This window comes from Daphnia pulicaria, chromosome 6, assembly GCF_021234035.1.
Source record: "Daphnia pulicaria isolate SC F1-1A chromosome 6, SC_F0-13Bv2, whole genome shotgun sequence".
NCBI classification, from domain to species: domain Eukaryota; kingdom Metazoa; phylum Arthropoda; class Branchiopoda; order Diplostraca; family Daphniidae; genus Daphnia; species Daphnia pulicaria.
The window spans coordinates 13,100,822-13,222,717 of record NC_060918.1 but is presented as its reverse complement, the minus strand read 5'-3'; the positions used below and the strand labels follow the sequence as shown (position 1 = coordinate 13,222,717).

Genomic DNA, 121,896 nt, shown 5'->3' with positions numbered 1-121,896 from the left:
CCGGTCGAGGGTGTTTCATCGGTCAAGGTCGGACGCAGTTATTGTGTGACGTGACTGTTCCGCCAGAGATCGCGGTACGGTCCGTTTACAAGCGAATCGCAGAAACAAAGCACTGCAGGCTGACAAAGCTTAAGAATGGGAAAATTGGGCTGTCGAGTTACACGATGGCCGGCACGTTTCTCAACGTACGGTGTGAAAATTAAATGGCTATACACGGTATATGTTGAAGCTGGCGATGTGGTCTCGTTAGTCTCTGTCGAGGATGGGCCTTCGTTCACCTTTCACACTGACGTCTCCACCATTTCTTCAAACAATTTTTCGGCAAACATTCACTATTACGGGTACATATATATATTAATGTGTGTTTGTTTGTGTTTTTTTTTTGCTAGTTTGGGCGATGGAGATGGTGGTTTGCAGTTGGACATTGTTGGCGAGCCACCAAATGATGTTTAAGTTGAGCAATGCTGATCATTGCTGGTTGTGATTGGCTGTTAGTGGTTAGTTTTTCATCTCCAAAATCTTTCGTTTATGTTAAATTCATGTTGGTTGTATTGGCAGGCACCATCACCATATACTAACCGTTGCTGTCGACTGCCATTACGACCAAGAACACGAGGCAACCTAGGAAAAGTCCGAGGGCGGCGATATACCGTTTATTCGAAAATGTTCATTTTTTTTGTTCTTTTTTGGTTCTTTCTTATTAAAATTCTAATTGTTGCTTATTATAAGCTGTTATGTACTCTTTGGAAAGGTTACCATACTTTTCTATTTGTTGTGTTGTCACTCGATTCCCTTGTTTAGTTTTTTAAAGAAAAGTTCGCATTCTTTCTATAATTCGACGTTTGGGCCAAAGGTTCCTGTCACTGTCATTTCAACAATACATGTTTTTTGCAAATCATTCATCAATTAGTATAGAAACGTTCTGATTCGAAAAAAAAATTGTTGCAATCTTTTATTTCTCCTTGATTCTTACAACCACTGAGCTAAGCAATCACTATAAAAAATCCATTAATTTTTAATGGAATAACATCAAGTGTACTTTCATTTAAATAGCTTTATTTTCATTATAGCGATTATCAGTAGTGATTGCTTAGCCTGTACATTTCGATGAACTACACCACATGTGGATACACATATCACAATGGGATATGTATATGTTTGGGTAACATGAAAAAAACCTGTGCATTGCATTGCCACTTCCGTCAGCGAAAACAATTACGGATCAAAAATAAAGGAGGTTATCCTAATAAATTGCCGCTGCCTACACTTTGCCGGCAGTCTTCCGTTACTTTGCGCCTTATGCCCCCCCCCCCCCGGAAAAAAGAATAATTTTGCACCATGTTCGTCCAGTTTAAAAGTCTGTTTATTGTGATATTCATTTCATTTTGAGTCATGAGCATTGCTATACCGAATTAACAAATTTTGAGAATCCTTAATTTGCCCGGCAGTTAATAACTTGAATTTCTTTACACACAACCTTTGGCGACGGCACCGATGCCACCCACTTAGCCCGATCCCTAATAGTTTATATTCTGATGCTGAAATCAGTAATTGCAACACTCTTCGAATCATCTGATAATCTGTCCAACTCACCCCTCGAAGTAAGAAACAAGAACGCTTAGAATTTTACAATTCCAATGATCTGCAATCACAGTCAATCAGTCCTTTGATCAGATATCAGTTTTCGAAAATTAATTTTATCGAAAATCAAAATGGGTATTAATATCAGTGCACAGCAGAAAGTGGGCTGACGATGTACTCTAATTAATACCTCATCCCATCTACCTATCTAGCACTTCCACTGCCGAATTTCGACACTAACCGCTAGAATTACTTTTATGTCGTCTATTTCATTTAAAAAAAAACGAAAAGTTGTCGGCAGTTACCGAGAAGCCAAGCCTACGTGCTGGTCTGTGATTGTTCTCCCACCAAACTTTACTCCGCCTTGTTTGGCAGTTCCAATTGCAATTGGATCATTTTCAAATTTTCCAGACAAGGCGCGAGTAAAGTTGATGGTCACGGTCATATTGGAATTGGACAAATGTATAATGCTGCAAAGGGATCCATTCTGGCTACCGAAGACACAATGTTCCACCAACCGTTCTTGCGATGGAGAAAAAGATCTACATTTGCCGCTGGGATACGCTGCCTCAGTTCTCCAGTTTCACTATGCCGCAAATTGGAAGGTGGGGTATATGATGAACTACTATCAGTTGTTCGCCAATATTGGCGATTCTTATAACGAATCGCAAAAATTTTTTGGTAAACCGGGCCTACCGGCCTACCTATTTTGTTATTATTAAATGGGTAGCAAATTGGGGGTAGCCAGTGTCGGGTAGCCAGTGTCGGCCGTATGGGAAGCCAGTGTGGGGTAGCCAGTGTCGACCTTTCAATGCTGCGTTTAGGTGGTCATTACCACTCCAATCAATAGGAGATTGCTTTTTCTTCATTTTTCCTCTAGCTTCTAATTGCTTTTTGGTAACGAAACTAATTGTTTGATTTCGAATTGAATGATGAGTAGCACGAGTAGTAGCACGAGACGTAGTAGCACGAAACGCCGTTTAACCGTTGACAAGACCGTGGGATCACTGTGATCTTCACAGTGATCCACGGCTATCATCCGGTTAAGAAGCAGCATGGTGTGCTCCGTGGTATTGGTTAATTTGTGCAGCAGCGACGACGGTGACGATACCGTTTTACCAACGATTAGTTATGAAGAATATTTGAGTTCCAAAAAAGTTAATCCCTTGGTGCTTGAAGAGGTAAAATTTTAGTTTATTGCCAGACCTTGCCTTGTTTCACGATGAGGCACCATTGGAGACATTATTGCGAAACCCGTTTGTTCTGGAAGGAGATGTGCCTCAGATCCGACGATAAGTCAGAGTTCTTTAGGCTGTCTTTGATCGGTGATTAGTTATATTTATGAATTAAGATGCTTACTTCAAACACAGTTTTTTCAGATATACCAGAAAACTCCGGTTTGTTGTTGACGCCAACTCAAGATGAGTTTGATTAATTTTGTAAGACTCATTTTGCAAACATATGCTGATAATTGGGAGGAACACGGCGGTTATATTGTAAGGCAACCGCCAAGTTTGAAACCCGATTACCAACTAATGGTAGATCTCAAAAAAACAAAAAGTGACTCCCTTGCAGCAAGTCTACACACCGCCACCCAGCACGCAAGATGGGGTTTTCCTCCTGACCGACTTGAAGGGATAACATCACATATCAGGAACCCCCTGTGACAGTTTTTGCTGTTGCTAAACTGGTGGTGATCAACGATTTGTGGGAGATAGATGAAGTTGATCCGCGCCTCTTAGAAACCTGTCAGCGCTCAAAAGGTCCCAAAAAAATCGTTCCTTCTATGGGTTACAATGTCAAATGTCCCCCAAGAACTGGACATAATTTTTACTGTTAGTAAAGTATCCTCACTTTAAACGGTAGTTAAACAATCAATTCATTCTCAACGCCGAGCTAGCGCTTTCCCCTATGTGCGAAGCAATTCTTCGTCCGAGTGATAACTTGGATGCATTCAAAATGGACGCAGGAAATCTTCCAAAAAAAACACAGCTTTGAATCCTTGCCAATATACGGCTGTCCAGTCTATTTCAAGGAAAATGGTTGGCGCATCGGCTGAGGAACCAACAATTGATCTATTACATGGACCCCAGGTTAGATATCATGTCCCCACTTAATTTTTGTTTCACCTTAAATTCATGCATTATTTACTCATTTAGGTACTTGAAAATCCCATATCATCGTGGAATTAATTTTACGCATGATGGCTTTGCATAAACAAAACCCGCCGTTATCCACGCATACTAGTCTGTGCACCATCAAACCATGCTATCCACCTTGTACAGTACCCTACAAAAAAATCCAAACAGCGTTTTTTTTTGTTTTAAGCCACCTATCCATATATCGGGAAACTGTGTTTGGTTTTTTACTTAAATTTAGGGGGCTAGGATCAAAGCGAAAGGTGGGAAGAAAGTAATGACTGGAATAGCCTTAGGCTCGTTGTCTATTTTTGGACAAGTGACGAGAAAACCTAAAAGCTGCTGAAATCTTGCATATAGACTAAATACATATAGAAACTAATAAATATAGATAACTAATAACATATAGGAAAATATATGCATAGACCTTATTAAGATCCAAAGGTATGGGTCAAGCCGACCCCTTAGCGGCGCGTTGCGGTGTGAAGGGGTGCCGTGAACAGGAGATTTTATTTTGGCTCGCCCCATGTGGCATGGTAATAGTCTCTCCGGGTAAATCGTGCCCGATGGAAGAAAAGGGAGGAAAGGAAAGAATGAAAAAAAGAGGGGACCAGACTTTCCTTTTCAGGAAAAGGAACTGCGGAGTTTATAAACTCCGCAGTTCCTTTAATAATCGATCGAGATGTTGATCGATAATTCTATCAATCGATTATTAAAAGCACAACTAAAACTGACTCAACAGCTATTCGTCTGCATTGTTTAGGGCCCTAATTAGGCTTCTCCTACCAAAGATGGCTGAACAGCCAAATTTGAGAAGGAGGAGCCAAATACAACTTTAAACTTAACTCGCGAAATGAATTTTTTCGAGGTAACAAACCTCTCGAAAAAATTATCCCCGTGAAAAATTACTCTAGACCAGATAAAAACAAAAAAATTGTATTTTACGTGCGTGGACCCTATTTGTATTTCAATTCTACAGGACGTGTTGGGTCAATTTATGTTGGTTCGTTTACCCGATCCTGTGACACTTGGTCGTGACCCCGACAGTGAAACCGGTTTAGGTGGAATGCAAACGCAAATGCAAATCCCTGGGGATCTCTAGATAGTTATTGACTTATTAATTTAATATTGATCTCGTATTCCCTCTCAGAAAAATCCTTCGCCTTTAATCACTACTCAGCTTCCTTCGTATTTTTAAAATAAAAATGAAAAAAATCTAGAGAATTTTTAGTATTATTTGAATAAAAAAATCTCGCGTTTGTCTGTTAATTTTTTAAAAATATTTTTCTGAATCAATGATAAAACTTATATTGCTAAGATAAAGAGGAAGAAAAACATTGCAAGAATAAAGAGGGAACGCCATAACTTGTTTATTACAGCCAGGGAGATTGCAGCTTTGAAAACTTCAATAATTGAATCAATAAACGACAAGCTCGACTAAATACGATCAACATAGTGTTGTCACGTTACCTGACTAGTAGATCATTGGCAGCAGCTAGGAACAAGAAAACAGACAAATATCTTCTTAACATTCTTAATCATCGAACACCGATCAGACCCAGTTGAAAGCGCACTTCTTTATAAGGCGGTTAAAATGCAGCGATAGGGAACAGCACAAAAGCAAAGAAGCTTTGAAAATAAAAACATGTTTTAAAGATGAAATCAAGTTACGTGCGCATAATTTTTGAAAACATATCGATCGTAATTACTCCTTTGTCGAGCATGTTTTATCAGCTTTTCATAGTTCAGTCGCAGTTACATTGAGCGAAAAAGAAGCAGATGTTTCACACTTCTTTCCAACGACAGTTACTCCGTACTGGCCAACATCAGCTGTGGTTACATTTGACACTTCTAATTTGAAACGTTTCTTTCCATCGACACTCTGAGCATTCTTGGTCGACGCCTCGAGAGGTTGACCATCTTTAATCCACGTTACTAAACATGAAAAAAAATTATTTTAAATTTCAGTTTTAATGAATTTAAATGTCTATTAAGATAGAGAAAAATAACCTTTGGTAGGCGCCTTGTCCGTTTCGCACGTGAATGTGGCTGCTTGACCTTGCGCAATGGTGATTGATTGCGGGAAAATTTTAAAGGTGGGGCTTTTGACTTCTTCAGTCGGAACTGTAAAGACAGAGAACAAATCAGAAGGTGGGTTCCAATTTAATAGCTAACACAATAGAGAAACATACCAACGACCAACAGTGTGCAGGAACTGAATGCTTCACCAACATCATTGAAAACTTCGCATGTGTAGGTTCCAGCATCTTCGGGAAATATTTCAGCGATCTTTAATTTGCACACATCACCAAGACGATCGTATTCAAAATCTTTGCTTGGTTTGATTTCCTTTTCATTATGCAACCAAATCACGTCGAATTTGGTGGCTGCTGTAACCCGACATTGAAGAGTAACAGACTCTCCGTCGTTCACTGTTTTCGAGGAGACGTGTTCAATAATTCGCGGAGCTCTTTCTTTACCTGTTGTCCTGTGACAAGCTTTTTCAGACGCTGACAGAAAACAAAATAAACATAATTTTAATAAGAGTTCGTAGAATATTGTTTATGGCAAGTGTGATAAGATTTACTTTGCACAGTCAAGCGACAAGTAGTTTCTGTCTCTCCGAGTGTGTTTTTGGCTTTGCAGGTATACAAGCCTTCGTCTTCCGGATAAACTTCATTGATGGAAAGAGTAGCCGTTCCATTTCGGTACTTAAGGTCCAAAATGTCCGAGGAGCTTAGTAACTGTGATAAGAGCATTATGTTTTTAACATAAAAATGCATCAAAAGGATATTTTAGTGGACAAAATAATTTCAATTACGTCGCCGTTTTTCAACCAGGTAACATTAGGATCAGGATCGCCTTTGACTATGCATGCTAGTTTTAGCGCTTCTCCATCCTTAATTGTCATTTCACTCAACGGCTTCACGAACTTTGGTTGGCACATCAGTGCATCCGAAGGTGGTACTATTATTAACAAGAGAGAAGTTATGATGAGAACGTCACAGAATAGTAAACATCAAGATTCTCACATTCTAAATCTTTTGTTGCTGTGCGAGAACGAGAAGTTGCGCTCCCTCCGTAAACTTTCTGCTGCCGTTTAGAGCTGGTTGTATCCACAGAGGTTGACTGAAGTATTTTAGAAAACATTATTACATAATTTTATTAACCCATTATTTCACTCGATTTCACTTAAGTATTAATGAATGATTTCAGGCATCGTATGGAATTTGTAAGATTAAAAAATGGGATGAATGTCTCACGCGCTTACCTGGCTGCTGTAAGTTTCACGGGATGATGATACGTGGGTGCTGGAGCTCAACTGATTAGACGTACTGGATGACTGATATTGAGAACTTGACACATGATTCGTAGTTGACGAGTGGCTTTGCGAACTTGAGAGAAAGTGAAGAAACATAGATAAGATTAACACATTTATTCCAAAAATTTCGACCTTACCTATAAGACTCTTGAGTGCGGGTGGTAGATTTATTTTCAACGTATCGCCGATCTAGAATAACACATTTATTATTTTCAGGAAGCGCTTCAACATAAATCAGCTGTACAAACGAAAACCGGGCAAATGCTGTACACAAAAGTGGTCATGCATCCACTAAGCACATTTTTCTTTTGACATGCTTTCGCGTTTTGGCGTTTTGTAACGACAATGCTGAGCCAGGAATGTAAATTCATTCTGGTTTTTCGCACGAAAGAGCAAAATTGCTTTAGCCTTCAAGTTTTCCAATTACCTCCAGAGCGGAGCAAGTTGTTGACCAAGTCGGCTTGATCTGTTGACACGTGTACACCTTTATTGGGTTGACAGCAATTATTACCAAGTGAGAGGGCAAGTTTTAGATAAGTTAAAAATTTAAGAAATTTAGATTAGTGGAAGATTTGAATAGTTATTTTTTGTATATTTGTTTTTGTTTAATTTTTTTGTTACATGTTACTATATATGCTCGTCAGGCATCGATTATTTGTAACTGAAAATTTAAATCAGAGATGTTTTTGATCGTACAATTTGATTTAATATTTTGTAATTATTTTTTAAGCTTTATCATTTCATTTAAAATTTCAAATCTACAGTATGATGTGTGAAATATTTAAAATAGTTTCAACGCAATGTACTAGAATGCATGAATGCATGCGTAATTTCATCGACAATTCGTAGTGAGGTAAAAAAAGAAATATAAAGAGCGAGATGAACTAGCATAGAAAGACTTAAATTAGTGGCTTGCCTTCGACGATGACCACACAGGAAGTTTCGTCCTGACCCATGGCGTTGGTGGCGACGCATCGATAGTTACCAGAATCTTCAACTTTGCAGTTTGCAATTTCCATCGTCACAACACCATCAGAGTGCGTCATGGTATAATCGTACTTCGATAGCTCTCGTTTGTCTTTAAACCACTTGACCTAATAACGATTATAGGAAAGGTAAATAAAAACAAAACGACAGTTTAGGTTTAATCTGTTGACTAGTGGTGAATAGATTTATGGGTAAATCAAATTGGTTATTACCGTAGGTGTAGGTCGGCCGCTGAGGCAGCACAAAAGTTTGCACGTTTGATGCAACTGAATGACACGAGGTCGTAGCAGAAAAGTGAAAGTTGGTACGGAATCGCGCTCGTCCTGCCACAATTGGTACTCGAGTGGCTTTCGTCGTCGAAGCGGGGTAATATCCGGTTTGTACTGCGGCGTTTCTTTTGGCAGCGCTAGAGAGTCAAAACGGATTTGATTGCATTAAATTAATATGCCCGGCTGAGTATTGAAATGTACAAATGGCAACACAGAATGATGCAATTAAATAGATTAAAGGATATAAGAGAAATCAAATGAAACTCACGTTGTACGTTGAGGAAGATGGGCTCCTCCCTGACACCGTAGTGATTGACAGCTCGGATAATGTATTCGCCACGATCTTCCAACTTGACTCGATTAATGACGAATGTGAAGTCATCTCCTGCGTATCGCTTCATGAACTTGACGCTCTGCTTAAGCTCGCTGTTGTTGTGCGTCCAACTAACGGTCGGTGGCGCCACGGCGATGATGCGACAGTAGAATTTGGCGCTCTGTCCCTCATAGGCGAAAGCGGACTTTGGCCGGATGACGAAGCGAGGAGCTGCCTCGCGTCGGTCAAAGGCATACTCGTGGATGCGATATCGCTCAATCAGCAATTTGCGGAGGCAGCTGTACTCGGAGAATCGTCCGATGGGCACCAAGTAGTCTTCCCAGCCAGGATATTTGGCGCGAAGCCTGTCGCGCATGGCAAAGTAGCGGGACGAAGAGATGGTGACGGACAACTCGCTGTGATCACCCAGGAGCCATGGGTGAAGTAGACATTCGTGAGCCGTCATGCGCTTCTCTTTGTTCTTGGTAAGGAGATGGCGGATGAAATCCTTGCCTTCTTCAGAGACGGTGGCGAAGGCTTCCCCATCAAAGTCCCAGTCGCAGGCCTTGACGTTCTTGAGCGTTTCAATGTCGTTCTCGCCGGCAAAAGGTGAGAGACCACTTAGAAGAACGTAGGCAAGAACACCGACGGCCCACATGTCTGTGTAGAAACCAACAGGTTCCCGTTCGACGATCTCTGGAGCGGCGAATTCTGCCGTTCCAGTGGAAATCTTAACCAGTTGGTTGGGGTCAAGCTTTGTGGCCAATCCGAAATCGATCAACTTGACGATGGTACTGTTCTTGGTCACACACATGATGTTTTCCGGCTTGACGTCCAAGTGGATAATGTTCTTCTCGTGCATGTGTTTGACTGCCTCGCAAATTTGTCGCATGTAGTTGATGACCTCAGCCTCGGACATGGTGTAGCCTTCGGCAGTGATTCGCTCGAACAGCTCACCTCCCGACAAGAACTCGTAAATGAGAACCATTTCATCGTCGTCCTCGAAGGCGTCGTGCAAATTGATGAGTTTGGGGTGGTGTAACTGGTTCATGATGTCGATCTCCTTTCGAATAAGTTCCTTTTCGACGGCTTGTGACACGGGAATAAATTTGGCTGCGAAGATCTGGCCCGACTTGCGCTCGCGACAACGATGCACAACACCGAAAGCGCCCGTTCCAATTTCTTCCAGGATATCGTACAAGTCGTATACACTTGTCGTCTTGATGTCGACCGGCTGGGGCACGTACTTGGAGTAGATGTCGACAACATACTGGTCGTAGTCGTTGACCTTTCCTTCGGCGGTGCCACGAATGCGTTTGCCCGTCTCGTCCACTTGATATTGGCGACGCTTGTGTTCCTTCTTGTCGCCACCTTTTGTTTGGACGAGTGGAGTCACGTCACTGGCGTCACTCCTTCCATACACGTTCTCGGCGTAGATACGGAACTCGTAGCTGTGACCGGGGCTCAGCGCCGTCGCGTTGATGGCGCAGAAGCGGGTAGGCCCGACGCGGATCCAGCTGCTCATCGGGTGTTCACGCTTCTCGACGATATAGTTCGTGATGGCACTGCCACCGTCCCACGTCGGCGGCTTCCAAGTTAGGCTCAGCGAATCGGCACCGACATTTTCGACGGTCGGGAAACGAGGGGGTTCCGGACGATCGCTAATCTGCAATTTAATGATGACGGAATCCATGCCCAGTTCGTTCTCGGCCACCAAACGATACGGGCCACTGTCGAGCTGGGTGACGTCACGGACGGTGAGAATGGCGTGTCTTTCTTTGACTTCGACGTGATAATGGGCCCCGCTTTCGATGGTTTCTCCCTCACGCGACCAAACGACTTTCGGGCGGGGGTTGCCGGTGAACGGGATTTTGACAACCACGTTCTCGCCCTTGTCAAAGAAGGCCGTGTCTCGGAATCGTGGTGGCACATTGATCTTCGGTACAGTTTTGATGATCAATTCGGCGCGAGTGGACTTGGCTCCTGCCTTGTTTACAGCTCGGCAGACGTACTCGTCGGCGTCTTCACCTGGAAGATTCGCCCAATAGAAAAAATTAGAAAATGAGAATGAAATCGTTCAAACCGTATGAAGAACTTACCGAAAACATCGTTGACCACCAAAAAGTAGGTGTCGCCTTCTTTTCGGGTGCTGTATTTCGAACTGTGGCTAATCTCGCGCATGCCCTTGAACCAGGTGATGCTGGGCAATGGATTTCCAAGGATGGTACACTGAAATTGGACGTTGCGGTTCTCCAGGCCAAGGACGTTTCTCAGCGGTGTCAAAATCTCTGGCGGGCTGGCGGCATTTGGATCCTTGATGCGCACTGACGTCGAGGCCATCGACGGTGGCGAAAGGCCGGCTTCGTTTTGTGCCAAGACGCGGAATTCGTACTGTCGGTCCTCGACGAGGTTGCTAACGTTGATTTGCGCCGTCAAACACAAAGTGAGGTTGATTCGTTGCCATGTGGAACTTCCAGCCTCACGCTTGTCTATCCAGTAACCCTGTATCCTGGCTCCGCCGTCCGACTCGGGTTTGTCCCACGAAAGGTGGGCAAAGTCCTTGCCAACTTCCGTGACGTTAGGTGTACCAGGTGCAGTTGGTGGATCGTATGGAGCTTTGGCTTTAATAGGATTGACGCCTTCCAACGCAGGTCCCATGCCGTTCTCGTTGGCAGCCATGACTCGGAACAGGTATTCTTGTCCCTCAGTCAAACCCTGGACGGTGAAGGTTGTGTCCTTGCACTGGGATGAGACACAGATCCAGTGAGTGTGACTTGTATCGTGACGTTCGACGACATAGTGCGTAATTTTCTTGCCACCATCGTAAGTTGGTGACTTCCAGTTGAGAGTGCACTTGTGCTGGGTGATATCAGAGACCTCGAGTGGGCCAATTGGTGCCCCGGGCACACCGGTAATATAAACAGTGAAAGAAGCTGATACGTCGCCGCTATCGTTCTTGACTCGCAACGTGTACTGGCCGGCATCGCTTTTCGTCGTCTCCTTGATGAAGATGATGAGGTACTCATCGAAGACGGTGTACTTGATGCGCACCGTTTCAACAATTTCGTGTCCATCCTTGGTCAGTGATACGTCCATCGGTTGATCTCCGGAGAAGTAAATCTTGATTTTGGTGTTGTCTCCTTCGGGTAGGTAGAGGTCTCCGGGCAATCGATCGATGCGCGGTGGATTGCCAATTTTCAGCCGGGCTGAGCAGCTAACCGAGCCACCCATGTTGCTGGCCTCGCAACTGTATTCTCCCTCATCGACCTCCCACAATTCGGAAATGATGAGACGGAAGAGACCGTCACGTTCTTCGGTGTGGATGCGACCTCCTACGACAACTTCGCGACCATTTTTCATCCAGCGGCTGCGCGGGCATGGGATGCCAGTTGCTTCGCACTCGAAAACAACTTTGCGTCCCATCGGCACACCTTTACTGACTAGCGGACGAATGAATTGAGGTTTCTCGCCACCGGTCAATTCGCGGACTTTGATGGCCGAAGCGCAAGTGCTCGGCTCGCTCTTTCCAGCGGCGTTGATGGCAGAAACGCGGAACTCGTAGTCCTGTCCCTCGGTCAAATTATTGACGGTGAATTCGCAGGAGATGACGTTGTAGTCGTTGCAACGAACCCAGAAAGCACCACCGACCTCACGTTTTTCGATGAGGTAACCTGTTTTAATCAAATAATAATAAAAGAATTAACAATGGAATTTTAGAAAATAAAAATCGGTTAACGAATGATTTACCTGTGATTCGGCTACCACCATCCGATACTGGTGGTTCCCATTTAAGGTCGACGTAGGTGCGTCCCACTTTGATAACCTGTGGTATACCTGGTGGAGCCGGCACGGTAAATTTGCCTTTGGTCTTGAACCGGGAAGAGGCCGGCGAGGGTTTGCTCATGCCTGCGGCATTCTTGGCACGAACGCGGAACTCGTACTCGTGACTAACCAGAAGGTTGTGCACCACGTAAGTGGCGTCCTTGACGAGGTAGTCGTTGACGATAAGCCAATCACGATCTTCTTGTAGATCACGGCGTTCAATTTGGTAGCCTTGGATCTTGGATCCTCCGTCGTAGCGTGGTCGTTCCCAGGTCAACGTGGCGCTATCCGAGCCGCTGTCGGAGACGCGCGGTTGTCCCGGTGGCTCGGGAATTGTGAACGGGAATTTGGCCGTGATGGGTTCGTCGCTCTCCAGCGGATCGCTGACTCCGTATTGGTTTTCAGCGCGGACGCGGAACAGGTACCTGCGGTTGGTTTCCAGGCTGAAGACGTTGTACGAACAACCACGGACGAACGAGCTGATCTTCATCCAGACACCGACCGAGACGTCCATACGTTCGACGATGTAATTGGAGATGGGCGAGCCGCCGTCGTCGGACGGTGGGCGCCACGTCAGAGTGCAGGTTTCAGGGGTGACATCGGAAACGTCCAGCGGAGCCAACGGAGCGCCAGGTTTACCAACGACCAGTACGCGGCATGAGGCCGAATCGCTACCTTCAGTGTTGGTCAAGCGGATCGTGTACTTTCCAGTATCGCTACGCTTGGCACAACGGTTGAGATAGATGGTGGCCGTGGCAGAAGTCTCGAATCGGATTCGATCATCTTGGATAACTTCTTCGTTGTTGATGTTCCACGACGGTTTCGGCGTCGGGCTGCCGTTGAACGGTACGGTAATGGTGAACTCCTCTCCGGCAATGACCGTCATATCGCGGATGCTCAAATCGCTGGTGATCTTTGGAGCGCAGAGAGCCGGCTGGCAGCAAATGGGGTCCGAGTTGTCACTCCACGGTCCTTGGCCGGCTGCATTGAGTGCGGCCACTCGGAACTCGTATTCGTGATTTTCCGTCAAGTTGATGACGCGCAGGGTGAGCTCAGTAACCACCGCATGCGAAGCTTTCGTCCATTTGTCTTCGCGGCAAGAACGACGCTCGACGACGTATCCGGTGACGCTGGATCCGCCGTCGTATCGTGGCCTCGTCCAGACAATAGTGATGGAATCTGCAGTGGTTTCCAAGGAGCGGGGCATGCCAGGAGCTCCGGGAACATTGAAAGAGTGCTTGGCCTTGATGGGTTCTTCGGTGGTCGTCGGCTCCGACGTTCCGTACTGGTTCTCAGCCATGACGCGGAATTCGTAGTCACGGCCGACTACTAGTCCACGCACCTTAGAAGAGGTGGCGACCACGTAGCCGCTGACTCGAGACCACGTCGGTGAACGCGGCTCCTTCTTCTCTACAACGTAGTTGGTCACCTCGGCGCCGCCGTTATCTTTCGGCGGTTGCCAGACGAGCGTGAGGCTGTCACCGGCAAAGTCCTCGGCGTGCAAGTTGAGCGGAGGAGAAGGACGATCCAAAACGCGGACGTAGACGGTGACCGAGTCGAAACCGGCGTTGTTGCGCAGTTGCAATTTGTACGGCCCCGTGTCTTTGCGCTGCGAATTTTTCACCACAATTGTGGCGTATTCGTCCATCACTTGACTGTGGACTCGGACGTCTGTTTCGTCGAGTACGACATCGTTGGCGAACCAAGACGCCGTCGGTTTGGGGAAAGCGCGGTAAGGCACCATGATGGAGAAATCTTCGCCGGCTCGTACGGTGATGTCGCGCATTGAGCCGAGGTCGATGTGGGGCCGGTCGGCCTGCTCTTCCACCTTGACAGTGGGTGACGCACGACTGGGTGGTGATGGACCAACTTCGTTGAAAGCGATGATACGGAAATGGTACTCTTCGCCCTCAACCAAGCCGGAAACCTTCATCAACAACCAAAAAATGATACGCAATTAGTAATCGATAATAAAGTGAAAATGTCCAGTCGACCAAACTTACCGTGTAATTCGTTTCAGTAACCAAAAGGGAATTGGCTTCTTCCCATTCGGTGGCGCTCTTGAGTTTCTTTTCGACGTTGTATCCTTTAATGCGCATGCCGCCGTCGTTGAGAGGCGGGCGCCACGAGAGTGCGACACTGTTTCTGAAAACGCGGTCCAGTTTTGGCGCGTCAGGAGCGTCTGGTGCGAATTTCTGGATTCGAGCCACCAAAGGTTCGGTTGAGCGACTGGGTTTGCCCGGTCCGGCGTCGTTGACCGCAACAATGCGGAATTCATAACGGTTGCCTTCAGTCAAGTTAGTCACCATGTGAGTCGTGTTGGGCGTCGGGTATTGGTTTACACGCAACCACTCGCCACCACGATCACGTTTCTCAATGTAATAGCCGGTGACGGGACGGCCGCCAGTGAAAGCGGGTGGATCCCACAGCAACGTGCAGCTGTTGGGCGTGTACGACACGATCTTCGGCTGGTCGGGTGCATCGGGCGGGTCGAACGGACTCTTAGCGGCCACAGGCTTGCCGGTCAACGGTTCCGAAAGACCGTAAGCATTCTCGGCACGCACGCGGAAGACGTAACGCTTGCCGTCTTCCAATCCGGTCTTGACAGTGAAGCTGACACTTGGGCAGTAGCCCGGAAGTGGTCGCCAGTTCTCCGACAAGGCGTCGGTTTTCTCAATGATGTAACCAGTGATCTCCGAGCCTCCGTCGTCCAGAGGTGCTTTCCAGTTGAGCGTGATTCCTTCAGCCGACACGTTGGTGTAAGTGAGCGGGCCGTTGGGCGGTCCCGGCTTGTCAACGACCAAGACTTCCAACTCGGCGCTATCCTTGCCGTGGGCGTTGTGTGCAGATACTTGGTACTTTCCGGCGTCGGTGCGTTTCGACGACGAGACGTACAACTTGGTGCGGTCGTTTTGGGTGTCGGTGACTATGCGGTTGTCCGAGATGGCCTTGTTCTGTTTGGTCCATTCGACGGTAGGTGTGGGAGCGCCCGACAGCGGAATTTCGACGTTGATGGGCTCGCCAGCCTTCACCTTGATTCGGCGACTGTTCAATTTGTCCAGGTGTAAACGCGGTTTCTCGCGCATGGGTTTGGCAGTGAATGGATGAGACGCTTCGCTGCTCTTGCCAGGACCGGCGGCGTTGATGGCGATGACGCGGTACTCGTATTGGTGACCATCCTGGACTTTGTCGTCATTGAACTCGTTCAGCCGAACAGGATCGCGGTTGACTTTAATCCAGCGGCCACCGCGAAGATCGCGGCGCTCGACGTCGTAGCCGACGATAGGCGAGCCGCCGTTGCTGTGTGGTGGGGACCAACGGATTTTGATGTGATCCTTGTCAGTGTCGAGGGCATCAGGGCGACCTGGACGGCCCGGCACGTCGTATTGGTTTTTGGCCACGATGGGCTTGTCGGTGTCGAGTGGATCTGAACGTCCTTGGACATTCTCGGCCATGACACGGAATTCGTATTTGGTTCCCTCCATCAGACGGGGCACAGTGGCGTGTGTATAGCGCGGGTCGACATAGTTAACGGCCGGTACCCAACCGCCACCGTGAGTCAGATCGCGCTTCTCGATGACGTAAGCGGTGATGTCGCTACCACCCTGGTCTTTCGGTGGTTTCCACGACAGCGTGACGCTCGAACTGGTGATCTCTTCGTACTCGAGTGGTCCAGTCGGTGGTCCTGGTCGGTCCATGACGACCAAGAGGAAGGATCCTTCATCGGTGCCCGATTCGTTGCTCAGACGCAAATGCAATTCACCCGAATCACTGCGCTTCGTATTGACAATGTGCACAATCGTGTGGTAGCCGATGGCCGTAATTGTGGCACGCTCGTCCGTCTTCAATTGGCGGCCATCACACGTCCATTCAACGTCCGGAGAAGGTTCGCCCACGTAGTTGATGTCGACGTGGAAGATGGTGCCGGCCTTGATGCGGATTTCGCGAAGCGGAGTTTTGATCTTGGGAGCCAAATGGCGTGGACGGGCCATCACCAAATCAGATGGCTCACTCGGTTGGCTGTTGCCGGCCGCATTGATGGCAATGATGCGGAATTCGTACTCGGTGCCTTCGACAAGCTCCGGAGCTCGTCCTTTGCATTCCTTTCCATTGACCTGGGCAGCGTTCTGCCAGAATGGCGATCCTTTTTCTTTCTTCTGGATGACATAGCCGATGACTGGTGATCCACCATCGTTCGCCGGCGGCTTCCATTCAAGATCGATATAATTACTGTCCCAGTCAACCACGTTCGGACGGCCGGGAGCGTCGGGTTCGTCGAAAGCATTTTTGGCGATGATGCTGTTGGCGGTGGCCAGCGGATCAGACTCGCCGATGCTGTTGACCGCCTTGACGCGGAAATAATATTCCTTCATGTGAACCAGTTTGGTGACTTCGCAGGTGGTGCTGGATGCAACAGCAGATTCCGCCCACGTTCCACGCGATGTGTCCATTTTCTCGATGATGTAGTGGGTGATTGGCGCACCTCCGTCGTCCAGCGGCAATCTCCACGACAGGACGCAACCATCTTTCTTGACGTTGCTGACCAGGAGTGGTCCCTCAGGAGCGGACGGTCGGTCCAGAACCGTTACATTAGCAGTGGCCGACACGTTGCCCAGGTTATTCTCCAGGGTGACTGTATACTTGCCAGTATCGGAGCGTAACGAGAACGGGATTTCGAACAGGATCTGGCGCTCGTATGTGGCCATGTGAACGCGACTGTCCTCGGGATTGACAGCCTTGCCGTTCACTTGCCAGCGCACCGTCGGTTTCGGTGCCGCCTGGTACGGGAGATTGTAAGCGATGCGTTGGCCAGCACGAACAACCAAATCCTCAAGGAAGGATTTGTCAAGTTGTGGAGCCAAGAATCGAGCACGAGCGATGATGGGTGCCGAAGCGTCACTAGGATCGCCGACGCCGGCCTTGTTAACGGCAGTCACGCGGAACTCGTACTCCTCTCCCTCGGTCAAGTCTGGTACTCGAGCTTTGGTTTGGGAGCCGGCCACTTCGACCGCCTTCTCCCAGATGCCGAATTTTGAGCGTTTCTCGATGATGTAGCCTGTGACGGGCGTGCCGCAATCCTTCTTGGGTGGAGTCCATTGTAAGTCGACGTGGTTCTTGTCCCAGTCGGTGGGTTCCGGTGCTCCGGGCTTATCGGGTCGTTCGTAAGGATCTTTGGCCGTTACCGTGGATGTCGTGTTCAGTGGCAACGACTCGCCTTGACGATTGACAGCGCGGACGCGGAATTTGTAGTCGTGGTTTTCCAGCAAAGGTACGCGCATAGACGTTCCTTTGCAGTCGCCAACTGTAATCCAGCGCATGTTCTCCGCATCCTGTTTCTCAACGATGTAGTGTGTCACGTCAGACCCACCATCATCTTTCGGGGCCCTCCAGTGCAGATTGCAACCTGATTTGGTCATGTCCATAATCGACAGTGGGCCTTCCGGTGCGGATGGGACGTCGAGAATGGTCACCTTGACTGTGGCCGTGTCTTGGCCGTTGATATTGGTGGCTGTCAACGTGTAAACGCCGGTATCGCTTCGTTTGGTGTCCATAACTCTGAGTTTGATGCTGTAGTCTTCGACAGTCAAACGGATTCGTGAATCAGACACAAGAACCTGGTTACGTGCTGTCCATTCCTTTCGTGGGGGCGGTTCGCCGATGACGTTGGCGTCCAGATCAAACGTCTGGCCGGCCCGGATTTTAATGTCGCCCAAAAGAGCTCGGTCAATCTTGGGTGGCAGATTCTTTGGACGGGCAATGTGAGGCAGTGTTGGGTCACTCGGCACTCCGGGTCCGCCTCTATTGACAGCTTTGACTCGGAACTCGTACTGGACTCCTTCAATGAGATCGCCAACGCGGCCGCTGTTAACGTCACCTTCCACTTCGCAGCATGGCTCCCATGCGCCACTGAACTTGTCCTTTTTCTCGATGACGTAGCCAGTGATGGGCGAGCCACCGTCGGTTTCGGGACGTTTCCATGCAAGCTGGACAAAGTCAGAGTCGTAGTCGGTAATTTCTGGCATGCCCGGTTTGCCCGGTTCTTCAAATGGATTCTTAGCTTCGATGGCTTGTGCCGTCGTCAGCGGATCAGATTTTCCTTGTTTGTTCACAGCGCGGACACGGAATTTGTACTTGTGTCCCGGTGTCAGGCCGTCTACATCGAACTTCGTTTTAGGTCCAGTTGTTTGACCGGCCGGCACCCACCGTCCGGTAGCCTCATCCATTTTCTCGACCAAGTAGTGATCGACTGGGATGCCTCCATCGTCAGCTGGTGGATTCCAGTCAAGTGTCAAACCATCGGCGTGGACATTGCTGGCCTTGAGAGGTCCTCCTGGAGTTCCAGGTTTGTCAATGACGATGACATCCACATCGGCAGAATCTTTTCCGTTGACGTTCTCAGCCGAAATGGTGAACACACCGGAATCGGCCCGGGTAGCCATTCGGACTTGCAGTTTAGTATTGTAATCGACTGCGGTAATCTTGATGTGATCAGCCGCTTTGACTTCTTTGCTGCGAAGTGCCCATTTTGTTGTGGGAGCTGGTTCGCCACTTACATTCACGTCGTAACTGAATGATTGGCCGGCCTTGATTTTCACGGGGACTAAAGTTGAGCGGTCGATCTTGGGTGCCAAATTGCGTGGCTTGGCCACGATGGGCAAAGTGGCATCACTTGGCTCACCGGGACCAGCCGCGTTGACGGCCCGAACTCGGAATTCGTAGGCTTGGCCCTCGATGAGTCCAGGAGCGCGAGCATTGGTTTGCGAAGCTGGAACTTCGGCTGCCTTCTCCCAGTCTCCGTACTTGTCCTTCTTCTCGACGATGTAGCTTGTAATAGGTGATCCACCGTCAAACGTCGGAGCTGTCCACTTGAGGTCCACATGATCTTTGTCCCAGTCGGTTGGAACGACATCAGTTGGTTTGCCTGGCTCGTCGAAGGGATTTTTGGCTAAGATAGGCTGCAGGGTTTCAAGTGGCTCGGATTCGCCTTCCGTGTTTACGGCCATGACTCTAAATTTGTACTCCTTGCCTGGAGTCAAGCCATTGACTTCAGCTGCTGTTTCGTTGGCCCGACCGCAAGGCACCCAGATTCCAGTCTGTGGGTCTTGCTTTTCAACCTGATAATAAGAGATGGGCACACCGCCATCGTCCTTGGGTCTCTTCCATTTGAGCTTGCAGCCCTCGTTGTGGATATCGCTGACTTGCAACGGTCCTTCCGGTGCGCTAGGTTTGTCCGTGACGGTCACAGTCACAGTGACACTGTCCCTACCGGAGCTGTTGGTGGCCGTAATGGTGTACTCGCCACTATCACCTCGCTGAACGTTGCGCATAATCAGTTTGCTGTTGTAGTCGACATTGTCGATTTGAACTGATTTAGAAGCCCTGGATGATAATATTGAAAAGTTATTAAATTTGAATAACCTAGTTGGCTAAATTTGACTGCGACTCACTTGATTGGATTACCGCTCACAGTCCATACTGCAGTTGGAGGCGGTTCACCAGAAATGCCAACATCGAATTTGAGCATCGAATTGGCTGTCAGAGTCATGTCTCGCATGTTGCGTCTATCAATCTTTGGCGCCACTAAACATTGAAAAAGAATTCAATTATTACACTTTGTTTTAATTTTTATCTTGGTTGGTTGTATTAAGATTAAAGTAAAAAGGCACTTACGGAAGCGTGCTTTGGTGATGATGGTTTTGGTTGCCTCACTGGGCTCCGAGTTTCCGGCTTTATTAACGGCGATCACACGGAATTGGTACTCCATGTTTTCGATCAAGTTAACAACTTTAGCTTGACAAAGTGGATCTGAGGTTTCCATAGCTTTTTCCCACATGACACTGTTATTAAATAAATAGGTAAGCAAAGATGTGTTAGCTAAAACAAGTGAGTTATTGGCTCCAAGTTAAACTTGCCTGTATTTATCGCGTTTTTCGATGATGTAACCAGTAATAACGGCTCCACCGTCGGAAGTCGGTTCCTTCCACGAAAGTTCCACATAACTTGGGCTCCAGTCAATGGCTTCGGGACTGCGAGGAGCAGTTGGGACAGCTGCAAAAACACGAAAGCAATACACAATTTATTCACGATTCAATCGTATAAAAGATCGTAGTTCATTCGAAAGGAATTTATTACTGAAAGGATCTTTGGCGATGATGGGAGACATTGTTTCCAATGGCTCTGATTCGCCCTCTTTGTTGAAAGCCTTGACGCGGAAATGATATTCGTGGCCGGGTACAAGACCAAGAACGTCCATTTCGGGATCCTTGGTTTTCCCTACCGGCAACCACATGCCACTGTCGGCGTCGAATTTCTCCACGCTGTAGCCTTCAATGGGTTCACCGCCATCGTCTTTGGGTTTCTTCCATTTGAGTTTGCATCCTTCCTTGTGCACATCGCTTACCTCCAATGGTCCTTCCGGTTTGCCCGGTTTTGCTGAAAGAAAAAATTACAACAAAATATTTCATAAATTCTGCCGTCAAATAAGGTGAATGTAATTTTGCGCTTATATTATCGAATAAAGCGGTAGCATAAAAAAGAACTAGACTTACAGACGACAATAACTTCGACCTCTGCTGTATCTTGGCCCCATTTGTTGATAGCCGTGATAACATAGGTGCCAGTATCTTTGCGCTCCGGTTTATCGTTGAAGAACTTGGAGTTGTATGGCACATTTTCGATTCTCCTCGAATGGTTCTGCTGGACTGCTTTAGTTCCTAGGGCCCAAGTGACATCTGGTGCCGGCTCGCCGACGATCTTGACATCGAACATGAAGGATTCGCTCTCGCGAATCGTAATGTTGCGCAAGGTACGGCGGTCAATCTTTGGCGCCACTGTATCAATCAAATGAAATGGAAAATTTATGAATTTTACTAATTTATGGCAAACTATTATTAGATTAATTGGTACTTACGTTTTCTGGGTTTGGTGACGACTGCCTTGCTGGCGTCACTGGGTTCTCCTGGTCCAGCCTCGTTCACAGCACGAACGCGGAATTCATAAGTGAGACCTTCGTCGAGGTTGTCAACTTTTCCCTTGCACTCTGGTGAGCGCAATTCGGTGGCTTTGGTCCATCTTGTGTTACCCTTTTCACGTTTTTCAATGATGTAGCCTGTGACAGGAGATCCACCATCGGTGGTTGGTGGGGTCCACTTGAGCTCCACAAAGTGTCGATCCCAGTCGGTGGCTTCAGGAGTGCCGGGCGCTCCTGGCTCGTCGAAAGGATTTTTAGCAATAATCGACTCCAGTGCTTCCAACGGTTCGGAATCTCCTTCCGAGTTGACAGCCGAAACACGGAATTTATATTCCTGTCCTGGTGTCAGATTGGCAACTTCCATTTTAGGATCTTTGCTTCGTCCCACCGGGACCCAGCGGCCGTTCTCCGTGTCCATTTTCTCAACAACGTAGTACTCGATGGGCGAGCCTCCGTCGTCAAGTGGTGGATTCCATTTCAAGCTGCATCCTTCTTTGTGGATATCGTTAATCTTGAGCGGGCCTTCCGGCGTGGCTGGTTTGTCGAGAACAGTAACTTCGACCGAGGCTTCGTCTTTGCCGGAACTGTTTTCGGCTTTGATGACGTAAGTTCCCGTATTCCTGCGGTAAGCCATCAGGACGGAGAGTTTTGTACGGTGCGAGTCGACGTCAACTGTCATGTTGTCTTTTGTTTCGAGATGGGCTTTGTTTTGGAACCACGTGATGGTAGGCGCCGGTTCACCAATGACGTTGACGTCAAATTTGAACGGCTGACCTGCTTTGATTGCCACGTTCTTCAAATTGGTGCGGTCGATCTTTGGCGCCAAGAAGCGTGGTTTAGCAGTGACCTGATCACTGGCTTCGCTGGGCTTACTCGGTCCAGCTTTGTTGACGGCACGGATTCGGAACTGATAAGTGTGATTCTCCGTCAGTCCGGTGACACGGGCTTCGCATTTGTTACCAGTCACTTCCATAGCCTTTGACCATTTAGTGGCGTTGTTGTCCTTCTTCTCCACAATGTAGGACGTGATGGGCGAACCGCCATCCGACTTGGGGGGCGTCCACTTCAAATCAACTTGATGACGATCCCAATCCTTGATCTGTGGCTTAGCGGGAGCATCAGGAACTTGGTACGGGTTTTTGGCCAGCGTTGGGACGTCGGTTTCTAGTGGATCCGATTCTCCCTCGGCATTGACAGCACGAACGCGGAATTGGTATTCCTTGCCCTCGGTCAATCCACCAACATCGGCTTCAGGGGTCTTTGTAGTGCAGACAGGAACCCAGCGACCGGTGTCGGTGTCCATTCGTTCGACAACGTAGTTCTCGAGAGGTACACCTCCGTCATCTTCTGGTGGTTCCCATTTCAACTTGCAGCCTTCAGCCGTGACTTCGCTAACTGCGAGAGGACCTTTGGGTTTGCCTGGCTTGCTGAGCACGTTGATTTCAATCTCGACTTGGTCGGTGCCGGAATCGTTTTTGGCGAAAACACGGTAAACACCCGTGTCAGATCGTGTAGCTTTGGTAATGATAAAGCTCGTTCGGTAAGGCTCATTGGTGATGGTGAGTCGTTCATAGCTGACGAGCTGTTCTTCCTGGCGGAACCACGTGACTTGCGGGGCCGGTTCGCCCTGCACATCGGCTTCCATGCGCAGAAGCTGTCCTGTGTGGATGATTTGTTTGACGAGTGTTTTACGATCGATATGAGGAGCTAAGAATCGCGGCTTGGTCACCACGGACTGGGAGACATCGCTCGGCTCACTTTCTCCGGCTTTGTTCAGTGCAACAATACGGAATTCGTATTCATGCCCTGGCTCCACATCCGTTACTTTGACGCTGTTCTTGTCGCCGTTGACACGGGCACACTCAGACCAACCTCTTGCGTCTTTGTCACGCTTCTGGACAATATATTTCTCAATAGGCATGCCACCGTCAGATTTGGGTGGATTCCATTTCAAGTCGACATAATCCTTGTCCCAGTCGGTCAATTCCGGTCGTCCAGGCTTGCTTGGTGGGTCAAATGGATTTTTGGCCACAATAGTCTGATCCGTTTCCAGCTCTTCCGATTCACCTTCCTTGTTGACAGCTTTGACACGGAATTTGTATTTTTTGCCTTCTTGAAGTCCAGTAATTTCGGCTTCAGGCTCATTAGATTGTCCGGCTGGCATCCACTGGCCCGTCAACGGATCTAACTTTTCGATCTCATAGTACTCGATAGGTGATCCACCGTCGTCTTCCGGTTTCTTCCACTTCAGTTTGCATCCATTTTTATGGACATTCAAAACCTCCAGCGGGCCTTTAGGTTTGCTTGGTTTACCTTTGGTTGAGAATAGCACAAAATAATTGTTTTTATTATTGATGAAATATTAAAAACTTTGAACGGACGAAAGTCTTACCAAGAATAAGAATTTCCACTTCTGCTTTGTCTTCGCCTTGAGAATTGGTCGCGGTAATGGTGTAGACACCGCTAAGAGCCCTTGTAGCTCGGAAAATCAAGAACTTGGTATTGTAGTCGGAATTGTCAACGCGAACTTGCTCGTTCGATTGAACTTCCTGTAAAATTATTAAATGTGTCATTTCAGCAACTCATCATTAAAGGAAGCACCACTGAGGACTTACATTGTCTTTCAAAGTCCAAGTAATGACTGGTGGAGGTTCTCCGGCTACATTAACATCAAGGTTGACTTGCAGACCGACTTTAATCGTCACTTTTGTCAAATTGGTGCGATCAATTCGTGGTTTGACTGTGAATGTTTGAAAATGAAATAATTATAAAGATGGCTGAATCAGAGAGGAGCAAATTTTTCAAAATAGACTTACGGAAACGGGCTTTTGCCACGTGTGGTTTGGTAGAATCGCTAGGTTCACTTTGTCCGGCTTTGTTAACAGCACGAACACGGAACTCATAACGATTACCTTCTTCCAAGTGATTGACAACGCCTTGACAGACATTGTCTTTGATTTCGGCCGCTTTAGTGAAAATGCCTCCATACTTGTCCATCATTTCAATGATGTAACCCGTGATGGGTGAGCCGTTATCACGAAGGGGTGGGTCCCACTTCAACTTCACCATATTTTCGTTCCAATCGATGATTTCTGGAAGACCCGGTGGGGCAGGTGGATCGAAAGCATTCTTTGCCAAGATGGCAGTGTCGGTTTCAAGAGGTTCTCCTTCACCTTCTTCGTTGACTGCCTTTACACGGAAATGGTATTTCTTTCCTTGTTCCAAACCGGTTACATCGAGCTCATTCTTCTCGGAGTCACATTTGCCCGCTGGAACCCATTTTCCAGTGCCGGCTTCCATCTTCTCCAAAATGTAACCTGTAATTGGTAAACCACCGTCGTCCTTTGGTTTGTCCCATTTGACTTTGCATCCTTCTTTGTGGACGTTGGTCACTTCCAACGGTCCTTCTGGTTTGCCCGGCTTGGCTAAGATGCTGACTTCGACTGTGGCTTCGTCCCGGCCAACGCTGTTTTCAGCGACCAAAGTGTAGATTCCTGTGTCTTTGCGGATTGAGTCGCCAATTGAAAGCTTCGTGTTGTGTTCTTGGTTATCGATCCTGATTCGGTCTTTGCTCTCAAGTGGTGATCCAGCAAAAATCCATTGCAAAGTTGGAGCAGGTTCACCTTTGACGTCGACGTCGAACTTGACGAACTGGCCACCCCTCACAACAACTTGCTTGAGTTTCTCCCGATTGATGATCGGTTTCACTGTTATAAACGAAAGGGAACACCAAAGTTGACATTAGGTTAAATCTAATGCAAATCTTAATTAAATAAATTTCATACGGAATCGCGCTTTGGCAATATGTGTTCCAGTGGCTTCACTTGGTTCACCCTGGCCCGCTTTGTTGACCGCTCGGACACGGAATTGATACTGCTGTCCTTCTTTCAGTCCTGGTACTCTAGCCTCACAGTCGGGTTTCTGAATACAATATCCGAAATTCAATTATAAAGTCAAGAAATTGGGAACTAAGCACACGCCGTGAAATGAATTGTCAAAATATGTTTAGTCATCAGTGAAAAAACGCACCTCAGTTGTCATCATTTCTTCCCAGTTGCTTCCAAACCGTTCCTTCTTCTCGATGACATAGCCCGTAATAGGAACGCCACCATTGAATTTTGGTGCTGTCCACTTCAGATCAACACGATCGACATCCCAGTCGACAATTTCCGGAGTTCCTGGTTTGCCAGGGGGATCTGCGTAATAGTTTCGAGCAATAGTTAGTTACATATCGGTCTAAGTTTGACATTTTTTCAACAAAACAAAAGTGTCTTCAATCAACTCACCAAATGGATTTTTAGCGATGATTGATTGTTCAGTATCAAGATTTTCAGATTCGCCTTCATCGTTAACGGCTCTTACTCGGAAGCTGTATTCCTTGCCCTCCTGTAGACCACCAACATCCATTTCCGGTTCTTTTGAGCGACCAACTGGAACCCAGCGACCCTTGTCCAATTTCTCAACCACGTAGCCAGTGATGGGTTTACCGCCATCATCCTCGGGTGGTTGCCAGGCTAGCTTACAGCCACTCTTGGTGACGTCATTGACTTTCAATGGTCCCTTAGGTTTGGACGGGGCGGCGAGGACGACCACCTCTACTTCGGCTTCGTCTTTACCGTGTTCATTTACGGCCACAATCTTGTACATGCCCGAGTTCTTTCGTTTAGCGTCAACAACATTAAGTTTAGTGTTGTAATCAATGTTGATAATTTCAACATTTTCTTGTGAAATGACTTCTTTGTCAGCTAGATGCCATGTAACAGTTGGAGGCGGTTCGCCCTTGATATTGACATCAAACTTGAATACTTTTCCAGCTTTCAGCATCATTTGTTTCAAGGTGGTGCGATCGATTTGTGGTTTGACTGAAATATAATGAAAAAACAATTAAACTAAGTCCATTCTGACTATTGATTACGGAATAGCGGAGTAATAATGACGAGTAATATATTAGGTGTCGAATGAAATAGCCGGATAAAATTCTTACGTAGTTTATGTTTGACTAGATGCATCTGGGTAGGTTCTGACGGAGGAGAGAGTCCAGCCTTGTTGACGGCAACAATGCGGAATTGATATTCACCGCGCTCTTTAAGATCAATTACTTTGCCTTCTAACTTGTCGCCAGGAACTTCACCGGCTTTTTCCCAATCGGGTTTAAATCTGAACGTAACCATGAAATTAGTGAAGAGCATGAATGAGGTTTATACAGTTGCATAGTACGAACTTGTCTTTCTTTTCGATTATGTATTTCTCGATGGGAACGCCTCCATCCACCGAAGGTGCAGTCCACTTCAAGTCAACACTACGGTTGTCATAGTCGACAATATCGGGCTTTCCAGGGGCAGACGAATTTTCTAAAGTATTAAGGTTTAAAGTCAGCATATGATTGGACTGATACATAGTCTCTCCAAAACTGTCCAATACTTTACAGTTTTAATTATGTGATAAGATATACTCGTACCGTAAGGATCTTTGGCAACAATTGCATGTGTGGTAGTCAAAGGTTCAGAATCTCCTTCGTCGTTAATGGCTGTAACTCGGAATTGGTAGCTCTTGCCCGGTTCCAGGCCAGTTACGTTATATGTGGGTGGCTGTCGTTCTCCGTTGACCTTACCAACGCGGGTCCATTTGCCAGTATTGGTGTCGAGTTTCTCAATTTCATATTCTTTGATGGGGAGTCCACCATCATCATCCGGCTTAATCCAGCTTAGTTTGCAGCCTTCTTTGTGAACATCTGTTACTTCCAATGGACCCTTTGGTGAGCTTGGTTTACCTAAATTGAAAAAAAAATAAAAATAAACAAAATTAATTCACGGCAAAATTCCACAAAGAAAATAGTAACATTACAAATGAAATTGCACCAAATTATTTTGGAGGAATCCAGCGATTAAAAACTTACCCAGAACGATCAGCTCGACTGATTCAGTATCCTTTCCGGATTTGTTTTCTGCCTGCAAGGTGTAAATACCGGCATCCTTGCGACTGGCCTCGATAATCGAGAAATCAGTGTGGTAATCACGATTTTCAATAGTAATGCGCTCCGTATTTGAGAGTGCGACGCTATCCCGCCAGACCCAACTAATAGTTGGAGGAGGTTCACCAGCTACATCCACGGACCATTTGTGGGCACGGCCTACTTTGATGGTTACTGTCTTCAAAGTAGTGCGGTCAATCCTCGGTTTCACTGCAGAGAAGATTTTTTGGAAATTTAATGAGATTGGCATGACAAAAATAGTATTGAATGGATTAAATAAATTTCGATATTTTTTTTTGCATAATCAATGGCATCACATTATCTGCCAACTTACGGTTTCGGTGTTTCACGACGTGAGTATCGGTGGGTTCTGAAGGTTCTCCGAAGCCAGCCTTGTTTGCTGCACGAACGCGGAACGTGACTACCTGGTTCTCTTTTAGCCCATCAACCGTCGCTTGACATGTGGGGTCGGGTGTCAGCAGAACTTCTTTCCACTCAACGGATAGTTTGTCTTTCATTTCGATGATGTAGTGCGTCAAAGGACGACCACCGTCATTATCTGGCTTGATCCATGTAAGAGTTACGCTGTTAACAGAGTAATCTTCAATAACCGGCTTGCTCGGTTTGCCAGGCTCATCTAAAATTTGGGAAATGATGCATAGGTATTGTTAACAATAAACCTAGAACATGGACAAAACTACGGGAAAGTTGCAATTTGCATTGCATTACCATAAGGATTACGGGCCAAGATGGCCTCGTCTGTCTCTAAAGCTTCTGATTCGCCTTCCTTATTGACGGCTTTGACGCGGAACTTGTACTTCTTCTTCGGTGTCAAACCTGTGGCAGCAAAAGTGTCGTCATTGGGGCCTACCTCGCCTGCAGCAACCCATCGACCACTGTCCATATCCATCTTCTCGATGATGTAGCCAGTAAGTGGTGATCCACCAGTGTCTTCCGGTTTCTTCCATTTGATCTTGATGTGGTCGGCACGGATTTCATCCGCGATAATCGGTCCTGAAGGTCTTGATGGTTTGTCTAAAAAATTACAGAAACGGAAAGAAAAATATATAGTCAAATTTCACATGACACCAAAACAAGTAAATTCTACTCACCAAGGACGACGACATCAGCGACACCCTCGCACGTTCCGGAGCTGTTCTTCAAAACGATTTTGTATATGCCGCTATCAGCGCGGACCGCTTTGCGCACCGTCAAAACGCTATTCCGCTCGTATTTGTCCACCGATACTCTGTCAACCGAATTGCATTAAACAAAAGACAAAAAGACGATTAGAATAAGAATGGGTATTTTTGTTTTCATGTTCACTGCGGCGCAGACAGAACATTTTTATTATTTTTAATCATTTATTTTGTGCTTCTGTGCCGAAGTGCCAGTGTATCGCTGTGATAAATTTTTTTAAGTTAGGAGATGCAGTTTAGGTGATTTTGTGAACCAACCAGTTTGTTTTTAGTTAGAAACCACAGTTGCAAAATGAAATTGTTTGTTTGTCATCGGTTCTTAGTTGAATGAGTCGTGCCGTCATACGATTTGTGTGTGATGTGGTAGGATTTTTAAAAAAATCGGGGGTTTCATATTGGTGCCATGTGTAGCCGAACGATAAGCAAAAACTTATTTTGTTATTTTCGTTTCAAATCAAGATTTCATGGATGACAGTGTCATCAAATCACCTCTGTGTCGTTGTGTTGGGTATCCTGTTCGCCAACGTGAAAGCGTCGTTCCAAATAACAATAAGTCACTTTTAGAATTTTGCAAAAACATATTTTGTTGCTGAACAAGGAAAACATGTTTTATCGCTAAGGTCGGCAACTCCAGTGGAAGTGTAGGGACAAAAATTTGATTTTACATTCCCAATAGGGAATAGCAGTAAAAAAATGTTTGTAGTTGAAATTGATTGTATGTTGAAGTAAGCATGTAACGGTTAGTTGCATACGAATATACGTGTGTACACCTAAAATGTGTTGACTTTGTATGTCTTTGCGCCCCTAGGACGCTCCCATAAGATTGCATTATCCAATTTGGATTAAAAATAAAAATACAATATCTAAGATTATATCTCTTCCCGTCAGTCGAACGACGCCACGTCAGCAGTAGTCCGTCATCATAAACATTAATTTGAAACAGATAATTGAGAACTTCAATTAAAATAAAAACTTGATGCAATAGGCTATATGGAATCATTTACAAATTATTTAAGTAATTTCGATTTCTAACTTTTTACAAAGCTAAACATTAAAGAATACATATATATTTTTTTACCGTTCTCCGTCGATTTTGATTGCTTTTCCTTCGAGTTCCCACGAAGCTTCTGGTTCAGGTTCACCACCATACTTCACATCAAATTTAATGATTTGTCCTTTTTTGATCACCAGCGGTTTCATAGCATCTCCGATGATGTAAGGTTTCACTGTTAACATATTAATTCATTAAATAAATTCCACAAATTTTAAAACAGAGGAATAATATAATAGAAGGGAAAGGAATTCAGAGTAACTTTATTAATAGATGAGAGAATATTCGTACCAAATCTTGACTTGGCTATGATTGGTTTGGTAGCCTCACTTGGTTCTCCTGGTCCCGCTTTGTTAATTGCCTTAATGCGGAACTCGTATTGAGTACCTTCCTTAAGGCCGGTGACTGTTCCGCTAGTAGCATCACCTGGGAATTCATTTGCTGTCACCCAATCGTTTCCGAATTTCTCCTAAAAAATGTTTTATAGGATTTAATACGTGCGTTATAAAACGGAAGCTAACCAGTAGAAATGGACAATAAGGCTCACCTTATATTCAATGACATAGCCAGTGATCGGAGAACCTCCGTCATTTTCAGGCTTAGTCCATGTAATATCTGCGTGATCAGCATCCCAGTCGACGACTTCAGCATTGCCTGGTTTCCCTGGTTCATCTGTTATTTAAAATACCAAATGTGAATAAAGTGAATATTCAAATCCACTCTTAAACCTTACCCCAAGGATCTTTGGCAAGAACAACTTTGGGGAATAGACCGGGCTCCGAATTTCCCATCTTGTTTACAGCCAAAACACGGAATTTGTATTCTTTCTTGTTGATTAATCCTTCACACTTGAAAGATAGAGGCTGATCGGCTGGGGATTCACCAACCGGATTCCATCCACCTGTTGGAAAGAAATGAACAAGTATGACGATTGCAAATAGTCAATTAACGACCACAAAAGTGACACTCACCCTTGACAGACAAGTCCTGGCGCTCGATGATATAATTGACAATGGGCATACCACCGTCATCCTTTGGCTTCTTCCACTTGAGAACGCAGGAATCTTGGAATATATCATGAACTGAAATGTCTTCGGGTGCGCCTGGCACGTCTGTTAAAGAAAAGTAACCAAAATTGTTCATTAGCTATTCACAGACGTCAATAATCAAAGGGGAGAATATTTTAATTTCTGAATTATTTACCTTGAATATTAAAGTTGACATCCTTGTTCGTTTCTCCTTGGGCGTTCGAGAGTTTGATTTGATATAGACCACTTGAAGAACGGACCGTCTTCTTGAGTTTCATAATAACCTTATCCTCTTGAACGATGATTTCCACATCTTTGACGCCAAAGGCTTTGCCATCTTTCAATAGTTTTGCTTCAACAGGAGACTTTCGCATTCCAGGGACTGTAAAGAATACAACAATGGTTATCCATTTAGAATCTTAAATACTGTTGGCGAGATATAATTTCCCGCGAATAGTTAAAATTACCAGTGTATGGGACGTCAACAATCAGCATTTTTCCAGTGGGTCCTTCGACGGGACTTTCAAGGTTGATTTCAGGTTTTCCCTCGCCTTTGTTGACAGTCAACTGACAAGTCGACTTGAGCCGACCGGATTTGCATTTGATTTCTCCTTGATCGGTAAGCTCCAAGCTGCTGAAGATGAGCTGGTGTTTACCGCCACCCAAGTTTTTGATTTCGATGCGATCGGACGCTTTAATTGCTTCGCCATTGAGGAAAAATTCGGTGGAAGCGGTTTGATCGGCAACTTCGACCTCCAGAATTAACTTCTCCCGTTCCGTGCCCACCGTGTCTTTTAATTTCTTGTTAAACTTGTTAACATCTGCATAAAAACGTGTGATTTGAGTCGGTTGTATCGGATGCAAAAATTGAACAAATTAAAAAAAAAGAAACTTACAATCAACGGTAACCTCTGAAGTGGTTTCGTCTGCGTTGGTATGGCAAGTGTAGTGTCCAGCATCGTTCATTTTGATCTCTTTGAAAAATAAGCGACGCTTTTTGCCCTCTACTTGGATCTGAATCCTGTTAAACCACACATGTTAATAGTATCGACCGTTTCGTTGAGAGTTTCTTATTTTAAAACAAACTTTTTATCTGTTGGTTTGAAGACTTCACCGTCCTTCTTCCAGATCACTCCCGCGTCATCCTCGTCAACTTCACATTCTAGCATCACGGCCTCTTTATCAGCAGCTTGAACACTAAGAAGAGTCTTGGTGAACTTGTGCGGGAATTCTGCAATCATAAATAAATCCAAGAAAATGTTGTTAAGTTCACAATGAAAATATAACTACGGGTGATTTTCAAGTGGTTGACGAAACGAATTTCTGATCGTCGCGAAAAATTACCAATAAACTTGAGATGACAAGTAGACTTCAGGTTCTGCCTCTCAATTTTGCAAGAGTATTCGCCATTGTCTTCTTTAATTGGCCCTTTGAAAATGAGTCGGCAGGTTCCTGTTAGGTCTTTGCTGATTTCAAACCTCTGTCCGTCTGATTCAATCTTCTCCTCGCCCTTGTACCAATTGACAGGCGCTTTGTGATGATTGACCTGGCATTCCAGTTCATATTCACGGTTAAGATAAGCTTCAGCTTTCTTTGGTAACTGGCGGACGAACGAATAAACTTGGTCGGCCTCTGAACAGTCAAATGAATATGTAAAAAAAAAAGGAAATTTTAAAAATTGTTAAAATATGAATTGTTCTCTGAAGTAATAATGCAATAATAAAACCATACGTACCCTCTACAGTGAGATAGGCGCTACAAGTGATGCCACCAATGTCGATTGTGTATTTGCCCATGTCGTCAACTTTTGGCTGAGTAATGATCAGTTTGTAAACGTCATTTTCAACCGTCATTTTATGGCGAGAGCCAGAGAATATTTCCTAAAAGATTTTGAATAGAAAATTTTTTTTATTTATGTGACTTCCGCTACCATTAATTACAAAAATAAAAAGATTTTGAACATACATCTTTTTTGAGGTACCACTTGGGCTTGCCATTGGGTTTGGAAAAGATGCATTCGAAAACAACTTTTTTGTCTTTTCCTTCTTTGACGGTCTGGTCAATCAAAGGCTTCATGAAACTTTCTTGTTTCTGGTTGTTGTGCAGCACCACGACGAAATTGAGATGGGATGAAAATTATTCAAAGGAAACAAAAAAATACATTGAAAAACAGTTATGAATGTGTTCGAAAACTAACGAAAGGAAACGAAAAGCTTTCATTCGATGCGTGACAACAGTAACAAATAAATAGATAAAAGTAATCGATTTCAATTAAAGAGGATGAATTTGAAAATGATTTGCAACGGATTTCCTGTCTTTCAAAGGGACTATAATTATAAGCAACATAAAACAAACGAAAAAAAAAGATTGAAACCAAACAGATAAAAGCAGAAATTCCTTAATAAGTAGATTTTTGTAATAAAAAAAAAACATTCCAACTAAAAAGGGGAAAATTATGTAACAGCTCTTCAAACATCATCGTAAAATACGACGATGTGACTCGTAGCAGTTGAAAATATACATAGAAAAATCGATAGGTATTGTACAGTTAAAAATAAATTAAGGAAAAGACAGAGAAAGAAGTAGAACAGTACAACAGAGTATAATAGAGATAGGAAGAAGGAAGTAGTTGTTTGATTTTTCAAAAGAAGTCGTATGTATCTGTAGGAATACACCAGTTAAATTCGATGAACTAGCCTAGTGATTAAAGGTTTGTCACAGAAAATATTGAGCGCATAAAGGGCAGTAGGAACTTAGAGGACAGGAATCCGGTCGCACGATCGACTATCATCAACAATTCTAATATTTCAATTGAACAGAAGGACATAGTGTTTTGAATAAGATAATTACCAAAAAAAAAAAATTCAAGCCAATTCATAAGCATGAACTCACTTACTCATGTTTTTGTGAATTTTGCCACTCTGTTAAACGGAATGCGTGTTAAATGTCAGGTAAGTTGTTCGTATAGTCTGTTAAAACTTTTTCGCAACATCGCCACATGCGATCGCTTCCGAATCCTGACACCAAAAGACTGATAGTTCCGTATTTATCTCCTTACAAATTTGAGCGTCAATCCGAATGAAAAAGTGGCGATATTTGGAAGCTATAGCCATTAATTTGAAGTAGAGCTGAACGCGAAGACGTGGTGACAGTGCTGACACTGCGCATAAACTGTACACTCTCAGAATTTATTTGGAAGAATTGAAAGAATGAAAACGGGAGGGTCGTTACTATTCAAGCGATCATAGAATTGGCTTCACGTTAAGATGTAGTGTTTCATCATTCAGAAAAGAGAATTGTACGCTTATTTAAGTTGGAAGAATGAAGGAAAAATTAAAAATCAAGAAAAAAAAATATTATGCTGGTAATTTTTAACGGCACCTCCTCTCTGTTGAATGGTTGAAGAATCGGCCAGTCGGGAATAATTTCGGCTAGTGATGGTCGCCGTGGAGTTGGGGCTTTCTCCGCACTCTGACATAACAATATGATCGGAATGTGTTATCTATTCGATTGGCTAAGGGCACCTCATTTGGTTGTTTTTCTCTTTTCAAGATTGAAATGGTTAGCGATAAAAATAATTTTGAGAAATCAGCGAAATAGTAAAAAAATTGTGAACAGGGCCTTAATGTGCATCGATTGCATTTAATTAAAAAAAAACGTGGTGTCGTGAAAGAAATAACGCGGTGTCGTGAAAAAAAAACGCAGATTGCTGTTCCAGAGAACAACGTGATGCTTTTAAGTGCAACGCAGCCGCTTCAGTTGAAAATATCCCGTGCCAAGTAAGTTAGTAAAAAAAAATTCGTAAATTATATAAAAACCGAGAAATTAAAGAACGAATTGTCGTTCCAACCGTGACAAAGTGAAAGTGCTCAACCCTCAATGTCATACGTTTCTGTAAAAAAACATTATCAAATCAAAAATAAACCACACGCAACCAAATAGACACACTTCACTCAAGTCGCTCCTCAATAGGAGAAAACCAAAAACAGACACAAACTCTAAATGTGGTAAATTATGCTTGACTTCTGGACTGTGTTCTCGTGTTGAAGTCGAACGTTAGATGAGTAATACGGATTAAAAAGTCGTTACCAAAAGAAATTAGATCAAAATGAAAAATTGAAAAACAAAAAAAATCACTACGGAGACGTGATCTGTCACACCTCTATGAGATCCGGTTTGGCCAGGGTGGGCCAATCGGGTATAGTTTCCGCTAGTGAAATACGCCTTCGTCCAGCACGATCAATGTCCTACAGCACATTGAAGGCATACCATTTTCGTTACGTAAGGAATCTGTTTTTCCACTCTCTGAAAGCAACTTGATGAAAAGGGAGGTTGTTTCGTTATGAAGAAAGGATGACGAAGAGTGGACGAAGAATTAGAGTGGACAAGGAAACAAATCAGTGTTAAGTTAAGCTACTAAATTTGTTTAATTTACAGTGTTCTGACTGTAAGGCTAATTCCCAACAAATTGTTATAAGTCGACTTGAAATACATTTTGAATTGGTTAAAAGTAGTTCTAGACTACTTCTGAAACTACTACTTAAATCTTTCTTCAAAATAAAAATGCCTTTGGCTAAAAATCATCCACCGAATCGCGGAAGAAAGCGGTTGGCAACCCCAGACCAAAGTGTACAAAAAATGCAGGATTTTAATATACGATTTCGGAAGATTCCCCAACTCCCAGCCTTGTGTTAAGTAAATCCCATATTAGTTGTGCTGTATACCCAGCCATTCGAATGGATTTTTGAACCTGGTGTACGAAATTTAAACAGAGTGGCCAACACATCCAGATTCCAGACCAAGAAAAAGAGAGTGAATTAAATTGGGATAGAGATGGGTAGGAAAAAGTGGGTTTTGACAGACACAAAATGCATCAGACCTTCTGTTCATTCCTGCCCACGTGTTTTAAGATGAGGAGATAGTCAGCTAACGAAAGCCGACGTTCCCCGTTCGCTGAGTAATTCGAATAATCGGGCGGAGGCGATGATTCCTTGCTTGGCACGTTCTTCGTTTCCATGATCGTCAAATAGACGACAGTTGATTTTGATGAGGGTGAATGGAAAAGCACAAGACACACATTGATTTTTCGTCCAGCGAAAAATAAATTTAACCAGATGTCATCATGAATAATTCACGATTCTTTTTCGAAGTGTCTACAAGTCACTTCGTCATATTTACGTATGACCTTAATTTTTAAACGCTGGAAAGAGCCATCACATTATTTGTAAAAATGACGGCAACAATAAGACATGTGAAGGAAAAGAAATGAATACAAATAGAGGACAGAAAAGAGAAGAAGTTTGGTGAATATACCAATCTAAATTTAACTTGGGTCTAACTATTTTTTACTAATAAGCATGTTCCCTAGGATGAAATAAAGACAGATCGAAGATGAAATCTTACCTTTTCGACTTTCTTCAGTTGTGGCTTGGGTGGCTCCTCGACTTCTTTGAGGGTGCCCCAGTCGGGATCTTCCTTATCCTTGCCCCATTTGGCGTATTTTCGTTTTTTCAACATTGCGCGGAAGTCCATTCCACTGGAATCTGTGGGGAAAAAAAAATTAATTAATAAAAGTAAAAAATAAAATCTTCAACTCACTACCTTGTGTGAATACATGAAAGATTAGCGATAAATACCTGATACGAAAAGAGTAGTTTCAGCCGTATCTTCTCCGTGTTCGTTGGTCACCACAATTCGGTAATTTCCTTCGTCGTTTGGTTTTGTCTTGCGGATGCAAAGAGTCAGCGTATTCGTTTCGCCGTCGGTGACGTATTTGTAACGACCACCATCCATAATCTCCGTGATACCCTGCAAAATAAAATACCATCAATGACAATGACTTTATGTTTGTCAGGTCAATCTTTAGCAAAGCGATATTTACCTTGTAACACTTGAAGGTTGGAACAGGATTACCCTCCACGCGAACGGTGATGTAGGCAGTGGCATCTGAAATACGTTTTTCAAAATAATCATTATTTCAATCTCCTTTGACACAGACGCAATCTTCATCGTGATGAACCTTCAACCGCCGAATAGTTCTCTTGGATATCAACAATGGATGGTGGGCCAGGAGGACCGACCGGTCTTAGCGGCGTCGATACTTTATCAACGCATTCCCCGGTGTCAGCCGCACTTGGCCGACGGGCGTCGGAGCTGGTTCTTCGTTTCTACGATGATTAAAATGAAGAATATGAATGTAATTGAGATCCTCGTCCTGGAGCTTCTTCATGTGGATTCTATGTTTAGAGCGGGTGAATTGTGAGTCCTCCACACTTTCAGCACATTCACCACAATCGGATGGAAATAGAAGGACGGTAGACGTGTAAAATAATTGAAAAGTGCAAGCAATTCGGAGGATATCACAAAACAGAAGTCATTCACGTGCAGGGTAATTTTTTTTCTGGGAAATAAAGAACAGGTTTGGTATGACATTCAAGATAATTCAATGTGAACATTTCCAACAGATTGTAGGATTAAATCAATGTGATTTTTTTTTGTTGGATTAAAAACATTCAACGAGCAGTAGGATTCAAAATGATTAGTTTTTGGTGAAACACATTGTAACAAGCTGGCTTATTTTTTAAATTACTGTAAATCTACATACGGCTACACATCGTGGGAGGAAAGGGATCAATTGTGCAGAAACGTCTCTGGGAGATAACCTTGGAAACAAATCTACTGTGCAGATATTTCATCCAAAAGAAATATACGAAACAGTCTAACACGCGCAGCGAAATCCTCTACAATTGCACGTTTTTGGGTGGAGGTTACAATCAAAAATATTAAACTAATCAGTGCCTATATTGCGCATACGACAGATGGAGAACCACCAACAGCGCGCATACGGTACGACACAAGAACAACGAACGAGGAAACTAATTTTGTGTTTTTTTTTTCTTATAAGGTCTAACCTGTTTTTCATCCATTTCCCCTGGCCTAACTTTTTTCTGATACACCGGAAGAAGTAGGGGAGGAAAAAAAAAAGAAAAGTCGTTAAAGAAAACGGCATAAAAATGGATGGATAAAATGGTTGCAAACAAAGACAGACATGTTGATCATAAATAATAATTGGCATTGATAAAAATAGATAAAAATATGGAAGCAGAATAGAGACATTTCGATAGGTATGCTCTGCAGCATGCGAAAATGGCCGGAAGTGTACGCTAGGTACACTGAGCCGCGGATCTGCAAAAAAAGCGCATGGAAGCATTAGCAGCATTCATTTTAAATGAACTAATTTAAAATGTATTCAGTTTTTTAATTTGGGAAAATGATACTAATCCCATAATTGCGTTGCTGTATAAGAAATCGACATTTCTTTTGAGAAATGCTTGTTTCTTGACTTAAAAGAAAGCTAAAGGAATCAATTAATTATTATTTTTCCTTCAGATTGCACCCAAATCAGCGCGAAGCAAGCTGCAAGTAGCACTTAAGCAACAATAACTGGTATAATAAAATGAATGGCACAATGGAAAAAGTCGGCCCGAGAATCACGGTTCGTGGATGAACAGATATCTCACCTCGGCAGCCAATTCACCCGGGCGTAATTTGATTGAATGCTGGAGGCAAAGCACCAGACATGGAATTGATTGAAGAAGAGACGAACAAATAAAAGCAAAAAAAAAATAATAATGAATAAAAAAATGAAATAAAAAAAAAATAAAAATAAAAAGTAAAAATAAAAACAATTAAAAAAGAAAAAAAAAAAGAAAGTAACAAGGCAAACAAAAATTAGAGAGATCCGGCTGTATAAGGATGGAGAGAGGATTCACTGAGGAACACACGAAAAAATTGGCATTCAACATTTCAAATGGATCAACAGTTTTCGATTAGATTCCTATTGACAATGAAGTTTTCTTGATACTTAAAATACTCAAAATTAACGATAGACTTCTTCTAAAGTAATATCTTTGGTTTTCCTATGTTCGTTCTTAATTAAGAAACAAAAATGCGCTAATTTTGAAAATGTGAATGATTCAAATCTATTAATTTACATAATTTTTTAACGAGTGTTAACACTCGGGTTGGAATTAAACTAAATTCAAAATTTTATAACACAAGCTATACGTACCACATTTTGTACATAAACGTAAGCTCTTAACGCTCTAAAATAATTTTTTGTTTCCTTTTCTTATTTAATGAACACGAAATTAATGGAGCTATTCGATAGCCAATAAGGGATTCAAAGGTTTCACATATCGAGTCATGCGTACTATATTCAAGCAGGTTTCATTGGTTTCATTAGTGTTATCAAATAAAAAAATAAAAAAATAAATAAATTTTAAAAAAACGCGGCATGCTTCTCAAAATATTATCTTACCCTTCGGTCCTCTAAGAGCTCGCCAGGACGTAGTTTTCTATGTTCCTACCAAACAAACTCCGTTTCACATGTGCAAAAAAGCATTTTTCCCTTCTACTAGACATGGAGGCAATGGCATACTTCATTCCCAAATGACAATTACATGATGAAAAACACTAAATTTGATCTACATAGTTTTTTTTTTACAAATCTAAAAGAATAACCTAGTCCTACTCAACTCAACGCAGCATTAATTAGGCTAAACAGTTTCATTATAAAAGCTATTTGTAGCTACGAGGCAGATCAACTACCGAACATAGCTTTCAGCCACAGTATTAAGCCGACAAACCTTACGCAGACATTAAACGAAATAGTCCCACACGTGCTTGCAATCAAAGACCTGTGCAAGACAAATATAGAATATCTACTGTACGTTCAAGCATGATTATTGCGAATTCGACGGTAGTATTTGATCAATAATTTGGAGCTTACCGCAAGAGTAAAAAAGAACTTCTATCACACATATCTAGAGGTTTGGATGACGGGATTTTAATAATCTACGGATACGTATTATTACTAAAATATGACTCCTGACGAGCTTATTGCAATGACCAGGAATTTTCCTTGTGAGGAATTTAATTTTGATGTGCCCGGCTTCCGCCTAAAAAGGAACTTAACAACTGCGTTTAAACAAACTCTCCCAAGGGTTTAAATACGTCTTATTTACCGTATTTATCAAAATTATTTTAAACCCCAAAAAGGGTTTAAAAATGAACGTCAGGTAATATCGTGAAGAATGATGGAAATGTGCGTCCGATCTGCAAAAGTTCCACTTTACTGGAAAAATGATTAATCACAGGTTCTTAGAGATCTAAAACCCTTAATAACATATTCTCCAGAAGATATCCATACCAAAATTAAGCTAAGACACAGTGAACTAGAAAAAATGTCATAGGCTATATGCATCTAGTTGTTCCTGAAGGTTTGAAACATACCTCATCGGATATCAGTAGACTGGGACGGCGAGGTTGATCCTCTGGTGGAATAAGAGATCCTCGTCTGCTTGGTGGTCCTGATCCAGTTTGAATGGAACCACGGCGACTTCCTCCAGGAGATTCCAGCTCCAAAACCTCGATTTTGGGCGCTTCTTTCTCTCGCAATTTCTTAGCCAAATCTTTCGGTTCCTCTTTTGGTTTCTGTTTTGAATTGCAACACGGTTAACTCAATGTTCTCAAATTTTATTCAATTTCTTTTGCTTTTTTCCCTTTGAAATATTTACAGGCATTATATTTCGGCATGAGAAAGATCAAGTCTTTTTCCCACTGAAATTATAATGCGCCGTATTGATTTCAAATTATTCTCCCGCTTTAAGCAATGAAAAAGGTTCTTTAATTATGTCCAAACCAGAGAAAGCGGCACATGGAGGGAAAGAATTGCATCGCACTAGTTTTTTACGATTTGAAAAATAACGCATTTTGAAGGGGAGAAAAGGCAAACAAGAAATATGAAAGCTAATTATCCCAAGCCAAAATAAAGATAAATAATTGAAAATGTTTTCTTACCTCTTCCTCGGCGGGTTTGGCGGGTTTTGTTTTTTTTTCCTATTAAAAAATGATGTGTAAACGACTGTAGATTTGTAAAATCCGAAAAAATATGACAGTCACCTGTTCTTTTGGTTTTTCCTCCTCTTCTTTCTATGAAGTGAAAAAAAAAAAAAAAAAAAAAAATTAGAACATGTAAAATTATGTAAAATACAGACAGTGAGTGTGTAGGCAAATTCTGGTAATATTGCAAAATCGAATATTTTTTTTCGATTACCACTAGTGCTTGAAAATTAAATACATTAGACATTTCAGACAAACTACTTTCATTCGAAATATTTGATAGTTTGATACAATACATATTTGTGTTTTTTTTTTCATGCAGATTCTTGAAGCAAGGTTAATTCCCATGCAAATAATCTTAAATTCAAGGTTGTTTAAGGGGTTTGAAGGTTAGACAGTGAAGGTCAATAATTTACATTATATGAGACATTTTTTAGCAAAAATTCATCTTGGGTTGAGTTGCAAATAAGATAAATTAATTGATGTAATGATCCTGCGATATAAAGAGATCTAAAAAACATAATTTCTTTATCCTCCTCATTTGGCCCCGAAGTTAAATATTATCGGCGTAAAACTGAAGAAATAAAAACGGCATAGATTATCCACTTCCGCGCTGAGAATCAAGCATATCCGCTGTTAAATCATATTCGATAAAACTGCTCACCAGCCTTGACATGCTTTTTTTAATTCAAAATGTCCGCGCAATTTGGGTTAAAACTGGCGTGTAGTTAGCTCCGAACTTCGATTTTCAATTAACCTACCTTGCCCCTGGTCGGTTTTAATGATCTTTTTGTATCACTTAGAGTTTTGGCCACATCAGGTGATAATTTCGAAATCTGTTTCTCGTGTTTTCCAACTCCTTCACCGGAATGTGATTTTTCCTGACCTTGAGGTTCGGTTATTTTTGGCACCAGGAGTGTTTGCATTGAAGTTGGACCCTCGTTTATCTTGTGTTTGTTTACTCCATTGTCGTTATTTGCTTGAGAATGGGGCAATTCTGTTTTGCTATCCGTTTTCTTAGAATCATCTGCCTTTTTCTGTTCTGATTCTAGGGTACGGCTTGGCGGAACCTGAACTTCCTGCACCGCGGGAGTTTTCTGTCTTTTCGGTTTCAAATTGTCTTTCTGTTCAACGGTGCACTCTTTATCTGGAATTTTGTCTGTTTTGGTATTAGGCGTAACTTCTTGCTGTAAACCATTGGGGAAGGTTGAAACGCCAATTTTGTCGTTCTGACACTCAGATCTTTCACTAGGTTTTTGGTTGTTTACTTTTTGATCAACAGTTTTTGGACTCTGCTGAGATCCTTCTTCACAGATTGGGAGGACCGGAGTTTCTAATACTTTATTGTTTCCTTCTTTTTCTGTTTTGGGTGGCTGCATCTTTTGTTGACTTTCAGATGGATTGATGGTGTTCTCCAAGGAATTTCTCTTACTATGAATAGGTGATTTCTCATTTGCAGCAATTTTCACTGGCTTCACTGATTTTTCAGGTTTCTTGGTAGGTTCAATGACATCCATTTTCTCTTTCCCCATTTCAGCTGCATTTTCCTTAATTTTGGGTTGTTGGGGTTGAATCTTGTCTTGGCTTTCCTCTGGTACTAACTGGTCTTCAGATTTCTAAATCAATGGTTTGGAACAAGCATGAAGGTGACATGCATATCTAATATACCATCTTGGCTTGACAGGCAAGACAACAAAATCTATTTATACTTATCAGGCACTACTTCATAACTTATCATCTTTGTTACACATTTACTATACATTACAAATAGGTTGGTATTGTGCATTTCGCTTACCTTTTCTGTCTTCTTTTTGCCTGGAAAGAAAAACAAACTATTAGTTCCCAGGCATTAATATAATTAATATTAAAGATTATTACTGATAACACTAAGTTTTGCAGAGCTTTCTTCTTTTCCAATTTCATTGATAATTTGGCATTTGTAGGTTCCTGACATCTCTGTACGAACCGACTGAATGTGCAAGCGAGCTACAGTGCCATCAAATGTCATGCGCATTTCACTGCTTTCTCCAATGACTTTTTCGTCCCTTTATTATCAATTAAAAATGATGTTCGTTAATGTTTTGCATTTTAATCTAGAAAATGTGTGGCCATAAGTTACAACCTTGTCCACGTGACTTTTGCTTTTGTATCACTGGTCTTCAATTGGCAGACGAATTCGGTCGATTTACTTTCTTCTACGGACTAATCGTTCGATGCAAATATTTGTTAATAAAATCAAAAATATTTTAAATTGCGTGCGAAAAAATAAAGTTACCATATTTTCAAGAGCCTTTGCAAAAGTCGGTTTCGAGCCTTCAACTTTTTTGGTCTTTGTCTCGGGTTTCGGTTCCTCTTTGGGCTTTTCGGGTGTTTTAACTTTCTCGGGTTTCGGTTCTTCCTTTGGTTTCTCCGGTTTGGGTTCTTCCTTGGGTTTCTCCGGTTTCGGTTCTTCTGCAGGAATATCCTTCACCTCCACCGTTTTCGATACGGCTTCTCCTTTTTCATTTTTCGCCACCAGTTTGTAGATACCTTTGTCACTTTGTTGAGCCTCCGAAATCTCCAGTTGAACAGCAAATTCACCCTACGATTTTCAGATGAAATTTTGTTATTTAATCAACCTATATACTATTGGTATTGCATAATATTTGCGGTAATTACTTCCGAAACTCGGGTAATGTGAACCATGTGCTTGGAACTTTTCTGTACCACACTCTGTTCTTTGTACCAAAGTACATTAGGTTCAGACTGCGCCTTAACGTGGCATTCTACTACAATAGTTCTCTTCTTTTCAATCCTGATGATTTTAGGAACATCGGGAATCACAGGAGCGACTAGTTAGAGATTTAAAAAAAAATTAGATTGGCTGTCATTCAATAATTTTCTCTAATTAAAAATATATTCTTACTTTCAATATTGAGGTTTAAGTTGGCATGGACTTCTCCATGTAAATTCTTGACTGTACATTTGTATAGCCCAGCATCATTCGGAGCAGGATCCTAGAAATAGGAGCGTTGAGATTAAGATTAAGATTAAGATCATTGGCGATAAAAAATGATCAAAGTTACCGTAAGTTCTAATTTGATGCTGTAAGTGTCCTTCTCTTGAACGACTTTCATGGAAATGCGTGACGACTCCTTGATCGTCACTGATTCCCTGGTCCAGGTTACAGTGGGTTTGGGATCGGCTTTTACCTTACAATACATGGTAACTTTCTTGCCATCCGCACTGGATTCCATTCGAGGTTTCTCCACAAAGCTAGGAGGGTAACCTGGTTCTGGTTCTGAGTCAGCTTCAATATTCAAATTGAGCTTGGCATTCGACTCGCCGTGGTCATTCTTGACGTAACACTTGTAAGGTCCACCATCAGCTTTAGAAGGATCCTAAACCGGCCAATTTCTTTAATGAATACATTTCATAGAATTTAGAAAATCAAGCGCTGAATTTCTCACCTTGATTTCAAGAACCAACTCGTACACGTCACTTTCGATAACCGTACACTTCATTTTAAAGCGGGAAGATTCGGTTACTTGGGTTGATTCCTTGAACCAAGTGACGACTGGAGCAGGTTTAGCTCGGCATTTGCACTTCATTGTAATAAGAGTTCCAGACTCGTTGGGAACAATCTTGGGTTTCTCGATGAAAGTCGGAGCAATAGCATCCGAGTTTTCTTCCTCCCCACCTTTAAATGCATAATAAATTAATACAATTAATGTTTCGGACAAAGGCTGGAGAAAGTGGGCAATAAATGAGTGGATTAAAATCTATGAAATACCTTGAAAGTTAAGCGCTATATTTGCGTTACTCTCTCCGTAAGCGTTGCAAGCATTGCAGCGATAGTTTCCTCCATCTTCTTTAGTAGGATTAAGAATTTCAAGCGCCAGCGAAAATGTGTCTTTGCCGAGGGGAGTTCGAGTCATTTTGACTCGCGAGCTGTCGGCAATTACTTTGTTACCCTGGAACCAGGTGACTTCTGGACTTGGGTTGGCTTCCAAAAGACATTCCATGATTAATTTGTCGCCTTCTTGCTTGATGGTGGGCTTCTTGGGAAAGCGCGGGGCTTTGCCCTCGGGGATTCTGAAGAATTAAAGACAGGTAATGAAATGATGAAAAGTTATTTCCAACTTTCAATTGTTCTTTGATTATTACTTGGGCTTGCCGCCGCCTTCAAAGTTCAAATTGATTGTAGCGATTCCTTCTCCGTTTGCGTTTTTGGCCACTGCTTTGTATTCGCCCTCGTCAGTTGAGTCAACGCTAGCGATTTCCAGCGAGACCAAGTAGAACAATTTAGCATCCTGGACAATACTGACTTTGTGTCTACCACCCTCTTTGATTTGCTCTCCTTTGTGAAACCTGCGTAGAAGAATTTCCAATAATGATTTAGTCAACTTTTGTTTGGTCCCGAAGAGTTCATTAACTATTTATGACGTCAGCGAATTCCATTCATCGAGATAGTAAAATGTCAGAAATAATAGTTACCATGTCACTGTTGGCTTGGGCTCACCAACCAGGCGACACTCAAAATACACTTTGGTTCCGTCATCCGACTGGCGAATAACGGGGCGTTCCGTGAAAGTCGGTTTAACATTATCTTGAGTTTTCCCTTCGTTAGATGAGTTCAAATAGGAACCTACGATGAAAGAAATGTACAGATAGAAGAAAAAAAAAGTTTCAGTTAAAAAAAAAGAAAGAAACAAAAAAAAAACAAGTAAAAAAAAACATTACTGTCAAAATTGAGACTGATCGTGGCGTTACTCTCGCCAAGCTCATTTTTAGCTGTAACTTTATATTTTCCACCGTCTTCCACAGCCACACTCGTGATCTCCAAGGTGGAAAAATATGAATTGCCATCTTTTTCGATCGAGATCTGTACAAAACAATTTGTTGTAACTACATAGCATATAACTCGATAAGGTAGATAGTACTTTATTATACACATTTGCCAAGTATCAATTCATTCTGATTTCAAGCGAACCCATGCAATATTTCGTCTATTCAGCATAAAGAACAGTGACGCGAATCGCATTTTTTAAAGAAAACCCAAATTTGGATTACTAATCGTTAACTCCTTTTTGTAATTTGCGTGTTATTTTCGAACAACGGTCAGCTTTCCTGCCTAGACGCTGTCCCCATTGCTCGCTCAGGCGGTATCCATAAATAGCGGGTGACTAATGCTCTGGCATCTGAAGGACTACACCATACATCTACGTTTTCGTACTACATCTCATTCACATGCAGTTATTATCAGTTATTTAAATACATTGCTGTTTGCTGATATCTCTTTGGAAATCCAAAAAATGTTTGACGCTAACGGCTGTCGGTTTAACGATTAGTAAATTTCCGTTTCCAACTCTACGAGGAATATTTAGTACTAAATCAAAAGATATTGGCTAATTTTCTATAGTGTGTACACTTTTTCACAGGGGATGTAAAAGGGGGGAATAAAGACGTAAACTAAATAACTTACTCGGTATCGACCGCCGTTCTTGATCGCGGTGCCGCCGTGAAACCAACTGACTTCAGGGCGAGGATCCGCTAAGATTCGGCACTCGAATCGTAATCGTTTGCCATCTTCTTCTTGCTTGATCGATGGCTTCTGGGCAAAAGTAGGTGCGATTCCATCAATTTGCCTGAAAAACAATTTTAGAATTCAAATGGTTTCTCTTTACGATTGATTGATTACTGTTATCAGTTATGATCTTGATTAGTTAAAAATTGAAACTATGCTACTTAATTCACCATTACCGGATCAAAATTTTCAGAAAGGTAGATAGTAGCTCAAAAACAGTCATACTATTCGACAGAGTTTTTTTCATTCACGCCGTCTTAGAGCACACATTTTCAGAAACGATAAAATAAAACTTAAAATTAATTTGTTAAATCTAAATTAAGTTAAACCTCTTACCGTCAACAGCGTTCTTATTACTATAACTTATTTACATTTTTTATAAATCCACCAATTAATTTTTAACAACATTAATCAGAAGAAATTAAATAAATACTTCATCAATAAAGAAAACATCTTGATTTGCTTTCGGTCAACTCAAATGATTGCGAAAGTAAAAAAAAAAAAAATCAGACGCCAGTCGATATTGTTGTTTGACTTTCCGCTCTAGATGGACGTACCCCATAGGTGGGCACGAACGAACGGCCAAAAAAGGATGTCGAGTTTATTTTCAGTCTCAAGGAAGCAACACTAACATCGGCTAGAGCGGCGAACAGGAATTGTGTCGAACTTATGGCGGATGCGCCTGAAAACAGAACGTGAAAAACCAGCGATGGCTAGTCATTTCGTTCGGTGGAGGGGGGGGGAGCTATGTGAGCCAAATTCAAATTTGGGATCTCAAAGTCGCAGGCTTTTGCGTGTTCCAGCTAAACTGGACATTCTCTCGTCATGTCGGTGTATATACCGGCGTGTATTCGCTCGTCGGATTGTCACACCTTGAAAATTAATAATCACGCAGGATGCCGGCAAGATGTAACTACTAAATGCCGCGCGCGCAAATTAAGTTCTAATTCAAAATTCGGACAAATACCAAATCTTTTCACTTATTAGTCCTGAATTATTATTCAACGTTATAAACTATTGCTGTTTGTTGTTTGATCAACACTATCTAGTCGCAATAGAATCGGGCAAAATCTGAACGTACCTGGGAGCCATGATCTTTCAATCTCACAAGATAATCTCGCAATCGGTTAGAGTAAGCGCAAATCTAACGCTGAGAACTGATCACTTGATGTCGCACTGTGAAGAGTAGTAGACCATCACTGTATTGGGAAATTCATATGACCTCGTCGAAAGATCAAAGTCCAACTGTCCGAGTTACAAGGGAATAAGAAGCTCGAAGGAAACGTTGCACCTTCCAACGTCAACCGACAGAAGCGACTGAGAGTCAAACGAGCAGCTTTATATACGATGAACCTTCTTTATTTCTAGTTCCTGACAGTGTCGGAGTGAGAGCTAATTGAGGGGACAGTCACGTGATTTCATTTCCAGACTCGGCTATAGTCATGAGCCACCTTTCCCCCCACACACAAGTCCGACATTCTCCATACCTCCGTCCGCACGACCCGAGATGAGGCGTTTCTCTTTTTCGACTCAGTCACCATTTCTCTTACATCTTAGCAACTCAAACATTTTTTTTTCTTTTTTTCTTTTTAGAATTATATACAAGTCCTTTTGAAGAGACCTATATAGCTAATAAGTCTTTTAAGAAAATATGCCAACTTTTTACATTCGTCACTATTGCAGGCGATTGCAGGCAATCAATATCGGTTATGGTATCTTCCTGTTATTACTTTTTCCCTACGTATAATGATGTGCAGATGTATTCCTATTTTAAGGCTAATTTCAAATTTGTTTAGAAATCAACAGTCTTAACCAATTACGCGGTTTTAATAATATTCGATAAGGTTTTGAGTTTTTGCCGATATGTAATTTAAGGTCTACAAATAATTGGATTGAAATTTCGAAATTTTGACTCACTTTTCTTTGGGTTCGTCCGTTGCTGTATTCCACCCAAAAGAAAACGAAACAAAAAAATACGAAAATAAAGGTTAAGTGTGCGGAGAGATAAATGATAAAATGGCATTAGAAGAAAATGAAAGATGATCAAGATGATTGAAGAAATTTGAACTCACGGCTGAAATTCAGGTTGATTGAGGCTGCCACTTCGCCTAATTTGTTATGGGCACTAACTTTATACGAGCCGGCATCTGTTTCAATGACATCATCGAGCTCGAGGACGACCAAGTACTTGCTGGGCGTCAGTTCTGTCATTTTCATCGTCGTGCGATCATTTTCGACCAGCTTGGTTTCGCCGCGAAACCAAGTGATGGCCGGCAAAGGATTGGCTACCAATTGACATTCGAATACCAATCGGTTGCCATCGTCCTCTTGGCGAAGTGTCGGTTTCTGAGTGAAACTCGGGGCCAACTCTTCATTCACACCCATGGTGGCTCACTTGCCGCCTGAATAGGCGTGCCACCCTTCCAGTAAGGGAAGGGCGGGAATGGGATTCTCTGTGACTGATGAACGAAACTTCCCAGTGATTAGGACATCTAGAGATTCCGCTCCCGTCTGTACTAAATGTGATCGCCGCCGGATCCTGACAAATAAAACAACAATTTTGGCATAGAAACATTACACGCATTAAATTAGATGAATTTTATACATTCAAATGTTTCATTTATATTCTGCGTATGTATGAATATTAATTAAATAGAACTTAACGGAGCAATAAAAATGTTAAGGTTTAGTTGTTGTTGATTGTTTGTTGAGAGTTTTTTTAAATGGTGACTCAGCATTTATTTATGCTTGCCACTTAATAATCCCAGACGTGATGTTGGTAAATAGTTCAGAAAAAAGGTTTTAATTAACTTTTCTCTGGTTGTTCTTAGTTTTTTCCCAAACACACCAAATCACATTTTGTGATTGGATTTGCCTTTTGATAGCGCATTATCTATATGCCATCAATTGATGTGCGCGAGTACCAATTCCCTTTTACTTCTAAAAAAACAAAAATAAAAAGCGAAAATCGAAGAGAAATCATTTTCGAGCTCAAAAATAATGTGCATAATACACTGTTCATTAACCTTATTTTTACTTGAGGTCATGAAACGAAAGCTAGCTGATGCTGGATCGCTTTGAAAACGAGCCTAGGTAGAGGTACTATATGGGTAACAAGGAACCTAGACGAGCCAGCCAGGATTTCCTGAACAGCGTCCCAAAATTAACCTAGCTTGCTCAACCAAGCTCAAGGTAGTAGCCCCCATACTCTACAACTGACTTTTTCTTTGTAATGCCGGGTGTAGCCAAAAAGAAAGAAGGTCTACATATGCTGCTAGACTCTGCGATGTGGACGACGTCGAAAATAAAAATGTGAAATCGTTGCACTGCGCTGGAATTGATTTCACACATTTTCGGGAGTATATAGACGAGTCTAGCGGCCTATATTATATATGAGCTCGTGAAAACCTCGAAGATGACTGGATTCAGTACGAGATGATCCTTAATTTCTTGTCAACAAACTTGCCCCCCCCCCCTCCTCAACGGATGTTGTTGTTTTCTCGAAAGTTGTTCGCTCTTGTAAAACCCACAGGAAGATAGGATGACGTAGGAGGAGAGTAGAAGATGTGAAAGAAACTTACCGTGTATCTTTACGCTCACTTCAAACTGTTGAGAATGGAAAGCACTGGGCGTGTGACACAAGAAATGACTAGCGATGGATCGAGAGATGATGCCCGTTTATCAAGCGAAAAGTGAATCAAGCGTGATTTCAAAAAATCAAGGCGCTTATGTAACTAGCTCTCTTGGCTGCAACACCTACTAGCCAACTGCAGAGGAGACGACTTACTGTGGAGGAGAGAAATCACTTGGATCCCAGAAGGGCAAGAGCAAGTATTAGCAGCAGCAACCGTCAGCCAGTCTGTCCTGAAAATAGACTGGTCGACGGCGCGACAGTACCGGTTGGACTTGTGAAGAAAAAATCCCCAGCAAGCGGGAGAACTACAGCAACAATCTGCCGAACTGGCTAGAATAAAAAAAAAAAAAAAAAATAAAAAAAAATAAAAATTTCTTGTCTCTCTTCATGTCGTCTCCCTCTCCTAGTTTCGTTTTGTTTTTATTCCGTGTTTTCTCAAGTTTTATACCTTTAACTAGCAAGTTGGATTAAAATAGTTTGGATAAAGTCGAGCTGCTTTTTGCAAAACCCAGTTTCATACAGAAGGAGAAAATAGAATCCATTTTGAGGAGGGAAATAAGCAACTAACATTTTCCTATTTCATTTTTGACACTACCTATTGGACCTTTTTCAGAATGTGTTTTTTTTCCAAGGGATCCTAATGCAATTGGACAAATCAGCTCATTTAAATTTAATTAAAAAAGAAAATTTAAAATTGTATTATTTTTTTTTTCCAAATGAAAATTGAGTCATACATTCCGGTAACTAATAACAGACATGAATGATTCCAAATGTCGTTAAAAGTAATCAAATACGTAATAAAACTGCCAACTTGAGAGTTGAAAAATTCAAATAAAACGAAACCTCAATATTCTACATTCAAATTAACTTTCAATATAAAACAGATGCTGTCTGCGCCATTTCCAAACTGTGTGACATCGAAGACAGAAACGTGAAATTGTTTGCAATATTAATGAAGGCCATAGTAACCCTATGGCGACAAGATTCTAGAATTAATTTTCTGCAAAAAAATACGTGGTCTAAACTGACCGTTGTAAAAAAAAAAAAACGGACATTTCTCATTTGAGGTTATTCCTGTATAATGTATTCGTTGAACCGAAGGCGGGTTTAAAAACACACCCTAAATAGTGGGTAGTCAAAATGTGTGTGGATCGAGGCGAAAAGCTGATGTAGGTTGCTGCTATTGGTTCTGGTATGTTATATGTCGCCGTTTTTAGGAGGCGAAAGGGTGGTAAAGAATATATTTTGCGGTGGATCCTGCAAGGCGCGCCACATAGTTCGAATACTAGCGAGTTTCTTACTAGCGCGCTAGTCTGAAAATAAACCCAAACCAAAAATAGCTCTTTAGGAAACACGCTGGATTTACCTTTTCGTATGTTTTCTATGCACACAACCTCAGAAGGGATGCTTTCACACACGAAAGCAATAAGCGAGAGGGAAGTTTAATTTATTCTCTGGCTTTTGTTATTTCAAGTTTATTTGATGTTTATCTCCGTACCAATTTATTGCGAATGAACAGAAATCCAGTCAGGACCGCAAAAGGACGAATACTACATGTCTTTGATTTAAGAATTACACAGAACTAAATATTTTCTACAGTCGTGTTTAAAAGTGGATTTAGAACAGCTTTATAGTGTACATGGATGATTTTCAGACATTTACTCAGTCAAAGTTATTTTGCTACTGTGCAACCAATGTAAATATAACAGGAAACAGGATGCTCTAGAATATGTTTTTCAATTTTTGTATCCATCCTTCTTATACTAAACACAATTTAAATCACTGTTAACAGCATGATTCATATTAAACAACATTTATGGAATTTTCGTATTTTGATTTTATTTATTTATTTTATCGTCAGAGGTTTTTGGCCACGGGAAGTACCAGGCGTCGCTTCTTCTCCAAGCGGTGAGGTTCTCAAGCTATGAGTTCATCCATCTAAAAGTATCGCAGTTGACTAGCCGAACTTTTCTATCTAGGATTTAAAATATAGCTATACTACATTTCATGAAACGAAAATTAGAAATCAAGTACCGATCATGAAAAAGGGAATTATGCAAACTGATCTCCTGAATACCTAATCTATCTATGTGGCTCATGCATTCACCAGCGTTCGTTTTCACACCTGAACCATCCGCGGGAAAGTTTACTATTACTGGCTAGTAATAAGCCGATTGTCGAATAGTACTTAAGCTTCGTAACGCAAGCCTCTCTTTGTATAAAGGGTTCATTCCTAGGGATGCAATTTCATTCAAACGACACAAACGGTATACAGGCCTACACGGTTTGTCCAAGCGGAAAATCTGTTGTGCAAAGTTCCATAGTGACGAAGGAGAATCTATCGATTTATACTGTAGTAACTGCACATCCAAACTTATAGCCTTTTTCTCTGCAAAATGATTACTACAATCTTGTTTGTACTTTAATTTGCCCATTTGTTTTATGAACATGAATACATAATAACTAATGCACTATTCTAGCGATTAATTATTACTTGGCCTCGTAAAATTAACGAACTGATACAGCTAAATTTCTAGCAAAAGGTTTTTTTGATACAGGTAAATCATGTGTAAAGAATTTCGCAATTATACTAAGCTATCACGTGAAGGATGATGGGCACGAAAATTTATTTAGCAATCATTGTAATTCTTTTTACGATAGTTTTAAAGATGTCTTTGCTAGTTGGGAAGTTCTTATCGGATTTCAATTTGTCTTTTGTATTTCTCGTGAATAAAAAATTGATTCTTGCTGAACTACATTCCAACCTGCTTTTAAAAGTTCAGGTTTCGCTTTTTCTGAAGCAGAAACATAACGGTGAGGTGTCAATCACCAATGGGAAACAGCAATATACAACAAGGAAATTGAGAAAGAAAAAAACACTTAGTAGTGAGGTCCATAAGACCTGGGCTTAACTGATTGATGGTTGGGGAAATTTGAAGAACGGAATATAGGAAAGTTGAGGCAAAAAGCAAAGCAAAGGTTGGTGTTTCAAACAAGCTAATCCATCCAAGATTGTTCCACACAAGCCTTTACTCGTTTTTCGTATTCGCGTCGATTCTCCTTGTATAGCTGTGCTGCCATTGAGTTGGCTGGGCTATTTGGATTGGGATCACTAAGAAGTGACTAAAAAAATTGACAAAGAATTTAATCAATCATCAACTAATACAATAATAAAAAAATAAATACACATGGTATTTAGATGTATGAATCATATTTTACCTGGATAGAGGTGAGAATTGCAGAGACATCATAGGTGGGACTCCATCGATTTTGAAGGATGTCGAGGCAGATTCCTCCATCAGCATAAACATTGGGATGAAACATTTTTGACACAAATCTCACTGTAGGGGGCTTATTAGGGTATTCTTCAGTGAACTCAATAGTCAACTTAAACGTTCCATCTTCAAATGGAGTGTCATGGGGGCTGAAAATATGAAAAAAAAAATTATATTCAATGTGCAAAAAAAACAAGAGTAAATAAAACACACCATTATTTGTTAATAATCAAGTAAAGAAATTCCTTTAGCATTCAACATACCCAAATATAACAGCATTCCATATCATAATATTGTTGTCCGTTGGAGCTCCACTTACCCCAGCAGGTGGATCTTCTTGCAATCTAGAGGATGTACATGAGATAAAAACAAAATAAGCGTAAAGAATACACTTCTTTTTTTAACGGAGCTTAGTTTAAAATAAGTATAGTAACCTCTTGAAGTCCCTCATTAATCGTCTTCTGGCTGGTGTAGACATTAATTGTTGATTAACCCTATTCGACCGAAATAAACGCAGTTAACCTGATATAATAAGTTATCTGAGCACTTTATTGAAACTGTTGCGTTAAGAATTTATCCTTCAAAGAGAAATTCAATCGACTATCGATCAACCTAAACCATAAAATCTGTTACGAAGTGAGCTGAGAACAGAAGAAATCCTTAACTGGGGCAGCCATACAGCTAGTACTAGAAATCGGCAGCGCCCTAGTGGAATATTTAAGAACTTGTTAGTGGTAACCGTCCATATACAATTTTTCAATCACTTTCATCAATATGAACCAATGAAAAGAATGAACGTAGGTACAGAAAAAAACCGAGTAAAAAAATATTTTCTTTTGTTTAGAAAATAACATAAAAAATAGAATCAAATTTAGAATATTTCGTCATTGCGCAACAGCTTTATTAAAAGAAAAAAAAAAAAAAACAGAAAAGAAACAACTTTTTACAGAATTTCCAAACCAGCCATAGTTGTGCATAACGCCCAAAACCGGTGATGTCAATACAGGTAACAAATAATACCTTGAAGTCGCCGGGAAAACATGTTCTCATTAACTTAATGCAAGCTTTTTTCTTTTCGGGGGGTGGGTGGTGGGGGGGTTTGTAGCAGTTGGAAAAGACGAAAAAGTAGTGCTGAAGTTAAAATAGAATTTTGAAACACAATTTAATCAAAAATTCTTCGGTGTAGTTACATCCAGTGAAAACGTTTATTATTGTGGGTATTACAACTATTACTTTGGGGTTTTACAGACGATCAACTTCTCATTACTACTGTGACAGGTGACACCATCGAAACGTGTTTGTACCAATCCCTTGTTCCAGTTAAGTCGCCGTTATTAAGAAATTCTATTTAGGTTTGCATTGAAAAAATTCCAGGAGATATGGTGTCGCGCACTCAGGAATAATCTAACACGGATTCGACTTACAGCCAACACGAAAACAAAGTAAAAGTTTGATTCTTTAACATGTAGTAAGGTTGTATATTACTATCAGTTCGTCAAAATTATTACGCTCCTTTAGCCGCATTGGCTTGGGATTGGAGGGATTTAACTAATTTCATAAGTCCATCAGTTGACATGGATTTGGGTCGCTCGAGTGGGAGACCCAACGCACGATCCCAAACCAAAGATGCCAGCACACCAAGTGCTCGAGATACACCGAATAGTACGGTGTAATAGCTCATTTCAGACATGCCGTAATGTTGCAGCAAAACACCAGAATGGGCGTCAACATTTGGCCAAGGATTCTTGACCTTTCCTGTTTGCAGAAGGATATCTGGGACAATTTCGTATAGCTGGGCAACAAGCTTGAACATCTTGTCGTCGGGCAAATGCTTGAGAGCAAATTCACGCTGACAAGTGTAACGCGGGTCAGTTTTGCGCAACACAGCATGGCCATACCCAGGTACTACTTGTCCAGAAGCAAGCTGCTGTTTAATGAGCTGGACCAAACCCTCTTTAGTCCACCCATCTCCCAAAGCAGCTGTAATTTTGTTTAAGAACACCAAAACTTCTTGATTGGCCAGTCCGTGAAGAGGTCCTGGTAAACAAGAACAACATTTTAATTTGGACCTCAATACATATAAACCGTGCTAAATTAGAATACCTGCTAATCCATTCATACCGCCAGCAAATGACAAGTATGGATCTGATAGAGCAGATCCTATCAGATGAACTGTATGTGCCGAAACGTTTCCTCCTTCGTGATCACTACAAAAACATTTAAAAAATAGTAACGCCAATGAAACTTGACTTAATTATAATGCCAAGACGGCATTACCTGTGAATAGTTAGATAAAGTCGCAACAGTTCAGTAAACTGAGGGTCGGTGTATCCTAACATGGATGCGAAATTAGCTGACCAATCTTTTTTGGTATCGATCGCTCCAATTGAAGATCCATCGCGATATAAATTACGATAGATTGTGGCAGCGACAGTAGGAAGTTTGGCAATCAAATCCATAGAATCTTCGTAGACGTACTATAACGGTCACATCAATCGATTTTTATCGTGTGTTTAAAAACATATAATATTAATAGTCACCTACCTCCCAATATTTGGATTTGTGAAGTCCCTCAGAGTAAGCTTTGGCATATTTGGATTCACTGTTCAGGGCAGTGATTGCTGCACTGAACTGTGACATTGGATGAAGGTTGGCTGGGAAATTATTGAGCATGGTCACAACATGAGATGGAAGATCAGCACGGCTTGCCCATTCTTTAGACAAGCTTTTCACCTAAGAAAAATAGTTAAGCAAAACATACAAGTGATATATCCATCAGATATTACTTGGGCTTCATTTGGAACATCTCCAGTAATCAAAAGCCAGAATAAACCTTCAGGTAGAGGTTCTTCCCCGCCTTTAGCTTTAGGTAGCATACGTTGGCATTCTGGAATAGATAATCCCCTGAAGCGGATTCCCTCTTCAGGATCTAGGACAGATGTTTCTGTGACCAAACCTTTCATGCTGCGCATACCTCCATATGCCTAATTTTTTTGTGGGTTATTTATGATTCATCATGTGATTTGTTCATATGTGTAACCCACCATATCCACTGTAATTTCACCAATTTTTACATTGCCATGTTCTTTACGGAACTTCTTGACACGTTCCTGTTCATAAGGGATTTTATTGTTAAGAACATCCTTCAGATCAGTATGATCAGAGAATGCTCTTACAATGGTAGAAATAGAGCCCTGCAGGAAAATTATAAAATGTGTTACATAATGAGAATACCAATATTTATACAACTATATATATTAGAGTTTAGAGGCACCATTTGAAACAAAAGTGCTAATTAAAAAAAGACATGGAAAGAATTTTTGCAATATTTAAAGAAATGGATCCTTATAAAGGCGGAAATTCTGTTTCGAACAGAAGTAAGACGTCGAGGATTTTTTATACCAATTATATTTTACCTGAGGAGGGGAGCTTAACCGCAAAGATAATGTGCGAAACAAAGCCATGTCAACAAGAGATGCAGTTTAACTAGCAATGACGAAAGTTAATAAAGCTGGTAAAGTGACCGAAACCGTGATCCGCAAATATGGAGCTTTTACGAGGTCACCAGATCTTCGTGAATCGTGTGTCTGTAACTTAGATAATCTAGTGTAAATGCCTCCAGTTGCTTTTAAATGCTCTGAGGTTTATAGAGCGCCATCTCTTGTACATTGTAAATATTTGGCAAAATTCGGCTACCGTTTTGTTGCTTACTCCTTTTTATAGATATTTTCTATTTCTCTTGAATGTGTAAGGTTTATGGAATCAAAACTTATTATATTCTCCTGATTTATATTTCGGAAGGTTTTATTGTTTAACTTGAGCACAGTAGAGGCGCTAACAGATCCCTAGAAATGAAAGTAAAGATCGCCATCGGGCCTTTGAAGTAGAATCAGACGATGTTCTTTCTCGATTCTTCTCTCTTCGAAAAATCCTCTTAACAAGGTTTTAAATTTGTGATCCAGAGATAAAAAAAGTGGTAAGCCAGAAAAAATCCTTCTATGATATTTTTTATTGCGATTTTTTCCACCTTTCTTTGAAGTTCTCATTCATTTATATTTCACAAGTAATATGATCTAAATTAACCGTCTGACAACGTAGTGTTCGTTGTAATTTTTCATGGAACAGTTTTAAATATCTGCAGAGCAGTTATATAGTTATGAAACTCTGCTAGTGGCATCGGATTTTTATTTTGAAAACTACGTATTCATCTATAAGATCAGATCACTATTGTGAGATGGAGCGGTCTCGTCCATCAAAGGATTCTTCTCAACAGCTAAGAAACTCTGGGACCGTAAAAGTGTTGAAAAAAGGTGCAAACGGAACAGTTCCACTCGACAAAGTCGGTAAAAACAAATTATTTTCATCTGACACCAAAAAAAAGTTCTCGTCTGTCAAGAAACGTTCTCACGTTGAAATTCTCAACACTTCAAACGCCAAAAGTAAAATAAATTCTCCTATTGTGGTAATTGAAAATGAAACATCTCATGTGGACATACTTCAAAGAATCCAAGCTGTTGGGATACCTAAAACATACAATTCAACATTATGCAGCTATTCAACCACTGCAACATACCAGCAGAAATTAAACCAACCGATATTTCAAAGTTCTGTTGTCCTTATGAAAAACCTTGAAACACTGAAGAATTTGGAGATTGAAACTCGGAATTTACTCAGCCACAAAGTTGAAAAGGATAAAAAAATGCAGAAATTATTAAACTCAAAGGTATTCTTTTTTTATGATTTATTTTCTAAAGAAAACCTTTAATCTTTGAATATTGTATAGGTTTCAACAGTTTTGAATCCATCCAGGCAAATTTTTTCTCGCCTTCAGCCTATTTCATTTAATGTGGAACAGCTTGTGGATCAAGATGAAACAAGGCTTCACAATCTAGCAGAAAAGAATGCTCCACAAATGCGATATAGGGATCCTGAAATTACTTTGAAAGATTTTATTGATTGTATGGTTATTTCTAAAACTCCTATTCTTCCTGAATCTTCCTTTCATGATCAGTGTTGTCAGTTTCAAATCAATCCATTTATCCAACATCAGATTCCAGGCAATAATAATTTGATTCCATATTCATTTTGGTTTCTGTAAGAGTTGTATTAATTGTTTCTCCTATAAACTTTGTATCTTAAGAAGTTACACAAATTTTCTTTGTTTCTTTCTAATTCTAATAAAATTAATCCAATTCTATTCATACGTATCGAATATGAACAAAAAACGTTGCTTTGTATTTTCAATTTAAATGATGGAGGGGAAGGGGTTACATTTGAACAGCTACATTAAACATCCGGTTGGGATAAGGACTTCGAAAAAAATGCGAAACAAGTATGTCGCTGAAGGTGAGTAGCGAGTGTGTGTCTGTCCTAATCGATATCCCATGAAACGAAGGGTTCAGTGATAAAGTCAATGATGATAGTGGTACTACATAAAGAATAGGGACTTGCCAATAGTAGAAATTCGGGGGATGAAATAGAAGTATTAAGAGAGGAGAAATTAGAGGGACAGCAGGTCACATCTATAGATCTTCACCGATGGATGTTTTGTTGATTTTCAGCCGGAGAGAACTAAAGACAGAAAAATAATTGTTTTTACTATTCACTGATGCAACAAACTATAAACGAATTTTACCTGCAAGAGCTTCGGATGCAAAATATTTCACATCGACATCGGTATCTGTGATTAATTTATCGAGCACGGGTTTAATAGCACTATGGGTTGCCTGTGCTTCCATTCGAGGTGTTAATTTCTGCAATGACTTTGCGACGTTAAAACGAACATTCGCTACGTTATCATTCGCCATAGAAATAACCGTTGGAAGCAGTACTTTGCCAGTCACATCTGGTCCACATGCTTCCGACAAAACCTAGAAAAAGAATACGTTAATATATAATAATAAAATTGAAGGTTATTTCTTTTTCTCACGTTGATGCAAAATAAACACGTCATACGATGAAGATAATTCTGATCTCGTGCCATTGCCAATACTTTCGGAATTACGGTACTCTGGGCCCATTCAACACCAAACTTCTCTACTAGTTTCTTCAAGTTGTTCGTGGCAGCTTCACGGATAGCATAAACATGATCAACTAACCAAGCCATACAAAGCGTGTTCAATTTCTCGTCGAAGAATTCTACTCCCAGTTGACCGGCCAACAAAGGCATATACTCGATGATGGCCAAACGTACTCTCCACTGTTTCGGATGAATAAAAAATAAAATAAAATAATTAGATCTAAGATGAACAAGTTAGACGAGCACGTACTTTGGAATCTTCAGCTAATTCAACGATCGCCGGAAGAAGCGACTGCGATAACTGCTGAATCCCAATAACACTATTAACGCAATCCAGATTCGAGATAATATTTAATCGAACTTCAGGACATTCATCTGAAAATTTAAACAAAACCAAAGATGAATTTGATTATCTTCACGTAAATCGAATTGAAAGAGTACCTTTTAGTTGGGTCAAGAACAACGGTAAAAGATGCTCAACAGTGTTGTCTTTGCCTAAAATAGGACTAAGACCCATAATAACAGCAGCCAGGGCCGATTTGACATGTTGATTAGCATCTGAGACTAACTCTTTGACACACGGCAAAATCTGGTTCATGATAAGATTTTCTCGGAAAGCGGGATCTAGGGCTTGGCAGAAATCCCGCACCTTATGAGCAGCTGCGGCTCTTACCTCGGCTTCGGGATCTTTCAGCAGCGCCTTTAGAATAATCAACTTTAATATTTCCGAATATGTTTTTTAAAGACTACAATCACCCTACTTGGAATGCGGACACCAAATCTTGTTTGGAAATTTCCGGGCCAACAGCTTTTTGTAATTCGGTGAACTTATCAGCCACCATATAACGTACACGCCATGATTTGTCTTCGGCACACTGTCTAAGAGTTGGCATCACAAGCTGTTCGACATCCTCTTGCTGAAGGAGCTCGGCCATAGACACGCAAGCTTCAACTGCCAAAAGTCTCACGGAATCCTACAAAAAAATCATTTATTAAGAAAATATGAAAAGGAATCAAAATTTAACAGATAGAAATATAGAGGGAAAAACGTGTTAAAAACCTGCTCATCTTGCGCCAAGAGGACGAACATGGGAATCAAATCGGCCTTTAACCATTCGACTTCTACAACGCGAGCAAACTCTCCAAGTTTAGACGCTGCAGCACGACGCACCATAGGAGTATCGTCTTGACAAAGCATACGAAACGTTGCCCTTAGTTCTCCTTTTACATTATGCGACACTTTGGAATACGCAACGCTGAAAAGTCCGCATGCCGATGTCCGTGACGTGAACCAATCCCCAGATGCAAGTCTTCTCAATAATGGAACAAAGTATGTTTCCAGGTCTGAAGGACTATGCTGTTCTGATATAAGACGAAGGGACTCAACAGCTTTATCGCGAACAACTGTTTCTTCAACAGTGGCCAAAGATTCCAATGGAGGCTGAAATACAATTTGTAGTAAATTAGGTCTTCTAATATTTCAGGAAGTAAAATATTTGTAAGATGGAAAAGAAAGCTCAAGTATGTATGAATTTTCAATATGTAAAAAAAAAATAGTTTGACAAATATTACTTACAAGAAGACAATGAACAAACTCTGGACCGCCAACTAATGGAGTAAGAGCTCCCAGTTGTTCCGCTAATGCCAATAGCACTTCATCTTCATCATAGATTGTATCTGTGAGGAAAGGTATCAACTCGCTGCGAGTTCTTTCAATGCCCAATGCCAAAGCTATAGTTGATAACTTCTTGATGGAGTTGAGTCGAAGCTAGAAGTAAAGAAACATCATTACCAGAAAATTACATAACAAACATATTAAGTAAGTGTCAACAATAATATGAAATTAATATTATTTCATTATCCTCAGAAGCATTGAATCAAATGTAGATCAGAAGAAAGTTTTTAATTTTAAACAAAAATACATTTGACACAACACTGCTATGACGGTTGCAATAGGCTGTCTGATGGTTTACAATTTACATGAATACCCCTATTGTAGTAGGGTACTGCAGCAGTGTACATATATCGCCAATGAAACTCGAAACGACATTTATGAAAGTCTTTCCATTAGAATCACATTATATTAACGAGAACATTAAAATATTACCTGGACATCTTCATTCCGTAACTCATCAATCAAAACAGCTATAGGATACAACGAATCATCGGTTGTTGCATCGGCGGCCGCCATCGTGTAAAAGTCCAAAAAAACCTAACTGGACCAATGTCGTCCTAACTCCTACACTTACTGATTTACCCAGCCCTTCTTCCCCAATGCTACGTTGCCAGATCGAAGAGAAAGGTGAATTTTTTCAGACTCGCACTCGCTTGCTTTTCAATTTTCAAATAGGCCTACGTTTAACGTTTTACATTTTTGTCATTTTGCATCAATTGCATCTATTTTCTCTTTGAAAAATTAAGCATAATTCTACGTGTTTCGACGTCAGAACCCTTCTGTGGAACTTCAAAAGTGTTGTGTATTGTGTTTTTCCCTCTTTTCCCGGCGAACCGAACATACTTAACAAGAAAAATATATATGCCATAGGCTCACGATGAGTTGGCCATTGTCAAATACTACAGTCCAGTCCATATCGGCGTATCTTATGCACTCTTTGACCGCTTTGGAAACGACTTCGGTGGTGCTAAAATGGGTATATTTATTTAGTAATCAAAATTTAAAAAATACGGGATAATATAGAATGTTTGTATTAATAAGTATAATTTTGTTTAATTATGTAATTTTTTTACTAATAAAAAAAGTCAGCGAACTAGCGAAATTTTTGTAGCTCACATGGCGCTTACAAATGTGGGAAACCCAAGCCTATTTTTAATTCCTTTCATGCGAAAAAAAATACACACCACCGGATGAAGATCTAGTAACTCTCCAGATTCCAGAGACTTTTCAATCGTTTTATCTCAGATCGTCAGATCTGTATCTGTGGCTTTATATTTTTTTTTTTCGTATGCGATTTTGCAAGATATTAACCTTTTTCTCATTTGGCAACGTTTTTGGTGTTCGGGCATTTTTCATTCTGGCATCGCTGTATAGTTCGATGAGAAAGCAGACAAAATAAATTTTCATCAACGACGAAACAAAAAATTCAAACCGATTCAAACTACTTTATTATACACAAGCAATTAATAACTTATAAATGGAATTTTTACTAGAACGTGACAGCCGCAACTCAGCCTTGACTGATTATCTAAAGAGTATCTACGATAATGGAACGGCTGCTGACATACTTCTGTTGTCTGATAGCTGTCAATTCAAAGCCCATCGCAGTGTTTTGGCTGCTGCTAGCCAATTTTTTTATTTTATGTTGAAAGACGAAGTTGTGGATGACTGTGTAATTTTATTCACAGAATACAGGTATTTTATATAGTTTTAAAAAAATATATAGCTGAGAGCATAAGTTGAACAAATCCTTTATTTCAAAATTTAGTAGTCGGCATGTTCAGAAGATGCTGGAGTTTATTTATACTGGAACAACAACTGTCAGTGAAAAAGAAGAAGAGTCATTCTCAAATTTGTTGATGGATTTAGAAATTGGAGGAGTAAAACCAAATATTTGTACATCATCAGCTTTCAGTGTTGTAGAAAGAATAGAAGATGTTATTTTGGTGGAAGTTGATACATCACCAGATGCTGCTGAAGGATCAAGAAATTTAAAATGTGAAATTTGTGGTCAAGTTCTTAAAACAAGAACTGGACTGAGAATGTAATGAAATATTTTGTAGTCTTTTAAAGATAAATTATTGACTTCAAGTTCTTTAATCAATTTTTTAGGCATTTGCTAGTTCACCAAGGATCTAAAGGAAAGGTTTTTACCTGTGATGTATGTGGAAAAGGTAGCTAGTTAAATTCAAATGTGTTTTGCCTTAATTCAATTAAAAATAGAAAATTACATTCAGGTTTCAGTCAAGCAAGCCAATTAAAAACCCACATGAGAATTCATACAGGGGAGAAGCCTTACAAATGTGATGTGTGTGAGAAATCATTTTCCCATGCATCAACACTTTCTGAGCATAAAAATTTGCATGATGAAGTCAAACCATTTCAGGTAAAACATTTTCTCTTTATCTTAACAGCTATTGATAGTTTGGAATATTTCAAATATTGTTTAATACATTAATATTACAGTGTAATGTATGCAAACAAGCATTTGCTCAACGTAAAGCCCTCCGATCCCATAACTGCCATGAAGATAATCAGAACATCAACAGCAAAATGTTTCCATGTCCTTACTGTAGCAGATCTTTCAGTACTCGTAGAGGTTTGGCTATTCATAAAATGCATCAACATGTTGAAACTGCTAGTGAACCAATATTGCAATGTGATCTTTGCTCTACAACTTTTACTAGTGAAAACGCGTTTGAAACGCATTTGCGACATCAACATAGTTAGCCCAATAAAACCTCTAATTGTTTTATCGTCTATCATTAATTTTTTTTTTTTTTAGATTTATTATTTAATGCTGGCTTTTCTATTATCAGACCTATCCTATACAATAAATGGTAATTTCTAATAGCAATTAGACTGTCTGGCGTGAACGTGATAAATACGTAACTCAAATGTAATTCCCAATATAATGCTGGAAACGGGCATCGCTAAATGATTAAAATCTGTACTTTTCATTCTAATCATTTACATAATAGATGTAGATGTCAAAATGTAGATATCCGCTAAACAGTGATGGTTGTCATTGGACGATTTTAACTAGCTTTCTCCATGTTTGTTGAAAGAACTGTCGGATTGCACAATTTTACAATGTATTCGGCTATTGGCGTGTTACCTACTATCAAAAATGTGCTTACCTCTAGTCTTCTACCCACATACAATATGAGAAGAGGCGTTATGACCCCGTGGATTTAGTGTTTATGTTCACCCGCTTTTTTACTCTTCAGACCCACATAATGTTCCCAATACTATTTATTACAATATGAGTTTATTAATATTTAATAATTCTGTTATAGGACTATTGTGTTTATTGTTCTTCTTCGATATGGCGATATAAATCTTAAAAATGAAACCACATTTTAAAATAATTAAAAAAAAATCAATTATTTAATTGAGGTCCCTAAGGCTATTCGACGCTATAACGACAACACTTAACGCATGCTTATCAGATGCACGTCATACTGCATCTGCATAAAGATCCTCCGCATAATGATAATTATAACGAATAAAATCATTTAAAATTGTGTTAAAAAGACATGCCGTCGATTTAACATTATTTAGGGAATAAATCAAATCATGTTACGGAGATGGTCAAATTTATCTGCCAGGAAGAAGTCTGAAATAAGAAAAATTTCCTCTGGTTACTTGATAAAGATTGGGCGGAGACTAGGTAAACGTGGGCGGAGTTTCAGACCAATCCTTGTTGTACCGTAGATCCCAACCATGGAGGATATAACAGATCGTCACTACCAGCAAACTGAAGTCGCGCAATGGACCTCTTTAAGGAAATTTGTTAGGGAACTATAGTTTCAGTGAGAGTGTAAAATGCTTTCGAAAAGTGAGGTTAACTTTTGCTAGAAAAACAAATCGATTGAAACGAGGTGTTCCAAAAAGACGTTGTTTAGTTTCTTCAGGAATACAAACAGATTTGGTAAGTGAAATCTTTACGATGAGTCGATGACATTTAACAAGAATCCGTACAGAAACAGGAACTTTTTCTATTCAACAGATTTTTAAGCTTTTGTACAAAAAATAGGCAGATATAGTTATCCTGATAGACACAAACCATTCAAGCTTCACAATGTTCACATCTTTATTGATTTTCCCTACCTTTCCCACGACGCAAATCAATACATTGGAACATGGTGAGCAGTTGATGAATCTGTCGCGAGGTTTCTTTCTTTTTTTTTAAACTAAACATTTTCCTCCGTGTTGTACTAAAAAGAAAAACGACTGAAATGTGGAAGATTGAGATATTATGATTTATCTTAAAAATAAAACGAAAACAAACTAACTTTTTTTTAAAGAGAGGACTGTTCACTATGTGCAAACAATTCAATCATAGGAAATATATATTATAAATCTTGAAATTAATTTCCTATTTTGGATTTAACTTTTCAGTCAAACTTAGAATAATATAACAGACCATAGACTTGTTTCCAACGAATTTATAATTTATTCACAATCCGTAAAATGTAAAGCTCAATTAATAATATTTGTATTAAAGTTCGTTCTTTATAGCGATGTTAGCAAGCACTGCTATGTCATTTTCCATAATTTCGAAAAACAATATTTCAAAGAAAACGACAGCAAACTCTTTCTATATTTCAAGAAAAATGGGCACCTTCAAATATTCTAACTTAGTAATAGGCTGCACAACTAGTGCATAGAATCCAAGCCACGCATCCCTATTGATTTTCTCTACCTTTCTGACGACATGAATCAATACTGGAACTTTGTGCGATACATCTTTTCTCGAATTCGCCGTGCGAGTTTCGTATCATTCAAATATCTAAGTCCTATAGTCGAATCTCATAACCGTCGTTCAATTTGTCAGTGTAAAAACAACGAAATAACGAATTGGCAGATCTGCCAATCATACTTTTCTTCAGAGATAGGCCTGCTCGGAAACACGATTAAAAGAAAATAAGTTGGCCTATATTCAAGGCTGAACTTGTTATAGTTTATGAAAATATCGATATTGTAAACAATGAAGGAGTTATATAACTCCGGTGATCAACAGTATACAGCAAGAGATCTCGCATATTACTCAAGAATTCATTACCCAATCAACGGATTTACGCGCATCACCGAATTGCAATTATATACGGTACCATCTCTTCGGGAGCTATGATTAGATGGGACGTATAATCGCTAGATTGCGTCACCGTAAACCCAAGCCGAGAAACTTTACAAAACATTGCATTTAACTAAATCAAGGCTATTTCAAGTGGAATTCAGAGCTTAAAGGCTTAAGAGTGAATATTTTGGTTCTGCTATTGGAACGTGAGAAATCTTATAATCTCTCCACTTTGAGCTGAATCAAATCATCAACTGATGATTGGTTTTTTTTCTTTTTTTTTGGGGGGGGGGGGGATTTGAAAGGGGGTGGGAAGTGGGGGTTGAGAAACGAAGAAAAAACCAACCGAAAACAAAAAAGTAACTCCGCCCCTTGGTCGTCTCATCCAATCGCAGTGTTCTAAATTTCCGCAAACTTCAAATAACGATGGTGTCTTCACCTCTAAAAAGAAGGTGCTGTGGATAGTGATTGCCTGGGCAATTCATACCAAGCTAGAGATAGAAATTCTAAGAATTAGATTGCTAAATTACTTTCTGCTCTGGCAGATGTTATACATATCATTATTAAAGATTGATTACATTTTTAAATACCTTTAACCAAACCATAAAATCTATCTTTCCCTATCTGCGTAAAAGCGTTATGGGTAAACTTATTTTTTAAAAACACAATGAGGTCCTGGAGGCCGTACCCATACTGACTCATCAACCCCTGCTGTTCCAATAAATCCACCAACTCTGGCTCCCTGGGTCGTACCCAAAAAATTACGTTAACTTATAAATCCGTACCCAAACCTACCCAAAATATAATGGCGTATAATGACTTCACAATAAAAAAGATACGGTAGCGAATAAAATAAGGTAGCGGGTGGAGCAAAGAATACAATAAAACAAAATTAAATCATGTTATTAGTTCACAAACAATAGGGGAAAAACAACTTATGACCCATACTGATAATAAGTCCCAGCATCATTCCCCACTAAAATGTAAGACATTACAACAGCCACTGAGGATTGATTCGATTAAAAAACCGAAAAATTACGAAATAAAAGCTAAATTTGTTTACTATTTCATTCGAATCTTAACGAAATTATATATGATTTTAGGTTAAATTGAGAATTAAGAATAATTCAATTTATTTCACTTCAAATTAAATTAACTATTTTTATTTTATATTCATTAGGAGAAGAAATAAACATTTTCTACTTCAACATTATGTTACATGGAATTTTACTGGCTACTACCATATCCACATTCGTACAGGTAATCACAATTTACTTTATTCACGTATGGGTTTAGAATCATTCTAGTAATATTTACTAAACTACCTCTATTAATTTTTTTATTTTTAGACATACCACAACTTACAAAATCAGCTAGAAGAAAAATGCACAGAAGCAACAGTGACTCTAGGCGTGATCGCCAGCAACGATTCAGCTTTAAAAATCGCATGAAGCCAAGTTCTTTACAAGATGTGGTAATATATATTTTATTATGGCAATACAGGATAAAAATTATTAGCAAAAGATATTCGCAAAACAGTAGCCCTATTCCTTGATCCCTGGGTAATTTGTGTGAACATTTCGAGAAAATAATGGCATTCCGTTCGATCAGTCTTTCGAACAGTCGTTTCTTTCCTCGTGTTTATTTGAAACAAAACGGATTACCTTTAATTTGTATTAGATTTTTTTTTATTTTTACCACATCCTCTTATTCCAAATCAATCCGTCCCGGTGTTACCTGTTGATGATGGAATTTACCTTAATATGAGGCTAATAGGATAAAGTCCATGGACATTCTATATAATCATCCGGCTTTAGAACAGTGCACAAGTCATTTATTGTATAAACAAGCCATTTCAAAACAAGTCACACCGACGCTATTCCTCGGATGTGTATTTTAGTTGAAATAAATATCAAACACATTTTTGACTGTACACAATCCATTGCATATAATATTTTGTCTCAACTGTTTGTAGGACAATGATGTGGGGGGCAGAAGTGCCAGCTTACGCCACCATAAAACACCAACATCAGCAGTACAAGGAGCAACAAAATCCGGCGGAACAAATGGCGGGGGGGCTACGGTGGCTTCTAGTGTCATTAGTTTAGGCTTTTCCATGTCATCCGTCAATGATCCGACCACCCCATCTGGAATGGGTCCATTAAGTGGACAGACCCCTAAGAAATCTAACTGGGAAGTAATTGAGCATTATCACAAGTCAGGACTTCATGGAACATCTTCAAATAGCCGGGGAAAGCAACAGGCAAGAAAATATCCATCACTTTTAATTTATTATTATTAATTACTATCGTATGCACGCCAAATAGTATTTTATGGTAGATTGATTCGTTGTTCATTTGCGTATTTTTCTTAGGAGGAATTTGGAACAGCAGTGGCAACTCCAGCAGTCAATAATGAATTTGTTCTGTTGGAAGACAACAGGCGCTGCTGGTGGAATCTGTATCAACTTTTGAAGCGTGTTTTTCGATCTCATCGTTTTAAAGACGTCCACGTCGAGGTTTTATATCAACGTTATTTTCTGCGGATGAATCAAACCAACTTGACAAGCTTGCTGGCTCTGCTTATTGCTACTGCACTCGTTTTTACAGCGCTCAACTACGCCATCGGCGGCAATCAAGGCCTTCTACAGGGCGTGATTATAGGCTTGTTTGCTCTTCTCTATGTCGGTCTGGAGTTGCTGGTGACCCGCTCCTTTCTCAATGAAGTCTATCTCATCGTATTCTCATACATAATATTGGCTTCATTTGTCGGAACGGAGCTTGTGCTAGCCTTAGACAATGCTAGGAAATCAGCTGTAGCCGGAGCTTGGTCTACCGTATTTTTCATTTACATCACCTATACCTTTCTGCCTCTTCATGTTCGGGAGTCGTCCATTTGTGGCTGTCTCCTGGGAGTCACACAACTAGCGTGTGCACTAAGTCTCAATTTCGAAGACACAAATATTTGGAAACAGGTATAAACAGCACAGCTGAAGACGATAAGAGCGGATAAGAGAGAGAGAAATGTTCCGGTATTGCACGACTGCTGGAATTTAACTAAACGATAGGCCTGTTTTATTTAAAATCCCTTAGTACTTTAGCTACTTTTTCACTTTATTTCACTTTTTACCTATAAGAAGTAGATTTATTTTTGAAATCCTTTGTAGATATTGGCCAATGGGGTTTTATTCCTATGCACAAACATAGCAGGAATATTCACCCATTACCCATGCGAAGTTGCCCAACGTCAAGCTTTCATAGAAACGCGACAATGCATTGAGGCTCGAATTAATATTCAGCGAGAAAATCAACAACAGGTAATTGTCAGAGGCTTATGTTAACTATATAATGGGAGATGCGCATTGCAAAGTCTAGCAACGTTTCCACAATATATAGGATTGTGACTTAAAAATAGATGTAATACAGTTCTTCAAATTCCTTATTTCAGGAAAGATTGCTGCTTTCGGTACTTCCACGGCATGTGGCAATGGAAATGAAAGCGGACATTGCTGGAAAGCCCAAAGATACAATGTTTCACAAAATTTATATTCAGAGGCACGAAAATGTCAGGTAAAACAGACTTATTGAAAAGAACAAAATTATTCAAATGGAAATTGTTTATTAATAAATGACTTGTTTTTTATTTATTATTTGCCATTGGAATCAGTATTTTGTTTGCCGATATCTGTGGATTCACAAGTCTTTCTGACCAATGTACGGCTGAAGAGCTCGTCCGCCTACTCAATGAACTATTTGCCAGGTACGGACACTTTTCAAAATTGTGGATTATCCGGATTTACAAAATCCAGAAAAAATGGGTTTTAAGTTGATTAATTTGAAAAAATTTAATTGAACGTTCCTTAAAATTTTAATACCTTTCCTTTAAAATGGATGGTTTTTTAAGGGGTTTTTAAATCAATCAAATTAATATAATTTTTCTCAGGATTTGACAAAACCAGTAAATGAATATATTTATTGATTTTACCCGTTTCAGGTTTGACCGACTCGCAGCTGAACATCACTGTTTACGCATCAAGCTGTTAGGTGACTGTTATTACTGTGTTTCCGGGTTACCAGAACCAAGGCCTGACCATGCACATTGTTGCGTCGAAATGGGACTAGATATGATTGATGCAATTGCGTAAGACAAGTTCTATCAACTTCAATGATTTTGGCACTCAAATGATTTTTTTTGCAGGCTTGTAAGAGAAGTTACAGGTGTAAATGTAAATATGAGAGTTGGTATTCACACTGGAAGGTAAAACATACGAACCAACATTTATTAAAGAATTATTTAAATTTTTTTCTTAAAATAGAGTTCATTGCGGAGTTCTTGGACTAAGGAAATGGCAATTTGATGTATGGTCTAACGATGTGACTCTCGCAAATAACATGGAAAGTGGAGGGATTCCTGGGTAAGTTATTTTTCTATATAGCTACTTAAATCTAATATCCATTTTGTGTATAAGAAAAGCTAAGATTTAAAAAAAAAATACTTAATTCCGGTAAAGATCACATAACAGTATCAAGTTGATATATTTTCGATTCAATGCTATTCATACATAAGGCGGATACACATTACCAAAGAGACGTTAAAATATCTCGGAAGCGACTACCGCGTAGAACCTGGTCACGGTGGAGAACGGAATGGATATTTACGGGATCACAACATTGAAACATTTTTAATAATTCCCAGCGATAAATATCGAGATGTAAGTGTATATTTTCATATCATCATAAAAATACGTGAAAATGAAGAATTTGCCTTAAACCCGAATTCAACCTCATGGTTGGACTGAAAAAATAGAGTAGCATTGAATTTCCTAACGTTAACATTTTTCCAAGTGTAATTTCTTGAATTCATTTTTTTAAAAAGTCGAATGAAATATTTTTTTATCTTTTCAGCACCACGCCAAAAAAACCAGCAGCTACAATTCCATGAACGGAACGACATCAACGTCTAAAGAAATGCGCGTCATGGGTCATTCAGAGCACACGAAACAAAATATCCATAACAAGTAGGTTGCAACATTTATTGATTGAAAATTGATTTTCATGATCTATATAAGTAAGAACAATTTATTTCATGCAATATTGGATTAACTAAAGACATTCTAATCGTTAGGCTAGGATTTGGCGATAACCAGGAAAAGAAAGACCCAGAAGTCGAAGTAAACGACTATCTTGCGCGGGCTATAGATGCGAGAAGCATTGACCGTCTCCGTGCGGAACATTGCCGCCGTTGGTTACTAACCTTCCGAAAACCGGAAACTGAAGCCAAGGTTTTTATATTAATCACATATTAAATTGTTAATTTTTAAAAAATAATCATGTCTCAATATAAATCCAATTTTCAATTGATTTAGTATGCCAAAGAACGTGATAGAATGATGGAAGCCTACTTTATTTGCTCGTTTTTCATCCTGGTTTCCATTCTGATTGTTCAGTCTATCGTCATCCCACAGTAAGAAAAAAACATCGAATATGAAGTAATTTCTCAAATAACCACCCATAATATTTTTTGCAGATCAAATGTGATGTTATTAACCAGCGCAATATGTGGTGGAATATTGTTACTGATTGTTATTATCGCCGTCGCCGAGAAATGCAGTGCAAGTTTACATTTCAGATTATAAATCATTTTGATTTATTCAAAGCTAATTTTTTTTATTTTTACAATAAAATTTTTATTTAGTGTCTACCTGATGAGCTTATGATGTTCTCTCGTCGTATAGCTGCCAGTCATCGTTTAACACAGCTGCTCTCAGCATGGGTAGTTCTTATTCTTTACGCTGTTGCATGTGCTCCACTGGTGAGTAAAGATTTTTTGCAAATCTTGTTAATTAATTCAAACCATCAACTCAAATATATCGTCACATTGAATAATACTTCGATTTAAGGTACCTATTTCGGAAGAAAAAATGCCACCTTGCTTGATTCAATTGATACAATTAAATAGCTCCACAATACTTAACGATGGAAGATTCAAAGATTTGTCGTTTCTCCCCAATGTATCTTTTTCTGGAAGCAGCACTGAAACCTCCAAAGAAGTATGCACATCCCCTTTTCCTCAGGTAATTTATAATTCCTAAACTTTTTTTTTTATGTTTTAAAAATAAATTAAATTAAGAAAATTCTTTTTATTTCTCTTTTCCTACCATTTAGTATGTCACACTTTGTGTCATGCTGGCAATGATATCCAGTTCAGTATTCCAACCGATGACAAGCTTGCTTCGCTTGGCTTTGCTGATAATCATGAGTTCAGTTTATCTTTACCTTGTGTTTGGAAGCCATGCAGCTGTTTTCGAATCCCAGGATATTCTACTGTTGATGAGGTAAGATTTGCTAATTTATTTGTTGCGATAACATGATTGTCGAATTGTACCATTGTTTTTTGTTGTTTTTTTAACTTGAGAAGAAAATTCATTCAACAAAGTTATTAACTTTTGCATTTAAATTAAAATGAAAAGTCTCCTTTTTTAATTTAAATTTTTTCCTACTAATTAAATGTTGTAATATTAATTTAATATTGTAACATTAAAGATTATCTAAATTTTTTCCGAACTTTTGGCGATTAGAAAAGAAAAGGACTTTCGAACGGATGACGCGGAAGGCGGAATGCTCTCTTTTGCGTGTTTTAGTCTTTTCCCGAAAAATTCTTCTTTTTATTCAATGCATCAATAATTAGACCCCCCCCCCAGGCAATATTTGAGTGTATTAGAAAACAAAATTTTTGTTGGCTTGGTTATTCGTAAAAAACTCGGTCCAAATAAATTTTTGGCCGAATTCTAAATTTGGCAATTTGATTATGTTTCAAAGTCTCCCCCTTTGATTTTTGAATGCGAGTATAGGGATCCGTCAGTAAGAAAATTATATAAGAAATCGTTCCCCCAGAAGTCTTTAGTTCGCACTATATCCAGGTTCATATGCTCACAATTTTTTTATTACTAAAAGGGATCCGCCAGACTCAACCATATCTTTGGGTATGCTGACAGCTTTGATATTAGCTGCGTTTGTGGCTGCGTTTGTAATTCACGGGCAACAAATTGAGGCAACTTCGCGATTGGACTTCTTATGGAAACTGCAAGCAACTGGTACGTTTATTGGTGTTGGTGAATGTAATAATGAGCAGAAATATTAATTTCCAAAATAAATTTCCAAATTTATAGAAGAAAAAGAAGAAATGGAACATTTACAGGCGTACAACCGGAAACTCCTTGCGAATATTCTTCCAGTTCATGTCGCGGAGCATTTTATGTCGATGGATAAACATAATGACGTAAGATTTGATAATTATAAATTTAATCTAGTAATGTGATACAAAAATTATCCCTTTCTCCTACAGGAACTTTATCATGAACAATGTGAAAGTGTGTGCATTATGTTTGCTTCAATCCCAAACTTTCCAGAGTTTTATGTTGAATTGGAGTCAAATAATGAAGGCGTCGAATGTCTTCGACTTCTCAATGAAATCATTGCCGATTTTGATGAGATTTTAAGTGAAGACCAATTTAAATACATTGAGAAAATCAAATCGACCGGATCAACTTACATGGCTGCCTCTGGTATACACAGTGATATATCTTCAAATTGGTCAGTCCGCTGTGTTATAACTCAGTATTTCTAAAATATATATTATAGGTCTCACAAAAGCAACATGTGACATGAAGAATTTTAACCACGTAACGGCTATGGCTGACTACGCTTTACGGTTAAGAGAGCAACTGGATTACGTCAATGAACATTCCTTCAACAATTTCAAAATCCGAATAGGTAAATTTTGATAGCCTTGCGAACTGAGCGCGAAACGTTTATCCGTGGCATCTAGTTACATATTACTCGCATAAAAATGTTTATCATTATTCAGTGAACTGCATATGTTTTTTTTTTAAATTTTGCTCAGGAATTAACATTGGACCGGTCGTAGCAGGAGTAATAGGTTCTCGGAAACCACAGTACGATATTTGGGGTAATGCAGTAAATGTTGCAAGCCGGATGGATTCAACTGGTGTACTTGACAAAATCCAGGTAATTTATTATATACTTTGCTTGTTATCGTCAAATCTAGTAATGACCTCTAACATTTTGAAACAATCAGGTAACGCAAGAGGTTTGCCAAATTTTACAACCAAAGAGTTACCCTCTGACATGTCGAGGAACAGTTAATGTAAAAGGAAAGGGTGAAATGGTTACGTACTATTTGGACGGTTACAGCGCCGATCGTGTTCAAGTCGATGTCGGAACACGTTAACAGTCTAGAAAGTTAAGTATTATACCCACGCAAAAGAATAAAACCGTTTCCCTTCATATATATATTTAAGATTTTATTTAACTAGCGGGAATTTCGAGAAGATGAGATTGGTGATTTAATTCATCAGCTTGATCTTTCGCATTCAATAAATAAATAGATATATATTGTCACAAATTATATTTAACAAACTAATTTGAGACGCAATGTCACAACCCTATAGGTATACTGACCTTTATTCAGGAAAATATTTTATTATAAAAAAATTAGAAACATTTGCAGATTCACAATATATGTAATTTAAATTGCCACAGTCGACGTGCTGGTTTTGAATCTTTTTGATTCTTAAATAAAATTATCATCCAATAATGTGACACCCCACTGATATTTGTATCGGGTCACTTAATATCAATCCCTAAGCTCGTGAATCTAAGGTTAAACGGTAATTAACATCAGTACCATTTTCTTATCAATACTTTTGCATTGCGTGGTGAAATCTATGCATTTATCGCGTGTGCTTTTGTTTGAGGGATTGTTACGTTTGTATTTTTATTGTACCTTCATGCCAAATGTGTTTGATGTAAGCAAATGTTTCGGTGTTTTCACGTGCATGCTTCAAAAGTCAATGCGATACCTATTATATGAAATGAACCAATAATTACTGCACACTTCAATTCATCGCCATCTTGGAAATTATCAAATTAAAAGAGGCGTACGAAAGCAACAAATTATTTAAAAAAACCAACTTCTGATTATTTTTGAATCTGCCAACCTCTATCCCATAGGATCAAAATACTTTCATTCTTTGTTTTTACTTGTGACAAAATATGTTGAACCCCAAATATTTCTATATAAATGAAATTGTGCAGAGTGATTTTTTTACTTGGAGTTTGTTACCTATTTTTGAATGCCAGGCAAATATGGATTGCCTTTTGTATTCAAAGAAAATTGCCATAACTTTTGATTTGTAAATCAGATGTATTCCAACACCAATATAACATAAAATATATATTACATAATCAATTTTGAGTGAGTTCAATATACAGTCGTGCTTGGAAGCTTCTTGAGCAGGCAAACTCTGCTCTGTAATTTTAATTGAATTTGAGGGAAGGTATAGCTTAGAAAGCTCTCTCTACCTCTAATTGCCGTTCATTATAGTGGGAAGTTGAAAGAGCGAAAGGAGAAGAGAATGGAATTTTAAGCGCAAAGGAAGCGCAAACAAATTTAAAAAGGAGGAAAGGTGTGGGCGTTTTAGGATACCTTCCGTCAATTTAAAGTACAAATCATGTAGAGCAATTTGCGCGCTCAAAAAAGCTTTGAAGCATGACTGTAATCTGTATACTTACTTGCCTAGCTATTATTTTTCGCGTCTAATGATTAATGAACACAGGATGAATACTGAATAGTATGGTCAAGATAGCGAATTTTGATGATTTTCACAAATTTCACTTAGCGAAGTTTGAACAGACACAGGACGGACAACAATGAAAATTGGTCCATATGCCTGTTTGGTGGTACGAGAGTAAACACGACCTAGTAAAATGTGCGTCTTTTCTAATGAAAACCGTAAGCCACCTGCCACCCTAACGTTTCAGTTAACTTTCCAATAAAAATTCCTGGGCAGGGTTATCTTGAGCAGGATTACCGTGTTACCCTCTACTGAATACGTCGGGGATAACACTCACACTTAGCCTACACTGCATTTCTGTAAAATATTGTTTGATACCCTTCGTTGGTTCTATCTGTCGCTACTATGTAAAAATTAAAGTCTAACAATTAGTTATGTGCTTTAGCAATGATGTAATTTATAGAGCAGATTCAGTGCAGGAGCCAGTCAAATTTTTGGTCAAACATCCATCTCATTCCTTCCTTTTCAAGGTTTTCAGAATAAGATTTCATAATACATGGCAGTACACTTAACACTTTAAAATTACAAATCATTGCTGGAATGATCCATGATCAAATGCATCTTTAGGAATTCTTCCACTGAGTCAGTGTTCCATTTATCAATAGCTAATTCTTCTTGAACTGCACCATCAGCATCGAGCAGTTTGATAATTGGGTCTGCTCCACGAACATATTTGATAGATAAGTTAGGAAACCCACGAGCCTTGTCACCCTTTATGAATGCTACATTGCAAAAAGGTCACAATTAGTAAAATATAAATATAAAAATGTACAAAAAAATGTTTCACCCTGGACTTGAGGGTATGATCCTAATTTTCACCCACAAACTTCCAAGATGGCTTGTGGATATAATGTTAAAGAATCATTTCTTCCTTCCTGTAAACAACATTCACGGCATTGGCTTCTAAAAATTTAAATATTGATAAATGAAATTAAAAATTAGACAAAAATTTTGTTTTTTTCATTTTATGTGCCTTACACTAGAACTTCTAAATCATGCTCAGCAAGATAAAAGCATGAAGAACACAGCAAATTTGCTTTGTTGAATCCAAGTGATCTACATTCACTAGCTGAATATTCACAGGACACAATAGCAATCTATAAATAAAATAATAATAATGAGTATTAAATTCAAATATCAATAAGCCATTCTCTGTTTTACCAAGGCGGAAAGCAGGGCTAAAGACAAAGCAACAGGTTCCGTCATGATCGAAAATGTCACAGGTGGACAATTTATTTTACTTTTCGGAGTACTGTTACTCCTTTCTCTTTATTGTAGAACACCTTCTGTACAAAATCAATATAGTTGGACAATTTGTTATTTTATATGACTCAAACTTTGTGGCTTGATCTCACCTAACTTTTTCGTTTACATTCAGTCGACTCGTCTGACGTGTGAAGTGTGATCGTCTGCCAGATGTCGATATCAAGTATCGAGTATCGAGTTTACCCTAGTTGCCAATTGCCATCACAATCAATTCAAATGTTTTTCATCCCCGTATTGATAAATCTATATGTTCGATCTTTTTATTTATACATTAATTCATAATTTGTAAATATAACATTTGTATGTAATCATAACATTACTTTTAATTAGCAGTGCAGACGATTATTCACCGGCATGTTTACTAGTTACTACGGAGGGAGTACGAACTGTCAGAAATTCAGCAAGTTATTTGTGCCAGTCATTTATCAATATATTTTAGTGAGATCGAGTTTTTATACGGAAATGTAACCAAGTGTTTTAATCGCAATAAATTTTTATATAGCAGGCACTATCACAGTATTCCTATTTAAAAGTCTCCTGTAAGAAGCAGTAGGGTAAAGTACCTAATTCGGGACAGGCCCGAAAATTTCTTATTTGGGACGAAATAACATTTTTCAGTTTAAAACAAAAACTAACCCGAGTTTCGATAAGAAAAGTTGCTGAAATTAAAGAAAATGAACGGATCTACGTTTATATACAACTATGTCAATGTAGCTGTACAAATTTTAAAGATATGACAAAAAATATATTGGGAAAAAGGACTTAGAAAAAAGCTAGATTTGGGACGTTTGCAATCTTGCAATATTAAGATATTTAGGGGTTATTTTGAGCTGAATTTAGTCTTAAAATAAAGAGCTCGACAGAATCTTTAGATTCAATGCATAGAAATGCAAGAAAAATAAAGAAATTTCCATCAAATCGAACTTGAAGCTTGCTGGCGATAAATCCCATAACACAAAATCGGGACACCCAAGTACACAAAATCGGGACAGTATAATGTACGCAAGATGGCACTAGTTAAACTGTCAAAATCAGGGTTTTACTATCTAACTTCTAAGTTCCGTCCTGGACGACACTTATTGTGAGGTCGAATATTGATGATGAAAGTTTTTTTCATTACGTCTTTTATGATTTTGTATAAGAGTCTTGCCCCTAATTGTTAATTCTATATAATTTTGTTAAGACACTTCCCAAAAAATTCTTGTGGCACAGTGGGTTGAGTGACTCTACTAAGAATCGCATTTATAAACTCTCAGTCGTGGGTTCAAATCCAAGGCATTTTTGATATTATTTCGGAAATCGCCTCAGGGCTGTCCCGAATTTATAGCACAGTAAGGATACCCGTAAAATAAATTTGACGGTCATTTCCCTTTGGTTTTCATCATCTGTTGAAGAGTTCATCACAAATTGTCGTATTCCGATGGCACAGTGGGTTCAGTCGTTGGATGGGAACCACGTTATGCTTTTAATTATTGGTTCAAATCCCAGGAAAGGTATTTTTAAAATTATTTCGAAAAACGCCTTAGGGCTGTCCCGAATTTATAGCACAGTAAGGATACCCGTAAAATTAATTCGACGGCCACTTCTCATTGGTTTTTATCTTACATAGAAGAGTTCGAACAATATCGATAAGTTGTATTGGCACAATGGTTTAGTGGCTGGTTCTAACGCAAGCTTTAGTAATCGATTATGGGTTCGAATCCTGTTACCAGCATTTTTTGAATTATTTCGGATATCGCCCAAGGGGTGTCCCGAATTTATAACACAGGGGTTAGCTAAAAGCCATAGCCATAGCCAGTAGTGTACCCGTATGTAAAAATAATTCGACAGGCAACATAATCTCCCCGATGTAGAAGACTTTCGTTGTTCTCATGGCTCAACGGGTTAATTGCTGACATAGATGACATTTTCATTGAATGTCGTTTTCAGCCCCGTGTTCAAATTCAGAAGATAATTTCGATAGACTTCAGATTGAAATATTTTTTAAAAATAACCAAAGTAAGATTCGAACACAGAACCAAACCAAAAATTTCGTAAGAGACAGGCACTAAACCACTGTGTCAATACAACCGACTTTCGTCGGTTCGAACTCTTTTATGTTAGATAAAAACCAATGAGAAGTGGCCGTCGAATTAATTTTACGGGTATCCTTACTGTGCTATAAATTCGGGACAGCCCTAAGGCGTTTTTCGAAATAATTTTAAAAATACCTTTCCTGGGATTTGAACCAATAATTAAAAGCATAACGTGGTTCCCATCCAACGACTGAACCCACTGTGCCATCGGAATACGACAATATGTGATGAACTCTTCAACAGATGATGAAAACCAAAGGGAAATGACCGTCAAATTTATTTTACGGGTATCCTTACTGTGCTATAAATTCGGGACAGCCCTGAGGCGATATTCGAAATATTTTAAAAAATGCCTTACCCGAGATTCGAACCAACGACCAAGAAAGATAATCCAATTCTCAGGCAGCCACTTATCCACTGAGTCATGGGAACATACAAAAATAGGGCGATCTCTTCAATGTATGATGCAAATCGTAGGATAGAACACGCAGAATTAATTTTACGGGTATCCTTACTGTGCTATAAATTCGGGACAGCCCTGAGGCGATATTCGAAATATTTTTAAAAATGCCTTTCCTGGGATTTGAAACATGAACAAAAAACGGTAACGGTTTCGTTATCCGTCACTCAATCCAACGTGCCATGAAACACTGTCGAAAATGATCTCTTGTGTAATACCGTTGACAATAGTTGTGCAATTCGGAATAAGAGGGATGCTGACAGTCAAATATGTTGATTAACGTTTATTCATATAAAGACACTTTTAGATGTGAAGGGAGTCGAACCCTAACCTGTTGTACGTGAGATTGATAGGTCAACATGCTATCCGTAAGACCAATCGTGTGTTTTGATTTCTGTTTTCATTACTGTCAAAAAGTGGTTGTTGCTACACAACCAACGGTAGATGGCGCTGGCGACTGTCCCGCATTTGGTTTCTTTGTCCCATACTTTTTATCGGTGTCCCGACTTAGGAAGGTGTTCGGCCTATACTAAAGCATGCGAAACGGCAATAGCCAAAAAGTGTCCCGAATTAGGAACAATACCCTAGCTTGGGAATTTCAAATAATTCTCTGTACTTCATAATGGAATATGCCTTTGGTGGATTAGCTGCTTGTGGAGCTTGTTTGTTTACAAATCCATTGGATGTTGTTAAAACTCGAATGCAACTTCAGGCATATTACATTTGTCAAAATTAATTGCGCTTCACTTTATTGTTTCTTTTTTGTGTAGGGAGAACTGCTTTCCAGAGGAGCATATTCTGTTCTATACAAAAATTCATTTCATGCATTTTATGTTGTGGCAAAGGTATTTGTGGCGTAACATTTTATGATAATGATTAAATGAGGTGATACTTTTACTTACCACAAGGAACTTTGTTTTACAGAATGATGGAATAAAGGGCTTACAAAAGGGGTATTTAATTTAAATAGCAGTTTTCCAAAATAATCTCATTAAAGGGTGAAGGAGAAAACTTTCAGGCTTGTACCAGCTCTTTGGTATCAGATGACCATGAATGGCACCCGACTTGGTCTATACCACTTCATGGAAAATCAAGGATGGACACACAGTCATGGATCTGTATCATCTGTCTTTAGCATAGCTGCTGGTGCTGTTTCAGGAGCTTTAGGGGCATTTACAGCAAGCCCATTCTATCTTGTAAAATCTGCTCATTTCAATAAGATACTATGTAACATTCAATTTATCAACTTTTCATATTGTGTCAAGATTAAAACACAACTTCAAAGCCAGTCCAGTCAAACCATTGCTGTTGGCTGCCAGCATAATCACACAGGATTTTTATCTGCAATGCAAAAGTTGTATTACAGCGGTGGAATTACGGGTCTTTGGAGAGGAGTAACAGCATCCATGATGCGAACAGGTTAAGAAAATTAATTCATAATGAGTCCATAAACCATTACTTACGAAATATTTAATTAAGGCGTCGGTTCCGCTGCTCAACTCTCTACGTTTACCAAAAGCAGAGAAACTATCAACAATTTAAATGTAATGACAATTTTTAAAAATTGAAACATTTTTTAACTAAGTTTGAATGGCTATTCTAGATATTACCACATAATTCCTGGAAGTCGACTCTTGCAGCAGCAATGTTGTCCGGCGTTGCGGTTGCAGTTGCGATGACTCCGTTTGACGTAATTTCGACTCGATTATATAATCAGACACTGGACAGATATGGAAAGGGAGTCTATTATTCCGGTCCGTTTGACTGTTTAATCAAAGTATTTAAAGCAGAAGGTTTTTTTGGCCTTTACAAGGGTTGCCTCGCGAATTATCTACGAGTCGGTCCGCATTCTGTTTTAACATTGACAATCTGGACGTTTCTACGTGAAACAAAATTTGAGGGTAGTACATGATATGTGCCTTGAAATCAGCTTAGCGTTGTGATCAATTTTGTAAGAAATCCTTAAAAGTACCTTAAATGTAGCAAATGTTCTTTAACTTTAACCACCACAATCGCGCACCAAATAAAGATTGAGTGAATGGAAAATAATGAATTAATTTTCATACATATTCAGAGAGAGAAAAATTCACATTTTCCAATTTGTATTCATAAAACCAAAACAGAAAGGGACAGGGAAAAAAAGCACGTAACCGAATTTTCCATCGCTAAAACAATTTCTTTCAAATGAGATTGCTGATGACTTAATCAGCAGACAGCGATTATCCGACTAAAGCAGATAAAGTATCATTTCAGAGTTGTATAATGTATTTACATTTTCGTTTGATGTGCAGGAGGGATATTGTAGAGCTTCAAGCATTGATGGTGAAAGATGTGATGGGGGCTATGAAGCGATTGAAAGCATCGTGCGATTAACGAAAAAGGACAAGTGTAGCACAATTTAAAGCTTTAACACTGTACATGTTTGCAGCAAGTAAGAAGGAAACTCACTCGATGATTCACATTTTTTGTTTAGACTCGGGAGAATACACATCGCAAAGATAGAGAGAACTCCGAGTGTGTCGCTGTATGGAAATTACTTTCCTGATCCACTATGTTGTTAAACTGGACGATTTCCGTTTGGGAGGGCGTCCTCTCATACGCCCACGTCCCCGATGTAGCAAGTGGGTAGCGTCTTCGGTGGGACTTCCTTCAGGAGTCTTTTTTATTAAAAGATGGCGGAGAAGCTTGTCAAGCCGCAATTTTTGATCTTCAATCTATTGAATTAGAAAGGGGAAATTGACGTGACACCCAAAACATAACAAATTGTTTTCCCATACATAAAAAAGAAAAGAAAGAGAAAGTACCTTTAACTGTGCTTGAGCGGGCAATGGTGGTGGCTGTTGCATGGTAGAAGATTCTTGCTTCAACTTCTTCACCTTTTCCTTCCCCGATTTTTCACTTTTCGGGGCAGATTTTACAGCAGGTGATTCCGTTGCTTTGCGGCTGTTAATCGGGGGAGCTCCATGAGGTTGATACGTTCGCTGTGGTTTGAGTCGTGTAACGAAACTCTTAAAGGCGAAGCGACGCGTGCAGATGGGGAATTTAGTTCTGGCATTCTTTGAAAACAGGCTTGCTGTCCGGTCAACGCGGTATTCACAAATATAAACATGCTCCTCTACAGCATCGATAGGTCTACCTTTACAGAAAGTTGTAAGATCTAAGACCCAGCAGCGACCAACTACAGCCCAAATTGGAATAGCTTCTTCCAATGGCGAATGACACAATTCGTTTACAAAAAATTTCCGAGAAGGCTCATGGTACGTGTCCTGTGGCCTATAAAAATGGTGACCCCAAACAAACTGCTTCCCGTTTTCATCTGTCCACATTCTTTCAATTTGAAAAATGTCCAGATTAGCAAGTTTGATGTGCGAGGGTAAATGATGCGGAGGTCGAGGTAACGGGTATGCTTCTTTTATACCATCCCAAAGCGTGCGCTCAGAATCCGGTGTGTCGTGATCACGTAATACATACACACAATCTCCTTGTCGCAAATGCAAATCTTTGTAGTAAAGCGAAAGGTAGTAAGTCTGTCCTTCAGGCGGGTTTTCCGGTTGCGGTACCAGAACAATCTTTAGATCGTCGGGGCAGAGAGATAATCCAGCACAGGCGTGACACACATAGTGCTCAGCATCCACAGCGGCAGCTTTTCCAGAGCCGAGACAATCGCTATGCTGCCATGTTTCACACTGCTCACACTGGACCATCAAACCTTCGTCGTCGTAAAGTCTACAACGGCAGCGGACAATCTCCTCTGTATTAGATTGATTTTCTTCCATCTTCAACATTAGCAGATCCAAGGTGGGCTCAGATGACTTTTCCATGTCTGTTGCCGCGTTTTCCTGAAGCGCCAAGTCTCTTTCAAGTGTCGTGAGAATCAAGTCTCTCTCTTGATCAATGTTTGGTCTAGAAACGAAGCGTCGAGAACGACCCACGATTTGGTTTTGCTGTTTCGCTTGTTTCATCCGATCTTTCTGGCGATCCCTCCAATCTCGCACTTTATCCAAGTTTCGAAGTAGAAAGCAGCGGTGCAGAAGAACAAAGGATCGTTGCTGTGTCGACAGAGGACGCAAATTGATCGATGACGAACAGATTGATAGACTTGTTTTGCCTTGAAGTTGCGTCTTGCGTTTCCGCTTTTGTTGACTTAATTTTTGTGGTAACTTTGATCCATCAATATCTTGGACCTACATCAACAAAGCCATTATGTTACCACTGCTAATTGTGCAATTTGAAAAGGAAAAATAAATGATACATACCACACTGACTCGTTGTGATTTCCCACCAATTACGCCTCTACATTGTGGGCTACCGCATTTACACGGTTGACCTTCAGCTGGATTAAAAAGGGAAAAATTATAATCGTAACTTAATTCCTCCAAGGGTGAGATATCTCTGAGAGCAAATAGGGCCATCCGAGGTAATCCATTGACACTCCATTTTTGCATTTCACAGTTGGGAGCGCAGGAATGGTTGACAAAGCGACCTACGAAACATTTAAATTAAGCATTTAAAAAAATTAATGTGATTCATTTTAGTGAAATACAATTGCACGTACCATCGCCTCCCATTCTGTGCCCGTCAATAACAAGCCCACCGTCGAGATGAAGACAATAGTGGTGCGTGTCGTGAACGTAGACTGTGTGCATTCTCTCTTTGAATTCCTTGTCTGAAACGACTTCACCGACGTATTCAAGAATGAACACACCCGTTTTAAGTTCGTTGCGACACCGTACTCCCCATCCTTTCTCTTTGGTCATGAAACGCTCCAAACCCTGCGCCCAGCGATGACGTTGGATTCGTTGGTTCATACACTTGTCGCCCACCGGACACATCTGACTACTGCATTCTGTATATACCATTCTGTTAAGGCAGTCATCACCACAGCACTGAGCCTCAGCATCTAATAATATCAAAATTAAATCATTGAATAAAAAGCAAACTAAATAATAATAATTTTAAAAAAGAGAAGAAGAAAATCACTACCTTCGTCCTCGGGCTGTGGTAATGTACAATTACAAGCTTCAGCGTCATTGGTAAACGGAGGTTTGACGTCATAGTAGACGTTGCTCCGGATCTTTCGGTAGTTCCAAGAAGGAACCAAATTATCACGATCGGGAAGCTTTCCCTGTTGGTGAAGCCACCATACGTCGAACGGCAATTGAAAGTCACGTTTAGTTCTACGCAGAATGCGCTCGCAGTAGAATGGTGGAGGTAATAGACCATGTTCATGTTCTTCTGGTTCGTATGTCAAGAGTTTGGTTCGATCAGTAGACACGGAAATTGCTGAGCTACTAGATTCGGGACTTTCTTTAAAGTAATTTGAAAGCAGACCGGCTGGTAAATAACGCTTCCTCACAGTAGACATTCGACGCTTCTTGGGTTGTAAACTCTTGTTTGTAGGAAGAGGAAGAATTGGATTGGATTCATCACCCGAAGGCGCCTCACTGCTAGTCGGCTCCGGAAGAAGTCCATCATCGTCGTCATCTTTACTAGGCATTAGTTTTGCTCTTTTTGCCTGTCGGGCAGTTGTACTATGGCAGGCCGATTGATCAATTTCATCTTTGTTGAATAGGGGTTGAGAAACAGGAGGAGGAGGAGGAATAGGACTGGGCGGTTTCTTGCGCTTCTTCTTCACACTGGGAAAACCTGTTCTGTTGAAAGTCTTACGGCGGCGTTGTTTTTTCTTAGCTACTTGATCTCCAATTACATCATTTTCTCCTTGTATTACAGGAGTAGGAGTAGGTATAGTGGACGAATTCATCTGGGTTTCCATGTCCTCATGATCATGGTTAACAGGTGCCGCAGCAACAGCATCAATTATTTCAGCAATATCAGCCATTTTTGCGTCCATTTTCGAATCCGTTTTCGCCTTTTTACTACACCGCCCTTTTTTGTTTTTCGGATTCAAGGCTAAATGAACTTTGCTTTCAACTTCTCGATCAAAGCCCACTGATTCTGTCGTTTCTACTGTTGCTACCGATTCGCCGTTGGCCGCTCGCTTTCTACTATTTACTTGGTGTTGACCTGCTTTGATGAGAACTTGCTCGTGACTAGGTTTTCCGATGGCAGCTTCGCTTTGATGTAAATTGGCGGGAACAGGCTCTACTACTGGAGTTTCGGTGGAAGTAGCCAGGTGGTGGTGATGACGTTTTTTCAAAGGTAACAGTAATTCTACTGTTGAAAGAACAACAGACGCAGCGGAAGTAGCAGCAGAAGGCTCGTCTTCTTTACTGGTTTCAATATTTGAAATCGCTGCGACAGGAGGTGATTGCAACCCAGTCTTCTTAGCTTTGCCCTTGCGCTTTGTTACAATAGTTTGGACGTTTGGCTGGATGGCTATGTCTTCAACAACCTTCTTGCGTTTCGTTCGGCCGCTGCCACTGATGTTACCGTTCACGACGATATATTTCCGACATTGGAAGATCCACGGCCTCACGTCACTACTCAGAGAACCATTTTGAGCAACCGATCGTGAGATGACGCAACGATCCAATCGTCTACACAACAGTTCCAAATTGCTCTGTAAATTCGGATCCACTGGAGCTAAAAAGACTTGATCATGAACACTGCTCTTTTGTTTCTTCCGCTTTTTCTTCCTCTTCTTATTTCTTATTTGTGGCGATGGAGAACGGGCAGCTGTAGCTTTTAACTCGCATTTCAGTTTAGGTTGTTGTGGATGTGACATTGCTGGGCTTGTTTCAACTTCACTGCCTTTAGCCGTCAATGAATGAAGTTGTGATGTTACTTCAACACCAAAAGTCGATGAATCAGCTGTATTAATAGATTCTAATGCTTGAGAATTAGCAATTTTTTGTTGATTTCTGCCAGACTTTTTCTTTCGTGAACTTTTAGAAGGCATTAAAGGAAGGACGTTGGTGGCAACCACCTCAGTTGGACAACTTATTTCTTTTTCTGTTGCATCTTTATTTTTTAGCCTAAGCGCAGCGTTCATTCCTCGTTGAATAGCTTGAACTATGCTACTATCTTTTCCTAATCCGGAAGACAGGGCGCTGGCAGTATCTCGACACGACCGGGGACGTCTACCTCTACTCCCGTTTTGCCGACTACTACTGTTCTTAACCTTTGTTGTTGCTTGAGGAGAGACGTCTTTACTTCTAGCAGCCGAATTCTTTTGATTGCCATTAGACTTTTTACTCGTTTGTTTTTGACGGAGAGGTGGGCTTGGTGAGGTGATTTGAGGGCAGGGAGATGCGACAAGAGGTTGTGACTGACCATTAGTTTGATTATTCCCTGCTCCAGAAGGATGAACCGGCGAACTATGAACGCTGAATGGTGACCCAGACACGGATTGGATGCCTGAGTCAGGTGAAACGTGCGAAGGATGACAATCGAGGCCTCGCATCGGTACCATCATGTCCAGCTCTTGATCTGCGTGACCAACACTTACTGAAGAATGAAGAGTGGCGGAGGTAATGGCTGTGAAGCAAGATGGCTTTGTCGTATCAGTCGCACGCTTAATACTTTTGGGATCCAACGCACTAGTGAACGTTGGCAAAGGCAAAGGATCATCATTGGGGGGGAAACACTTCCGCGCTCCTTTTGTCGGTAGCATTAAAGTTGGAGGAGGTGGCGGTGGCTCTCCGGATTGTGATTTTGCTACGAATTGTTGCAGAAGACTCGAACAATATCCTACAGAGGGCCAGGCACTTCCACTAACATTAGAAGCGAGATTGATTGGCAATGAGGGATGGCCAGATGTTGATGCACTGTGAGATGGTCCAGTTGTATTCTGACTGGCAGGCGATCTTTGACTGTCGAGGTCAAGCATACGAATGGCTTCACTGACGGCAGGCAAATAAAGTTCGTCACTATCAGAGTCCAAATCACTCATAGATGGACCTATGCTAACAGCAGTCGGCTGGGATGAAGAAAGGATGAGTGGAGGTCGAACCAATGGCGTTATTGGTTGGTTATTGTCCTTTTTTACAGCAGTGATGCTGGTTCCATAATAATCAACTGCTGTAGGTAAACATTCCTGTTTCTTACAAACAGGAGCTTCAGGAACTTTCCCTCTTGTTTTATCTTGTGTCTTCGTCAAAGTTGTAGAATAGGCGATGGACTTTGACGAGCCACTGCGACAGAGTTTCGAAGATTCAGATTTTAAAGGCTCCGGACTGGGTTTTAGTCTTAGCTGCCTAGTGCGCTTTGCAGGTATTGTAGGATTCTAGAAAATGAGAAAAAAATAATAATAATAAAAGTAAATACACAAAGTTGTGTGAGTAGAAATATATAAAGCTTTACTTGATTAGGCCTGGATTTAGTAGTATTAATTATACTACAAAGTTGATTGTTTGAGTTCGAACATAGACTTTCTGAATCACGTGACTTAGCACAAGATACATTGGTCCTTGTATTTTCATGTTTAGAGATTTTTCCAGTCTTGCCTAATGGGATATCAGTTATCTCTTCTTTTCTTCCTAGTTGTAATGTAGAAAGCCTCAAAGTTACTCTGCCTTTATCATAGTTTGCTTCTCGCACTGAAAAGCTTGCTTTGCTTCTGTTGTTTACAGAAGCTTGTTGAATCTTGTTCTTGCTCTTGCTACTGGCACTTGAAGCACTACTTTGAGAGTCACTGTCACTGTCAGTACTACTTGACGAAGACCCAGCAGAATCTGATGTTGCATTTGAAAGCTCAGTTTCTGAGCTATCTGTTCCTGAATCAGGAGCACTACTACTGCTACTGCAGCTTGTACGATGAGAGTTTCTGTCTTGAACTTTACCAGGTGTACTGCTATGGCTTTGTCCTTCTTCTTCACTCTCATCATCATCTTCACTGCAGCTTTCGTCATTCACTGTGAGATTCCTTGATGATGGTTCAACAGAGTCCCAATTTTCAGCTATGGTAGTCAGTGGAGGCAATGAAATACGTGGATGCACTGGCCCAGAATCTTGAATTGCTTGTATATCCACTGTTGATAAATCAGGAAGCTTATTCAAGTTAGCCATGGTTGAGCCCAAAGCTTGCAGATGCAGAACTGAAAGAAAAAAAACAAACACGGGATTGTTTAGCATTACTGACGATTACAATCGAGTAAAAAATACGATTCAATAGATATTCATCAATTCACAGTTTAATACCAAATACCTTAATCTTTAACAAATTTAAGATTACATAGTAATCTTTTTAACAACAATTGGTTTCTTATAAATATCGGATCAACTTTACGGAAAACATGAAGCGTTTATTGTTTAGAAGAAAAAAACTGTTCAACATGGCGGATATTCGATTCTTAGGGGAACTTAAGGGTTTCCAGGATTGCACCAAATTCAAAAATAAAATTTTATACTGAATACTATGAATCTATGTATGAAATACATCTATAATTTTTTATTTAATTAATATTGAAAATATCACGAATTAATATTAAATTATCGAAAATAATATATTTTTTTAATTCTGTAAAAAGAAAAAATATTTAATTAAAAAACCTATAAAACTAAATATTTTTGGTTTCTTTTCATTATTTATTAGCGTGAAAATATTCAATTTAAAGGTACAACGATTAAATTCGTCAATTAGTTTGAAATCTGTACACCGTTTGCAAGAGAACCGTTTCCCAAATCCATTCGAGACCCATGAGCTTTGCTTGAAGCCGCTGTTGTAGCATCTTGCCCGCCATCTTTCCTGATTTTGCCATAGCTGTTGTATGTTTCACGGATTCAGTGCTGTGCATAGTTCGTGGCCAAACTACCGCCCGATTTGAAATTTTCATTTCGGAGTAATAATCTTTAACGGTGAATAGTAATCTGTACTTAAACCACCATGGCGAGGTCATTTAAAGTGGATAATTGGGGTTCACTCTTGTTACAAAGAATACAACAACTCTACGAAAGGGGAGAGCACTGTGATATCATGTTGAAGTTTCACACAGGAGAAGAGATTCCGGTAATTTAATTGACCTTAATTGTATGTTAGTATATCACTCTAAACAAAATTTATTCCAAAGGTCCACAGGATGGTTTTGCATGCTTGTTGTAGTTTTTTTGCTGTTTTGGAAGGCACTGAAGCATTGGATAACTCTACTCTGCACCTACCCTCGGAGCTTACCAGAGAGGCATTAGAACCAGTGATCAGGTTTGTTAGTTTTTAAATAACTTTTTCTCTATAAAATTAAGTATCGAAAGTTTAATGTTTCTGTTTTTTCTGCAGGTTCATGTATACAGGTCAACTTGATATTGGTGAAGGCTCAGTTCCAACCCTAGTGTCAACTGCCCAATTTCTTGACATGCCTCTCCTTGAACAGTTACTTCAGACTCATGCTCTTGCTGCTACAAACAGCCCACCAACACCAATAACACCTAAACCAAAAATAAACAGAGCTCCAGTTAGAGCTAATTATTCAGTATCACCAGCAGCAAAGAAAATGAACAGGGCAACACAAAGACAAGAGCTTCTACCCGCAGGGCCAAGTCGAATAGATCTTGAGGTAAAAATTGTAACCTTTAAAGCAGATTTATCAACCTTATGTTTGTTGGTTTACATTTTAGGTTGGAGATTCTGCTTGTGAGTTTGGATCTCTTCCTAAACTGTCAGAGTTATTAATGGATACCCCATCCACTCCAATGAATCCACCATTATTGCCTTTGGTACGAAAAGGTAGCAATACTCCTGTGGTCAAACGAGATCTTAAGAAGGCAGAAAAAACGTTTGATGAACTGAAGAAGACGATCACGCCTTCTGCGATTCGCCGACCAATCACCAATACTGGAAGCACAAAACCACCCGAGGCCAAAAGGTTACGAGAAGAGGATATTGAAAGTTTCAAGGAATTGCTCGCCGAACAAAAGAGAAGGACAGAACTGGCAGCCGAACAGGGAGAAGACACTACGGCAACTTACGATGCTGCTGCTGATATTGGCTTGGACGATTGGGGAGAAGAAGACGAGGATGAAGAAGTAGATTCCCTTAACGAAGTATAATGTTTTTATTGTTTCAAATGTTTTTTTTTGACGAGTTGATTTAAATTTTGCTTCTTGTTTAGGGATCTAAAGATGACTCCCTCAAAGGGCAACACAAATCTATCTTGAAAACGGAGGCTTTATCACCAGCAGTAGAAGGAAAGCGAGTCCACTTCATGGTGAATGAAGAATCTGGTGCTAATGCATCAGCTATGGACACATCTACTGTAGAAGAACAAGTTGATAATGAAGAAAGAAATATGGAACAACTGATGGCCGCAGCAGAATCTGCTGGTGGAGCTGCCTCAGCTTCACCAGATAAAGATTCGTCTACTATAACGATTTTTAACGAAAATTCCGAGGTTTGTTTACAAAAAATTTTTCTGGTTCGTACCGATTAAAAAGCTAAAATCTTTCTTTTTAAGGTTTTACTTCGTGAGGTGGTGTCCAGTAATACATCGCCGAGTCAAGTGCAAGGCCGGATGATAGCTGAAGTACTTAAACGAAACCCGAATTTAGTTTCTAGTGGGAAAAATACCAAACTAAAGATCGTTCAGAGAAGCCCATGGTGGGCCAAGGCTCGTGTTAGTTTTGTCCTTTTAAAACCGACGACAGCTGATGAAGAAAACGCCACCAATGTTGGTTCCAAGCCTTCGATACTGCGTCAACATAATGCAGCCGCTGCGGGAGGAAGGAAAAGTGGAGCTTCGGGTTTGGGTTCGAGTGGTGCTATTGCAGTTAATAAACGCGTTTCGCCTTTTGACAACGTGACTGGTCCTTGGATCTGCTATGACTGTCTGCAAACGACTGAAGACGGTCAAAGTGCAGCTCTGAGGCTCAAAACTTATTTTGAGTATCGGTGTCATCTGATCCAAACTCATGGTTTCAAATCCGATTCTCAGGTATGTAACCTATTCTCACCTTGTTTTAATATTTTATTCTCATGTAAACATATTCTCCTTGTTAAACGAAATAGGCATGCGAATATTGTGGCCACCGAGCCGTAAAGCGCAATCATATGTTGTTTCATTTGTTTACTGTTCATGGAGTTCCACCGCCGGCTCACACTAAATTCCCGCAATGTGAAGAGTGCGACTATGTCGCCCTAACAGCCTCCATCATGCGCAAACATTTACAAAAACATCAGGAAGGTTCAGAAAATCAGTGCAGAGTTTGTAGCGAGCCTTTTGCTTCTCAGCAGGTTCGTTTGTATTTATTTTTGTCTTAACCACTTTTCTTTTTTTCTAAGAAATGTCTTTATTTTCAGAACCTGCAACAGCACCTTCATGGCACTGGTCATTTACGTGGCCACGTGCGTAATAATCCCTGTCCTGCCGAAGGATGTAATCGTGAGTTTGCTCGTGGTATGAATCTTAAGGCGCATATCAGGACTTGCCATAAAGATTTGGCCAAACAAATGGACGAAGACGGTTGGCCGGTAAGGTTAGAGGCTTCTGTAGTGCCAGACAGTGTTCACGAACCAGTCGTAGAAGAAGATGATGGTCAAATGGGGCAAGAAGTATTGTTAGAGGCGCAATCTGTGGAGCAGAATGAGGCTGGGGAGATGACGTGGGTAACCACTGGAGACCAAGTAGTGCAACTAGCCCATGGTGACGCATTCTCATCTGGTAAGCATATCTGAAGAACGACTGTTTTACACTAGAGCAATATGTATTTTTAAAATGATCATTAACTATTGTTTTATGTAGATACAACTTTAGTCACGGTAGACGCAACAGGGACAGAAGCTGAGGCCCTATCAAATATGGCTACAACAATCGCTACTTCTCTGGGTATTCCCATGGGTACTGCCACTACTGTTACGACAACTGAAGACGGGATAACTGTTGCATATTTGACAACATCAGATGAGCATGGTCAACAGTACATCACGGTTTCTGGTGACGCAGTCGACGGAGATACAGTAGCTCTTGTTCACGGTGACGATTTGGTGGAAGAATCAATGCCGCAAGAAGAGACAGATGGTTTAGAAGAAGGAACCAAAAATATGGAAGAGAATATGATGGAGAATTAATTCCTTGCTTTTTTCAGGTTTTGTTGTATTTCCTGTTTTTCATCCAAACATTTTAGAAAAATGGGATCTCTTTTCATTAACAAAAATCTTTAGTGAATCGGTTTTTTGCTGGTCGATGTCAAGGAGACGTAATTGTGAGGTGCATACTCGCGACGAATTTCCAATGACCTTCGATAGAGCGGAATATCGACTGATTTAATGACACGTGCGATCTTCATCATTTAAAAACATTGGGTTACATTCATTTAGATTTCATTTGTTGAAGTAATTCTTTTGGAAAGATGACATACCTTGGCTTTGATAAACGGCATGGTCACTGTCTGGTTATCAATATGTTTCAATTCAAGTTCACCCCATATGCGGACGACAGCGTTACGGGGAGGTATCTGAGCAGTCAGTGAAAAATCTACAGCAATCTTGACAGATGAATTCTTTTCTATTCCTTCACACATGTACACCCCATCAATACCCAGCAGAAGTTTCCCAATAAACTGAACATTATTATTACTCCAGTTGTTCAAATCTTTTACATAACTTAGCTCTTCAATGGAGTGCATTACATGTGGATTCATTTTTCTACCCAAAGACTATTAACCCCTCACTTCTCAGTAACCTGCTCCCATGGTCTTGGCCCTCTTTTGTTCTCCCAGTCACTTATATCGATCTAAATAAAATGTTAAAATTCACTAGTATTGTAAAATATGAAACTTAGTAACAGTTCATTAAACTTACCTGCTTGACTTTTTCAAATTCTGTTTCAAGAGTAACTTCACTCTTATCTTTTTTAAGAATCCCCCACTTTTCAGCTTCTTCCTTATCCAAAAACTTATTTCGCCTGAACCTATACCTGTAGGAGAGAAAAAAATGAAACTGTTTTTAAAAATTAAACACCAGGGATAAAATTGATTAAAAAAGAGAAGAAGAAACTGTTTACTCAAGCAAACAGCTAGCAGTCATTAATAAGGTAAGTTTAGTAGAACATTCATATAAAAAACATCATACCTATTTTCTGTGAATTGTTTAAGACCAAAGGAACCCCCAACCACAAGTACAAGGAAAGGTATAGAATATTTCACGGATTTTTTTTGGAAAAACCGTTGCAATTTTTGTAACATCTTTAACTGGACAGTTCTATTTACCGGTACAAAAATTCCGTTCGGTGCTTGAGCTGAGCAAGTTCGGCTGCAAATTTTGCAATTGTTTCTTCATGCGACACTAACGAACAATTTCGAAACTACTCAAAAGCCAAAACCAACTGAGGAGAGCAGACGAAGCAGGAAGTAAACATAATCAAGTTACACCCCTTTCATCGTCGTTCCAAACTCTTCAGTCTGATTTCATGAAGATCGTATTAAATTTCGGTGTTAGTAATTTATTTTTATAACCTTTTTGTATTAATAACTATCCTACAGGCATGTATTTATTTTGTAGCTGTCTAGGTGGAAATAGAGTGATATACGAATAATCTCGATACGAATATGCCAAATCCAAGGAAACCTCAAGTGGAAACGAGATCTGTCCTGAAGGTTTTGATCTTAGGAGATGGAGGTGTTGGAAAGACTTGCATTATGGGGCGCTTCATCAATGACCAATTTGAAGATAACTCATTCCATACCATTGGAGTAGAATTTCTTAATAAAGATTTTGCTCTGACTGGGAAAAACTATACATTGCAGGTTGTATAATTAAGATTTCCTCAAAATAAATTCCATATTAAATAAACATTGTATAAATAGATTTGGGATACTGCAGGACAAGAAAGGTTTAAATCGCTACGAACACCTTTTTACAGGGGTAAAATATTAAATTAAATACTAACTATGCTGATTCGATTCCTTCTTATTTTCCCTTGTTCTCATTATGATGAAGGTACCGACATTTGCCTTCTTGTATTTGCTCTTGATGACAAATCAAGCTTTAGCAATCTGTCTTTGTGGCGGCAGGAATTTCTTCACTATGCTGATATTCAGGATCCTCAAGACTATCCTTTTATTATTGTTGGAAATAAAGTTGACCTTGGTGCTGCCTCTCGAACAGTCCATGCAGAAGAAATCAAACAGTGGTGTAGCTACCATGGAAATCCACCGTACTATGAGACCAGTGCAAAAACTGATGTTAACATAGGTGAAGTGTTCAAAGAGTCTGTACAACAATGGATCAAGAGGGAAAGTGATTTAGACCTGAATTTCAAAGCTGCTGGAAACACGCTTTACTTAACGCCGGAATCTCAAGGAAATTCGAAGAACCGGCGCTATTGCTGTTGACATTGCTATTTCTTTTTCAAATCGTATTTTTTCATGTGCCTTCGGTTTATAAAGCTATCGTTCCATATATAACCCAATGTTTAAGCTGTGTGTTCCTATACAACGGATGGTATGGTAATTTCCTACGATTGACTCGTTAATGATCTTATTTTTTCGTATATCTTAAAAAGGTTATGCCTTATGGAGTTTTCGACATATTTCATGTAAAACAATCATACAATTCGCCGCACAAAATTTTTAAAGTTGTGAAAAATTCAATTTTTCCATTCATTCCTGTTTTAGTCCCTAGTCCCTAAAACTACTTACATCATGTGGTGTCAAGTTTTCCCTCAAAAGCACGCTCACAGTTCTGTATGATCACGAATTAGGTTAACGTTATGTAGATATTTCGTAATTAAATCATGGGCAAATTTCACAATTCAAAATCGCGCCATTTAGTTTACGTTAGGCACATGGTTGCCCATTCTAAATACGCCTATAAGACTTGTGAAGCTTGCTAAGTTGCTAGTTGCTCTGCAATCTTCATTTTATACATTAAAAATAATTAAAGTTTTTAACTTATTATTTGAAATACAAGGATGGAATATAAATTTTACAAATTTTCATTATATGTGTAAATTTACTAAATTACAAATTAGTAAGAATTTGACCGTGACTTCCGCCAACAGGTTCCACCTTTAGCTTGCACTCATGCACGCCACGGTCGTCTGCGATTTAGAATTAGAACACCTGTTGCGCTGTATTCACAGAGCAAAAGACTAATAGAGCGAAGTATTGTATTATATAAAGCAATAAAATCGAAAAAAAAAACTGTATAATGGCTCATGAAAATGAAGACATTCCGACCCTCGTGAAAAGAGCTAATGATCTGTTTATGCAAAGATTCAAATACGAAGCCTCCGTTTTCGTTTGTAGCCCTGGAAGAGTCAATTTAATAGGTGGTAAGTGATCAATATTTGAATAATATTAAGACTCAACCGGGAATAACTTTCAGTCCGCCAACTTCGATATTTTCATATGAAAGTTAATTGTTTGTGATTACCTAAAAAAACCTCTTGTGATTGTCATTATTTTATTTTATTTTGTTTTAGATCATGTGGATTATAATGGTGGATATGTTTTGCCCATGGTAATGAAATGAACCCTATATTTTGGTGTTGCACAATATATTGCCTAACAGACAATTACTTTATTCTTAATCATAGGGAATTCCTATGGCAACTGTTATTGTTGGATCTTTAAATGAACTCTCAATATGTAGAATTGAAACAGATGCAAAAATCCAAGGGATTGATGAACCCAAATATGTTGAATTTAACATTCCTTCTAAAGATATAGCAGTTGAGCCTGGATCTCCAAAATGGGCTAATTATGTTAAGGGTGTAGTAGCTGGTTTTCATGGTAGGGTACTGTTTCTTTTATAATGTTAATACTGATTTGAAATCATTGTTCTTATTTTTAATTAACTCATTCTCTAGGACCTATCAAAACAGGATTTGACTGTGTGATAGTTTCTTCTATTCCTGTGGGAGCAGGACTTTCAAGCAGTGCAGCAATAGAAGTTGCAAGTTATACTCTCCTGGAAGAATTATTAAGTAGCCCTTCAACAAGGTACATCATAATTGTTTCTGATGTCTTAAATAATGAAATAATAATGGTTCTCTATTTATTTTTTTAAAATATAGTTTGAAAGAAAAAGCTTTGGCTTGTCAGAAAGCTGAACATGTTTTTGCTGGATGTCCATGTGGAATTATGGATCAATTTGTATGTACATTCGCTACCTCTGGATGCGCCTATTTACTGAACTGCAAGTAAACCATACAAATTCGTATTGCTATTCGAACATTAATGGATTCCTTAACATTGAACGATTAATTACTTTTAGGACAATGGAAGGCCGTCATATACCTTTAGATGATCCTAGTGTTTGCATTTTGATCATAAATTCTGGGGTGAAACACGAACTGTCAGGATCGGAATATCCGTTGCGACGAGCACAATGCGAACAAGCTGCTAAGACTTTGGGCGCTGCGTATCTGTGTGACGTCAGTCGCAAAGCATTGGAAGGTATAGACCAATGTTTGATAAATAAAAATTGATAGGTTGAATAGATAAAAGTTTGATAGCAGATTTATACTTAACCTGTTGTAGAAAATAAGGAGTCGTTAGATGCCGAAGTATTCAGACGTGCTCTTCACGTTATAAATGAAACTGAGTATACCTTGGAATTTGTTGAATTTTTAAAAGAAAAAAATTATGTTGAAGCTGGGCAGCGTATGATACGAAGCCATAAATCTCTCAGGTATTCATAAATTAAAATGTTTTGTTCGTGAGATCGGATTGAATATTTCTTTTCTTCATTATACTCTTTAAGCGATCTGTACAATGTGTCTTGCCAAGAGTTGGATATCATTGTTGATATCGCGAGTAAAATCAATGGCATCTATGGAGCTCGGATGACTGGAGGAGGATTTGGTGGATGTGTCGTCGCTCTGGTGCGTTTTTAAATTTCTGAAAAAGTGAAGACTACTTAAATATTTTCTTTCTTTCTGCAGGCTGAGACTGATAAAGCATTAAGCGCGATGGAAACTATTCGAAATCAGTGCAAATCTCAAAACATTTCTCCAATTTTATACATCTGCAAGCCATGTGAGGGCACTCGCCGCTTGAATTAAGCCGTGTGTGATTACATTCGAAATAAGTGATGAAGTTAATATTTTTTTAAATTCGTATGCTTATTACTCTAGTACGTACATGCTGCCTAGAGAAGGGGTTGATATAGTGGTTGTATTTGAAAAAGAACATATAATTTTGTTAATTTCATTAAATCAAGTTGAATTTACACATCAAACACATAATCTGCCTTCTGAAGTTTCTTTTTCAGTTGAGACGCCTTCTCATCCCTAAATAAATAGAGAAAATTGGTGTTGGAGGGTGTTCAAATGAATCAATAAAGATAATCATGCTTTACCTGATAAATCGTTTATGGTCTCCTTTTGTCTCGACATTACGAAGCAAAGTTTGGAATTCTTCTCGAAATTGGTGCTCCATTTTTCGTTGAATACGTTCAATTTCTCTGCTTATCTCCTTCTTTTCCATCCCGGCTTCGGCACCTTTAGTTGCGGCCATATCTTTCAATTCGTTGAGTTTTTCGTCGTAACTAGTATGGTATTACAGTAAAGCAATTAATGATGATCGCTTCCACTTTCTATCACGAATTTGAATCTACCTCTTTTTTAGACGTCCAAGTTGTTCTTCAGATTCTTTGAGCATCGCAGCTTTTTGAAGATTCTGCTCTCTAACTTCCTTGCGTAGCTCATTGTACTGTTCTTTTAAAAATGTTTTCCAGACATCTCCAACCACCTGTAGCAATAAAATGTTGATTCATATGACAAACAAAACGCGTTATAAATGAATTAATAACGGAAGTACCTTCGAAATCTGGGTGCTGTTTTTAATTTTTTCGTCTTGTATTTTTCTTTCAAGTTGTGATAGTTTATTATTTTGTCGGCTTTGGGTGACGAATTGCCGGTGACGAGCAGCATGAGCTTGATTGAACAATGTTGATGTGACGGTAGCTTCACGACGTAGGTGAGCTGCCTTGACAAGTTTTGTTTCAAGTTCCTCTCTATTCTTAATCTACACAACCAAAATGGAATGAAAGAGAAATGTGATTAAATATTTATTAATGGGATCATCATACCTGCTGTTTGGTTTCCATAAGTTGACTGTTAATTTTGTTCTGTATTTCGGCTGCAGATTTTCTTTTGGCAATAGAGAGGCCGATTAATCTCTTTTCTTGATGTTGGCTTTGCTTTTCCAGCATTCTAAGTGCTTTAGGTGACAAATTGCATAGGCCAATTTGATCTTCTACGTACCGCATCAAATCAGAATCTTCAACTGGAGTTCTACTATAGGCTTCTTTCTTCATTTGGTTTTGGTTGACCACTTTCCTCACAATTCTTTCATACCTTTCTATATCTCTTACTGACAAATCTTCAGAGTTCTGGATTCTGTTTCTTATGGTTTGAATGCTTTCCTCACTTTCATTATCTTCATCTGCACATTTTTGACGATATTGTTGGCTAAGTACAGAATATGAAGTTGGTTTCTTGGGAGTTTGGTTTCGAAAGTGTGTCTTTCTAGCACTGCTAGATAGAACCTGAATTTTTTTACCAGGGGTCACAAGAATCTTCATTTTATGTTCTGCAATTGGCTGATAAGAAGATGTTTCAGTGTCTGTAGTGGATTCCACAACAGAAATGTGTTGCTTTTTTCCATTTTTCCTATCCCTCACAGTTTGAAATTTACAGAGTAATTCAGACCAGGTAGGATTATCTTCAGATGGAGGATATCTAAAGGGTAAAGGGCTAGGATTTTCACACTGTTTTCCTTCGATCGGAGAAGACGTAATCATCATAGGCATGTCATCGAAAAAAGCAGATTCACACTTATCAAGTCCACGTTTTAATTCTCGAGTTTTAATATCCATTACGGAGAAGACTGAAGGTAAGTACTTGTAGAGAAAAATGCCAAGTTAAAAAATGTAGTAGTGTAGTAAGTGAGAAGACACAGTGACACACGAGCAACACAACACATGAACACAAAATGAAAATCGAAGAATTTTGAAAATTGATCAATACAATGATGCCAGTTCGCTTTACTCATTTGAGCTAAATTCCAAATTCAAAAAATACTCCCATTTTTTCAAATTTAGTTTTTAGAAAAACAACTTGAGAGGCAAGCTCTTGAGTTTTTATTGGATAAAACCTTGTTGAATCAGTTGTATTATGTAAAGAATAATCTTTTACTTTTCATGAATTAAAATTTTTATTGAAATGTTTGTTCAGTTCAAGCGGTATATTTATCAAAGAAGTCACAAGCAGGTTATTATTCCTTTGTACACTGACAATTTAAATTATTTGAAAATGTTGATCAATTTTTTAAAAAGAAAATGGATCTAATAGAAAGAACGCTATGCAAGCGACAATGCTGTAGTAAACAGACATCTAGCGAGGAAAATTCGAATTGTGAATAGAGAGCGCCTGCAGCCAAGGTAGACCCGTAGTTGCCGACAGTCCTGTGTTACAGACAGTTCCGAGTCCACCAGTTCTGTTGAGTCGAGAGAAGTTTGTGTTGGGTTTTGCTTGTGAGTTAGTGACAGTCCTCTATAAAACAGGAATGGCCTCCGTCAAAGAAACGGGGAGTTTTTTCACTCATGGCGATTCGAAACAGTATGAATTTGTCCTAACTCTCTACCCACAAGCCTTAAAACTTAAAGCCAAGGAGAAGAAACTCAAGAAGCCCGAAGACCTGCTGAAACTCGACGCATGGTAAATTTGTCTTTCTACTCTCTTCGCGTCCTTGTTCATTCGTGGGTGCATCTTGTAAGCTAGTGTGTTGTCAAACGTGTCCCCCAACTCATGGTTGCTAGTTAAGAGCTCACAACTGCTGTTTAAACTATGCTGATAGAGAGAGTAAGAATCAAAAATCTGTTTTTGGCTCACGACCCGTGCTAGTCTAGCCCGCCTTTCGAACGATACCTCCTTTGTCGTCGAGCCAAAGCCTCGAGCGCCATGGCAGGCGAAGCCAACCCACAGTCATTGACCGCGTCGCTGGGCTTGAGAGAGAGGAAGGGAAGGGAGGATTTCTAAACCCGGGAACCGAGACAAGAATGTTTTTCCGTTCTTTTTCCTTTGTCTCCCTCCATTGCTCGCGCCCAACTCTATTTTTCTTATTTTCATTTTTCTCGTCTCTTGCTCGGCCATCCGCTGCCGAGTCCGACCGACAGTCCACTGAAATTGTCTTCTCCTTCACGGCCCTCTTTTCATCTCTCGACCGCTCCGTGATACACTCTCATGCAACCCGCTTTTTTAGTTGCAGTGACAGTAGTACTCTCCAGTCGTCTCGTTACGGCTGGCTGGCAGCATATACTCTCTCCAAAGTCAGCTACTAGTTCGTATGAAATGCACGACTCGATCCCCCCCTCCCCTTCACACGGGCTCCCCAAATCAATAAGAATAGACTACTACCCCAGGCTACAGAAACCCGTCGACCTCGCTCGATTTCAATGGCCGCTTTTACTTGGGCTCGACGTCGTAGTGTAGACGCGCATTTGGCCCTCTTTCCGTTCCTTATTTTTATCTCGCATCGACTATGGCACATATCAAAGACGAGAGAATTCATAACAACAAATCCCCACATTCACATACTCTGCTCACAGCCTTGAACTTGACACGCGATTAGTTTTTCACGTGTATGCGTGTAGTATCCATGTGGTTCATTCAATTTTTTTTCATATTGTGCTTTTGTTTTCATCAGGTATCAAGAGGAATTACCCAAGAAAATTCGAGCTCGGGGTAAAGACGCACATCTGACCCACGACGAACTGGTTCAGTGCATGAAATGGAAGTTGACGGTATGTTGTTCAACATAAAATATTGTTTTGGTATTCTTCGCTAGTTTTTCTGTCATTATTTTTTGGTGGGCAGCACCATTTTTCTTTGTGCCAGCACTGCAGTCAGTGACGACGATCAGCACAGTGCCAGCTCAAAACAAAAGACGCCATTAAGGTTTTAACGATGCAGCATGTTCGATGCGGGTTGATGCCCGGTGCTGTGCTGCTCGCCGTTGATGTATATTCCTTAGGGTTGCAACCCCCCACCATTTCCGCTTTTTCTCTCATTTCACATGCTACTTGCCTATTATAACTAGTATTGTGTTCCATTGAGCCAAATTCGTTAATGGAAGGTTGAGTGATTAGCGATTGCCTCGAGTTGTTTGGTTTTCTGTGTAAACAGAGAGGTCAATGGAGACCACGGCTGCAGAATCTTGTCCAACTGAATACGCCCCATGCAGTTGAAGACCAAAGCCGTGAAGCTTTCAAACAAATGGTCCTTAAAGGCGAAAAAGGCATCGAGTCTGCTATTCATAGTTTGGCGAAATTGAAGGGTGTTGGGCCGGCTACGGCTTCAGGTGATTTGAAAACTCAACGTCGTTATTCTGGATTTTAAATGCTAAACTCCAAAATGGAAGCCGAAATTTTTCGTAAAATCTGTTGCGAGAGAATAGCGCAATCTAATTCACCAAAAAGTAGATACAATTTGCTAATTGCCACGGCTCATCCCTTTTGTTTTTTAACTGCAATGATTAGTCCACCCTTCAAAATCCCGGTAAGGGTGTTATTTTTGTTTACAAGCTTTCGGTTCTTTTCTCCAACTTGCGAAAACAAAAGAGCAAAGGTCAGTGATTCTATTTTATGATGGTAAGAAAGGTTATAGTTTCGCGGGGCATGTTCTATATGTCTTGTTTACTCTTTCGTCCGCTGGCTGTGTGGGCTGATTATCGATTTTTTAGTTTAGAGGCAAAAGTGTGGCATTTGTTTTCCTCTTTTTTGTTCTGGTTTTCTGGAAGGTTGACGTTGATGATTTAATTTGTGTTGGGGCTTTTAGAGAGGGAAATTTTACTCGCAAATGATCAACTTGGTGATGATCAACACTCCCAAAGCGGTGGCCACCGAGACCCGGAAAGCTCTGCGCAAACTACCCAACCTCGAATCCGCTTTGAATAACCTGAGTAGTTTGAAAGGCGTTGGAACAACCATGGCAACAGGTATGGGAGAGTTTTGTTTGTTATTTGTGTTTTTGTTTTGTTAAATCCTGGTGATGGGGTCACTTCAAATTGTCCAAGTCGTATACGAAGGCAATGACCTGACATGACAGTAGGTATATAACTCACAATATGTACTTTTATTAAGTTTCTTTTCATATTAAGCAGACATTGTTGATTAATGATTTTCTTATCTTGTGTTGATGCAGCTATTTTGGCAGCTGCCGCTCCCGAAATAGCTCCTTTCATGGCCGACGAGTGCCTGATGGCAATCCCTGATATCGAAGGCCTCGACTACACCGCTAAGGAATACCTCAAATATGTTCAGCACATCCGAACAGTTGTGGACCGACTCAACGCCGAGAACCAAAACAGTGCGTGGAGCCCTCACAGAGTGGAACTAGCCCTTTGGTGTCATTACGTCACCCGTAAGCTAGAGCCATCTCTGCTGGATGGTATTCCTGGTCTGGAAGAGGAGAGCAAAGAAAATGGTACGGCAAAATCGAGTGATGTTGCTAACGGTTCCCCTACAGGTATCGCGATACTGTCTTAAAAATCAATTCTTTTCTAACAAATTTCCTGATTGTTATTGCAGCTGTAGATGGGAAAGACAGTGAAGATTCATCTTCCGGGCCGCTTGCGCTGGCCAATACAGAGGATTCCTCTGAGGCAACAAACGATTCCTTATCGGTGGTGATTAATTCTGAGGAGACAAGTCGGGAGCCCACGACTAATGGTAACGGTAATGATACTACCAATGATAACACCAACGACAACACCACCAATGATCACGATTCGTCACTGGCTGATGGCGTACCAACCAATGGTGCAAGTGTCGTGGCACCAGATGACAATGCTGCTGTCGTCGGAGGGAGAGATGACAATGCTGTCATAGGAGGAGATGACAATGCAGTTGTCGATCAAGAAGAATTGTCTTTGGAACCTTCGTCAAAAAAGATTCGACTCCAGGAGCCCGAGGAGGGAACCGCATAATCTCTCTAATATCCCACCTATCTGTCTTTTCTTTCCTTTCACTTTCTATATCTGTTCCCTCCTTTTTCTTTTATACAGTTATGATTCATTTTTTCCTCTTTTTTTTTTAGAAAATGAAATTGAAATAACTTCTTTAAGTAATTACTCTCCTTTATTGGTCAACTTACGAATGGAGAGACGATGATGACTCTTCCGTATTGCCAGTCAGTCACAGACTAAAAGGACTTGTACTTGGTTTCAGTGCCTCAACGGCGCAGGTAGGCCGATGTCAAAATATCCTCCTCCCCCTCACTATAGGAAAAAAAAAAAAAAAAAGAAATAATCGAAAAAAACTGTACGATCCTTGGACTTTCAGCTAGCGAATAACCCATCTCGGTTATTTTACCCCCCGCTTTGCCAGCTTCAAATTCCCACACAAACTCTTTCTCTTCCCATTCTTTTCAATGGAATCATTCTCCCACTTCATCGTCCTCTAGTTCCGGCAGAACGCAAGATGCTGCATCATCATTTTTAATATTATCTTTATTTGAAAAAAAAAAAAATTAGAAACAACCACCCGAATCGAACGTAATTAACGCCCAAAAATTTACAATGTGTCGTCATATTGGAATTGGAATGTTTGCTCTTTAGCTTCGGATTATTCTCTTTTCCGCTTGAAAGTTTGGAACGTATAGGGGAAAAAATCTCAATACATTTGCGGGTTGGCGGTTCTATATTAACATTCCAGTTACCTGAATCAATAACTGTTTAAAGAAAGATAAATCGAGGCGGTCACGATACACACAGCGGATGGACTGAAAGAAGTGCAAGCCAGCTATTATCTTGTCAATGTAAAACTTTTCTTTTTCTTCTCTCTCCATCACCATCATACCTACTTCTATGTCTGCAAGTCTATTTTATAATCTTGTGACTTTCTTTCTTTTTTTTTTTCGACACGCTCTTTCCCTCTGCTCCCGCGCCAACTATTCACAATCTCCCTCCCTTAAAAATCCTAAACTTATTTTGATGAACTCGAATCGGATTGAAATGGACGACGACGGAAAGAAAGGCTATCAATTGTTTTCCTCTATGCTGAAAGTGTTTCTATTGCAATGAAATAGTGTTGTCTAAAAAAGACTTGTATGTGCAAGCCTCTCGTGTGTATTTCTGCAATTGTTCGTAACCTGGAACATGCAACAGACTGACAGCTTCACTTTCCCACCTGAATTTGGGTTTCACACTCTTTACTTTTTTATTACCTTCGTTTTTTATGCCGAAAAACTTATTCCTCTTGATTTTTTTTTCCATTTTTTCCCGTCAACTATCAGCTGTTTCCTTCGGATTTCTTTTCGAATCTGTAGTGTCAAACTATTTAGTAATTCATGCCCTGCTCGATTGATCTGCTGTGTAATGTATCAGATCTTCGAAGAAGTACACGACTGAAAGTGTCTTTATTTAAAAGAAAATTTGGAAATCCAAGAAACTCGTTTTTTTTTAATTTGAGTTTCGAAATGAATTTCCGGAAATCACACAACCCTGGTTTACTTGAGTTTACTGCAGACGAAGTAGAGTGTTTGGAATGTGGATTGGATCATGTTTGGATTTGTGACAGTCGGTCTATTTTGAAATGGAAGAACCTAACGAAAGTCCAGAGAGTGTAATTGCATCCGTTGTGAATGAAAATGAGACCCCGCGAGTCTTGCCCAACTTTCAAATCAATCGTGATATTATCGAAAGTGTAGCTATCGAAAATCAATCAGAGGAATTGAGATCTCTGGGTATCACCGTGTATGATCAGTCGAAATTTGAAGAAAGTATTCTACGCCAAGTTGACGATGCACTTGAGGAACAAGAACGTCACAAGAAAGTTATTAATGCCAAGAAAATATTGGCTTCTAAAGATGGTGACAAGGAAAAAACTGTGGCTGACAAGCCACTTAAGATACGGAAAGAAACAGAAAAGGAAAAGATGGTCCGGCTTGGTCAAATGACACCTTTTGGCACTGTTCTAGGTTCTGGTGGCAAAACTACTGAGTTGACGAGCTTTGAAAAATACATGTTGGAACAAGAAAAGCTCCAAAATGTAAAGACAAAAGTTTCAACTAGAAAGGGCAAAACCCTCAAAAGCCCTGCATCTGTTGTGAACCTTAGCCCGGGGAAAAACATAGTTAAAAGAGTAGCCCCAAAATCACCAACCAAGACATCATCAAAAAAAGGATATCACAATTTAAATGAATCCGACAGTGATTATGTTCCAAGTGATGAAGAATCTCCCAAACCCAAAAAGCCTGGGGGCCTTCAAAGAAAAAAGAGGAAACAAGAAATAATTGAGAAAGAATGGAATACTGATGATAGTAATTGGGAGTATTCTGAGGATGAAGAAACACCCAAAAAGAGAAAGTCCAAGAAAACTTCAGACCGGATTGTCGACGATGGAAATATCAACGACTTCCGAGAAAGACTAGCCGTACTCCCGCATTTCGAAACGGAAAATGAAGATTGTGAAGAATTCGAAGGTGGTTATCGAATACCTCTCTCCATCTGGAATCAACTGTATAATTACCAAAAGGTTGGTCAAAAGCAGTTTAAAATTTATTCAATAAAATTTAACAACATATATTTTCAAATAGGTAGGTGTCCGATGGATGTACGAGTTGAGGTTGCAAAGGTGTGGTGGCATTCTCGGTGATGAAATGGGATTGGGAAAGACCATTCAGGTAGTAGCATTTCTCGCAGGATTGGCACATAGCAAATTGCTTACTCGGCTATCGAGTTATCGCGGACTCGGTCCAGTTCTCCTCATTACTCCGGCTACAGTGATGCACCAATGGGTCAAAGAATTCCACAAATGGTACCCTCCTATTCGAGTTGCAATACTTCACGAATCTGGTTCTCACACGGGTACCAGAGATGCCCTTATCAAATCCATCAATTCAACCAATGGAGTACTCATTACGTCGTACACAGGCGTGCCGCAGTACTCTGAACGTTTGCTGCAACTTGATTGGGACTATGTCATCTTAGATGAGGGACACAAGATTCGTAATCCGGATGCTCAAGCGACTTTGGTGGTCAAACAGTTCCGCACTTCTCACCGTTTCATTCTCAGTGGATCTCCTATGCAAAACAATTTGAAGGAACTTTGGTCGCTGTTTGACTTTGTTTTCCCGGGAAAGTTGGGAACCCTTCCAATTTTTCTACAGCAATTCGCGGTTCCCATTACACAAGGTAAAACTGCAGATAATCTTGGGTTATGCAAACTATTAAATCATATATTTCCCAATCTAGGTGGTTACTCTAATGCATCTCAAGTTCAAGTGGCTACTGCCTACAAGTGCGCTACAGTTTTGAGGGATACCATCAATCCGTATCTGCTGCGCAGGATGAAAGCTGATGTCAAAGATCATCTCCAGTTACCCGACAAAAACGAACAGGTGGGATACAACATTTGCACGTTATCATTGGATGCTTTCTAACAATTGCAACTGCAGGTTTTGTTTTGCCGCTTAACCCAAGAACAACGGCAGTTGTACCAAACTTATTTGGATTCCGGGGAAATCAAGAGCATCATTGATGGACGCTTGCAAATTTTTGTCGGCCTCACGAACTTGCGGAAAATATGCAACCATCCGGATTTATTTGACGGCGGACCGCCTGGTTGTAAGAAAGAGGTAAATTCATCAAGAATAAAGAGAATAAAAACACAAAAATAATTTTTTAAATGGATACACGATCAGTTCAACGAGAGTGACCCCAAGAAACAGTTTGGATGTGTCGAAAGATCAGGGAAATTATTAGTCGTCGAATCTCTATTGAAAATCTGGAAGGAACAGAACCACCGTGTCTTGCTTTTTTCTCAATCAAGACAGGTAAGTGTCGAGATAAATTTCGTACATGGGTGTGACTTTTTATTTAATTTAAACCGTGTTTTTAGATGTTGGATATTTTGGAGTGCTTCATACGACAGCAAAGCTACAACTATTTACGATTAGATGGAACTACCAGCATTGGATCACGGCAGCCCATGATTGAGAAATACAACAAATCGGCAGATATTTTCGTCTTTTTGCTCACGACACGTGTTGGAGGTTTGGGTGTGAATCTGACAGGTCTGCTCGTATTTGCTCTTGTTTGGTACCGTTATGCATTTTTAATTTAATTCTCGTCCGTCAAGAACAGGTGCGAATCGAGTCATTATATATGACCCCGATTGGAATCCGTCTACCGACACCCAAGCCCGTGAACGCGCCTGGAGAATTGGCCAGCAAAAGGACGTCACCATTTATCGTTTACTAACTTCTGGCACCATCGAAGAAAAGATCTACCACCGCCAAATTTTCAAGCAATATCTCACCAATCGTGTGCTCAAGGATCCCAAGCAAAGACGTTTCTTCAAATCGAACGACCTCTACGAACTCTTCACTCTGAAAGATACCGACAACCAGTGCACAGAGACTGAAGCGATCTTTGCGGGAACGGGTTCTGAAGTGGCGACCAATCCGCACGACGGGCCGCCATCCGGCAAAATGGACAAGCCTAGCGACGACGAATGGATGCGTCAGTGGAAAAAGGAAAGGGAAAAGAGAGAACTCGAATGGAAGAAATCGCTGGACAAACGCGAAAAACAAAAGACGAAAATGACTGAGACGGAAGAGGAAAAGCGGAGACGGAAGAAACGAGAAGCCAAAGAAAAGAAGGAAAAGAAGCGAATCAAAATTGACGGTGCGAAAGTCAAACACGTTGTTAAAATGAGTAGCCACAATTCAGTCGCTGTCGATTTGGATGATGGCAGCACTCCATCCACTTCATCCAATAACCAGGATGACTATGTTCTCCAACGGCTCTTTGCCAAGACAGGTAGCATTATCCTTTTCAATTCGACGACTGTTCAAGTCTTATTTTTTTATTGGTTTTCCTTGATAATAGGAGTAATGAGTGCCTTACGCCACGATAGTATTATCGATGCCGGAGATCCAGACTATGCGCTAGTGGAAGGTGAAGCGGAGCGAGTCGCAAAAGAAGCTGTAAGACATTTCTATTACGGCGTTCTAATATTTGATCTAATCAATTGGTGTGTCTTCTAGGTCCAAGTTTTGAAGAGTTCTCGCCGTAATTGTTACAGAGCCGAAGCAGGAATTCCTACGTGGACTGGAACAAGCGGAGCTGTCCGTTCTGCAGGCCCTACAGACACGTACAAAATTGCTCAAAGCTCTCAGCGTTTTTATGTATTATTACTTGGTATTATTTGATCGTTTCCAGGAAGAAGCCTCGCTTTGGTGCCAAAAAGAAATCCGTTCTTCCATCTGTCGGCGCTTACACTTCATCACACCATGCGGAAATGTCGAAAGAATCACCTGGAGCTGTTGATGCCATTGATTTGCCGATTCCAGGAAGTTCGAATGCGGTTCTCAGTTCACAAGATTTGCTCAGTCGAATGCAAGCGAGGAACCGGTTGCTGGGCTTGCCAGGCAACAGTGCAGATGACTGTACAGCAGGCTCTTCTTTCCGATCTGCCAATGAGGAAGAGTCGCTAATCTTGGAAACGCAATCGGCTCCGTTGGAATTCGCCACGGGCGTCGACTACCACACCATGACCGAAAATATTCGATCCTTTGTGGCCTTTCGTGGTGTCACACCTGGCCAAGTGACAACGACCGATATCCTCAGCGAGTTTGACGGAAAGCTCCCCCTTCGGGGCGCTCCTCTCTTCCGTGCCCTCCTCAACCAACTGTGCAGTTTCACTAGAGATATCCACAACCAAGGAATCTGGCAGCTGAAACCCGAATTCCAATGAAAAGTCAATTTCCATTTCTCTTTCTCTTGGCTGTCGAAAAAAGTTAAACAAAATCCTCCGCCGTCTATTTAATTTCCAGGTTGCGTTTATTTACAGTTGATAATCTCATGTTTTGATATACTCATTTGTGTTATACATCCGTTGAAATTGCCCCTTTTTATTGAAGATAAAGTACGTGCGAGTGTTTCATTGATAACTGGTTTCGTTTTATCTTTTTCAAACTCTGCCTTTTTACATTAATCCCATCGACGATAGATGGCTGGACGTTCACTGTTTTGCTAGCTGCTCAGCTCAATCTTTGCACAACATTTCGATTGAGGTAGGCCAATACACCTGAACCGTACCGAGTAATAAAATGAAATCGCTAGATATGAATGCATTACCACTACCCTGATCCTGATAAAGAAAATTAAAATCGCACGCGCTTAGGGTTTAGAATTCTATTACTCAACGATGTGAACGAATAGCATGGCTTCAGGGGGGATTACTATTTGTCTCTTTATCTTATTTTATGATAACGATTTTCTCAGATATTCAACTAGTAGATCCCAAGCAGGGCGAAGAACACATGCACCAAATGTTCTGTAATAGTCCATTCGAATTTTATCGATCATGTGCGCAAAATTGCTAAATCAGAGATGGAACCATTCTTTCCGGATTGTTTGTTCTTTTTATGTTTCTTTGTGGCGATTTTTCAAAAGACAAATTTCGGGTTGGCGTTACTCCATATCTATAAAAGGTATAGACGAGCTTTCCACTCAAAAACATATTTTCGACCTTAAGAGACAGTACTATTTCAAGGTCTCACCTTCCTGTCAAATCGATTGTCGTTTGAAATATAGCAGAATGAGGTCACTTCTTGGCCAAACAATGATTTCCAGCTGGATGGATACACATCCGTAACTGATGGTAAATATTCACCAAACCCAAAACAGCTGCTGCTGCTGTCGATGTCAATATTTAAAAATTAATCAACGAGGCCATCTTTTTTTCTTCCTGATTTGATCGACAAAGTTATTTTTGACATTGCTGCGGTTAAAAGCCCGAAGGAAAAAAAAATTCTTTCTTCACCTGGTTCGAAATCGTCGATCACCTTCCCGCAGAAAAAGGAAAAAAAAAAAAATTACGTTTCGGTTTTTATTCCACATAGTCCAGCTGTTTTGGAGGTGAACCACCGGCGACAGGATCGCGGCGAATAATAATGCGACTCGGAATTCCTGCATCGAAAGGGAACAACATTTGTTGTTGTACGAATTCTGCCACCGGGGTCGGAATGAGATGTTTGCACCGCCCATGGTCTGCATTTGCCGAGGGACAGATGGGCGAATTGGAATCGATCACCCCTTTCGTGTTTGGGCACTCGTGCAACAAGAGACAAAGACAATAGCCTTTAGTTTTTCTGTCTTTTCATTTTTATATTTACTTGATAATATGGTTTTAACAATGTCCTCGCGTCTGCACCGTTCCAAATCGTTCCGTCGGCGCAGCTCCGTAACAACAACTATACGTACAGCAGCAACCTTCACATTCACGTTGCGGGACACGTGTTAAGGAAAAACTTACTATATAGCCATCGGACTGAACTGCTGCACGCTATTCCTGCTAACTACTATATCCTTGTCCGCAATTTGTTAATTTGCGAGCCATATAACCGCATTATTAAGAGCTATACAATCAGATAAGGATGTACATATCCGACTCCAGGAAGAATCTCAAATCAATTTCATGTTTTATTTGTTATTTCCGAAAACTAAAAAAAAATCCCAGCCAAGCGAAATTTTACACGACAGATTTTAACCGTGAAGTCTCAAAGCTGGAATGATCCAGAACTCTGGGCTGTGCTCAGATTAGAAATAACGTCGCCGCTTTCAGCCTATATATGGTCGCCTGTACACAACAGCCGAACGTACGCAATAACTGGCTATAATAAAAATCAAACATTAACATATTCACCTGAGAGAGAGATTAGATCTAAGGCGAGTTGCCGATGTTTGGAATCTAACCCGCCTCTCTCCAGAAGAGAGATCGTTTGTTGATGGCCGAGTGGTGGCCGGTGTAGTAAAGCGGAAGGGAAAAGTCAGAGCAGCGCAAGGACGAAAAACGAGCGAGAGCAAAAGAGAAAAATTGGAAAACACAAAGAATCAAAATGCACAACAACAACAACACGAAAATTATAGGCAAAGAGAGAGAGACTCTATAGATCAGACGTCGCTCGGAGCGCTTATTCCAAAATGATATTTATGGCACCCTAACATTGTCGATTTTGCCGCCGGCGTGAGTCTGTGTGTGTGCGATCTGCGCCTATAATCTCTTCACGGTCCTTTCTATAAATAGACATCGTCACTCGTTTGGGTCGGTTGAAAGGGCGATACAAGAAGAGAAACAAAATAAAAGATTACAACAATTTGGACAAGAGGTTTTTCTTATACAGCCAGGTTTTGAACAGACGCAAGAGGAGGAGCGCTATTGTGCCCGCAGGCTATCCAAATAGCCAAAAAAGAGAAAATGATGTTTCGACTGGAGGAGGAAATCGTGACTGGAATTACATTTATTGACGAGTGCAACTCGAATTGGATTTGAATTGTTGTTGTTGTTTTCCGGCCACGAGGTACGAAACTCACGGCGGTTTTCCATGGCGTTATATTCGATAATAAAAAACCTCCGACAGACTGAAGACGGACTCACACGACCTTTCTGTGAACGCCCCCCTCGAACAAAGTCTGCATTGCGGTTAAATTTGCACAGGAATGCAATCAACGACTCTGCTGGCCAAGACAACTAATCATCTCATCCGTCAATGTCATGTATACTTGAGGGTCTATGAATCGCACAGTGGACCGTCTCGTCTGCGGTGACGTCTGACCGCGCTCATAGACTTGGCGCTCACCGGTGCGTAGATTTTATTTATACGTGGCTCTGGCGGTCCGGTCGCGATTTTTATTTAAAATCCCGCGATGGGCATCCCAGCGCACAAAAGTCTGGGAATCCGTCTACATGTATACATATTTGATAAGTAAATGGCACACACAACAATTCTCTTTGCGTCGTTTGTTTTTTATTCAGAGTGGCCGGTTGTTCCTTGTCATCGGATGAGAGACTGTGATAAGACCGCGGGAATAATAAGGCGGGGACAGAATTGAATGTCACGATTGCTGTACTGGACAGGTCGTGATCAGTCCGTTTTGATCTTTTGTCGTCTCTTTCGCAACTTGGACACGTGTATATATATAGATGGTCTGTTTTTTTGTTGGTTTTGTTTTGGGTTTTTGGCTGCAAATTTTTTCCAATCCAACAAAATACCTGTTGTTGCTGCATTCATTTCTGTTATGTTATGTTAGATTCCGCTCTCGGCTCTCGGATACTTTTTGACGACCAGTTGGTGATACTGGCGTCGGAGACGGGACTGGACCAGTCACGAAAATAGCCGTTGAAATCTCTTGATTCCATACAAGGAAATTTTGGGTTGATAAATATAGACGCAGATGACTGGCATATCTTATCTAGGACGTCAGTTTTTGGTTTGCTGACTGCCTAACTTGCCTAAACTTGTATATTTTCCCGTAAAATCTTTATAATTATACTCTCAAATTTATCAAGTGTGTGCATACTATATTCGTCCTCAACACTTGATGCGGATTAAAAATTTTCTAAAAGTCATGACTACTTGTACCCCCACTCGCAACCCGTTATTGCGATGAAGAATAGGAAACAATGGAATATGCTCTTGTCTGCTGGCCTACGTGCTAACGATCGCGTAGGACACACCGTTTTGCGTCAGCAGACGACCGACCTCCCATTTTTGTAAATTATTGTCTACATTTCGAATTAATGTTTCTTCTTTATTGTTATTTTTTTTCTTTTTCGGTTGGAGTTTCTATTTTATTTTGCAATTATTGCGAGTAAAGAAACAACAATAAACCAAAAGTTGAAAAAAAAAAAACATTCCATCAACGAATCGATGCGTGATTCCTAGCGATTATTTCTCTCTTCCTTTTACCCAAAAGTCATGCCAATGTATGAAAGGCCAGAAGATGTGTATCAAACAATAAAACGATAGAACAAAGTGTTATATAAAGTCTTGTTGGTCAACCGTTTTCGTTGTAAAGATGTATATGATTTTATAGTATTTAATTGGGAGGTCGGTAGGTGGGCAAAAGAGGAGGTCTTATAATATTGTCATATTTTTTGGGCATTTTTTCGTTTCCATTTTTTTTTTTTTACCGAAATTACTTAGAAGCGAACAGGCACAACACCTTTGGCGTTGCGATGGCCACAGCTACTTTCCCAAGACATTGTATTTTATTATTGTAATTTTTTCTTTTCCTTTTTTTTCTTTTTGGTTCGTCCTATTTTAACGACCCGAAAGCAGAGAGACTATTGGTCGCTTGTCTTTCGAACAAATGGTCAGCGTATGTAACCTCGAAGAAAGAAAATGAGTATTTCTCCGTATTTGTATAGCCTATACAATGTTTGTCAAAGAAAAATTTTCTTTTTGGGGAGATAAACAGATCGATATATACAAGGATACATAGTATTGTATAGTATTGTATATAATAAACATGGCCAACTCCGGCCAACTCCCAAATCGCTCGCGTGTAATACACAAAAATATATCAAAAGGGTTCGTTTCCCTTCCTGCACAACTTTCACCCGAAAAAAGAAACAAACAAACAAACAAACAAACAAACAGAATCCAAAATCAGAGTATAAAGAAAAGGGTCAAACGGTATAAATGTTGTCCTTTCTTTAGATTATGTTAATCGATAGAGAGCTATATAGAAAGAGTTAAAAATACAAAGGTGTTGTTTAGATTCGTTCCCGGATCCACGCAAGACCAGACTCTGATGTTGTTGGAATCCCTTTTATATTAGAATATAAATAAAAATGTGTATTCGTTTCGAAAATGGTCACCATTATAAAAATAGAATTAGAGAGCGGGAATGACGAAATGACTGCGGTTGATAACATTACTTTTACTGTGCTGCCAACAGCAGCAGCAGACAGGAGAGAAGAAAAAACGGGACTATATAACTTGACCAGCACTCTTCGATACATGTGCTGACGCTCCAAAATAATTGAAAAGAAAAAAGAAAAACCCTCCGCGCGTGTGACCGACAGGTTGATATCAATATTCAATTGCGCACCAGGTGAATAAATCAACCGGTCTCCGACCAATATCGACTTTTAGGACTTTTCAGACACAAGACCAAAAGAATATCAAACAACAACAACAAGAGAAAAGAAAGGTGCTGTTGACTTTGACCATTCTTGTATGTTGTTACATGCATAGTATATAGACATTTTAGCGTGTACAAGACCAAAGTGTTGTGTGCATAATAATAACTCAAGAGAGAGAGAGAGAGAGTACAACAAACAGCGCAAACAAAAAGAAATGGCCAATAAGACAAGTGCGCACACTCGCGTGCAAAGTGGATGGCTGGTAGTAGGCGAGCAAATGAAATGCGCGCACGGCCGACCGCGCTGTTTGATTCCGCGCGGGACAACCTGTTTTATTTTTTTTATTTTTTGGCTGTTGGGGCCGAGCGTTTGTGTTCTTTTTTCTTTTCTCTCTCTCTCTCTTTTGAATCGCTCAGGTCGCCCTTGTCTAGCGGCCAACAGTTGGGGTTTTTCTTGTTTTTTTTTATATTTTTATTGGTCCTTAAAGAGCTGGCGGCGTTGCTATTTCGGGCTGCTTTTCGTATGTGTGTGTGTGTGTGTGTCCGACAGAACAGACTCATGGCAATAAGTAACGGCGGTTTTCTCTCGATGGCCGACTTAGCAACAGCCAGTCAGCCAGCCAGCAGCTTGTAGCCAAGAAAGAATGACGTCGGAGGATCTTTTCTTTTTTATATTGCATTTGATCGTCAAATATTAAGATAGTATAGGTATTATACCTGGAACGTGATAGCCGCCTTTCTCCCTTCTAAATCTTCGTCTGTACATTCATCCGGCCCTCTTTTCTTCTTCTCTCTCTCTTTACTTTCTTGTCGAGGAAATATTTATACAACAAAAATGGATAGAAGATCCTGTAGAAATATTTTCTTTGGACCTGTCGTCCCAGACATTTTTATTTTTACAAGGTAGAAAAAAAAATTATAATTAAAGGAAAAAATTTAAAATAAAAAGAGGTAACATTATAAAGAAAAAAAAAGCTTTGATATGCTGCAGGTGATGCACCGATCCATTGCTCTTTCCTTTATGCAAAAACAATTGAAACAACTTCACCAACTAAAACCAGGTGAATAAAAGGATGGGGAGTAATCTATTCAAAAGGGCTGCAACTTACAAGTTTCTGGGCGGTTGGATATCATCAAAAGGAGAGTCGTAGTCCCAAGACTCGACTAAATAACTGCATCGACGATTGCACATATATTTGACTTGTGATTTTTCCTTTTTTTTTTCTTTTGCTCTTGTTTGTAACTCGGAGGCATGCATGACAAGAAACTCGTTTTTTTTTCTTCCACCAGCTGGCTCAAAATGATCTCTCTCCTCTCTCGCTTGTCTTGTTTTCTCATTTTGGCGATTCTGCGTTTGAAACCAGACGAATAAATAAAATAAGCCCAAACACCGAAATCTGCCCTCTATACCACCTTATCCCCCACCCCTCTCTCTCTCTTGACAATAGCCAACAAAGTTATATTTAAAAAAGGAGAGAAAAAGTGGATAATAACAAAAAAGAGTCGACATTGATCGCATGCATTGATCTCTTTCAAGGACCCTGAAGGACGTTCTCTCTCTTGTTGCGTGCGTCGTCGTCGATTGTATCGCCATCATCGAGAAGGGCTCTCTGCTCGGGAGAGTTTCTCATTAGATCGATCTGATGATTGCCCCGCCTAATTGCCGGCACGCAGAATAGGCCAACACAGCACATAGCAGCGCATAGCAGAGAAATGGCGAATGACGTCATTCGTCATTTGGGAAATATCTCAACTAAGCTTATTGAACGGAGAAGAAAATAATTGCAGTCTTATTAGTGCTGTGCTGTTGTATTTAGTTCTCTGCTCTAAAAAGAGCGCCAAGCAGGTTTTTAGTCTCTTCCTTATCTATTCATTGATTCCAGTTATTTCTTTCTTCCTTTATAGTTACCCGAATCTCATCCGCTTAATCAGAAATGCCGTGAAGGCCACACGCAGCATTGTCAGTCTGGAAAATCCTGAAACACCCAAAATTGGACCCACACAGATAAAGCGAAGATTATGGAGTTGTTATAATAAAAATAGAAGAAAAAGAAAAATACCCAAAAACCTTTTCTGAATGATCGTACCCGTTGCCCGGTGATTAGACTTCTTCTTCTGGATGTCTGGCCTATAGTTATATACCTGAACTGCTGCCTATATACCCACCCAAAAAAATGAAAAAAGGAAAATCCCAAAACTGGTTGACTAAATTTTGTTGGCTGTTTGGTATTTTATGATCGACTGCGCTGCTGGGCAACAGAGGAGAAAAAGCAACTCAAAATTAAGTATCGAATTAACATATTTCCAGTTATGTATATGCAGTATGTTTATTATTAAGGGGAAATGCTATATAGTAGGTTAAATGTTTAAATGTTTTGTCGATGTGCGCTCCTCCACGTACACCAACCGACGTCATTCGACGGGGCCGGCTCAATGCTCCAGCGACGGGCGTACGTGACCGTGCGAGTCACGGATGTCGAGAGACGCGGCCAGCGTGTAATGCCTTCTGCTGGATCTTTAATATAATATTTATTAATTTCTTTTTTTTTTTTCTTTTTTTCTTTTGATATTTCTGAATCGAAAATGTACGAGGAAGAAAATAGAGAAATTTCCTATCGAGTGATGCGTATGAATCCTTTTGGTCGTTAAACCCCCCCCCCCCAAAAAAAAAACAAAAAAAACATGGAGACAACAACAGCGCCCGATCCGCATATATTGCCTTTAATGACGGAAATATTTTTAAAAAATACAAAATATATAGATTCGTATCCAATGAACTCTCGTCCTTATCTCAATCCGCCCTCTTCCCATTAAACGAAATGATGATCAAAAAACCCCTCGTATAATATGGCCGAGCCGCCGAGGCCAGCTGGCTCTTTTTTCTTGAACTTCTCGTTTTATTTATTGCGTTTTTCCATATGAAGTTGAGCAAACATCCGATGTCTTTCAACGACCTGCTGCGTGTTGCTGCCATACTATGGCGAAAATTAAAGGAATAAACGAATATTTATGTCCGTAAAATTACTTGACTCTTTTTCATTTTCTAAATCCGTAGGACGAAATATTATTATACACATCCAGATGTTATTCGGTGTCGTCGGGGAGAAGGAATTCGCCATCCGCCGAGTCCTCCTTTCAGTGTTGCTAATTGAACCGAAACTAAACTGCTGAAAGGAACGAGTGTATACTAGGATAACCGACCCATATCAACAAGGTTTTTGGGGGTTTTGCACGAATATCTGTGGTGGCTGTTGTTGGGAGGGAACAACAACTTGGGTCTGGTTTTTGTCTGGATATTACCTAGCAGCTCTAATAGTTGTGTATAGTCTATATACACCGACGTGTTGTGCTGTTGCTAGTTGCCATGCGGCCCAGCCTTTTGAACCCCCCGTAGGTAAAACCCAAAAATCTATTGGCCGAGTTCAACCCAAAAAACGCTTTCGTCTACATAATATGTAGCTCCTATAGACTCTCTAGCTCGACTCAAGAAAATATAATATATACATATTACGTTTTCTCTTTTATTTCCTTTTCATTCTTTTTGGGTATATTTCGGCGTACCCAAATACTCGACCCTTCCCAACGACCCCGTCGATTCTCAACAAACACAAAACTGTTATAATGTGCCATCGTCATCATTTTCAAACTCCTTAGATGGTTGCGCAACTGGCGGTGGCGTTCCTTATCTTAATTTTTTTCTTTCCTCCTTTCTTTATTTTTTGGTTTTATCTTTTTTCTCCTTCATTATGTATAAGATCGTTTTCTTGGACGTGTCCAATCTAGAACACGGTGACGCAACACCTGCGGTTGGATAAGAAGAACTATAAAAGATGGGGCTTTGTATATATATAAGCGCATTTAAGGTTACGCGAGACACAGCAAATAAAACGGATAAGCTAGGCTGCATGACTTGGCTCTAGTAGCTGAGCTATTATAAATGTTGTAAGAATAAAGAAAAGAAAAGAAAAAAAAGAGAAATAAATAAATAAATGTATATGTAATAAATGGGCCTTTCATACCCGGCGGCCCGACCTTCACTCCAGTCCACTGTGTAATACACAACTGCAACTGCTGCAATAAGTTAAACCTTGCTTGTGGCCGCCAACTGGCTTCCCCTATTTTTGGTCATGTGCAGTCAAAATGAACGCGGGGGCCGTTCTTTGAGCTGTTACAGCATTGACTGTTCGTGTTGCGTGAGGCGCCCATTATCTCCCATTTTCTTCTTCTATATAACTTTTTCCTATTTGGTTTTTTGGAAATGACGGGCATCAGGCATCGTCTATTCCACTCGATGACGCAACACCCTTTCCTCTCCAAGGAAAAAAAAATAAATAAAAACTTTTTCTTTTTTCAAAAAAATCTTTAAAAGTTTTCATCCGTTGCCATCGGCAGCTTTGGGGAAATTTGGTAGACCATCCTTGTCTTTTTTTTTCTCTATGGCCGAATGGCAACAAACTTTTGATTATCATTTGGGCCGGCACACTCTATCGCTGTGCTGACGATGTCCATCTGACGCGTCCAGCAACGTCAGTGACGTCAATGATACCGCATCCCGGATGGATGAATTCTATTCACTCATCGACCGAGGGGGTCTCTGGAAAAATTCCTTCGTCAGTGAATTATATATTTCTCGGTGTGTGCGCTGCTGGCTGATGCTGGATACGCATGGCACGCATGTCCAAGTGTCTCATTATTTTATATACATGGCCAGTTTTCTTTCTTTCTTATACCGGGCGCCACAGACAAAAAGGGGAAAGAGGTCGCGGCAACATCCCGACCAAAGATGATCCTCAACACCATTAACCACCAGCATAATATCCCAGCTGCCATGTATGCTTTCTTATTTCAAATTCATGTATAGTAGATACGCTGGAAAAAAAGCAAATGATTATTATTTTCTTTCTTTCAAAAACCTTTGATTAAAAAAATAACTTTTAGGGCTATGGGGATGTCCCGGTTGGCGGACAGTCGATGGAAAAAAAAAATATAGAAAATGATTTCCGCTAGAGTTCCGCTGAATGATTTCTTTTCCTTTTTTTTCTTTCCGTTTCGTTCTGGTGACTGGACAACGAGTGCCTTTGTATACCCAGGGACTCGACAGTAGCCAGACTGAAGCAAGGGGCCGAGATATTAAAAAGAGGAAGAACCTACCTCACAAAATAAAATCCAGTAGTAACCGGATTTTGTTAAGTTTTTTTTTCAAACCCTGCGCCAAGGTACATATATAAATTTGTGTCGTTTTTCTTTTTTATGATTTGAATGCGTGGGAAGACCTAACTGGAAATAAGTTGCTGGGAATATCATCTGGAATGAACCAGAAATCAAAGTGAAAAAAAAAAAGGCTTCGGTTTGCCGATTTGATATCGGAAAGTTATTTTCGTTGCTGCTGTTGTCCGCCTTTTGTTTGATAGCTGAGGCAGTGCTGAGGCTGCAGGTGCTGGGGGCCCTTTTAGGTTTCCAGGAAAATCCCACCTTGCGTGGTGAAGAAGAAATTTGTTACCACCGCCGCCGCCTGTAGACTTGCACACATACATTGAAGCCAAACACGCCAATGCCCCAACAGATCATCTATATATAAGCAATTTCGAAATAAATTGTTTCTAATTACGTTTAGAGTTGGAGGCTATCAACAACAACCTTCCTGATCTAATCCGTTACCAAAAATACATTCATTCCAGGAAAAAGAGCCAAAAAAAGAGAAAGAAACAATGAGTTATGTGTACGCACGAGCAGGATAGCAGCAGCAGTCAGAATTTGAAGTAGCAAAAAACCGAGAGAAAGTCAACATCATCACGCATCGTCCTCGTTCAACATTTCTTTCAATAGACAGGTCAATAACCATCGGCTCGCTCTGCTGTGATGGCCACTTTTTGTGTGTGTCCTTTTTTCCAATGATCCCTTTGTTTTTCCCCGAAAGACTCAGGCGAGACGATAGACGAGACGCACATCAACGACCAACAGGTTAGGGAATTTTCACTGTTTGATGAACTTTTGGTCGTTCGTCGCAGCTCGAGTCGTTCGTTGACAGACGGTCAATCAAGTTTATAAATCTGAACAGTTCCAACTATACTCTTTTTATTTTTCTTCTTCTTCTTCCAGTTTTTTTCCCCCTCCGTCTGCTGGTCACCCGTCCTATCGTATGCACGACTAGTGTAGTGATGTGGTCACATGTGGTCTGTTTTTCTACGCACATGCATCCAATTTACTTTTTCCATTCTTTGTATTCTCGACTTGCTGCGCCCTGCCAGCTCGAAACAATTGAATAACAAACATCTTTTTGTCTTGGCTCAGTTTATTCCCTTATCCGATGACATATAAATAAATTCGAACTTGTTAAATGTCAAGGAGAGCAGAGAGTTGATTGGTAACTTCCCCCTGCGTGTGTGTGTCGTCCCCTGATAGGACCAAACATGGGTGACACAAACTCAACAACAACAACAAATAACGTCGGCTCTGCTCTGCCCCGCATCGCATCAAGGGCGAATAACTATTCAATTATTATTCCAGGTGTACATTCTTGGGTGCAGCGAATCAAATAGCAGCAGCAGCAGAGCCAGTAGCATCAAATACTCTGTATAGACCTTCAACGGTGACGATCTGCGTTTGGAGATATAATCTGGCATCTATATATCATGTGTACAAGTGCAGCCAGGATATCTCTAATAGAACCAGTAGGCACTGTCCAAACCGACCGCTAACCTGTCGCCAGGCATGCAGGCATCGCCTTCTATTGCGCGATAGGAGCCGGCGATAGTATATTATGGGCGAGTGCGCTGTGTCTATAAAATCGAGGAGTTATATTACACAAAAGACCACGCCCTTTTTCTCTCGGTCCTGGCAACCGTTCATCCAACACAGCTAGCTATATACCGTATCTAGAAGCACACAGCAAACGGACGGTACCCTGCTGCTTCTGGTTACCTTGTGGTGATGACAAGGCTCAAAGGAGAGACGAGGCTTTATTTCTTTTTCTTCTATCCGATTTGATTTTTCTCGTTTTGGTGGGGGATTTTCGACATAAGTATAAAGGCCACTACCCAGCAGACAGCAGCAGGGAACCATTGCCAACACAAAACTTGTTGGTCTCTACGCGGCCGGCGTCTATAAACTATTTGTATTACTAGAAAGAAAAGAAGGACGTATATCTTCCCAATCCGTTCAATGGAGAGAGAAAAGAACAAAAAGGAAAATAAATGACTCGTTAGTCTTTCCTAAATTTTCGCCTTAGTAACAGTCCGTTGGTGTTTTTCTTTCGTTTTCCTTTTGAACATTTTTTTTCTTCTTCTTTGAAGGGGAATTTCAAAAAAATAAAATAAAATTAAGAACTAATTTAATAGCCATTTTTGTTTTCCTCGTTCTACTTTGGCCGTAGATACTTTCACGCTTGACGCTGCGTTCGTCCTCTCCCCTCAACTCAAAATTCAGCTGCTGCTGCTGCTGGTGGTGGTGGTGGTGGTGCTCGCCTTTTCCGCTCTTGCGGCTCTTTGGGTTCCACCGGCCGTTCATATACGTTTTATTGGTTCTGCCTACTAGACGATATCTCGCGGATGTTATGCCGAATTTTTCCACGACATTATCCGCGTCCCGTCATGTCAGCTGCGCAAAGGAAACACGGGGAATAAATTTTTGGGTTTGTTTCCGTGTCGACAGCCTAAACGGCCGCAATCAAATACACACAATAATCCAACTAAACCATAGGAAAATGTTGTAGGGTCGCCGCTCTCTAAATCCATCGGTTCGTTGTCTCCCTATAGAGAACAAAATAAAATAAAATAAAATAAAACGTGAGAGAATTTCCAAATCCTGCCGAATCATTTTTGGTTTCTTTCTTAAAGACAATTAGGTGCGGTTTTCAGATAGCTA

General features: G+C 40.3%; 18 protein-coding genes across 30 annotated transcripts; 8 read left to right on the top strand and 10 right to left on the bottom strand.

The window, feature by feature from the left end:
• Positions 1-5,065: 5,065 nt before the first annotated feature.
• On the bottom strand, positions 5,066-49,925 carry LOC124344316 (twitchin-like). 11 transcript variants are annotated; one of them, XM_046797819.1, is made up of 74 exons: positions 49,703-49,923; positions 48,194-48,660; positions 48,039-48,060; positions 46,020-46,182; positions 45,278-45,419; positions 45,032-45,182; positions 44,702-44,905; positions 44,328-44,629; positions 44,005-44,234; positions 43,621-43,935; positions 43,461-43,551; positions 43,214-43,386; positions 42,831-43,136; positions 42,678-42,757; positions 42,434-42,600; positions 42,351-42,370; positions 41,317-42,171; positions 40,616-40,645; positions 40,514-40,552; positions 39,947-40,147; positions 38,973-39,017; positions 38,173-38,211; positions 37,564-37,599; positions 36,672-36,819; positions 36,534-36,598; positions 36,289-36,460; positions 36,056-36,195; positions 32,618-32,743; positions 32,388-32,532; positions 31,997-32,284; positions 31,739-31,883; positions 31,549-31,673; positions 31,120-31,473; positions 30,828-31,034; positions 30,596-30,736; positions 30,358-30,525; positions 30,172-30,296; positions 29,916-30,093; positions 29,652-29,799; positions 29,063-29,086; positions 28,487-28,623; positions 28,104-28,409; positions 27,709-28,011; positions 27,300-27,584; positions 26,862-27,173; positions 26,625-26,754; positions 26,388-26,560; positions 25,690-26,265; positions 25,433-25,599; positions 25,189-25,324; positions 24,220-25,110; positions 24,019-24,143; positions 23,796-23,952; positions 21,344-23,716; positions 20,982-21,263; positions 20,566-20,865; positions 20,346-20,481; positions 20,104-20,270; positions 19,881-20,013; positions 14,436-19,812; positions 12,358-14,359; positions 10,710-12,281; positions 8,566-10,638; positions 8,241-8,434; positions 7,958-8,135; positions 7,469-7,525; positions 7,179-7,230; positions 6,991-7,114; positions 6,752-6,848; positions 6,541-6,686; positions 6,307-6,463; positions 5,912-6,229; positions 5,730-5,843; positions 5,066-5,654 (listed from the first exon to the last, which is right to left on the bottom strand). In XM_046797819.1, exons 2-74 carry the CDS (start codon positions 48,504-48,506, stop codon positions 5,458-5,460), a joined length of 26,370 nt encoding a protein of 8,789 aa, XP_046653775.1. In that variant the 5' UTR covers positions 48,507-48,660; positions 49,703-49,923; the 3' UTR covers positions 5,066-5,457. The 11 variants fall into 11 exon arrangements, with proteins under 11 accessions (XP_046653775.1, XP_046653780.1, XP_046653776.1 ...); XM_046797824.1 differs by lacking the exon at positions 7,469-7,525 and having other exon boundaries at positions 49,703-49,925; XM_046797820.1 differs by lacking the exon at positions 29,063-29,086.
• LOC124344317 lies at positions 33,952-35,721 on the bottom strand. Its single transcript, XM_046797831.1, has 3 exons — positions 35,532-35,721; positions 34,813-34,899; positions 33,952-34,123 (listed from the first exon to the last, which is right to left on the bottom strand). The coding sequence occupies exons 1-3, from the start codon at positions 35,667-35,669 to the stop codon at positions 33,986-33,988; spliced, it is 363 nt and encodes a 120-aa protein (XP_046653787.1). The 5' UTR covers positions 35,670-35,721; the 3' UTR covers positions 33,952-33,985.
• A 2,526-nt stretch (positions 49,926-52,451) lies between the features above and the next one.
• LOC124344364 (ubiquitin-conjugating enzyme E2-17 kDa) lies at positions 52,452-53,723 on the bottom strand. Its single transcript, XM_046797899.1, has 4 exons — positions 53,465-53,723; positions 53,294-53,374; positions 52,975-53,179; positions 52,452-52,878 (listed from the first exon to the last, which is right to left on the bottom strand). Exons 1-4 carry the CDS (start codon positions 53,506-53,508, stop codon positions 52,753-52,755), a joined length of 456 nt encoding a protein of 151 aa, XP_046653855.1. The 5' UTR covers positions 53,509-53,723; the 3' UTR covers positions 52,452-52,752.
• A 493-nt stretch (positions 53,724-54,216) lies between these two features.
• LOC124344362 (probable citrate synthase 2, mitochondrial) lies at positions 54,217-56,630 on the bottom strand. The gene is made up of 7 exons (XM_046797898.1): positions 56,447-56,630; positions 56,075-56,224; positions 55,817-56,014; positions 55,575-55,763; positions 55,308-55,507; positions 55,134-55,237; positions 54,217-55,067 (listed from the first exon to the last, which is right to left on the bottom strand). Exons 1-7 carry the CDS (start codon positions 56,492-56,494, stop codon positions 54,535-54,537), a joined length of 1,422 nt encoding a protein of 473 aa, XP_046653854.1. The 5' UTR covers positions 56,495-56,630; the 3' UTR covers positions 54,217-54,534.
• Positions 56,631-56,949: 319 nt separating this feature from the next.
• On the top strand, positions 56,950-58,233 carry LOC124342533. Its single transcript, XM_046795492.1, has 2 exons — positions 56,950-57,753; positions 57,814-58,233. The coding sequence occupies exons 1-2, from the start codon at positions 57,265-57,267 to the stop codon at positions 58,126-58,128; spliced, it is 804 nt and encodes a 267-aa protein (XP_046651448.1). The 5' UTR covers positions 56,950-57,264; the 3' UTR covers positions 58,129-58,233.
• A 9-nt stretch (positions 58,234-58,242) lies between these two features.
• Positions 58,243-61,317, bottom strand: LOC124342531 (serine/threonine-protein phosphatase 2A 65 kDa regulatory subunit A alpha isoform-like). The gene is made up of 9 exons (XM_046795489.1): positions 61,157-61,317; positions 60,626-60,817; positions 60,110-60,490; positions 59,811-60,023; positions 59,491-59,749; positions 59,300-59,424; positions 58,960-59,229; positions 58,666-58,900; positions 58,243-58,601 (listed from the first exon to the last, which is right to left on the bottom strand). Exons 1-9 carry the CDS (start codon positions 61,238-61,240, stop codon positions 58,588-58,590), a joined length of 1,773 nt encoding a protein of 590 aa, XP_046651445.1. The 5' UTR covers positions 61,241-61,317; the 3' UTR covers positions 58,243-58,587.
• A 756-nt stretch (positions 61,318-62,073) lies between these two features.
• Positions 62,074-63,477, top strand: LOC124342532 (zinc finger protein 98-like). Its single transcript, XM_046795491.1, has 5 exons — positions 62,074-62,419; positions 62,493-62,768; positions 62,837-62,898; positions 62,962-63,110; positions 63,191-63,477. Exons 1-5 carry the CDS (start codon positions 62,202-62,204, stop codon positions 63,452-63,454), a joined length of 969 nt encoding a protein of 322 aa, XP_046651447.1. The 5' UTR covers positions 62,074-62,201; the 3' UTR covers positions 63,455-63,477.
• A 953-nt stretch (positions 63,478-64,430) lies between these two features.
• On the top strand, positions 64,431-75,075 carry LOC124342530 (adenylate cyclase type 6-like). Its single transcript, XM_046795488.1, has 25 exons — positions 64,431-64,658; positions 66,988-67,067; positions 67,157-67,281; positions 67,783-68,070; positions 68,182-68,781; positions 68,974-69,123; positions 69,255-69,376; positions 69,474-69,566; positions 69,801-69,947; positions 70,005-70,064; positions 70,123-70,221; positions 70,374-70,518; positions 70,712-70,824; positions 70,932-71,088; positions 71,173-71,270; positions 71,334-71,418; positions 71,502-71,618; positions 71,707-71,880; positions 71,972-72,141; positions 72,761-72,900; positions 72,976-73,085; positions 73,152-73,371; positions 73,448-73,579; positions 73,710-73,834; positions 73,905-75,075. The coding sequence occupies exons 3-25, from the start codon at positions 67,192-67,194 to the stop codon at positions 74,055-74,057; spliced, it is 3,588 nt and encodes a 1,195-aa protein (XP_046651444.1). The 5' UTR covers positions 64,431-64,658; positions 66,988-67,067; positions 67,157-67,191; the 3' UTR covers positions 74,058-75,075.
• Positions 75,076-75,834: 759 nt separating this feature from the next.
• On the bottom strand, positions 75,835-76,904 carry LOC124342534 (selenoprotein F-like). The gene is given in 5 exon segments (XM_046795493.1): positions 75,835-76,184; positions 76,250-76,365; positions 76,441-76,559; positions 76,624-76,748; positions 76,818-76,904. Coding segments are annotated over 4 exon segments (480 nt in total). The 5' UTR covers positions 76,669-76,748; positions 76,818-76,904; the 3' UTR covers positions 75,835-75,984.
• Positions 76,905-77,052: 148 nt separating this feature from the next.
• On the top strand, positions 77,053-81,303 carry LOC124343565 (solute carrier family 25 member 35-like). 2 transcript variants are annotated; one of them, XM_046796916.1, is made up of 9 exons: positions 77,053-77,166; positions 77,234-77,281; positions 79,852-79,975; positions 80,034-80,108; positions 80,188-80,216; positions 80,282-80,459; positions 80,529-80,682; positions 80,743-80,807; positions 80,867-81,303. In XM_046796916.1, the coding sequence occupies exons 3-9, from the start codon at positions 79,886-79,888 to the stop codon at positions 81,173-81,175; spliced, it is 900 nt and encodes a 299-aa protein (XP_046652872.1). In that variant the 5' UTR covers positions 77,053-77,166; positions 77,234-77,281; positions 79,852-79,885; the 3' UTR covers positions 81,176-81,303. The 2 variants fall into 2 exon arrangements, with proteins under 2 accessions (XP_046652872.1, XP_046652871.1); XM_046796915.1 differs by having other exon boundaries at positions 77,231-77,281.
• Positions 81,304-81,348: 45 nt separating this feature from the next.
• On the bottom strand, positions 81,349-88,499 carry LOC124343564. The gene is made up of 7 exons (XM_046796914.1): positions 88,370-88,499; positions 87,526-88,259; positions 84,247-87,448; positions 83,819-84,163; positions 83,520-83,746; positions 82,068-83,447; positions 81,349-81,977 (listed from the first exon to the last, which is right to left on the bottom strand). The coding sequence occupies exons 2-7, from the start codon at positions 88,228-88,230 to the stop codon at positions 81,813-81,815; spliced, it is 6,024 nt and encodes a 2,007-aa protein (XP_046652870.1). The 5' UTR covers positions 88,231-88,259; positions 88,370-88,499; the 3' UTR covers positions 81,349-81,812.
• Positions 88,500-88,872: 373 nt separating this feature from the next.
• On the top strand, positions 88,873-92,726 carry LOC124341913 (centrosome-associated zinc finger protein CP190-like). The gene is made up of 9 exons (XM_046794868.1): positions 88,873-89,170; positions 89,232-89,359; positions 89,435-89,711; positions 89,773-90,198; positions 90,267-90,545; positions 90,609-91,085; positions 91,160-91,384; positions 91,451-91,811; positions 91,893-92,726. The coding sequence occupies exons 1-9, from the start codon at positions 89,048-89,050 to the stop codon at positions 92,216-92,218; spliced, it is 2,622 nt and encodes an 873-aa protein (XP_046650824.1). The 5' UTR covers positions 88,873-89,047; the 3' UTR covers positions 92,219-92,726.
• On the bottom strand, positions 92,303-92,790 carry LOC124341918. Its single transcript, XM_046794872.1, has 2 exons — positions 92,509-92,790; positions 92,303-92,430 (listed from the first exon to the last, which is right to left on the bottom strand). The coding sequence occupies exons 1-2, from the start codon at positions 92,788-92,790 to the stop codon at positions 92,308-92,310; spliced, it is 405 nt and encodes a 134-aa protein (XP_046650828.1). The 3' UTR covers positions 92,303-92,307.
• LOC124341919 (cytochrome c oxidase assembly protein COX16 homolog, mitochondrial-like) lies at positions 92,636-93,442 on the bottom strand. 2 transcript variants are annotated; one of them, XM_046794875.1, is made up of 4 exons: positions 93,358-93,442; positions 93,221-93,227; positions 92,951-93,065; positions 92,636-92,882 (listed from the first exon to the last, which is right to left on the bottom strand). In XM_046794875.1, exons 1-4 carry the CDS (start codon positions 93,425-93,427, stop codon positions 92,817-92,819), a joined length of 258 nt encoding a protein of 85 aa, XP_046650831.1. In that variant the 5' UTR covers positions 93,428-93,442; the 3' UTR covers positions 92,636-92,816. The 2 variants fall into 2 exon arrangements, with proteins under 2 accessions (XP_046650831.1, XP_046650829.1); XM_046794873.1 differs by having other exon boundaries at positions 93,221-93,419.
• A 23-nt stretch (positions 93,443-93,465) lies between these two features.
• Positions 93,466-94,608, top strand: LOC124341917 (ras-related protein Rab-9B-like). Its single transcript, XM_046794871.1, has 4 exons — positions 93,466-93,581; positions 93,650-93,894; positions 93,955-94,012; positions 94,088-94,608. The coding sequence occupies exons 2-4, from the start codon at positions 93,697-93,699 to the stop codon at positions 94,480-94,482; spliced, it is 651 nt and encodes a 216-aa protein (XP_046650827.1). The 5' UTR covers positions 93,466-93,581; positions 93,650-93,696; the 3' UTR covers positions 94,483-94,608.
• A 560-nt stretch (positions 94,609-95,168) lies between these two features.
• On the top strand, positions 95,169-97,461 carry LOC124341915 (galactokinase-like). Its single transcript, XM_046794870.1, has 9 exons — positions 95,169-95,423; positions 95,574-95,611; positions 95,688-95,883; positions 95,961-96,093; positions 96,168-96,293; positions 96,368-96,549; positions 96,634-96,784; positions 96,857-96,977; positions 97,038-97,461. Exons 1-9 carry the CDS (start codon positions 95,300-95,302, stop codon positions 97,155-97,157), a joined length of 1,191 nt encoding a protein of 396 aa, XP_046650826.1. The 5' UTR covers positions 95,169-95,299; the 3' UTR covers positions 97,158-97,461.
• LOC124341914 lies at positions 97,255-99,111 on the bottom strand. The gene is made up of 5 exons (XM_046794869.1): positions 98,186-99,111; positions 97,915-98,121; positions 97,712-97,845; positions 97,454-97,642; positions 97,255-97,385 (listed from the first exon to the last, which is right to left on the bottom strand). Exons 1-5 carry the CDS (start codon positions 98,972-98,974, stop codon positions 97,322-97,324), a joined length of 1,383 nt encoding a protein of 460 aa, XP_046650825.1. The 5' UTR covers positions 98,975-99,111; the 3' UTR covers positions 97,255-97,321.
• A 488-nt stretch (positions 99,112-99,599) lies between these two features.
• LOC124341920 (DNA excision repair protein ERCC-6-like) lies at positions 99,600-109,052 on the top strand. The gene is given in 20 exon segments (XM_046794876.1): positions 99,600-99,815; positions 100,804-100,900; positions 101,283-101,457; positions 101,636-101,679; positions 101,682-101,723; positions 101,934-102,093; positions 102,300-102,623; positions 102,686-103,037; positions 103,325-103,340; positions 103,630-103,650; positions 104,675-105,631; positions 105,693-106,290; positions 106,351-106,496; positions 106,554-106,733; positions 106,800-106,931; positions 106,997-107,171; positions 107,242-107,919; positions 107,989-108,086; positions 108,147-108,253; positions 108,322-109,052. Coding segments are annotated over 20 exon segments (4,989 nt in total). The 5' UTR covers positions 99,600-99,663; the 3' UTR covers positions 108,857-109,052.
• The last annotated feature ends 12,844 nt before the right edge of the window (positions 109,053-121,896 follow it).

Coding starts and splice junctions, on each gene's coding strand:
- LOC124344317 (XM_046797831.1), bottom strand. CDS start 35,669: ATGGAAACGAAGAACGTGCCAAGCAAGGAATCATCGCCTCCGCCCGAT. Junction 34,900..35,531: donor TGGGCAGGAATGAACAGAAG/GTCTGATGCATT, acceptor AATGTGCTGTAG/GACATTGATCGTGCTGGACG. Junction 34,124..34,812: donor CCAAACCGGATCTCATAGAG/GTGTGACAGATC, acceptor TTGTTATGTCAG/AGTGCGGAGAAAGCCCCAAC.
- LOC124344316 (XM_046797819.1), bottom strand. CDS start 48,506: ATGGGTGTGAATGAAGAGTTGGCCCCGAGTTTCACTCAGAAACCGACA. Junction 32,744..36,055: donor AACTGAAGAAAGTCGAAAAG/GTAAGATTTCAT, acceptor CACAACAACCAG/AAACAAGAAAGTTTCATGAA. Junction 6,849..6,990: donor GTGAAACTTACAGCAGCCAG/GTAAGCGCGTGA, acceptor AAAATACTTCAG/TCAACCTCTGTGGATACAAC.
- LOC124344364 (XM_046797899.1), bottom strand. CDS start 53,508: ATGTCTACACCAGCCAGAAGACGATTAATGAGGGACTTCAAGAG. Junction 53,180..53,293: donor TGGAATGCTGTTATATTTGG/GTATGTTGAATG, acceptor TCATATTTTCAG/CCCCCATGACACTCCATTTG. Junction 52,879..52,974: donor CAATTCTCACCTCTATCCAG/GTAAAATATGAT, acceptor CAATTTTTTTAG/TCACTTCTTAGTGATCCCAA.
- LOC124344362 (XM_046797898.1), bottom strand. CDS start 56,494: ATGGCTTTGTTTCGCACATTATCTTTGCGGTTAAGCTCCCCTCCTCAG. Junction 55,764..55,816: donor ATGTTCCAAATGAAGCCCAA/GTAATATCTGAT, acceptor TATTTTTCTTAG/GTGAAAAGCTTGTCTAAAGA. Junction 55,238..55,307: donor CTTTATCTAACTATTCACAG/GTAATGCCGTCT, acceptor ATGTTTTTGTAG/TGATCACGAAGGAGGAAACG.
- LOC124342533 (XM_046795492.1), top strand. CDS start 57,265: ATGGAGCGGTCTCGTCCATCAAAGGATTCTTCTCAACAGCTAAGAAAC. Junction 57,754..57,813: donor AGAAATTATTAAACTCAAAG/GTATTCTTTTTT, acceptor AATATTGTATAG/GTTTCAACAGTTTTGAATCC.
- LOC124342531 (XM_046795489.1), bottom strand. CDS start 61,240: ATGGCGGCCGCCGATGCAACAACCGATGATTCGTTGTATCCTATAGCT. Junction 60,491..60,625: donor AGTTTGTTCATTGTCTTCTT/GTAAGTAATATT, acceptor ATTGTATTTCAG/CCTCCATTGGAATCTTTGGC. Junction 60,024..60,109: donor TCTTGGCGCAAGATGAGCAG/GTTTTTAACACG, acceptor ATTTTTTTGTAG/GATTCCGTGAGACTTTTGGC.
- LOC124342532 (XM_046795491.1), top strand. CDS start 62,202: ATGGAATTTTTACTAGAACGTGACAGCCGCAACTCAGCCTTGACTGAT. Junction 62,769..62,836: donor ACAAGAACTGGACTGAGAAT/GTAATGAAATAT, acceptor TCAATTTTTTAG/GCATTTGCTAGTTCACCAAG. Junction 62,899..62,961: donor CTGTGATGTATGTGGAAAAG/GTAGCTAGTTAA, acceptor AATTACATTCAG/GTTTCAGTCAAGCAAGCCAA.
- LOC124342530 (XM_046795488.1), top strand. CDS start 67,192: ATGCACAGAAGCAACAGTGACTCTAGGCGTGATCGCCAGCAACGATTC. Junction 68,782..68,973: donor ACACAAATATTTGGAAACAG/GTATAAACAGCA, acceptor AATCCTTTGTAG/ATATTGGCCAATGGGGTTTT. Junction 72,901..72,975: donor ATGGAAACTGCAAGCAACTG/GTACGTTTATTG, acceptor CCAAATTTATAG/AAGAAAAAGAAGAAATGGAA.
- LOC124343565 (XM_046796916.1), top strand. CDS start 79,886: ATGGAATATGCCTTTGGTGGATTAGCTGCTTGTGGAGCTTGTTTGTTT. Junction 79,976..80,033: donor AAACTCGAATGCAACTTCAG/GCATATTACATT, acceptor TTTTTTGTGTAG/GGAGAACTGCTTTCCAGAGG. Junction 80,808..80,866: donor AAACTATCAACAATTTAAAT/GTAATGACAATT, acceptor TGGCTATTCTAG/ATATTACCACATAATTCCTG.
- LOC124343564 (XM_046796914.1), bottom strand. CDS start 88,230: ATGGCTAACTTGAATAAGCTTCCTGATTTATCAACAGTGGATATACAA. Junction 87,449..87,525: donor CTAAATCCAGGCCTAATCAA/GTAAAGCTTTAT, acceptor CTCATTTTCTAG/AATCCTACAATACCTGCAAA. Junction 81,978..82,067: donor CCGCTCAAGCACAGTTAAAG/GTACTTTCTCTT, acceptor CTAATTCAATAG/ATTGAAGATCAAAAATTGCG.
- LOC124341913 (XM_046794868.1), top strand. CDS start 89,048: ATGGCGAGGTCATTTAAAGTGGATAATTGGGGTTCACTCTTGTTACAA. Junction 89,360..89,434: donor GCATTAGAACCAGTGATCAG/GTTTGTTAGTTT, acceptor TTTTTTCTGCAG/GTTCATGTATACAGGTCAAC. Junction 91,086..91,159: donor GTTTCAAATCCGATTCTCAG/GTATGTAACCTA, acceptor TAAACGAAATAG/GCATGCGAATATTGTGGCCA.
- LOC124341918 (XM_046794872.1), bottom strand. CDS start 92,790: ATGAATCCACATGTAATGCACTCCATTGAAGAGCTAAGTTATGTAAAA. Junction 92,431..92,508: donor TGCCGTTTATCAAAGCCAAG/GTATGTCATCTT, acceptor TAAATGATGAAG/ATCGCACGTGTCATTAAATC.
- LOC124341919 (XM_046794873.1), bottom strand. CDS start 93,333: ATGTTACAAAAATTGCAACGGTTTTTCCAAAAAAAATCCGTGAAATAT. Junction 93,066..93,220: donor AAACAATTCACAGAAAATAG/GTATGATGTTTT, acceptor TCTCTCCTACAG/GTATAGGTTCAGGCGAAATA. Junction 92,883..92,950: donor AATTTGAAAAAGTCAAGCAG/GTAAGTTTAATG, acceptor CATTTTATTTAG/ATCGATATAAGTGACTGGGA.
- LOC124341917 (XM_046794871.1), top strand. CDS start 93,697: ATGCCAAATCCAAGGAAACCTCAAGTGGAAACGAGATCTGTCCTGAAG. Junction 93,895..93,954: donor GGAAAAACTATACATTGCAG/GTTGTATAATTA, acceptor TTGTATAAATAG/ATTTGGGATACTGCAGGACA. Junction 94,013..94,087: donor ACGAACACCTTTTTACAGGG/GTAAAATATTAA, acceptor ATTATGATGAAG/GTACCGACATTTGCCTTCTT.
- LOC124341915 (XM_046794870.1), top strand. CDS start 95,300: ATGGCTCATGAAAATGAAGACATTCCGACCCTCGTGAAAAGAGCTAAT. Junction 95,424..95,573: donor AAGAGTCAATTTAATAGGTG/GTAAGTGATCAA, acceptor ATTTTGTTTTAG/ATCATGTGGATTATAATGGT. Junction 96,550..96,633: donor CAGTCGCAAAGCATTGGAAG/GTATAGACCAAT, acceptor AACCTGTTGTAG/AAAATAAGGAGTCGTTAGAT.
- LOC124341914 (XM_046794869.1), bottom strand. CDS start 98,974: ATGGATATTAAAACTCGAGAATTAAAACGTGGACTTGATAAGTGTGAA. Junction 97,643..97,711: donor CTTGGACGTCTAAAAAAGAG/GTAGATTCAAAT, acceptor ATACCATACTAG/TTACGACGAAAAACTCAACG. Junction 97,386..97,453: donor GACCATAAACGATTTATCAG/GTAAAGCATGAT, acceptor CTATTTATTTAG/GGATGAGAAGGCGTCTCAAC.